Here is a 121,896-nt window from a genome sequence, read left to right on the forward strand (position 1 = left end):
GGTGTTGGCAGCATGAGGAGACCATATAGTGGCTGAATGAAACAGCTTGGATAAGGCTGAAGCATGAGGAGACCATATAGTGGCTGAATGGCACAGCCAGGAGTTGGCAGCAGCATGAGTAGACACTAGGCCTTCCCAATCCTTAAGATTATAAGATGAATTCTGAAATTTAAACCGAAGATTTTGGGTAGCTAGTGCTACCATAACAAAATTTGTATTCCCAGGCCCAGCAGCATGTGTAAACCATATATTGCCTGAATGATACAGCCTGGAGTTGGCTGAAGCCTGAGACCCCCAGGGCTTCACAATCCCTAAGAAAAAAAGACGAAGTATGAAATTCAAACTGAAGATTTTGGGTAGCTAGTGCTACCATAACAAATTCAATTTCAATTTAAGAGTTATAAATAGAAATTTAAGATTTGAAATTTTAATTAAGGATTTTGAAATTGAACATTTAACTCCCAAGTTTTAATGTCCCAGACCCCGGCGTGTCGGTACAAAGGACCAAATCTAACAAGGAGTCATATGTCACATTGCAGCACAATGACAGAGCCTGGAGGTGGCATCATTAGGACGAGACCATATAGTGGCGGAATGGCACAGCCTGGAGTTGGCTGAAGCATGAGGAGGCCATATATTGTCTGAATGGCACTGCCAGGAGTTGACGGCGGATGACAATATGGCCTCACAATCCCTAAGAATAAAAGATGAATTTTGAAAAATCCATTGAAGATTTAAGGTACCTAGTGCTGCCATAAACATATATAGGTAATGCCCTAGGCCCAGCAGCATCACTAAACCATGTAGTTGCTTAATGACACAGACAGGAGCAGGCAGTAGCATGATTACACAAGAGGGGTTCAGAATCCCTAACATTAAAAGGTGAAAGTTGAAATCTCTATTGAAGATGCATGTTAGCTAGTGCTGCCATCCCAAAATGTAAGGCCCAAGCCCAGCAGCATCAGTAAGCCAAGTAGTTCCTGAAAGACACAGTCAGGAGCAGGCAGCAGCAGCACTCAAGCGGGTTTCATAACCCCTAAGATTGAAAGATCAATGTTGAAATCTCTATTGAAGAGGTATGTTACCTTGTGCTATCATCAAAGAATTTAAGGCCCAAGCCCAGCAGCATCACTAAGCACAGTAGTTCCTGAAACACACAGCCTGGAGCAGGAATCAGCATGAGTTTACAGGAGGGCTTCACAGCCCCTAACATTATGTTAATGTTAATGTTATAACTGTATAGAAGCTAGTGCTAACATAAAAAAAATTGGCACAGGCCCAGCAGCATCACTAAACGATGTTGCTGAAACACACAGCCTGAATCAAGCAGCAGAAGTACACAAGAGGGCTTAATAACACCTAACATTAAAAGGTGAATATTGAAATCAGTTAGCTAGTGCTAGTGCTAACATCAAAAAAATATAGGCACAAACTTAGCAGCATCAGTAAGCCAAGTAGTTCCTGAAATACACAGCCTGGATCAGGCAGCATGATGCATACATAAGAGAGCTTCACAACCCCTAACATGAAAAGATCAATGTTGAAATCTCTATTGAGCATGTATGCTTGCTAGTGCTACCATAAAAAAATTGTAGGTAATATCCAAGACAGTCCGAGCAGCATCAGAAAACAATATATTGGCTGAATGACACAGCCTGGAGTTGGCCGAAGTATGAGGAGACAAAATAGTGGCTAAATGAAACAGCCTTGAGGTGGCATCAGCAGCATCAGGAGTCCTGAAAGGGACCCAGTGACAGAGTGGTGCGGTGGGTGGCAATACCAGTACCCAGTGATGAAGGTGGCTGGAATGTTTATAAATGGGGAGTAGTACCTTAAATCTGTTTGGCACTATCCATATTTGTGAAGTGTCGGTGTAGCACCATGGTTAATCTACTGTGATGCATCTGGCATTGGTGGTTGGAAATCCTCACTGATCCATGCCTGATTCATCTTCACATTCTCTTCACATTTTTCGTGGACGGACGAGTTCTCCTTGGGGTGACTATGGCCGCCGCCGCCGCACTAAACATCTGCTCTGACTACTGGCCGGGCAGGACAGCTTTTTCAGGGCAAACTCTGCTAGTTTCGGCCATAAATCAAGATTGGCTTCCCCGAAGTCCAGCGGATCTTCAAGGTTTGTTGGCATGGCCATGTCAAAGCATGCCACCACCTGCTGGTTCAGGTCCTGCTCCATGTCTACCTGCTGCTGATGAGTTGCTTCACTATGCGGGTGAAGAAAGGTACTCATCAGCGACTGTAGACTCAGGCTGCTGCTGATGGAGCTGGTACTGCTCCTGCCACCCCACCCCTCCCCAGCAGCCACTGCACTGGATGGTGAGCGCAGAGGGCCCCGCGAGTAAGACCTGCGAGTGAATGGACAATGGTGCCGATAGGCATCAGCCAACTGACTATGTAGGATCTCTCTGAAGTAGGTCAGTTTGTCCTCCTTCTCAGTGGGTGTAAAAAAGGCCACCATTTTGTGCCGGTAGCGAGGGTCCAATAAGGTGGAGATCCAGAAGTCATCCCGCTGCCGAATGTTGACAATTCGGTGGTCCCTACGCAACCAACTGAGCATGCATCGTGCCATTTGTGCAAGTGACTCGGAGGGACTCCCAGCCTCCATCTCCACTGCATACTGCCACGGTGTGTCTGGGTCCTTCCTCATAACCCTCTAGCTCCTCTAGTTGATCATGCTCCTCCTCTCTTGTCAGATGACTAGAAGCACCGCCTATCTCATGAAACCTAAACTGTGCTCCCCTGTGGCCCTCATCCTACTCCTCCTCCAGTTAAGCCTTCACAGGGATCATGTGTCCGTGAGATGTAGGCGCAACCTCTCCATTGCCCTGACCAGCCATCGTTTCCAACACTTGTTGTAGGAAATGAAGCAGTGGAATTACGTTGTTCATCCCGTAATCCTGGTGACTTACATATAATGTGGCTTCCTCAAAGGGCCTGAGCAAACAGCAGGTGTCACGTATGAGCTGCCACTGGTTCACATGGAAGTTACACATGAGATTACCCCCATCCGCTTGGATCATCAAGAAATCAGTGATGGCTTTTCTCTGTTTGTACAATCGGTCCAACATATGCAGGGTGGAATTCCAACATGTGGCAGCATCACAAATCAAGTTGGGGGATACCATTCTGATGCTGCAGCTCAAGGAGGGTTTGCTTTGTGGTGTACGAGTGGCTGAAGTGCAAAGTTTCCTTCCCATTCTTAGGATGTCTTGCAAATGGGGAGAACACTTTAGGAACTGTTTGACAACCAGATTTAACATGCGTGCCATGCAGGGCGCATGAGTCACCCTTCTTGTCACAGCTAGGTCACGATGTTCTTCCCGTTGTTGATCACCATGGTTCCCATTTCCAGTTTTCATGGAGTAAGCCATGCTCCGATTTCTTTCCGAATGACTTTTAGCAGTTCATCCCCTGTGTGACTCTTTTCGCCAAGGCAAACCATGTGAAGAACAGCCTGACACCGCCGTGCCCTGCACACATGTTATGGTGAAGGGCCACTGAGACTTGTCCGGGCAGTGGAGGCTGAGGACATGTTGGAGGATGAGGAGGCAGAGTCGCACACTGTCACAGGACCAACGGGCTGACAGCATGGAGGAGGAAGCGCCGTGACCTGTTCAAGCTGGGGTTGTGGCTGTGCAGGAACCACATTCACCCAGTGAGCCGTAAAGGACATGTATTGTCCCTGACCGTAGGGACCAATCTACTGTCTGTATGCTCCAGACGTCGGCGCTGCTGTGCACTTTGGTACACACCGACAGGCTCAAGGACTAGCCTACCTTCTCTTCCACAAAATTGTGCAGGGCTGGTACTGCATTCTTCGCAAAGAAATTACTGCTTGGGACTCTCCACCTCGGCTCGGCACAAGCCATCAGTTCTTGAAAAGGGAGGGACTGCAGCACCAGCAACTTAGACAGGAGCACATTCAGCTTTTGCACCATTGGATGAGTGGACGCATACTGTTGTCTCTTGGACATGGCTTAGCGGATGGATTTTTAGCGGAATGGCTGACTAAAAGTGGGAGAAGCAGGAGCATCTGGAGAGACAGATGGAGGGTATGACAAAAAGCTCCCTTCGGCTGAGGTGGTGGAGCCTTGGCTAGCTGAAGGAGGGAGCGGCTGGCCACTGGGTGATGCAGCAGGCTGGACCACTACATCGGAGACACGGTTCTCCCTGGCTGCTTTATGGTGGTGAAGCATGTGTTGACGCAGGGCCGTGGTGCCAACATTGGGACCCTGGCCACGCTTTACCTTCTGCCGACATATCTTGCATGTGGCTATGTGAACCTCCCCCAGATGCTTGATGAAAAACTGCCACACCACCGAGTAGCTGATTTTCCCACCAACAGTTTGCACTAATTGGCTGCTACTGCCACCATCTCCAGGAACCCCTGTTCCACTACCTGCCACGAATCAGGTTGTTTCCCCTGGGAACATTTGGTTCCAGAATTTCCACTTCTGCCTGACATAGTTAGTGCGTTTATGAGGGGAGTACAATATGCTTCACTACTCTTAAAACAGTAGTTGTCTTTCAGCAGCAGGTGATTACTTTTGCTTGGACTTTCACAGTATGTTGGCCCTTGACAGATTAACAGGTACAAAATGGTACACTACTTAGATGTAGGTATGTTGTATGCACGTATGAGGGCAAAAAAATGCGCTACTGTACACTTGGAAAACGTATTTTCGTACAACACCAGCCGATGATTACTTTTGCTTGGACTTTCACAGTATGTCGGCCCTTGACAGATTAACATGTACTAAATGGTAAACTACTTAGATGTAGCTATGTTTTATGCACATATGAGGGCAAAAAAATGCACTACAGTACACTTGGAAAACTTATTTTTGTAAAACACCAGCCGGTGATTACTTTTGCTTGGACTTTCACAGTGTGTCGGCCCTTGACAGATTAGCAGGTACAAAATGGTACACTACTTAGATGTACGTATGTGGTATGCACTGATGAGGGCAGAAAAATGCGCCACAATATGCCGAAAAACTCAGTATTTTTTTAAAACACCAGCCGGTGAGTACTGTTGCTTGGACTTTCACAGTATGTAGGCCCATGACAGATTAGCAGGTACAATATGGTACACTACGTAGATATGTTATATGCACGTATGAGGGCCAAAAAAATGCGCTACAGAACACTTGGAAAATGTATTTTCGTAAAACACCAGCCGGTGATTACTTTTGCTTGGACTTTCACAGTATGTCGGCCCTTGACAGATTAACAGTTACTAAATGGTACACTACTTAGATGTACGTACGCGGTATGCCCTGATGAGGGCAGAAAAATTAGCTACAATATGCCTAAAAACTCAGTATTTTTGTAAAAAAAAAAGGCGGTAAGTACTGTTGCTTGGACTTTCACAGTATATAGGCCCTTGACAGATTAACAGGTACAAAATAGTAGACTGCTTTGATGTAGGTATGTGGTATGCACGTATGAGGGCAGAAAAATGCACTACAGTCCGCTGAAAAAAAACTATTTTTGCACAGCAGCAGGACACAACAGTGCAGCACCACAAACAAAAGAAAAATGTGTATTAAACCCAAAATTGCACTCTGTCACAGAGTATTAAGAATGGTGTTAACTGCTGGTTATTATACCGTCTACAGACTAATATAAGCAGCAGATGATTTCTTGTGGAAAAAATACACAGAATTGCTAAAAATTCACTCCTTCATCCTGTGATAAGGTTCATGAAGTTAAGGCAGCTTGTTGATATGTATGAGGCAACGAAAATCTATCTGCCCCTCTCTGATAAAATGCTGAATAATTCGACTGGGAGGTTAATGGCTGGCATAAAAATCCTTCTCAGTGAGAACAAGCACTGATCTCTGTCCACAACGCTGATGTGACTAACAGCTAGCAGTGGAACGCTGCGGTATGATCAATTCAACGTGTCTGTGTGACACACAGAGACACGCAGCCGTCCTCAGGGTATGGCATGAAATGAGCAGCCGCAAAATGGCTGCCGATTATATAGGGCTTTGACATCACAGGGGTCAATGAATGCTGATAGACTGCATCCCATATGTGATTCAGGGTCATCATACGCATAGTATGCACACTAACTTAAATGGTTCATGAAATAGTATATATTCTGAATTTGTGCTACTTGTTTGGATAATCAAGTTGGTGACTATATACCGCAATAAATGTGAACTGTGTACTGGATGTCCATAAAGCAGTGGAAGTGATAATACTATTTGGAGTGCACTACTTGCTTGGGCAATTGCAGCGGGTGATTACATACCGCACTGAATGTGAACTATGCACTAGATGTCTATAAACAGTGGAAGTGAATATATAAACATTTTTGGATATATTTGCACAATAGACCAATGTTGCTGGGTGCCGTATGCTACAACAGACATATAATAGGCTCTACAAGAATAATATAATGAAGCCTTTAATAACAAGGATGATTCTGGATATTGTTGCATATAATTATGAGGAAGCTGCAATATAGTATATGGACTTTTATATTTTTTTTGTAATTTTGTATCTTGAACTCAAACACAAGCAGAAATAATGTAAGCTACGGACAAATGTGCAATAACATGTAGTAATGCTGTATGCTGATGTGCAATTTGTGCAATAACAGTCAAGTTAATAGTGTGTGGATTATCTATTTCAGTATTTTTAAAAAGGACTCATTAAAAGTGAAGTTTTTTTGAAGGTTCCCAGGACATTTTTGTTTGTGTGTGTATATATATAACAAATACATGTGTATATATATATATATATATATATATATATATATATATATGAATATGCAAAGCAGCTAATTTTCAGGTAGTGTTCCCTGATATCAGCTTGGCTCCTGTTAAGGAATATAAAAAGCTGATCGGGATTTATGCCAAGCCAGACTACTCCCCAAAAGGGAAGTTTCTACCCATCTGCAGACAGCTGTTTCATGGTGTTTGCCACTCGTCAGTACAGAGCAGGGTGATCTGGCTTGGCTGAGGTGAGAGGCCTAAGACCAGCTAAAGGGGATGAGTATTTACCTCAGGGAGAGGCCACCACTTCTGGTGTGACGGAGCTTTAAAAGGCCAATTAGCACTCTGCAGGCATTCTGGGTAGATATATATATATATATATATATATATATATATATATACATATATATATATATATATATATATATATATATATAAATATATAATCTAATGTGAAAGTTTACATCTACATACATCTACAGTATATATTATTACATATTATCCATATAGTACATATACCGGATATGCTGGGTCCTGCAACAGTATTGAGATATGCTGCTGGACCCACCGACAGTCAGTTTGCAAACAGTGCAAAATATATGTTAGCAAACTGTCCGTGGGTACTCAAATAGGATGCGGGTTTCATTACTTCAACCCAGGTCAGATATGCTGCAGGATCTGCGGTACCCACGGACAGTTTGCAAACATTTATTGTGCACTCGAGTAAGAAGACAAAGACTGCCACTGACGTCTCTGATCTTAAGCAGTCTCTAGCAGGCTCTGACTGTCCGACAACGAAACAGCGCTACAAAGAAGCAAGTTACTGGCTGTATCCCAACGGGGTGCTCAATCCTCCAGAGCGAAGCATGCACAGTCCACAATACAAAAAGAAGAATCGAGGAGGCACTCATGGTTTCAGAGTGCAGCGGGTTTCTTTATTTCGGTGCAAGACTGGAGAAGCACAGCATCCGCAGGATATCATTGCAGGTACACAGGTGCAGTGACAAATCTGTGTATCTGCAATGGCGTCCTGCGGATGCTGTGCTGCTCCAGTCTTGCACCGTATATATTGTGCACTGTTTGCAAACTGACTGTCGCGTATCTCAATACTGTTGCAGTACCCAGCATATCGAGTATATGTACCATATGGACAATATGTAATAATATATACTGCAGATGTATGTAGACGTAAAATTTCACATTAGATCATAAATATATATACATATATATAAATATCCAATAAGAAAAGCACCTCCAAAAATAAAAATAAAAAAAGAATTCGGGGTGCCCGCATCATCTGAACCTCGGTCCACTGGTTCCTAAATGTATAGAAAAATATAGGCAGCACACCACAAGTAGGCTTCAAACAAAAATAGGATTTATTCCATGATGTGGGAGACTACGTTTCTCCAGCCTCACGCTGGCTTTCTCACTTGAGAAAGCCATCGCGAGGCTGGAGAAACGTAGTCTCCCACATCATGGAATAAATCCTATTCTTGTTTGAAGCCTACTTGTGGTGTGCTGACTATATTTTTCTATACATATATATATATATATGTATTTGTCATATATATATATATATATATATATATATATATATAGCAAACGAATAGGCAACAGCACTCCCATAAGGTGCAAAAAAACGGTCCTTTATTCACATAAACGTGGAGGTGGCGACGTTTCGGCTGACTCACTTAGCCATCAATTGGTGACATCATCGTGCATCATTAAAACAAACAGTTTTGTACACATGAAAAAGTGATTAGTGCTTATGTAAACAACAATAAGGCTGTCTCAGACTGGGACGCAAGGTGCAATATCCTATAAGTACAGTACAGTACATTATACATTAAATATTTGCTTAATAGGGTCCATGTGTACGTAACGTCTGGCTAATTACCTGGGCGGAGGCATGGGCGCTCAGCGGGTTGGCATGGGAGACAGCAAGCTAAACAAAACCATGTGCAGTAGGGTCCAGAACGCCGTTATCCTCCGCGCACGGTCAGGATGCCGGAAGCGGTGTCATTGCCGATCACGGGTTCACTGTTGCTAGGCTGCGGCGAAGCTTCTGCCTGCACAGGCGCTCTGAAGCTTCTTGTTCCGTCGTGGCCATCTTGGTGTAGGGCAGTAGGTTCACAGCAATCCCCACTGGACTTCTAGCACTTGGGCTAACCGAGCTTCTACGGGACCGCAGTCTGCCTGATTAACCCTTCCTTGTCCGCCAGGGACCTCACCGGACGGTGGTTACCCCGGGTATACATATAGCTATCCATATATCTATATGTCTATATACATATATCATATATGTATATATTATTTATTTATTTTCGCTCACACAGCAGACAGATGAATGAAGAACAGGAAATAGGAGGGAAATATCTTAATTGAATAATAAAACCACAGCCAATTAAGGTTAAACCACTTGACCTACATTCCTTTGATGTTCTATTACTTATTTGACCTTAATTGGATGTGGTCTTGTGATGTCCCAGTACGGGATGATGTGGCCCCGTACTGTCCTCCTGCCCTGTCAGGCAGAGTCCCTGCATGTCCCCAGGGCTCCCCTGCAGCATACCCCCATTATGTATATAGGTTTGCCATATTTAATGTACTGTTGCTTTCATGTTTGTACCACATGATTGTTACCCAGAGAGCTCCAGTGACCAGGTGACCCCCCCTGTCCCCCCCCCCCAAGTAACCAGGGGGTCACTTAGGGGGGTCACCTATATAACCAGGGGAGGGGCTGCAATCTCTCTCTTGTTCCTGAGGTCCAGTGCAGTCAAGTTGCTCCAGTGTCTGTGTCCAGAGCATTGGAAGCCTCAAGCCTAAAGTCCTGCAGCCACAACTCGGTCATCAGTAACTCAAGTCAGCTTATTGTCAGTCACCATCTCTGTCAAGTCCATCTGTATTCACCGTGGCCTGCACTAAAGTCAGTCTAACTACTGCAAGTCCTAGCAAGCTTGCGAGGTTTTTCTGTGTCACTGGTCACCTCCCTGGGATATTTGGCTGCACTGCAAAGACTATATCACCTGTCTTGCTACAGTTATCCTTAATCTGGCATTGGTGTTTTCATTGCTCCAGCCTAACCCAGGATCAGCGGTATTACCTTTGGGTGGTTAAGGCTAAACCACGCCCTGGTGTCATGACAAGAAGAGGTTAATACCATCTGCCCCTTTAGCCATAACATCTGCCCTGTGTGGTAGCCCTTGGGGGGTGTTGATAGTGGGGTATTGTTTCGGTAAATGAGGGTTTAATGTTAACCCTATAGTTCGTGACGCCAGGCTGAGGGCTAGTATGCTGAGGTAATTCTCCGGCCTTTTACCGCCCTTCCCAGTAACGATAGGTGCATGTAATAAAATGACTGAAGATCCACAAAGTAGTTGAACTTTAACTTGAACAAACTTTACTGAAAGGCTTGCGGTACATCCAATGCACAATAACAGTCTCAGGAATACAGTCTCTATATAGTGCAATGACTGACAGTTGTTGCGGACCTTGACTTTTAGATACAGTCTCTGAATTTAGGGTAATATTTGCAGATCCGTCTGGATTTAGGGGATAGATAAGGTCCGGTGATCATGCAGAGTGCTTAGGGATTGATACACTCTCAATTTAGAATCGATCAGCCGTTGCCGCAAGGCTTGGGCCTAACTTACTGTGGGAGATAGCCGTATAGATCCTTCCTCATCAGGAGCACAGGAGCAAAGAGAGAGAGCAATGGCCGCCGTTCCCTTATATGGGCAGGGCCGTTCTGGATTGGTCACAGTAACTGTCACTCACCGTTACAAGGAGTGATGGGTAGAATACGTCACAGGGACCTCCAAAGGTCCTAAAGCAGAAACCATAGAGTTTTCCCGATCACATGACCCGCAGGTCCTGCTACGCTGTATACAGGTAATTAACTATTTATAGACATTGATATCATATTTACATGCATCCTTAATAAACTATTAGCTCAATAACTATCTAGATGAGAGGTGACCAGGGGTGAACTAGACAATGGGGACCCTGATGTCCTAGGGACTCTGGCTAAGGGGACCTATATACACAGGTACCGAATACGAGACGGATAGGATACGGTACCGGGACACCACACCTGCATCTACCTTGCATTGCACCCCGACACCACAGTCTTATTATTCAAGTAACCTTAATTTGCTCTAATTAGAGCAGCTACTATATATTTCAAAACTTTATTTCTTCCATTCATATGGCGCAAGGACAGCCACAGACTCCCTGCCGGCCCCGCTGCAGCCACTGTACTGGAATTCAGGAATTACAACTCCCATCATCCCCTACATAAAAAATAAAAGATTTTTCACATACAGAGTAGAGACATCGGAATTGCAAAAAGAGTTTTTCAGTAATTTGTTAATTAAAATCAGCTCATACTGTATAATTACAATGACATTGTCTTTCCCAATTACATTAAAGGGGTACTCCGGTGGAAAACCTTTTTTTAAATCAACTGTTGCCATAAAGTTAAACAGATTTGTAAATTACTTCTATTAAAAAATCTTAATCCTTTGAGTACTTATAAGATGCTTAATACTACAGAGGAGATTCTTCTCTTTAGAACACAGAGCTGTCTGCTGACATCATGAGCACAGTGCTCTCTGCTGACATCTCTGTCCAATTTAGGAACTGTCCAGCATATGTTTGCTATGGGGATTTTCACCTACTCTGGACAGTTCCTTAAAGGGACAGAGATGTCAGCAGAGAGCACTGTGCTCGTGATTCAGCAGAGAGCTCTATGTTCCAAAAAGAAAATCATTTCTTCTGTAGTATTCAGCAGCTAATAAGTACTGGAAGGATTAAGATTTTTTAATAGAAGTAATTTACAAATCTGCTTAACTTTCTGGCACCTGACGATTTAAAAAATAAAGGTTTTCCACTGGAGTACCTTTTTAAATACATACATACATTATTGTCGCGGCCATCTGCCTCTGCAAATAACAATTTGAAGTATCTTTAATTTCTGATAGAAGACCTCTGTAAATATATGGAATTTTGGTAAGTTAAGGAAACTGTCAGCCTTTTTTTGCCTACTGTATTATACATATTACCGATGTCCCTGTCCTCGGCTCATCTCTGACCCCCACAATTATTCATGCCGGCACATCTAAATGGCTGAAAAATAAAATAAATGGGGCTAAAAAAGTAAAGTGAAAATATATATAATATCACTCCCCATAATTAGTCCCTGTAGTACCTGCATTAATAGACAGATCAGAACAGGTGTAACAAGGAACACCTGTTGTGATCTGTCTATTAATGCAGGTACTACAGCTCCCAGCATGAGCCGTATATATACCTATTATTCATATTTCCCACAGAGAGTTGTGACTGGCTGGAACCATCTGGCCAATCACAGGTCTCTGTGGGAAATATGAATCTGTGATGTGAAGAACTTCACATAGCAGAAACAAGTGCAGGATTTCGCAGAAGAGCGGCCAGCCGCTCCCTTCTAGACATTATACAGGAGGATCACAATGGATGACATCAGTGACACCTGGAGAGATCTGTCTTTAAGTACAATTTAGAAAACAAAGAAAAAAAGTGAAAAAAGTTAAAAACACACACACACTTTTATATATATATATATATATCGATTTGCCGCAAATGTATTTGGATCGAATCAAATTTTCCAAAATTCGGTCATCTCTACCTGCCACTATCGGTCTTAAAGGAGGAGGGAATACATTTTTATGCAGCTTTGGTAATGCATGGAAGATAGGACATTTCAGGTATGATAGCAATAAATTCTCAGACTGTTTCTCTGTAATGATTCTAAGGCTGACTCCATCGTTTAGCAATTTTTGTAGATTAGTTTTGATATTAGTGGTAGGATTACGTCTTAGTTTGCGATAAGTGTTTCTATCTTCTAACATTTTAAGTACAAGTTTTCTGTACAGAGCTCTATCTAGAACAGCCACTGAGTCTCCTTTGTCCGATTGCTGGATTATAATTGATTTATTTTCATTCAGCTCCGGTATAGCTTCCCTCTGGCTCTTAGTTAGATTAGGCTCTCCTTTAAGGATGTCGGAGCTCAATTCCTTCAAGTCCCTCTCAACCCATTGCTGGAATAAGTCCATACTGTCACATCTGGAGTTAATAGGATAGAACGAGGGATTATGTCTAAGAAAACTTTTATATGTATTATCAAAAAAATATTGTTGCTCTGGCCTTTCCTGTAAATCTATCTGCACAGCCATCTGTTCATTAAAATCACTATACTAACTTTCCTATGCCCTTGTCCCTGCCTTAAAGCAACTGTGTAAGTGTTGTGAAGTGAAACATCACAAAGAGGCTACAATATGGCAGCTCCCAGTACACACTTTATTAATAAATAACATTAAAACTACATTGTCCTAAGACTAAATTCAGAAATGAAATATTTTATCTTGATAGAACAATTATGATTATTTAAAAAATGAAATGGTGACCCATTCCCTTTAAAGCCTATAAACCACCTTTCTCTTCATTTACATCTTCTCACATATCTTGGTTGATCTTGATGGATAAACACCTTTTTAAAACATACTACCAAGGTAACCATTTGAAATTACTTAAATGCCAGTTTTGTAGAGTTAATAATTTGTTTGGGTCAACAATTTATTATGCAATTTATAGGCTAATTCAAGTGTATCTATAGCAAGAAAAAAGCATCAAGGTCACTACTTATTACCGACTGTAAGGTTAATGGTGTGCAACTTGATAGGACAGCAAAAACTTACTTAATCAATAATCTATTTCAGCATTGACACTGACCGTACTGAACAGAAAAGAATATCACTTTCCCCAGAGGTAGTGGACATATTGTAGTAGTGTTTAGTTTTTTAAAGAAACTGCAAACAATATAATAATAACTAAGGATTTCTGCATTTAAAATATTTATCTTAGAGCAGGGGTCTCAAATTATCTGGGGGCCACTGGAGGTAGCGGCTGGGTGAGGCTGGTCTGCATGTGCCCCTCACATATAATGCCCCCATCATGCGCCCCTTGTTACGCCGAGCGCTCCGGGTCCCCGCTCCTCCCCGGAGCGCTCGCTTCACTCTCCCCGCGGCAGCGCTCCGGTCACGTCCTCTGACCCGGGGCGCTGCGATTCCGCTGCCAGCCGGGATGCGATTCGCGATGCGGGTAGCGCCCGCTCGCGATGCGCACCCCGGCTCCCCTACCTGACTCGCTCTCCGTCTGTTCTGTCCCGGCGCGCGCGGCCCCGCTCCCTAGGGCGCGCGCGCGCCGGGTCTCTGCGATTTAAAGGGCCACTGCGCCGCTGATTGGCGCAGTGGTTCCAATTAGTGTGTTCACCTGTGCACTTCCCTATATCACCTCACTTCCCCTGCACTCCCTTGCCGGATCTTGTTGCCTTAGTGCCAGTGAAAGCGTTCCTTGTGTGTTCCTTGCCTGTGTTTCCAGACCTTCTGCCGTTGCCCCTGACTACGATCCTTGCTGCCTGCCCCGACCTTCTGCTACGTCCGACCTTGCTTTTGCCTACTCCCTTGTACCGCGCCTATCTTCAGCAGCCAGAGAGGTGAGCCGTTGCTAGTGGATACGACCTGGTCACTACCGCCGCAGCAAGACCATCCCGCTTTGCGGCGGGCTCTGGTGAAAACCAGTAGTGGCTTAGAACCGGTCCACTAGCACGGTCCACGCCAATCCCTCTCTGGCACAGAGGATCCACTACCTGCCAGCCGGCATCGTGACAGTAGATCCGGCCATGGATCCCGCTGAAGTTCCTCTGCCAGTTGTCGCTGACCTCACCACGGTGGTCGCCCAGCAGTCACAACAGATAGCGCAACAAGGCCAACAGCTGTCTCAACTGACCGTTATGCTACAACAGTTACTACCACAGCTTCAGCAGTCATCTCCTCCGCCAGCTCCTGCACCTCCTCCGCAGCGAGTGGCCGCTCCTGGGATACGCTTATCCTTGCCGGATAAATTTGATGGGGACTCTAAGTTTTGCCGTGGCTTTCTTTCCCAATGTTCCCTGCATCTGGAGATGATGTCGGACCTGTTTCCCACTGAAAGGTCTAAGGTGGCTTTCGTAGTCAGCCTTCTGTCCGGAAAAGCCCTGTCATGGGCCACACCGCTCTGGGACCGCAATGACCCCGTCACTGCCTCTGTACACTCCTTCTTCTCGGAAATCCGAAGTGTCTTTGAGGAACCTGCCCGAGCCTCTTCTGCTGAGACTGCCCTGTTGAACCTGGTCCAGGGTAATTCTTCCGTTGGCGAGTATGCCGTACAATTCCGTACTCTTGCTTCAGAATTGTCCTGGAATAATGAGGCCCTCTGCGCGACCTTCAAAAAAGGCCTATCCAGCAACATTAAAGATGTTCTGGCCGCACGAGAAATTCCTGCTAATCTACATGAACTTATTCACCTAGCCACTCGCATTGACATGCGTTTTTCCGAAAGGCGTCAGGAACTCCGCCAAGATATGGACTCTGTTCGCACGAGGCGTTTCTTCTCCTCGGCTCCTCTCTCCTCTGGTCCCCTGCAATCTGTTCCTGTGCCTCCCGCCGTGGAGGCTATGCAGGTCGACCGGTCTCGCCTGACACCTCAAGAGAGGACACGACGCCGTATGGAGAACCTCTGCCTGTACTGTGCTAGTACCGAACACTTCCTGAGAGATTGTCCTATCCGTCCTCCCCGCCTGGAAAGACGTACGCTGACTCCGCACAAAGGTGAGACAGTCCTTGATGTCTACTCTGCTTCTCCACGTCTTACTGTGCCTGTGCGGATGTCTGCCTCTGCCTTCTCCTTCTCTACAGTGGCCTTCTTGGACTCTGGATCTGCAGGAAATTTTATTTTGGCCTCTCTCGTCAACAGGTTCAACATCCCGGTGACCAGTCTCGCCAGACCCCTCTACATCAATTGTGTAAATAATGAAAGATTGGACTGTACCATACGTTTCCGCACGGAGCCCCTTCTTATGAGCATCGGATCTCATCATGAGAGGATTGAACTTTTGGTCCTCCCCAATTGCACCTCGGAAATTCTCCTTGGACTTCCCTGGCTTCAACTTCATTCCCCTACCCTGGATTGGTCCACTGGGGAGATCAAGAGTTGGGGGTCCTCTTGTTCCAAGAACTGTCTAAAACCGGTTCCCAGTAACCCTTGCCGTAACTCTGTGGTTCCTCCAGTAACCGGTCTCCCTAAGGCCTATATGGACTTCGCGGATGTTTTCTGCAAAAAACAAGCTGAGACTCTACCTCCTCACAGGCCTTATGATTGCCCTATCGACCTCCTCCCGGGCACTACTCCACCCCGGGGCAGAATTTATCCTCTCTCTGCCCCAGAGACTCTTGCCATGTCCGAATACGTCCAGGAGAATCTAAAAAAGGGCTTTATCCGTAAATCCTCCTCTCCTGCCGGAGCCAGATTTTTCTTTGTGTCCAAAAAAGATGGCTCCCTACGTCCTTGCATTGACTACCGCGGTCTTAATAAAATCACGGTTAAGAACCGCTACCCCTTACCCCTCATCTCTGAACTCTTTGATCGCCTCCAAGGTGCCCACATCTTCACTAAATTGGACTTAAGAGGCGCCTATAACCTCATCCGCATCAGAGAGGGGGACGAGTGGAAAACGGCATTTAACACCAGAGATGGACACTTTGAGTATCTGGTCATGCCCTTTGGACTGTGCAACGCCCCTGCCGTCTTCCAAGACTTTGTCAATGAAATTTTTCGTGATCTGTTATACTCCTGTGTTGTTGTATATCTGGACGATATCCTAATTTTTTCTGCCAATCTAGAAGAACACCGCCAGCATGTCCGTATGGTTCTTCAGAGACTTCGTGACAACCAACTCTATGCCAAAATTGAGAAATGTCTGTTTGAATGCCAATCTCTTCCTTTTCTAGGATATTTGGTCTCTGGCCAGGGACTACAGATGGATCCAGACAAACTCTCTGCCGTCTTAGATTGGCCACGCCCCTCCGGACTCCGTGCTATCCAACGCTTTTTGGGGTTCGCCAATTATTACAGGCAATTTATTCCACATTTTTCTACCATTGTGGCTCCTATCGTGGCTTTAACCAAAAAAAATGCTGATCCCAAGTCCTGGCCTCCTCAAGCAGAAGACGCCTTTAAACGACTCAAGTCTGCCTTTTCTTCGGCTCCCGTCCTCTCCAGACCTGACCCTTCCAAACCCTTCCTATTGGAGGTTGATGCCTCCTCAGTGGGAGCTGGAGCTGTTCTTCTACAAAAAAATTCTTCCGGGCATGCTGTCTCTTGTGGTTTTTTCTCTAGGACCTTCTCTCCAGCGGAGAGGAACTACTCCATCGGGGATCGAGAGCTTCTAGCCATTAAATTAGCACTTGAGGAATGGAGGCATCTGCTGGAGGGATCAAGTTCTCCTGTTATTATCTACACCGACCACAAGAACCTCTCCTACCTCCAGTCTGCCCAACGGCTGAATCCTCGCCAGGCCCGGTGGTCTCTGTTCTTTGCCCGATTTAATTTTGAGATTCACTTTCGTCCTGCCGATAAGAACATTAGGGCCGATGCTCTCTCTCGTTCCTCGGATGCCTCAGAAGTTGAACTCTCTCCGCAACACATCATTCCACCTGACTGCCTGATCTCCACTTCTCCTGCCTCCATCAGGCAGACTCCTCCAGGAAAGACCTTTGTTTCTCCTCGCCAACGCCTCGGAATCCTCAAATGGGGTCACTCCTCCCATCTCGCAGGTCATGCGGGTATCAAGAAATCTGTGCAACTCATCTCCCGCTTCTATTGGTGGCCGACTCTGGAGACGGATGTTGTGGACTTTGTGCGAGCCTGCACTATCTGTGCCCGGGATAAGACTCCTCGCCAGAAGCCCGCTGGTTTTCTTCATCCTCTGCCTGTCCCCGAACAGCCTTGGTCTCTGATTGGTATGGATTTTATTACTGATTTACCCCCTTCCCGTGGCAACACTGTTATTTGGGTGGTCGTTGATCGATTCTCCAAAATGGCACATTTCATCCCTCTTCCTGGTCTTCCTTCTGCGCCTCAGTTGGCTAAACAATTTTTTGTACACATTTTTCGTCTTCACGGGTTGCCTACGCAGATTGTCTCGGATAGAGGCGTCCAATTCGTGTCTAAATTCTGGAGGGCTCTCTGTAAACAACTCAAGATTAAATTAAATTTTTCTTCTGCATATCATCCCCAGTCCAATGGACAAGTAGAAAGGATTAACCAGATCTTGGGTGATTATTTGCGACATTTTGTTTCCTCCCGCCAGGATGACTGGGCAGATCTCCTCCCATGGGCCGAATTCTCGTATAACTTCAGGGTCTCTGAGTCTTCCTCCAAATCCCCATTTTTCGTGGTGTACGGCCGTCACCCTCTTCCCCCCCTCCCTACTCCCTTGCCCTCTGGTCTGCCCGCTGTGGATGAAATTTCTCGTGACCTTTCCATCATATGGAGAGAGACCCAAAATTCTCTCTTACAGGCTTCATCACGCATGAAGAAGTTCGCGGATAAGAAAAGAAGAGCTCCCCCCGTTTTTTCCCCTGGAGACAAGGTATGGCTCTCCGCTAAATATGTCCGCTTCCGTGTCCCTAGCTACAAGTTGGGACCACGCTATCTTGGTCCTTTCAAAATTTTGTGTCAAATTAATCCTGTCTCTTATAAACTTCTTCTTCCTCCCTCTCTTCGTATCCCTAATGCCTTTCACGTCTCTCTTCTCAAACCACTCATCCTCAACCGTTTTTCTCCCAAATCTGTTCCTCCCACTCCTGTTTCCGGCTCCTCGGACATCTTCTCGGTCAAAGAAATTTTAGCTGCCAAAAAGGTCAGAGGGAAAAATTTTTTTTTAGTGGACTGGGAGGGTTGTGGTCCTGAAGAGAGATCCTGGGAACCTGAGGACAACATCCTAGACAAAAGTCTGCTCCTCAGGTTCTCAGGCTCTAAGAAGAGGGGGAGACCCAAGGGGGGGGGTACTGTTACGCCGAGCGCTCCGGGTCCCCGCTCCTCCCCGGAGCGCTCGCTTCACTCTCCCCGCGGCAGCGCTCCGGTCACGTCCTCTGACCCGGGGCGCTGCGATTCCGCTGCCAGCCGGGATGCGATTCGCGATGCGGGTAGCGCCCGCTCGCGATGCGCACCCCGGCTCCCCTACCTGACTCGCTCTCCGTCTGTTCTGTCCCGGCGCGCGCGGTCCCGCTCCCTAGGGCGCGCGCGCGCCGGGTCTCTGCGATTTAAAGGGCCACTGCGCCGCTGATTGGCGCAGTGGTTCCAATTAGTGTGTTCACCTGTGCACTTCCCTATATCACCTCACTTCCCCTGCACTCCCTTGCCGGATCTTGTTGCCTTAGTGCCAGTGAAAGCGTTCCTTGTGTGTTCCTTGCCTGTGTTTCCAGACCTTCTGCCGTTGCCCCTGACTACGATCCTTGCTGCCTGCCCCGACCTTCTGCTACGTCCGACCTTGCTTTTGCCTACTCCCTTGTACCGCGCCTATCTTCAGCAGCCAGAGAGGTGAGCCGTTGCTAGTGGATACGACCTGGTCACTACCGCCGCAGCAAGACCATCCCGCTTTGCGGCGGGCTCTGGTGAAAACCAGTAGTGGCTTAGAACCGGTCCACTAGCACGGTCCACGCCAATCCCTCTCTGGCACAGAGGATCCACTACCTGCCAGCCGGCATCGTGACACCCCTCACATATCATGCACCCCTCATCATCCACCAGCAACAACCCGCTGTGGTAATAGCATGAGCTGACGGATGTTGGGGTGCTACTGCTGGGGGGGGGAGCATTAGGTAGGCACATTATGAAGGTAGCAGTTTCCCCACATTATGCAGCATAGATACCCCACATTAGGTAGCATAGATTCCGCACATTAGGTAATATTTTTTATATTTCCTTACCTGGCCGCGCTCTGGCAGGCTCAGGTAATGCGGCGGCTTTTGTGAGCTGTGTGGATAGTATGACGAGTGACGTCTCCTGACGGCTCCTCTGCACGGCATCAGGGACATCACTCCTTATTTCCTGCAGCCACCGCAGGTGACTATTCTAAAGTGGCTGCGGCCGGGCTAGTAAACTTAAACAAGCAGCCAGCGCTGCGGCCACTCTGACCAGCGGCGGCTGCAGAGAATGAGGAGTGACGTTCCTGACACTGTGCAGAGGAGCTGGCAGGATATGTCACTCGTCATACTATCCACACAGCTCACAAGACCCGCCGCATTACCTGAGCCTGCCGGAGCGCGGCCAGGTAAGGAAATATGAAAAATAGAAAAAGCAGGGGGAATGATGAGCAGAGGTTAAATAATGAGTAAGAGGGGGGTAATGATGAGTCAGAGGGAGGGGGAAATGATGAGCAGGGGGGGAATGATGAGTCAGAGGGGGGTAATGATGAGCAGGGGGAATCACAGGGGAAAGAAGGCACACAGGGGATAAGAGGGGGGGTAAATGTGGCACAGGGGCTTATAAAAGGGAAGGAATGTTGTGGCACAGGGAAGAGGGGGCAAACTGAGGAGCAGGGGGAATCAAAGTTGGGGGGATGATGAGGCATATAGTTCAGAGCTTCCAAGTAATTTAGTTTACATTTATTTTTTTTCCTCAAATTTTCCTGTGAAAATGAGGGTGCGTGTTATACGCCAGTGCATGTTATACATCGATAAATACGGTATATACAAATATATATCATGTATATGTATAATATAATGTGTGTGCCACCCTTTACTGAATTTATTTGACGGCTCTTTGATGGCATCATTGACCATAGGTGTCTGAATAATAATAATAAATAGTAAATATACTATAAAAAAAAAAGTATATCAGAGTCATCAGTAACTGTTTATTTTTTTTTATTCAACATTTTTTATCTGTGACCAGCATTAAAGTTAAAGAAAAAAAGTTAAAAGAAAAAAAAATGGTAGCAAAACAGATCTCAGATTTTAGCAAAATAAATATGGAGGGGGCACAGACCACCAGCTAGGCATATAAATGCTATACTATGTTTTAACATGGGAAAGAAATAACAGTGCCCCTATGATATAGGAGAATACATGGTACCATTGCCAGCTGTTTTGCTGCAGTACCATATGGATTTGCATATCTTTGAGACATTACCCACATAATGGCTGACAGTTACGCAATGTTGATCACTCACCACTGGCATAGAAATAACTTATGACATAATGGTGGCAACTTTGTACAATACCCCAAAAACATAAAACTTGTAATATTTAGTGATTTAAATGAATTATGCATAATTTTATCATTTCAATATGAAAAGTTTAACCATGCATTTCAGTCTTAGCCATGAGTCATCCTGCTTGTGTAGGGAGTATATCTTAATGTGTGTGTACACACACATATATATATATATATATATATATATATATATATATATATATATATATATATATATATATATAGTGAGATTATCCCAGGGGGGCTAGCTCAGGGATCCTCACAACTTTGTACAGGATACACTTTTATCAGGAGTCAACACACCACAGCAGCCTCATGCAAGGTCTGGTTCCTCACCACGTTTATTTCACTCAAGGCTGCAGGTACAACAAAATAAATAAAATCAGGAACAAAATAAACACTGGACTCCTGGGCCACTACCTACATGTGCCAACATGCCCTGACTATGCTATTGGTGGACTAGCTTCCTGCCAGTGTAAAACATTCCATCTGCAACCTTTTGTGCCATAGTTCACACTTATCTTGTATCCAGGAGGCCCGAAACGCCTCGGTACTACTGTTCGTGATGTATATGTTGCTGTTTGGCTTGTTTCAATAAAGATACCTGGTTTTAATGCACGAGCTGAGCTGGAACTTCTTTCTTTGGACTCTCTTCATTACATTGAGCTGGAAATGGTACCAGGCACTCCGGGGTCCGGCGTGGTGATCATAGGAAGTGTGAGCGGTCACTTGACGTTTGTTGGTATCTTGTGTCCCTTAGCCAGCTTGTCTGACAGTCCCTCTGGAAAAGAACACTCTTCTTGTTATCCATGAAAATGTCACAGTCCACACTGGTGCCACTTTGTGAGTCCACCAAAGCCACCTGCTGTGTGTTCATCTGGCAAAGGGACTCGGTGTGTCCCCCCCCCCCCTTGCTTCAATCTGCTCAGCCCACACTGTCTGACTGCCCCTACATATAATAATTATGACCCGTCCTGTTCCCCCCACATAATAATGCCCTGTGCCCCTAATATATATTGCCCCCTGTGCTGTGCCCTTCACATATAATTCCCCCGTTCTTTGCTCCTCACATATAATGCCCCCATCATGCGTCCCTCACATATAATGCCCCCTGTGCTGTGCCCCTCACATATAATGTCCCCTGTGCTGTTCCCCTCACTTATAATGCCCCCGTGCTGTTCTCTCACATATAATGCTCCTGTTATATGCCCCACACATATAATGCCCCCTGTGCTGTGCCCTTCACATATATGGCCCCATTCTTTGCCCCTCATATATAATGCCCCTATCATGCACCCCTCACATATAATGCCCCCATCATGCACCCCTCACATATAATGCCCCGTGCTGTGCCCTTCACATATAATGCCCCGTGCTGTGCCCTTCACATATAATGCCCCCGTTCTTTGCCCCTCACATATAATGCCCCCATCATGCGCCCCTCACATATAATGCCCCCTGTCCTGTCCCCTCAGGGGGCATTATATGTGAGGGGCACAGCACAGGGGGAATTATATGTTTGGGGCACATGACAGGAGCATTATATGTGAGGGGAACAGCACAGGGGGCATTATATGTGAGGGGCGCATGATGGCGCATTATATATGAGGGACACAGGATGGGGGCATTATATATGAGGGTCGCATGATGGGGGCATTATATGTGTGGGGCACATCACAAGGGGCATTATATGTGTGGGGCACAGCACAGGGGGAATTATATCATATAATGCCCCCTGTGCTGTGCCCCTTACATATAATGCCCCCTGTGCTGTGCCCCTCACATATAATGCCCCCTGTGCTGTGCCCCACACATATAATACCCCCTGTGCTGTGCCTCACACATATAATACCCCCTGTGCTGTGCCCCTCACATATAATGCCCCCGTGCTGTGCCCCACACATATAATACCCCCTGTGCTGTGCCCCCACACATATAATTTACCGCACAGGGGGCATTATATGTGAGGGGCACAGCACAGGGGGCATTATATGTGAGGGGCACAGCACAGGGCCCCCCCTGTCATGTGCTCTTCACATATAGTGCCCCCAGTGCTTTGCCCTGCAGCCCCTCACATTAAAAATTCCCCTTTCTCTTCCCCCCCTAAGTTTTTAAATCCCCCTCCCCCTCCCCCTGTATGATATAGTGCCCTTAACAGTGGCACATATTCTGTCCCCCAAATCCCCTGGGCCCTGAGCATACTCTTAGTACTTACTGTATGCTGGCCGCGGGGACGGGATTTCCGAGCGCCGGCGCGATGATGTGACGTCATCACGCCGGCCTGCAGTGGATCGCGACCCCGCAGCTCACACGCTGTACTCACAGCGTGTGACTGCCAAGGTTAGTGAATGGTGGAGCGTAAGCTTACAGCTTCGGCTCCACCATTCTAGGGGGCGGGGGGCAGCAATCTCGGGGGGGGGGGGCAATTGCCCCGTTGCCCCCCCCCCCCCCTGGATCCGCCACTGGTCAGACAATGCTGTAAGTTGAAGTTTTAGAGCAGCTGCAGAGTTTGTGAAACATACAGTAGCTGACTATAATCCTTTATTGGAATCTACTAATTAACCCCTTAAGGACCAATGCAAATAAACCTGTACGCCCCTGAAAGACCAGGCCTGTTTTTTCAAATCGGGGATGTCTGTCTTTATTAGAGAATAACTCTGGTAACGTTTTGCCAATCACGATAATTCTGACATTGTTTTTTTGTCACAAGTTGTCCTTCATGTACATAGTAAAAGTAAGCCGATATCATTTGTAGTTTTTTTTTACAATGCAAAAAATCATGACATTTTTACAAAAAATTAAGATTTTTTGCTATTTTAACACTAATTGGTTGCATATATTTATACTTACTGACCAAATAGTTCATGAAACTTATACTTTCAGATGTCTACTTTATTTTGACGTCATTTTTTAGTTTTTAATTAACATTTTAAATTAGTTAGAACCCTAACAATTTAACTTGAAATTTTGAAAATTTTGAAAATGTGAAAAGTAAATTTTTTTTATGTGCTATGCAAGGTTTGCAGAAATTAAAAGGTAGTAGAACATAGGAACACCCCCCAAATGACCCCATTTTAAAAACTAGACCCCTCAAGGTATTCGCTAGGGGGTACAGTGAGTATTTTAACACCATAGTTTTTTGGCAGGAATTATTACAAAGTCAGTGTTAAAAATTCGAAAATTGCAATTTTTCACAAATGCATCATTTGGGGGGCATATTTTTTGTACATCACTTCTGATATTGAAAGAAATGCACCCTATATTTTATTTAGCTGCTTGTCCCATGTTCGGAAATACCCCCGCTTTGGCCATATATGGTTCCTTGGCCGCGTGGTAGGACTCAGAAGGAGAGGAGCGCCATTTGGCTTTCAGGGCAGAACAGTACCCCAGTAAGTGACCCCATTTATATACCGCACCCCTACAAGTTATTGGCTGGTCGGCTGGCAGTATAACGCGTCTGTCTGTGACAGTTAAGGCTCCTGATGGATATATCCGCCATGTTGTGGGAATAAGCACCCGCTCATGGCGAATATATCCATCACTGCTGCGGCTGGGTAGCTCAGTGTGTCCGCTCATGACTGCTGGCGGAAAATCCGCCGCTATGAGTGGACGCACAAAGCTACCCAGCCGCAGCAGCGAGCTCATTACCGTGACTGCTGCATAATGTGTAGGATCACGTGGCGGACATCCGCAGCATATTACATGCTGCGGATGTCCGCCAATGCGATCCTACACATTATGCTTTTTTTTTTAATTAGATTCATTTAATAAATGTATATTTAATATATTTTTTTTAACACTTTTATTACATTTTTATTAATTTTACACTTTTATTTTATTTATTTATTTATTTTTACACTTTTTAATGCTTTGGAATACTTAGTATTCCAAAGCATTGCAGTTATATGCTGCCTGCCAGTTTTCACTAGCAGGCAGCATATTTCACTGGCAGGCAATACCCAGGGCAGACCTGGGGGTCTTTGTAGGACCCCCGGCAGCCCAGGTATGCAGCAGCACCCCGCGATCGCGATGCGGGGTGCTGCAGGAGAGACTGAGGGAGCCCCCTCCCTCTGCCAGAACTCCTTACAGCGCGCGGTCACTTCTGACCGCGGCTGTAGGGGTTAAACTGTCGGGAGTGAAGTGAACTTCACTCCCGGCAGTGCGGCCACACACAGCACCCCGCGATCGCGCTGCGGGGTGCTGCAGAGGAGACAGAGGGAGCCCCCTCCCTCTGTCAGAACTCCTTACAGCCGCGGTCACTTCTGACCGCGGCTGTAAGGGTTAAACTGCCGGGAGTGAAGTGAACTTCACTCCCGGCAGTGCGGGCAGGTCCCGGCCAGCCGCGGACACACACAGCACCCCGCGATTGCGATGCGGGGTGCTGCAGGAGTGACAGAGGGAGCTCCCTCCCACTGTCATAACACTTACAGCCCGCGGTCACTTCCGACCGCGGCTGTAAGGGTTAAAACTGCCGGGACCGAAGTTTACTTCGGTCCTGGCAGTGCAGCAGGGTCCCGGCTGTGTGATACAGCCGAGTCCCTGCCGCGATCTCGTGGGTGCACTGGGCAGCACCCACGAGAAGAATGGACGAGTATAGACGTCCAGGTGCGGGAACGGCCGCCAACCTGGACGTCTATACTCGTCCTTGGTCGTTATCGGGTTAATAGAGTTTTTTTTTCATTTCTAAACCTCAGGTGTAGAATATTTGCATGCAGACTAGTGATTGTAAATATATAAATAGATATAATTTATTGCATATTACTTAACAATACAACAGCATTAGCCGATTTTAATCTATGTTCACATAGAGTCTTTACAAAACATAGCTTTAAATTTTAATTACTGGTAAATGAAAAGGAGGCATTGAAAGGAACAGTAAACCCATTATTAGGCTTTTTATATCTTTAGCTTCCGCTGCCTCTTTTCTAAGAGCATAAGGTAAAACAAAGGAGCAATAATAACTCTGGGCAAGAGCAGAATAAGGAATCTAGTCAAAATGAAATATTCATAACAGTACAAATTGATATAATAGCGGCAAATGAAATTGTAATGTTTTTTCCATTTAAACATATCAGGATAGCAGGCTTTTTCAGCCATTGTGCTTTTTTTCTCTGTTTGCCATGTAAGGACCATGACTTCCCAATCTAGAAATCATGAGAATATTTACACTCCTTATTTTTGTAAACATTTTATTATATATTTTCATGTGACAACACTGAAGAAATAACACTCCGCTCCATATGGCTCAACCGGCTTGTCTTTAGCAAACTGTAGGCTGCAGTGTGTGATGTATGGTCTGCACACTGACAGGCTGACCCCCCCACCCCTTCAACCTCTCCGAGAATGCTGGCAGAACTCATATGTCTATTTCCCCAAGACAGCCTCTAGATATGATGCTGAGCATGTGCATTCAACTTGTTTGGTCAATCATGGTGAGATGAACCTGTCCTGTGAAACCACTGTATGGTCTTAATAACAGAAAAACTCCAAAGAGAGTAAAAATTGCTCATATTTGTATATGGCAAACATATTATTAACTGTACTATGCTATTGTGTCTATATATTTATCATTTTGGTGTTCATACTAGCAGTTGTGTATACTGTATTTTCAATATTTTAATCTGAAAGGGTTAACAGGAACGGGTTTGACAGGTGGGACTATTTATTCGGTGGGACTAGTTAGTTACGAGACCTAGAAAAAGGGTCATTTTGAAACACATCGTTGTCTGTATAATTTTTGTAGTTCACTATGTATTTTTAATGGTTTTGTAACAGAGCTAGTAAATATCTTGGAAGAAGCCTGTGTCCGGGATGCTGGGATTTTAGTCCTTTTGGAGTTTTCCTGTTATTGAGTCTCTACCTGCAATTGTCTGCAACACCACGTACATCTGGCTGGCTAATCGTGGATCTATCATGTGGAGGGGTGAGCAAAAAAAACTTTTTTTCTCTAGTTATACTGTCTTGCCTACATGCTGCAACTAAGTTTCAGGGTTTTGGCAATCTTCTTATAGCCTAAGCTATCTTGATGTAGAGCAGATCCGTATAGAGTTTTTGCCATGAGGTGCCATGTTGAACTTTCAGTGACTAGTATCAGAGAGTGTGAGACTGGGAAACCTGCTCTGAATTTCCACCTGAGACCTTGTTACACTAACATGTCACATGACACTGGGGAGGAAAACTAGCTAAATGGATACAATTTGGACATTTCCACTAAATAGGGTACCCACTTTTGTTGCCAAGGTTTAGACATCAAAGGAGTACTCCTCCCCTAGACAAAGGATAGGGAATAAGATGTCTTATATCAAATGCAAAGTAGAAACAGACAGTCTGGCACTGCAGCTTCACACACCTGCGGACTTCCTAATAATCTGTCACAATGTAGCAGCATCCAGGTATATATAGAAACAGTGGTGGTGCAAACCTTGCGTGAGAGCTATAAGTGCAATGCCAAATCCAAGCAGGAGAAAATAACTCAAGCGCACTCACCACTTATTTTGCTTCTTCAATATTCTTTATTTCATGTCGCTTCGAAAAGGTGCAGGGGGGTGTCGCAGAAGAGGTCAAACAGGACTACGGACCCGTCTCGCGCTACAAGTGCTTCATAATGCCCTTTATTCTTTGAGTGAATGGCCTTATGAAGCGCTTGTAGCGCGAGACGGGTCCGTAGCCCTGTTTGACCTCTTCCGCGACACCCCCCTGCACCTTTTCCAAGCGACATGAAATAAAGAATATTGAAGAAGCAACATAAGTGGTGAGTGCGCTTGAGTTATTTTCTCCTGCTTGGATAAGATGTCTGATCGCAGGGGTCCCACCGCTGGCACCCCCCACGATCTCCCTGCAGCACCCGGCATTTTAAACAGTATGTTTAGAACCCTGAGTTCCAGTGGCGGTAAATGTGACGTCACATCACGCCTCAACATGACACCATGAGGGGGTGTGGCATGACATCACGTCTTCTGCCGTGGGAAATGCACAGAGATTGCTGGGGGGCCCAGCGGTGGGACCCCAGTGATCAGACATCATATCCCCTATCCTTTGGATGGGGGGGGGGGTGGAGTATCCCTTCAATGGCTGTGTGTTGAGTTATTCAGAGTCATTTCTTCAGTATTTTCCACTATTCCAAGTATAAATCTAGATAAATACACTATAACAAGATTAAACCAGCCCTTCTTTGTAAACGGCATACAATCTATTATCCTCTCAATACTTCACGTGTGACAGTCCTTAAAGAGTACCTGTCATCAAACCATATTTTCTAAACCAACTTAGATTATATTCCCTAACTACTCCTAACACCCCTCACTCCCTGCAGGAAAAAGTGGGCGTTCCCAAGCAGGCACGACGTCACTGAAGTCTACGAGAGCTGTGCCTTGCCATGCCCTGCCTGCAATTCCTGAGTTTGGTCTCCTGCAGGGTTGGTCTCCTGAGTTTGGTCTCCTGTTTGACATGCGCAGGAACAGAAAACAAAAGTTGCAAATGATATATCGATGACCACTGGAAAAAACTTTAATGATACACACAAAGGCAGTACAGCTTGCTACAACTTCACTCAAAAAAGGGTAAACACCATGATAATTGTCCCCCATGGTGACACCATAAAAACATTATGTTACATGACTAGTTAGTGAGCATGCATCTAAAGTTATTCACAGAGAAGTATATAGATGAGGAGAATGAACAAAAAGCAGAAGCTTGTTCCAGTATTCAAATACTGCAGGTAAGTATTTGAAACAAGAACATTTATTCTCTGCACACAACACGTTTCTAAGGTACAGAATAAATGTTCTTGTTTAAAAGTCTTACCTGCAATATTTCAATACTGGCAGCACAAAACAAACTTCTGCTCTTTGTGTGTCCTCTATTAACTACTGCGCACTTGGTGATCCAGAGTGGGAAGCCGCAGCAGAAAGTGTCTGGCTTTTAATAATAAGCGCACAGAGCATTGTGCCTCAACGTTCACAGGTAAACACGTTTCTGCAGACACCATTTTGGTTTTCAAACATGGAGCATTCCTCATCCTATGCTTTATTTCGACTTTAGATCAGAGGATGTTTCAGACAAATTTTAATGTAAAAAAAAAAAAAAAAAAACTGACAAATCTGATAATAAAAAAAAACTATGTTTAATCAGAAACATTGCAGATGTTATTTTTTTTCTAGTTGACAGTTTACAAATTAGTGGAGTTAATATTCTTATAAACAATATTGGATCTGCCCCAAATATGCTTAGTACACCCCTGCTAAAATATTCTGTCAAAACAGCACACAAATTATTATATTAAGCCAATGATTTTCTCATTCAGAAGATGCAACACCCAACCCTCTTTTGTGTATCATATATTAATTCTGACAGAAATGCTTTTCCAGGTGTGACTACATCTTGGTTCCCATCTCCTGGCTTTATTGATTCATGTTTAATTGCTGTCCTGTTTGAAGAGGCTTTCCTATGACCGCACATCAATAGGACAGGCAATAACTTACTGGCTGCCTGTACCCATCTAAATGAATAATAATTAACACTGATACAGAAATGCAGAAAGGACCTCCATTCTCAGAAGGGACCCCCAACAAACATGTCATAGCATATCCTCTTTACAATATATGCCATAACACAGTGATCCCACCTAGTGGCTTAGGTGGCAATCCACATGTGACTCACATGTCAAAAAGATATTAAAGGTAGGTAACAAAGTGATAATAGCCAAATCAGCATATCTTAACTTTAATATACGTGTTCCTTTTTATTATTGTGTGGCTAAACCCCACCTGTTATATTTGAAATGAGCTTACTATCTGCATAAGTTTGGGGAGCTAGCCATAATATAAAATGATGTAAAAAATACCTTTTATACAGTGTGTGTAATTATTTCGTGCCATTTTTCTCCCTTACAGACTGCTTTTATGGTCTCCTAAAGACTGCTCCCATGATCCAAAATCTTACTCATACACTGGGGACATTGACCCCCTTCTGTTCGCACTATGGAATCTCCACTTGCAAAATCCTGTGAGCGGAGATTCCATCTGGCGGGCGCCACCAAAATACTTCAGCGGTAGGACCGCGCAGCACTGCGCCATTAATGGCTATGCAGTGCTCGCGGACTTCCGCGCAACATGTTCTTTCTTTGCTGGGAACAATTTCAGCGGTGAACCATTTACACTGATGACCCATTTACACTGATGGAATTCCACGGGAATTATGCAGTGTGAACGTACCCTACAAAGACTGCTCCCATGAACCACCATCTCTCTCATTCTCTGATATTGACCCCCTACTTCTCTTACACAGACTGCCCCCATGGTTCCCTATCCCTTTCATAGATTATTCCTGTGGTCACCCATTTCTCTTATACGCACTACTCATCATATGCCCTACACGCACACAGCTACAGCACAACTTCACACAGACAGCTTTCCCTACACAAAAACTGCTCTCCTCTGCCCCTTCTTTAAACAGCCCTCTTGTACACAAATAACTCTTCACTGCCCATAGACAGCTCCCCTTTCATATAGACAGTTACACCTCCACAAACAGCCCCTTTCTGCACACAGATGTCCCCTGTACACAAATAGGTCACACACTACAAAGATAGATCCTTTTCACTATACAGACAGCTCCCTCTTTACACAAACCGACTCTACTGAGACAGCTTTTATCTCCACAAAGACAGTGCCCCCTATACATGGACAAATCCCCCTCAACAGAGACAGATCTCGCCTAATCAGACAGCTTCCTCTCCACAAAGACTCCTTTGCACACAGTCCCCTCTCCTCAGAGACAGCTCCCTTCTACACAGACAACTATCTCCTCTACAGAGACAGTTCCCTCCCTCCTACACAGGGCCCCCATCAGGGGGGTTACAACCAGTACCCTAGTAAGGGGCCCAGATCCCCAGGGAGGCCCACTGGCGCAGGACTCTACACTCACCACTGGCTGTCACTATGCAAACATGACTATTCTCTGTACAGTCAGTCACTGTCACAAACAATACACCTCCTTAGGTTTACCCTCATTTGGGGCCATCGGGCGCTGCCACTTTAAAACAGCAACAGCTGCCAGGAGGTAATGTAAGAAATGTGCCATGTGCACAGGCAAGTCCACTGCACTATGCCCCTGACATCACTCACCTCATAGCAGAGAAGAGGAGAGCGGCGCGGGCTGGATGAACTTTCCTAGCCTGAGACTGGGAATATGCGGTAGGCTGCCAGTGCCTGGCCCCAGGTAGTTAATACTTAAAAATCTATGACTGGGGTCAGGGTAGAAGCACTAAAATTAATAATTATACCTCCCTGTGTATCCTGCGGGACTGTGCCGCATTTTATGGTCTGCCCTCTGACCCAGGAGTTCTGCCTTGGGCCTCTCTTTGCTTCTCAGCAGCACACTGTCCCTTCTTGATGAGCTCTGGCTACTAGTTTACATAGCTCTGCAGCCTTAGATGATGGGTGAGGGAGCAACAGATTGCACAGGAGTCGCTGTGTATCTCAGCATAGTTAGTGCCCCGAGGAGGTCACGGGTGAGCAAACACAGGAGAAGGGGAAACATCAACCTGCTTGTAACACAAGCCCTGAATATGGGAGAAGCAGCAGACAGTGGAACTCCTGGATTCTCCTCAGATCTGTGACTCCTGGATCTGTTAATAGTTTACAGTGTGTTGCAGGAAAGCATCAATAAAGCAATAATTCATCCTAGTTTTCTGTGTTTTTGGGCCTACTGGCATCACAACTTCCCCCCTATAATACATGTATATGTCAGCAGAAAGTCACAGTGGGGGAGATTTATCAAAACCCGTGCAGAGAAAGAATGGTGCAGTTGCCCATAGCAATTAATAAGATCCCATTTTTTGTTTTAAAGGTCCTGATTGGTTAATATGGGCCACTGAACCACTCTTCCTCTGCACAGCTTTTGATAAATCTCCCCCAATGTGATCATGGGGTATGCATACTCATTCATGCATATTGTCTAATCTGTAATTTGATGCCTTTTGGAGATTTTTCCATCTTTTCTTGGCTTCATTATGCACACTAATACAAATTTTTACATGGGGTGCCCAAACTTTTGATCCCCACTGTATATGGCCTGTCATGGTAATAATAGTGGTTATGATGTGGTTCCATTATTTAGGCATATACAGTGGGGATCAAAAGTTTGGGCACCCAAGGTAAACATTTGTATTAATGTGCATAAAGGAGCCAAGGAAAGATGGAAAAATCTCCAAAAGGCATCAAATTACAGATTAGACATTCTTATAATTTGTCAACAAAAGTTAGATTTTATTTCCCTCATTTACACTTTCAAAATAACAGAAAAAAAAAAATGGTGTCTGCAAAAGTTTGGGAACCCTGCAGAATTTATAGCATGCTTGCCCCCTTTGCAAAGATGAGACCTGCCAGTGTCATGGATTGTTCTCAATCATCATCTGGGAACACCAGGTGATGTCAATCTTAAAGGTTTTAAATGCCCAGACTCATCTGACCTTGCCCCAACAATCAGCACCATGGGTTCTTCTAAGCAGTTGTCTAGAAATCTGAAACTGAAAATTGTTGACGCTCACAAAGCTGGAGAAGGCTGTAAGAAGATAGCAAAACATTTTCAGATGTCAATATCCTCTGTTTGGAATGTAATTAAGAAATGGCAGTCATCAGGAACAGTGGAGGTTAAAGCAAGATCTGGAAGACCAAGAAAAATATCAGACAGAACAGCTCGCAGGATTGTGAGAAAAACAATTCAAAACCAACGTTTGACTGCACAATCCCTTTAGAAAGATCTGGCAGACACTGGAGTTGTGGTACACTATTCCACTATAAAGAGATACTTGTACAAATATGTTCTTTATGGAAGAGTCATCAGAAGTAAACCTCTTCTACGTCCTCACCACAAAAATCAAGACAAGTTATGTGGACAGATGAGGTTAAAATTGAACTTTTTGGCCGGAATGACCAAAGGTACGTTTGGAGAAGAAGGGGAACAGACTTTAATTAAAAGAACCTATGTCCAACTGTTAAGCATGGGGGTGGTTCAATCATGCTTTGGAGTTGTATTGCAGCCAGCGGCACAGGGAACATCTCATGAGTAGAAGGAAAAATGGATTCAATAAAATGTCAGCAAATTTTGGATGCTAACTTGATGCCATCTGTGAAAAAGGACAAGAAATTAACTCTGCAGGGTGCCCAAACTTTTGCAGACACCATTTTTTTGTTTTCTGTTATTTTGAAAGTGTACATGATGGAAATAAAATCTAACTTTTGTTGACATAAGAATGTCTAATCTGTAATTTGATGCCTTTTGGAGATTTTGGAGATCTTTCCTTGGCTTTTTTAAGCACATTAATACACATTTTTACCTGGGGAGCCAAAACTTTTGATCCCCACTGTAGGGGAATCACTGGATATAAGTGCACTGAAATCATTTATATGGTCTGTGGTGGTATTGATAGTTGTTGCTGTCAGTTTGTCAGTGTAGAAGTGTAGAAGCATTTTCCTAATCTCAGATGACAAGCTGACAACATAATTTCTGTTAAGGCTACGTTCACACATACAGGATGCCCGCACTTGAGCAATGTTTTATAAACAGCAGTGGGAGTATCTGAAAAAGGAGGCTTGGTGCACTTGGGTATGGCTGAGTGTGGTTGTGGTTAGGGGCATGGCTGGGGGTCGTGGTGCACCACCTTATCTGTCTCTATGCTTTCAGCAAAAGTTGTGAGGTATGATGATATAATAATGGCAGTGGCAGGCAGCTGGGACCTGCTGCCTGGGGCAATATCTGTTTGGGGGCTGCGGCTGTACATAGGTGTCCCTACCATGTTTCTGTGTCCTGGAATGTTTGAGAAATCAAGCTTTATAATCATCCTGCACTGTATGTAAATTCTCATCAAGTAGTCCCCATAGTGGTGTAGCGTTTACAAGTAGTGACTGTACCCAGGGCTATGATCACACCTCTTTGTTTCTAATCACACCTACTGTACATTTCTCTCCTGATCTCCACTGATGCTTCTGCGGCATTCAGGAAAGTGCTGTGCACATGCCCCTATGCTTTTGGTCCTGAGCAACACATGGAAGAGAGCAGAAGATAATTCCACCATGCTTGGGCTGTCAATTACACCCACGTAGACGTGATTAGGAACGAAGAGACATAATTGCAGCCCTGGGTGCAGTAAAAAGTTATGACAGTTTCCCTTTAATAGAGGGGCCTACACCAACTATATGGGGACAACTACTGACAAAGGGGCCTACACCAACTATATGGGGGGGGTAGAACTTGAGCTGTGTAAGGGGCCCCAAAATTTCTGATGGCAGCCCTGTTCCTACACATAAACAGCTCCCCTATACATTGACACTTAATCATACACACACAGTTCCATCCTGCACATAGTCAGCTCCACCTCTATAAATATAAGAAATAGAAGAAGTCAGGTGGCACTCACGGTCAGTGAACAGAATCTTCTTTATTCGGTACGGTGCATAAAACATACAGTGGGGCGCTTGTCCAGGCGCCCCGCTGTATGTTTTACGCACAGTACCGAATAAAGAAGATTCTGTTCACTAACCGTGCCACCTGACTTCTTCTATTTCCTATTTAATTGTATTGCTCGTACTCTGAGGATATGTAGCTCCATTGCACTGATGAGGACTGTGCAGGTGTGCTGTCAAGGCTTAGGTGGATTCAGTGCCAACTTATCTGTGTCTTTCTGAACTTACCTCTACAAATATAGTTCCCCTCTTCACAAAGACAACTGCTCTACAAAGACAGCTCCCCTTGTACAGAGGCAAGTTTTCCATTAGGAGAATGTAATCTTTATAATGATAATGTTATTTCTTCTCTACTTACACAGCATACAGTGTTATTATAGTGAACAATATCCTCCCCCGCCCCTCCTGCCAAGTGAATTTAGTGTTATAGACTGTAATATAGACAGATGTAGCAGTGCATAATATTATATGAGGTATATTTTCCTTATCCTGGTCAGTGAATATTCAGCTAGACTCCTTCATACATATTTATTGCAATGTATTTCGTACTTCTAAAAACTTCTGAGAGGCCAGTGTAGCAGCAGTATATGCTGCAATCTATGTGACTGTATATTCACTGTATGTAAGGAGAACTGAGCAACTGAGCATGTCTGACCAGAAGAGAGAACTGCCTACCGTGGGGAAAAAAAGTATTTAGTCAGCCACCAATTGGGTAAGTTTTCCAATAAAAAAAAGATAAGAGAGGCCTGTAGTTTTCATCATAGGTATACCTCAACTATGAGAGACAAAGGCGGAGAGTTATAATTGCTTTTAGAGCATTTTTTTGGTCTATGTCCAGGCACAAACAGCATATTTAGCGACTTTTATGCGTCTTTTGATATAGACAGTTTCACTCTTTTTGCCTACCCATAGAACTTTTTCTTTTTGTCCATGCAGGGGTCCCCTATTTATCATTTGTGACTTTTGTCAAAAGTCGCTATTTTGTACGCAAAGGTCCTTTTTTTTGGTGCAAAGTTACACCACCTACCAGTAGGCGTGAGAATCACTTCCACCTTCCGCAATTCAACCTTTAACCTCTAGTGGATGGCAGCGTTCCACTCCGCTTAACCCCTTCACGACGAGCGACGTACATGTACGGCGCCACGAAGTGTCACTTGGCGCGCGGCGACGTACATGTACGTCGCGGGGTTCCGAGAGCGCCGCGTCACCGGTAACGGTGATCGGACCGGGATGACTGCTGTTATCTAACAGCAGGCATTCCGGCACATCGCCGAGGGGGGTCCTGAGACCCCCCCATAACCGCGATGCGCGCAAATCGCAGGTCAATTCAGACCTGCGATCTGCGCGATTCCGGGTCATATGGGTCACTGGTGACCCGGTGACCCGGAAAATAAGAGGGATCGGGGGTGTCTGAGAAACCCTCGATCCCCCTAAAGGGATAGGAGTTTGGTGGCAGGGGTGCCACCCCTCCAATTCCTGCTATTGGTCGGCCGAGCGACCGACCGATAGCAGACCGGGGAGGGGGGGTTAAAGTTCGGTTCCCCCGCTTTGCCCACCTATCGGTGTCCGGGCAAAACGGGGGAACCGTCCAGGGATGGTCGGCGCCGAAGGTCCCTACCTGGATCCCGGATCCCGGAGTGCGATCCTCCATGGGGGATCCCCCACGTGCGGCGGCGGCGGCGGTGGCTTCCGGGTCCTGCTAGGTGAGTTGTTGCCTAGCAACATCAGGAGAACCACAGTTTACAGTGGTCTCTAAACCGTGGCCCTCCAGATGTTGCAAAACTACAACTCCCAGCATGCCCAGACAGCTGTTTGCTGTGTGGGCATGCTGGGACTTGTAGTTTTGCAATATTTAGAGGGGTTCAGGTTGTAGATCACTAAGTGGTCTCAAACTGTAGCCCTCCAGATGTTGTAAAACTACAACTCTCAGCATGCCCAGACAGCAGTTTGCTGTCTGGGCATGCTGCGAGTTGTAGTTTTGCAACATCTGGAGGGCCACAGTTTTGAGACCACTGGACAGTGATTTTTCAACTTGAACCCCTCTAAATCTTGCAAAACTACAACTCCCAGCATTCAGGAACAGCATAAGGCTGTCTTGGCATGCTGGGAGTTGTACTTGCGTGCCTCCAGCCATTGCATAACTACATCTCCCAGCATGCCCTTCCGCAATCAGTACATGCTGGGAGTTGTAGTTTTGCAACAGCTGGAGGCACACTGGTTGGAAAATACTGAGTTAGGTCATAGAACCTAACTCAAGGTTTTCCAGCCAGTGTGCCTCCAGCTGTTGCAAAACTACAACTCCCAGCATGCATGGTCTGTCAGTGCATGCTGGGAGTTGTAGTTTTGACCCCCCTCCCGTGTGAATGTACAGGCTACATTCACACTGGCGGCAGATTACAGCGAGTTCCCCTCTACAAATTTGAGCTGTGGGAAATTTTTCGCCGCAGCTCGAAACTCCTAGCGGGAGACTCAGTGTAATCCGCCGCCAGTGTGAATGTAACCTAAAAACACTACACTAACATAAAATAAAGAGTAAAACACTACATATACACACGTACACTGCCCCCCCACCACCCCCCTCCCCAATAAAAATGAAAAACGTATTGTATGGCAGTGTTTCTAAGATGGAGCCTCCAGCTGTTGCAAAACAAAAACTCCCAGCATTTCTGGACAGCAATTGACTGTCCAAGTATGCTGGGAGTTTAGCAACAGCTGGAGGCACCCTGTTTTGGAATCATTGGCATAGAATACCCCTATGTCCACCCCTATGCAAATCCCTAATTCAGGCCTCAAATGCGCATGGCGCTCTCACTTTGGAGCCCTGTCGTATTTCAAGGCAACATAATAGGGTCACATATGGGGTATCGCCGTACTCGGGAGAAATTGCCTAACAAATTTTGGGGGGCTTTTTCTCCTTTTACCCCTTATGAAAAGGAACAGTTGGGGTCTACACCAGCATGTTAGTGTAAAAAAATAATTGTTACACTAACATGCTGGTGTTGCCCTATACTTTTCATTTTCACAAGAGGTAAAAGGGAAAGACGCCCCCCAAAATTTGTAATGCAATTTCTCCCGAGTACGGAGATACCCCATATGTGGGCGTAAAGTCCTCTGGGGGCGCACAACAAGGCCCAGAAGGGAGAGTGCGCCATGTACATTTGAGGTGATTTGCACAGGGGTGGTTGATTGTTACAGCGGTTCTGACAAACGCAAAAATAAAAAACACCCACATGTGACCCCATTTTGGAAACTACACCCCACACAGAATGTAATAAGGGGTGCAGCGAGAATTTACACCCCACAGGTGTCTGACGGATCTTTGGAACAGTGGTCCGTGAAAATGAAAAATTTTGCACAGCCCACTGTTCCAAAGATCTGTCAGACACCAGTGGGGGGGGGGGTAAATGCTCACTGTACCCCTCATTATATTCTGTGAGGGGTCTAGTTTCCAAATGGTATGCCATGTGGGGGTTATTTTGCTGCTCTGGCACCATAGGGGCTTCCTAAATGCGACATGCCCCCCGAGCAAAATTTGCTCTCAAAAAGCCAAATATGACGCCTTCTCTTCTGAGCATTGTAGTTCGCCCGCAGTGCACTTCAGGTCCACTTATGGGGTACCTCCATACTCAGAAGAGATGGGGTTACAAATTTTGGGGGGTCTTTTCTGCTATTAACCCTTTAAAAAATGTGACATTTGGGGGAAAACCAACATTTTAGTGAAAACATTTTTTTTTTTTTACATATGCAAAAGTCGTGAAACACCTGTGGGGTATTAAGGCTCACTTTATTCCTTGTTATGTTCCTCAAGGGGTCTAGTTTCCAAAATGGTATGCCATGTGTATTTTTTTTGCTGTTCTGGCACCATAGGGGCTTCCTAAATGCGACATGCCCCCCAAAAACTATTTCAGAAAAACGTACTCTCTAAAATCCCCTTGTCGCTCCTTCGCTTCTGAGCCCTCTACTGCGCCCGCCGAACACTTTACATAGACATATGAGGTGTGTCCTTACTCGAGAGAAATTGGGCTACAAATATAAGTATACATTTTCTCCTTTTACCCCTTGTAAAAATTAAAAAATTGGGTCTACAAGAACATGCGAGTGTAAAAAATGAAGATTTTGAATTTTCTCCTTCACTTTACTGCTTTTCCTGTGAAACACCTAAAGGGTTAAAACATTTACTGAATGTCATTTTGAATACTTTGGGGGGTGCAGTTTTTATAATGGGGTCATTTATGGGGTATTTCTAATATGAAGACCCTTCAAATCCACTTCAAACCTGAACTGGTCCCTGAAAAATTGCGAGTTTCAAAATTTTGTGAAAAATTGGAAAATTGCTACTGAACTTTGAAGCCCTCTGGTGTCTTCCAAAAGTAAAAACTCGTTAATTTTATGATGCAAACATAAAGTAGACATATTGTATATGTGAATCCAAAAAAAAATTATTTGGAATATCCATTTTCCTTACAAGCAGAGAGCTTCAAAGTTAGAAAAATGCTAAATTTTACATTTTTTCATCAAATTTTGGGATTTTTCACCAAGAAAGGATGCAAGTAACCACAAACATTTACCACTATGTTAAAGTAGAATATGTCACGAAAAAACAATCTCAGAATCAGAATGATAACTAAAAGCATTCCAGAGTTATTAATGTTTAAAGTGACAGTGGTCAGATTTGCCAAAAAGGGCTTCGTCCTAGAGGTGAAAATGGGCTCCGTCCTTAAGGGGTTAATTGACACGCGCTCAGGAGCTGAGTGCGGGTCATAGCTGGGTGGTCCTGGTGGCTACCCGCCACCAGGACCCATCTCTAATGCAGGACATCACCAATCACCAATCAAATTTGATTGTAGCCTCTAAAACGCAAGTAAAAATGTCACGGCAGCTCTGTGAAAGTAAGTAAAAACACCTAACCTGCCAATTTCAGGACCCGGGAAAGTGTCTACTTCCCTCCCTCACAAGCGTCTAGAAAAAGTGTATGTGGTAGAGCTTTTCACACCACAGCAGAGCTGCCCAAAATTCATCATCCTGCTGCACCTTCTTGATAAATAAGATACACGCTAGTCAAACCCACCACCCAAATAAACTCAGGGAAATAGCTCTACTGTAGACATTCTTTGATAAATCCGGGCCATAATGTGAAAAAAAAATCCATAAAATCACATTGTCTGATTGTTAAAAATGTATTTGCAAATTATGGTGGAAAATAAGTATTTGGTCACCGTGTAAAGGAAAGAATATATGAGGCCATGTATCGTGAGATTTTGAGTGAAAACTTTCTTCCATCAGCAAGGGCATTGAAGATGAAAGGTGGCTGGGTCTTTCAGCATGACAATCACACCTTCCAAGCAACAAATTAGTGGCTTCAAAAGAAGCATTTCAAGGTCCTGGAGTGGCCTAGCCAGTCTCCAGATCTCAACCCCATAGAAAACCTTTGGGGGGGGAGTTGAAAGCCCATGTTGCCCAGCAACAGCCCCAAAACATCAGTGCTCTAAAGGAGATCTGCATGGAGGAATGGGCCAAAATACCAGCAACAGAGTATGAAAACCTTGTTTAGACTTACAGAAAATGTTTGACCTCTGTCATTGCCAACAAAGGGTATATAACAAAATATTGAGAATAACTTTTTTTTATTGACCAACTACTTATTTTCCACCATAATTTGCAAATAAATTCTTAAAAAATCAGACAATGGGATTTTTAGTGATGTCGCAAACGTAAAATTTTCGGTCGGCGAACGCAAACTTCCGCAAATGTTCGCGAACCGGCAAACCGGGCGAACCGCCATTGACTTTAATGGGCAGGCAAATTTTAAAACCCACAGGGACTCTTTCTGGCCACAATAATGATTTAAAATTTGTTTCAAGGGGACTAATACCTGGACTGTGGTGTGCTGGAGGGGGATCCATGGCAAAACTCCCATGGAAAATTACATAGTTGATGCAGAGTCTGGTTTTAATCCATAAAGGGCATAAATCCCCTATTATTCCTAAATTCTTTGGAATAACGTGCTTTAGCCCCCTTTCGGCAGCACATAGAGCCCCCCTTTAGGCATCACATAGAGCCCCCCTTTAGGCATCACATAGTTAGATCCCCTATTTAAGCAGCACATAGATTCCCCCATATTAGGCAGCACATAGTTAGAGCCCCCCCTTTAGGCAGCACATAGGTAGAGCCTCCCTTTAGGCAGCACATAGAGCCCCATTTAGGCAGCACATAGTTAGATCCCCCCTTTAGGCATCACATAGTTAGATCCCCCCTTTAGGCAGCACATAGATTCCCCCATGTTAGGCAGTACATAGTTAGAGCCCCCCTTTAGGCAGCACATAGATTCCCCCATATTAGGCAGCACATAGTTAGAGCCTCCCTTTAGGCAGCACATATTTAGATCCCCCCTTTATGCAGCACATAGATTCCCCCATATTAGGCAGCACATAGTTAGAGCCCCCCTTTAGGCAGCACTGGTTTTATTTCACAGCCAAAAAAAGGTATTTTTTTATTTTATTTAAACAACTATCACACCAAATGTGATTTGCACTAGTGTGACAATGAGCAAAAAAGGTTGCCAGCGGAGTTCCCCTTTTAAGCAGAGGTCCCCAACCAGGGTACCTCCAGCAGTTGCAAGACACACGGACTGAACTTATAGCCATATTAATACTGTAGTTAGTTGCTTGAAGGAAATTAAGTTTTACACTGGAGTATCCCTTTTAACCAGCGGTTCCCTCCCAACCAGGGTGCCTCCAGCTGTTGTAAGACACACGGACTGATATTTGAGCCCTAAAAAGGGCTTTTTTGGGTGCTGTCCTTAAAGCAGATGTTAGACTAGGGCTTTAGGAGTAAAGTGGACCCTAAATACACCACCTAGCAACAACCTAGCTATCGCTTTCCCTATTACAGCAGGAGCAGCTTCTCTGACCCTCCACTTTCTAAACCTGCAGCATGCCGAATGAAGGTAAAATGGCGTCCTTGCAGGAGGTAGGAGGGTCTGGAAGGGAGGGACTGCTGCTGATTGGCTGTAATGTGTCTGCTGACTGACTCACAGGGTCAAAGTTTACCGCAATGTTAAAGTATACGGGGCGAATCGAACTTCACATATGTTTGCCCCGCGATGCGAACGCGAACATGCTAAGTTCGCCGGCAAACAATTCGCGACATCTGTAGTGATTTTATGGATTTTGTTTTCTCATTATATCTCTTATAGTTGAGGTATACCTTTGATGAAAATTACAGGCCTCTCTCATCTATTTAAGTGGGAGAACTTGCACAATTGGTGGCTGACTAAATACTTTTTTGCCCCACTGTATATTGGGTAGGGCTGCCTTTAAAAATCATCAATTTTTAATAACTACTTTTGTAAATATGTGTAATATCAAATAATACAACAGTTAAGACCTATTTATCTTCATAGTAAAACCCCTTTAAGATTGCCCCCCAGAGATCTAAAAGAATGTACCCAGTATAGATAACAATAATAGCTCCAGGGTTTTCTTTAGAATCAGGTACAGATACATTATGATTTTTTACTAACATAATAGACTGTTAGTTCACCAAATGACATCCTTGAGATACCATTTTAACTAAAACAATTCCTCATTTCATTTGTATTATTGAAGAGTTTAAAAAAAAATATGTAGACATTTATCCAAACAGAATACCAAAGAGTGAGATAATGTTTTCTTCTACTGTGAATTTTATATAGAAATATATGTATTTATGAAATGTAGGGAAATATCATCTAATAGAACAAGAAAACAAGACAAGTAATAAGGTTCCTGATGATTAGATAGTAAAAGAGATTTTATTAGGAAGTATTATGCTTATTACCAATAATCTCATTAGAGTCATTTCCAATGTGATTATCCTACAATTATGCTTCTATCTGACTTCCAATCAAGTCTTAGTTCTTATCTAGTTGTTCACAGATAAAGATGTTTTACATTTCCTAAATGGATGTCACGTTCCATGAACAGTTTCCAAATATTACTTGCAGAATCAAAAAGACAAATGTGCAGTGAACCTCATCCTTCATTACTGATACTCAGCATCTATAAAACGAATTCTACATTTAAAGACAGTTTTTGTGGTCACTTTAGTTATTTCAAATTTTTTTTTTCTTTAAAGGGGTACTCTGGTGGAAAATATTATTTTTAAATCAACTGGTGCCAGAAAGTTAAACAGATTTGTAACTTACTTCTATTTAAAAATCTTAATAATTTCCAGTACTTATCAGCTGTTGTGTGCTGCATAGGAAGTTCTTTTCTTTTTGAATTTATTTTCTGTCTGACCACAGTGCTCTTTGCTGGCCCCTCTGTTCATGTCAGGAACTGTCCAGAACAGAAGAGATTTGCTATGGTGATTTGTTTCTTCTCTGGACAGTTCCTGACATGTCAACAGAGAGCGCTAGAGTCAAAAAAGTAAAGAAATTCAAAAAGAAAAGAACTTCCTCTGGAGCATACAACAGCTGATAAGTACTGGAAGGATTAAGATTTTTTTTAATAGAAGTAATTTACAAACCGGTTTAACTTTCTGTCACCAATTGATTTAAAAGAAAAATGTTTTCCCTTTAAATTCTCTGTGAAAATGTGAACCCTTAAATGTACACCCTGATGCACTTGTACATTTACGACCTTTACATGAAGCGAGCACAGGAGCTGTGCTTGCTTCATGCACGGCAGGTCCCGGCTACTATTAGCATGCAGGGACCTGCCGGTAATGGAGGACATCAGCAATCCTGCTGATACCCACCATTAACCCTTCAAATACCACAATGAGTAATGAGGCAGTTCTGATGGCTGATCGGATTTCCCACAGAATGACCATGGGGTTTAGATCCACCAGGATGGGGGATGGAGCTCTCCTTACCTATCTCTAGACGCTCTTACAGGGTCTTCTTTTCTTTGCCGATAATCCTGATCAGTGCTATGCCTATGCATAGCACTGAACAGTATTAGCAATCTAATGATAAGGGGACCTATGGGAACATAAACATTGTAATATAAATGGTTAAAAAGTGTTTTAACAAACTTGTAAATAAGCCCCTCCCCCAATAAAAGGACCAAGGGCGCACCTGTATGCCCTGGTCCTGTTACCAGGGTTTGAAGCGCGCTTACATACGTCTTACCCGGTGGGTCCCAGTTGCTATTATGACCTTAAGGACCAGAGCATTTTTTGCACATCTGACCACTGTCACTGTAAGCATTAATAACTCTGGGATGCTTTTCCTAATCATTCTGATTCCGAGATTGTTTTTTCATGACATATTCTACTTTATGTTAGTGGGAAATTGTTGTCGATACTTGCATCCTTTCTTAGTGAAAAATGCAAAATTTCATGAAAAATTTGAAAATGTAGCATTTTTCAAACTTTAAAGCTCTTTGCTTGTAAGGAAAATAAACATATATTGCTTCACATATACAAATGTCTACTTTATGTTTGCATCATAAAGTTGACATGTCTTTGCTTTTGGAAGACATCGGAGGGCTTCGAAGTTCAGCAGCAATTTTCAAATTTTTCACAAAATTTTCAACATTTGAATTTTTCAGGGACCAGTTCAGTTTTGAAGTGGATTTGAACCTCCTTCATATTAGAAATACCCCATAAATTACCCCATTGTAGAAACTGCACCCCTCAAAGTATTCAAAATGACATTCAGAAAGTTTGTTAACCCTTTAGGTGTTTCCCAGGAATAGCAGTAAAATGAAGGGGAAAATTCTAAATCTTCATTTTTTACACTCGCATATTCTTGTATACCCTGTTTTTACATGGGGTAAAAGGAGAAAAAGCCCCCCAAAACTTGTAACCCAATTGATCTTGAGTAAGGAAATACCTCATATGTGAACGTAAAGTGCTCTGAGGGTGCACTAGAGGGCTCAGAAGGGAAGGAGCGACAATGGGATTTTGGAGAGTGAATTTTGCAGAAATATTTTTGGGGGGGCATGTCACATTTAGGAAGCCCCTATGGTACCATAATAGAAAAAAAACACATGGCATACTATTTTGGAAACTACACTCCTCAAGGCACGTAACAAGGGGTCCAGTGAGCCTTAACACCCCATAGGTGTTTGACGACTTGTCGGTAAAGTCGAATGTGTAAATGAAAATATATTTTTTTCACTAAAATGCAGTTTTTCCCCTAAATTTACAATTTTTACAAGAGGTAATAGGAGAAAATGCCCCCAAAATTTGAAAAACCATTTCTTCTGAGTATGTAAATACCCCATATGTGGACGTCATGTGCTTTGCTTGCGCACTACAATGCTGCGAAGAGAAGGAAGAACATTTGGCTTTTGGAGAGAGAATTTAGCTGAAATGGTTTTTGGGGGGCATGTCACATTTAGGAAGCCCCTATGGTGCCATAACAGCAAAACAAAAACACATGGCATACTATTTTGAGAACTACACCCCTCAAGGCATGTAACAAGGAGTCCAGTGAGTCTTAACACCCGACAGGTGTTTGACGACTTTTCAGTAAAGTCGGATGTGTAAATGAATTTTTTTTTTCACTAAAATGCAGTTTTTTCCCCAAATGTACCATTTTTACAAGAGGTAATAGGAGAAAATGCCCCCCAAAATTTGTAACCCTAAATACCCCATATGTGGACGTCATGTGCTATGCTGGTACACTACAATGCTCAGAAGAGAAGGAGCCACATTTGGCTTTTGGAGAGAGAATTTTTTTTTTTGGGGGGGGGGGGCATGTCTCATTTAGGAAGCCCCTATTATGGTGCCATAACAGCATAGAAAAAAACACGTGGCACACTATTTTGGAAACTACACACCTCAAGGGAACGTGACAAGCGGCATAGTGAGAAATGTTAATTAAAGTGGGATGTGAAAAATTAGATTTTTTACACTAAAATGCTGGGGTTACCCCAAATTTTTTATTTTCACAAGTGGTAAAATGTCGCCCACAATTTCTAAATACATTTCTTTGGAGTAAGGACATACCTTATACTTGGATGTAAACTGCTCTGCGGGTGCACACCAGGTCTCAGAGGAGCAGGAGCACCATTCAACTTTTGGAGAATTTAGCTGGAATCAGTTAGGGGCCTTGAGCCTTTACAGAGCAACCATTGTGCCAGAACAGTGGGACACCCCTCAAGTGCCATCATTTTGTAAACTACACCCCTCAAGGAATGTAACAGGGGGTACAGAGAGTATTTACACCTCACTGGTGTTTTGAACAGTGGGCCGTAAAAATGACAAAATATATTTTTTTTGTTCACAAAATGCCGGTGCTACCCCAAATTTTTCATTTGCACAAAGAGTAATAGGAGAAAATGCCCCCCAAATTTTGTAACCTCATTGCTGTGCTGGCGCACTACAGGGCTAAAGAGTCATTGAGATATGTTTGCACTTGAGGCCTCTGGCATATCAGTAGCTGACGGTTACAATCATTCAGTGGAAAATAACAAAAAGAAACACCCATATGTGACCTTATTACAGACAGTATCGCCCCTGGGGAAGGTGTATAGGGTGACTTGATATTTGGAACTGACGGGTGTTCCCGAAATTTAATTTCCAGGAATGGATGAAGTGTACTATGGGGAAACTGAAAATTACAATTTTACTACTGATATGCCAATTATGTTCCCAGAATGATGACCCCGAGCATAGCCAAAAGTAAAAAATATGCCCGCATTACACCTTATGCTCTTAATCATCATTCTGGGAATGTTTTGTGAGTGGCCGTCCCTAATCTGTTGCCTCAAATGCACACACCGCTCAGGTGGAGAGAGAGTGCTATGCATTTGAGGCAACATCCCCCCCCCCCCCTGATAATAGTGACTTGGTGACCCAAAAATACCCCCAGAGGTCTTATCAGGTATTTTTTTTTTTTCAGATTATTTTTTTCAAGTTTTTGGGGCAATTTAGTGGTTTATGGGGTTAAAATTTGGAATGTACTCTGGACTTGGGTACATTGGGGTCAAATTATGGGAAATTCAAATAAATAGGGAAAATTTAATACTCCATGGAAGTGTGGTACTCCCTGAAGCAATCCTTAAAGGACAACTGTAGTGGAACACTTTTATATATGTCCGTGCCCGGGCCTCAAAAATAAACTAAATAAACTCATACATACCTTCCTACGAGCCCCCGTTGGTCTGGCACAGGCCTCATGGTCTGGCAGTGCTGACCTCATTCCACTTCCTGGGGACGGGGATGCCGCAGAGCTGTCGGCGTATCACCAGCCGTAGCGATGTCCCGCCCCGCCCTGTGATAGGCTGAGCCCACTGTCATGTAAGGAGCTCTGGCTGGCTTCTTACATGACAGTGGGCTCAGCCTAAAGTTGTACTTTTCAAATTTTCTAAATTTTAAGTTAAATTGTTAGGCTTCTAATTCATTTAAAATGTTAATTAAAAACAAAAGTAATGCTTTCAAAATAAAGTAGACATCTGAAAGTATACGTTTCATAAACTATTTGGTCAGAAAGTATAAATATGTGCAATCTATTAGTGTTAAAATAGCAAACAAAAATTATTTTTCTTTCATGATTTTTTGCATTGTAAAAAAAGCTACAAATGATATTGGCTTACTTTCACTATGTACATGAAGGACAACTTGTGACAAAAAAAACTATGTCAGAATTATCCTGATTGACAAAACGTTACCTCTATTCTCTATTCTCTAGTAAAGTCAGACATCCCCGATTTGAAAAAACAGGCCTGGTCTTTCAGGGGCGTACAGGTTTACTTGTATTGGTCCTTAAGGGGTTAAAGGGGTTATCCACCATAAGGTGATTTTAGTACGTACCTGGCAGACAGTAATGGATATGCTTAGGAAGGATCTGCACTGGTCTTGGGGCTAAATGGCTATGTCATGAGATTACCATAACACTGTGGCTAGCTTTTTGTGAACTTGTATTTCCTGTTTGACTTATATATTTTTTTTTAACTACAAATCCCACAATGCCATTTTCCTCCCTCTGACACATCAGCCACTCCCTGTCATCAGCTGACTAGTGAGTCAGGTCTCGGCCACATTGCAAGCTGGGAAAAATCTAAGACAACAGTCATTTTGTATGCTGGTAAAAATAAATATTGGGGTGAAAATCACAGAAGAAATGTGAGAAAACCGTCACACACAGGTGCAGACACTATATTATTAACTACACTAACTTTACAGCCCCTGTAGCATAGTCAAATAGAAAAAAAAATCCTGGAATACCCCTTTAAAGGTATTTAATGAATGCAAACAATAAAATCAGGAACAACAAAAAAGAACAGAAATTTTACATTTTTGGAACAGTTTCTTTTTAGACTTACATGTAAAAAGAAGTATTAGTAATGATGGTGGAAATTGGATGAATGTCATGATATCGTTTTTTTTTATTCTTCTCAAATGACATGAGGTCTAAAATATTTTCTTTTTTCAATGTAATGCAAAATTCAGAATTGACTTAATAGAAGTTTATTTTCATCCAGTTATAGCCTAAAGATTTTCTCATTTAATGAGGTTTACCTTACCAATTATAATTAATTTCAGTTTTACATTCCGCTGACCAAGTGTAATTTTGTACATCAATTGAACACGGTGACATCTTATTATCATGTTACTATTGAAAATGCTGTAATAAGTGACATTTACAAGGAATAAAGACAATGTTATACTATATATATAGAAATAACACACAAGTTGATTTAATATTGTAATACAGTATTTCCTGCTCCTGACATTTACAATTTGCTATGTGAACCTCTGTATTTGTTTTCATTGTAATTTATTTATTTCAGTTACCTAATTGAAACAGATCACACAAGTCACATCAGAAACCACAGATTTCATGATAAACATAATGAAACAAAGCTATAAAGTAGTTGAAGATATGGTGCAAATATAATTTTTTTTACAAATCAAAGCTAAAGTTGACCATAATGGGTGATTTCGGGAGGAAAAAAACCAGATATAAGGCGCAATGATAAAATATGATAACTATTAGTTTTATTGTGCCAAGACAACATGACACATTTTGAGGTTGGTACTTGCCTCTTCCTCAGATGTAAACCATTTTTTTACATCTGAGAAATAGGCGAGCACTAGCCTTGAAAGGTGTCATTTTGTCTTGGCACAATAAAGCTGTAAAAGTTTAGTATTTGTCAAGTTATGATATTTCAGCATATTGGTGGATCGCGCCTTGTATCAGGATTTTTCCCTTATACAAACCTTTTAATAATTGGAGAAAGAAACATGTTTCTTCATTAGTATATATTACAATGTTTCTTTTATTTATTTATTCTATTGATTTTAGAAAAAAATAGTTGAAAGATTAAAGTTTAAATCTTTAAATCCAAATTTTACTTTTATTAGTATTATTAAAATAAGGAAAAATTGATCCCCAGTAGTGAAATAAAAACAGTATCCAAAACAGTGCAGAAATACAGATGCTCGAGTGCAAGTCCAGACCTACAGTCTGTGTAATGGAGAATGAATGATGCTGCAGTATGCCAAAAGAGAGCACTGTTGTGGTGTGCAATTAAAACATGAACTGTACGGCCACCCTCGACATGTTTTGCTGTTACTACAGCGTTGTCAAGAAGATCATGTGGCTATGGTGATCCCGCCGCCCGGTGGATGTATTTATAGACCCGCCGGCTATCATCATCACTACTTGACTCTAATACCGCCAATAATAAGTGTCTCTGAATCACTTCTGGGTATGGCTACAGGTGGACCTATCCCCATTCAGGTAACTGGCCACTCAGGTGCTCACCTACCTGTGTGACGTACTCCCCGTCTGAGTCCGATGTGGCGAGTCATCGAGTATGCGTCCGGTTCCTCAGTCTTCCTTTGTTCGCAATGCACGCTTGGGAAATGCGCTTGCGCACTGACAACAAATCTGACTTAGGGCCGGCTGATCTCTATGTAGAGCAATGTGCATGTGCCAGGGATATCAGTGTCTCGTATCTGTAGAAATGAAAGGCTTTATGTCTTAGAATATCAGATAATCGAAATATTGTAAATGGGTACCAACTATCAATTAATACTTAATGTATTCCAAATCACCAATAGGGGGAATAAATAATTATAAGTAACAATATAAACCCATATCAAATAGATAAGTTTATAAAAGCAAAACCATGCCTTATTGTATTATTGTTATCTGATGTGTTATCTGATGTGTGTTATCTGACAACAACCATAATAACGACTCATAATGGGGTTAAAATATTGCCAAATTACCTATTGTGATACTATTATAATGATATTATCCTTTATTATTCTCTCCTCAGGGGTTCCTACTAAAATATAATCTTCACATGCCAGTATATATGAAAGGTCATCTGTGATTTGGTATTATGATGTGAGGTTAGGTAACAGGGCCTAGTTACCCTAAGGGGGGGGGTATAGATGGACCTCCTCCTAATGTCCTACAAGAAGTATCAATGAACCCTAAGAAAATATCAAACAATATAAGGACAAGTGGGGGATAGATGCCATGTATCTGATATTAATTAAATTAAAGTAATGGATATCAGATTCTCCAGCATCTGGAGGCCATGGATGGAGTCTATCGCTTCGCGTGAGTTTGAAACCCTACATTTAGCTGATTAATTAACGCCTGGCTCCTATGTCATACCTTGCCCAGTCCTGCCGTTGTTCCTGCCCTTCGTGTCCGGGGGCCCCAGGATCTGCCTGCCTCATGAGGTAAGTTGTGCTCTTCCTCCCTCCCCATTTCCCTTCCCTCTCTTTCTTCTACCCGTGCCCCACCTTTTCCCTCCTCCTCTCCCACTTTTATTGGATTTCTTAATTTTTTCCTTCCTGGTCTGCATGCCTGCTAGTCTTTGTGCTTTCTGTGCCCCCTGAGACTTGCTCACAATGGCGCGTCTTCTACTGCCTGTAGTATGCTTCCATACTGTCCCCTCCGTACCTACCATAATACGTTTGGACGCCCACCCCTTAGAGGGCAGTGGTCCTGCAACCCATACGGGAGAATGTTTCCTAGCCTAAGTCTTGCTCCCGAAGTATGCGGAACCATGGTCTGAGATTATAACTTGCATACTTCCTTGAGTCTAGACCTTTTGGGAATGACGCAGTTTGGCACACTGTTTGCCCTTGCTGAACAATGTTATTGTACTGTACTGTTATGTTGACTTGGAATCGTTTTCTTTTTTGTCTAACTTTGTAAACCTTAATAAAGATATACTTTGGAAAAAAAAAAGTAATGGATATCTTTAATCCGTATGTATTAAGGTGAAATGGACAATTAGTGTAAATTATTGGCGGGATCTAAATGTAGAGTGTACAATTGTAATCAACATAACAGGGATAACTTTATATGGGTGCATCCGGTTAGGATGCATCCAAGAAAAATAATTATTCTTTTTTAGTGACAGAGTCATAGTAAAAATGTCTAAATTGACAGTTCAGCGATAAAGGTAAGTGAAACTCTATAAGAATGCTGAAAATGAAAACCCTTCATTGATCCCATTAGGGGCTTTGCTTTTGAGTCGAAATATTCATTTTGCCTCTTCCTGTAAAAGGCGAACATCTAAGTCTCCTTTACGGGGACCTAGTTTTAGGTGACAGAGGCCATAGAAACGAAGGTCACCAATTCGGCCATTGTGTACATATTGTAAGTGCTTGGCTAATGGTGTATATGATTCAGTGCAAATATTACTCAAGTGCTGTGACATCCTGAGTTGGAATTCTTGAGTAGTTTTACCGACGTATAATTTTGGACAACTACATTTTGCTATGTACACTATGTTGCTAGTGCCACAGTTGATGAACTGATGAATTTGGTATACCCGTTTGTCTACCGGATTGATGATCTCCTTGGTTTTTAAAACAAAAGGGCAAATTTTGCAATGGCCACAGGGATATGATCCCACTGTATTGTTATGTAACCACATGGGTGGTCTGGTTTCGGTAGTCAGGTGACTATGGACCAATTGGTCCCTCAAATTTGGTCCTCTTCTGTACGTCAAGCTTGGCCTAGTGCCGACAACAGGTAATAGGTCCTGGTCTCTCGCTAGGAGATGCCAGTGCCTGCGTAAAATGGCCATCACTTGGTTGGTATAGCTGTCGTACGTACCAATGCACCGAACCTTTTTCTGGGTGTCTCTTATTGAAGGCTGGGATAGGAGATTAGTCCTCTCACTATTGTAAGCTCTTTGAAAGGCAGTCTTAAGATGTTTGCGTGGATAACCACATTGTCTGAAGCGCTGATATAAATTCCTACTTTCCTGATGAAAGGTACCTTCTTCGGAGCAGTTCCTCCTCACTCTAAGATACTGCCCTACCGGAATTCTCCTCTTTAGAGGGTCTGGATGCCAACTGTCCCAATGCAAAAATGAATTAGTCGAGGTCAGTTTCCTGTAGATGTCTGTCTGGATATGGTTATTATCGTCCACATAAATGTGGAGATCCAGGAAATTAATTGACCGTCCCCCGACCTCTGATGTGAAGGCCATCCCTATCTCATTATTATTGAGGTGTGAAACAAAATCATAAAAAAGTGCCTGTGACCCATCTCATAAAATGAGGACGTCATCAATATAACGTCCCCAAAATAAAATGTGCTCTGCGAAATCAACCAAAACAACTGAAAAAACACACGTGTTCTCCCACCACCCTAAAAAAGATTAGCATAATTTGGTGCACAAGATGCCCCCATAGCGGTGCCCTGTGTCTGGTAATAAAAAGTGCCGTTAAATAAAAAGTAATTGTGAGTCAAAATAAATTGTAGAAGTGATAATACAAAGTCATTATGTTTGTGAAAAATTGTGCTTTTAGTTCAAAGAAATTGAGAGTCAGCTTGAAGTCCCAGTTCATGGCGTATGTTGCTATATAAGCTCTCTACGTCAAGGCTGGTGAGTAGGGTAGTGTCAGTGACCGTGATATCAGAAAGTTTTAAGACAGTGTCTTTCAAATAGAAAGGAAGTGTCGTGACGAAAGGCGCCAAAACTTTATCCATATAAAGGCTACCACCCTGTGTGAGACAATCGTTACCGGAGACAATTGGTCTCCCTCGAATTGGAGTGGTGTGCTTGTGTGTTTTGGGAAGAACATAAAAAGTGGCAATCGTGGGATGGGAATTATAGATTAATTTGAATTCATCTTCCGTAAGGAGACCTTCCATTTTTGTGGACATAAGTAGATGTTTATATTCTTATAGATATATGTTGATAGGGTCTGATTTTAACATTTCTTATTTGGTGTTATCTAATAATAGACTCATCGCCATATCAATGTATCTGTCTTTATCCAAAAGGACAATATTACCCCCCTTGTCACTTGGTTTGATGACAAGTGACCCATCACTTTTCAGGGAGTTTAGTGCTTTTATTTCAGTCCTATCAAGGTTAGATGCAATGGCATTCTTTTTAAGAAAGATAGTGCCCATTTCCTGGGTCACAATATCTACAAAAATTTCAATATTGGGAATTGTGAAAAATTTGGTGTCATTTTGGATTTGGGTTTAAGCTCCATCGGGGGAGCTTCAAATATCATTTCTGCTCCCTCACTCTCTCTCAACAATTGTTCAAGAGCACTGTCTATTGCTCCTTCTTCTCTTTGAATAGATGCTCTAGTGTCACTCTCTCCAATGGTGCCATTTGTGTAAGGCCAATTTCCGTGCAAATAAATTCATGTCCTTAACCCAGGTGAAATAATTTAACTTAGGTACAGGTGTAAAAAAGAGTCCCTTACTGAATAAAGATATCTCAGCTTCACTCAATACGTGAGAAGAAAAGCTAATAATTTGTAGTGAATCCGATGATTGATTAGTTTCCTCCATAGGAAATGAATTACCTTGTGTTACAAAGGCCCTGGAAACTGTGCTGTGGGAAGCCCTAAAAAAGAAGAAGGTGTTGGTATAACCGGCTGTAACAGTTGGTTGGAAGTAGTAATTGCTTGTGACATAGGAGGAGCGATAATGTGTGAATGACTCGCATTGATTGTTGGTTGTGACATTGAGAAAAGGTTAGATTGTACTAGTCTCCTCTGAGGTAATGGTGTTGTGTTCACCTGAGATGAGGTAAGGGTGGATGGAGCAGAAGTAAAAGCCGAAGAGGACATACCAGATGTATGGGACCCCATCCCCATTTGGGGTGGTCTTGGATCTAAATGCTGCCATGATGAATTGTCTGTAGTTGTCTGTCTATATTGTGGGACGTAGCCCTGTTGTGTGCTTTGTTTGGCTTGGGGTGGTTTCCACCTATAGGTTTTATTCTTCCTTTTAGTATGGGGTCTCTGTGACTGATTACTGTCAGACAAGAAGCCCTCTGTGCCTGACGTCTCTGACTCCAAGAAGTCTGTCTGTCTATCACTGTGTTGAGTTTGTTCGAAATGTCTTATGGGTTGACCCTGAATGTTATTTTGGCCACGGTAAGTATGTACTTGGTTTGTGGCAAAATCGGTGTAATCACAGATATATTTCTTGTGTTTTTTTTTCTTTGATTCACCCTTAAAGTGATCAAGATGTTTTTGTAATTTTGTCTCCAGAGTACTAAATTCTGGTTGATTAGAGAAAGCAAGAATATCCTTTAATTGATTTTCAAGGTCTACACTAGTTTTTGCTAGATGTTTCTTCTCATATTCCAACAAATAATTGATCATAGGTAATGAGTTTTCAGTGAGGAGTTGTTCCCACCCTTGGAGGAATGTGCTATCCTCCCGATGTGAGTTAGGCACAATATGTATCCTCAAGCATCTATACACTATGCGTTGTTGTGCATATGTGTCTAGGCTAGTAACTTCCCAAAGAGATCTGATATATTGTTTGTATGTTTTAGATAGGCTTTTAAATGCCTGCTGTATATTAGTTTGATCAGGGGGTAAATGCCCCGTAGAGAAAACTTGTGAAGCTTCAGTCGCCAAACTTTCAATATTTAATTTCTGTGACAAAAAACCCGCCATCACACAGCGGGTGTAGATGTGGGCATAGAACAACGGAGAATTAAATCTCCACTCTAGAACATCAATTGAAAAGGCCCAAAGGAGGGTGAGGGGTCCTCCAATTAAATACTACAAACTCCTGGGCCGAACAGTTTGTTCCTAACTCTGACAGCGGAGTGCCCCTTTAAGGAATGCAGGCATATAGAAAATTAGAGTAGATATAAAAAGAAATATTTTTTTTTTACATTTTCAATGTGTTATGCACATCATGTATATTTCAAGGGTGTACCTCAGACAATATAAAAGCATCATATTGAGCATAAAAATGTTCTTGACAGATAAGTTCTGAGCGAAATAATTAACATCTACTATCTACTACTCTTCAAGCAAATTGGAATAATCAGAAAAAAAAAATAAGAATTCTAGAAAAATGCAAAGTGTAACGTTTGACACATGAAGTTATGATATTCTTGTTTTGATAGTTTCTGTCTGATTGTCTCCTTTGTACTTCTGATCTATATATTTATAGTACTGGGTTAGATAATAGGGAAAGGGTTTGACTGAATATCCAACCTATCATGCTCTAAAGACCTTGTAATACTGGTATCTGATGACTGTGATGACTTTGGGATTGGGATTCATCTACAAAATCCTTGGCAAAGTTATTTAGATTACAGTGATGTTGATTTGTTTTAATGTGTTACATAACTCCAAACCCAAATACTGTATATGAACTTTAATTTGGTCAGACCTTCAAGTAAAGAAGCTGCCCTGTACCTTCATGACTGTCTTCCTTTCACTCTCAAGGAAAAAAGTGAGCAACACAATTGGCAATGTGGTGTATGTTGCATCAAATTCCTTCCCCTGGAACCTTCATTACTACGACTAAATTACGAAAAATAAATAACCCGGACCTTTTTAAGAAAATAAATCTATTTAAAAATTGTCAGCTAAGAGTGAATGAAGGGCCTTTTTTTTTTTTTAAAGAATACATGCATATAAAATGATAATATCAAACACGCATTACAAGCAGGAACAAGGAGAGTAGGGTCAGACAGAGCTCTACCAAAAAAAGGCTGTATAGGGCTATTATTTTCAGGGCCATTGCCCGGTATGAAAAATAGGGTATACTATGGTGACCTCTGAGGAACGGGCATTAGTTTATACACATACACAGATACAGGTAACTACTCAAAGTTCATACTGGAAAACCGTGAAGAAATAATATCTAGTAGATTACCATTAGGAGCTAAATATGTTATTTGATCTTAATATCTACTTGGTGATATATTTTCTTATATTTTAAAGTTATGTTGCTTCAAGATTATTGTTTATTTAGTTTTCCTAAAAAAAAATGGTTTGTTGGGTAGGTGAAAACCATTACCAAACCAACAGTATTTTGTAAATAATTAAATAACAACACTCATAAACAGACAAGATAAGGACAGAATACACATGGGTACATGGGGGAAAGGGTCGTTTAGGGTAAATTTTTAGGTTGATATTAGTGGAAAGGTATTTGAGAGGTGGGGCATCTGTACATCTGCCGTGGTTTATAGGAAGAAGTTCTAATGATATAATAGTTCAGTCCTAAACTATAATTTCAACGCATTAGATTTTTATTCCAGTTATGATATTCCACTGTTAATTAATAACAATACACTAACAAGGCCAATCACATAAAAATTATAATTATATGCAACAGCATTTTTAGGACAGGAAGAAAATATGAATAAATCATTGCTGTTCTTTATAACTGTAATTAAAATACCTTAATAGCAACCTAATAGAACATAACGGACAAAACTGACAGAACTAAGCAAACTGACAAATGCCATTTAACAGAACAATCTGCATAAGGTAGAAAAAACAGGAACTGGATCAATGCTCGAAGCATAATTAGGAGCCAGTGGAGTTCATACATCTATGGAGTAGATATGTTCCAAGAACTTTAAAAACATTTGTTAATTCATGAAATGTCCAGGCGAAACCTTATTATTCCAAAAATATATTTTTATTATTTTGTTGTGGTATTAGCATTAATGTATCAGACAATCAGAATGAGTTTAGCAAAAACAAGGAAAACAACAAACTGAATTTTTAAATTGGATAAGCCATGGTAACCAGTCATTTCAAATTGGAGTAGGAAGGAGACAATTCTAAAGAAAATTGGATTAGAAGTCTCTGTTTTGTAAGGTTTGGCAAAAGTAAAGGCATAAAACTGAGATCACAGTATATGGTGATTTAAAACAACCAGACCACTGCCAAATTAATTATGTAGAATAAGTAAAAGGCTAGTGGAAATAAGCAGAAAACAGAGCCTTCTGTATTTCTCTAACCAATTTAAGAATATACAAATACCCGGTACCACTTCTTTTGCCAAATAAAAAAAAAAAATATGTCCAGCTTTGAATGCTTTTTTTCTCCAAGCACATTTAGGTAAAATAGAAAAACAATATAGATAAAATGTTGAACAACTCTGCACAATGAATTAAAGGTAAACTCTATTATAAACTATAGTTTTCTGTGTGAATTTCCACCAATAAGCATGATTTCTAATGCCTCTGTTGTCTCTTGAAGATTTCTTTACCACCACAGTTCATAACTGCCCCTCCCTGTAAGGCAGTAGTTCCCAACCTTTTTTTGCCCGAGTACCCTGTGGCAGCCCATTTAAAAAAATTGTAACCCCCCCCCCCATATTATCAACATGTATGTTACTAATATAGTTGCTGTTATTGCAAATGTATATGCTTTTCTTTACTCCACATCCTCTCACAGGTGACATCTTCTCTAATCAGAACTGTTAACTTTTTACTTTTCTTCACTATGCTGCCTAGACCACCATTAACATTTCTCCATAGAACCTGTTGGTCGAATATTTTAGGCTCCTTTCCTCAGCACAATACACACCTTTTTGTAAACTCCCTATGTTTATTGCCACCCACATTGATAGTGCCCCACATGGTAGTAGGAGGCCCCCATACTGCTTCCATACAGAAGTAGGCCCCCTCTGTGCCTCCATTTAGTTGTAGTTACAACTCTACATACAGGAACTCTCTTGCAGAGTTAAATGCAAGTGGTCCACAAGTGGTTAGGAATGTTCTAATAATTAATACATTTATAATATTTAATAATTATAATATTTATATTTATAATGCTAATTTGCTGCTCAAGCAAGGACTTTTTTTTAACTAATCACTTCACTTTTTGGATCAATGGGGCTCAAAATCTGATTTCCCTATCACAGACACACACTATGGTCAATTTTATATGAAGTCAAATAACCTACCAGTATGTTTTAAGAATGTTAGAAGAAAGTGTAGTACCTGGGGAAAACCCAAGCAAACATGGGGAAAACATGCAAACACTGCTCCACTATTGGTAGGATTAAAACCTGGGACTACAGACTGTGCTTCAAAGTGACAGTGCTTCAAGCTTTTGTACTGATCCTTCCTTGAAGGGGATGTCCAGGGAGGTGAAAAGGCATTGCCTCTTATGCTCCATTGCCACTTCCACTCTCGGTACATACTAAGAGCTTGCTCTTTCTGAGTGTTGCTGTGTAAGAGGGGGCGTGAAAGAGGAGTTTCAAAAACTGTGATTATCTGTTGTGCGGAATGAATCTGTGGAGTGGGTGCGACTGCCTATAGCCCACATTCATATTTTGGGGGGAGGAGGAGTAGATTGGGCACAGGTGTATAAATCTTAGCTTGGGACTCTTATTGAGAGCTTGCTCTTTCTGAGTGTTGCTGTGTAAGAGGGGGCGTGAAAGAGGAGTTTCAAAAACTGGAGTTTGAAAGCAGGAGGTTGAGATTGCTGTGAGTGTTAATTTCTGAACGCACAAGGTCTACAAAAAATTTTAAGTGTAATTTTGACCGTCTGTTTTTTCCTATACATTTGTGAAATCCCCATAACTAGATGGCCTCCATGTTGGAAAATGCAGTCCAATGTACATCCTGTTCAATGTATGCAATCCTTGAACAACAGTTTGAGGGTGCATATTGTTGTGCGAGATGTGTGCTAGTTGTCCGTTTGGAAGCCCAGATCCTGCATCTAGAGGGGCGACTTGCAACAATGAGAAGCATTAACAACATGGAGAGGAGTCTCCTGCTCACTGAGCAGGCACTCTCGGGAGTAGAGGTGGGGGAGGACAGTGGGACGGAGTTGCAGGACAGTCAGGCAGTTAGCTGGGTTACAGTTAGAAAGAGGGGTAGGGGAAAAAGTGTCAGGGAGGCTAGTCCTGAACTGGCACACCCCAACAAGTTTGCCCGCTTGGCAGATGAGGGGGATGCCATTACAGAGCTAGCAGAACTGCAGCAGGATACTGCCTCTGACCGCCAGGGGGGTGTCTGCTCCAGTAAGGAGGGAGGGAGGAGTACAGGGCAGGCCAGACAGGTACTAGTGGTGGGGGACTCAATTATTAGGGGGACAGACAGGGCAATCTGTCACAAAGACCGGGATCGCCGAACAGTGTGTTGTCTGCCTGGCGCACGAGTTCGGCACATCGCGGATCGGGTTGACAGGTTGTTGGGCGGGGCTGGAGAGGACCCAGCAGTCATGGTACATATTGGCACCAATGACAAAGTAAGAGGTAGGTGGAGTGTCCTTAAAAATGATTTCAGGGACTTAGGCCGCAAGCTTAAGGCAAGGACCTCCAAGGTAGTATTTTCTGAAATACTACCAGTACCACGAGCCGCACCAGAGAGGCAGCGGGAGATCAGGGAGGTAAACAAGTGGCTCAGAAGCTTGTGTAGGAAGGAAGGGTTTGGGTTCATGGAGAACTGGGCTGACTTCGCTGTCGGTTACCGGCTCTACCGTAGGGACGGGCTGCACCTCAATGGGGAGGGTGCAGCTGTGCTTGGGGAGAAGATGGCTAGAAGGGTGGAGGAGTGTTTAAACTAGGGACTTGGAGGGAGGGAACCTACAGCAAAGAGGGGGAAGATAGTGTAGATAGAGAGGTGGGAATTATAAATGTACCTGGGGGTGGAGCGGAGGGAGGGGTTAGAATAGTTAATAGGAATAAGCTTCATTGGAAAATAAAACTTACACCCTTGAATCCCATTAACCCCAATAACATAAAGGATGGAAATGCAAAGTGTATGTTCACAAATGCCAGAAGCCTAGCAAATAAAATGGGGGAGCTTGAGGCCTTGATACTGGAGGAACATATTGATATAGTTGGGGTCACTGAGACATGGCTGGACTCCTCGCATGACTGGGCTGTCAATCTGCAGGGGTTTACATTGTTTCGCAAGGATAGAATGCACAGAAAAGGTGGTGGAGTCTGTCTGTATGTAAGAAGTGGTATGAAAGTCAGTGTGAACGATGTCATAGTGTGTGATGATTCTGAGGATGTGGAATCATTGTGGGTAGAATTATAAAAGGAGGGAAATACTGAAAAAATTGTATTTGGTGTAATCTACAGACCCCCTAATATCACTGAAGAGATAGAAGTTCGGCTTCATAAACAAATAGAGAGGGCCGCCCGGGCAGGTACAGTGGTAATAATGGGAGATTTTAACTATCCAGATATAGATTGGGGTCCGGGGTTGGCTAAAACTACAAAGGGGCGACAATTCCTAAATTTATTGCAGGATAATTTTATGGGCCAGTTTGTGGAGGACCCAACAAGAAGTGATGCCTTGTTGGATCTGATCATTTCCAACAACGCAGAGCTGGTTGGTAATGTAACTGTGCGGGAAAACCTTGGTAATAGCGACCACAATATAGTTACTTTTGACTTAAAATGTAGAAAACAAAGACAGGCGGGGAAGGCAAAAACATATAACTTTAAAAAGGCAAATTTCCCTGGGCTGAGGGCTGCACTACAGGACATAGACTGGGGGGAGGTGTTGTCAAATACTGATACAGAAGGTAAATGTGACATCTTTAAATCAACTCTTAATAACTATACAGCTAAATATATACCAAAGGGGAACAAATATAAACGATTAAAACTAAATCCTACATGGCTGACACATGATGTTAAAAGAGCAATAAACAACAAAAAAATAGCCTTCAAAAAATACAAATCTGATGGGTCAGCTATAACATTTAAACAGTACAAGGAGCTTAATAAAATCTGTAAAAATGTAATAAAAACAGCAAAAATTCAAAATGAGAGACAGGTGGCCAAAGAAAGCAAAACTAATCCTAAATATTTTTTTAGATATATAAATGCAAAAAAACCAAGGGCAGAGCATGTAGGACCCCTTAATAATGATAATGGGGAGGTTGTCACAGGCGATGAAGAGAAGGCGGAGCTACTGAATGGGTTCTTTAGTTCTGTATATACTATGGAAGAAGGAGCTGACATTGGCCAGGTCAGTGCTGGTAACACATCATGTAATGTACTGAACTAGCTTAATGTAGAGATGGTACAAGGTAAGTTAAGTGATATAAATGTAAGCAAATCCCCAGGACCGGATGGACTACACCCAAGAGTTCTTAGAGAGGTAAGTTCAGTAATATCTGTACCCCTGTTCATGATATTTAGAGATTCTCTGGTGTCTGGTATTGTGCCAAGGGACTGGCGCAAGGCGAATGTGGTGCCAATCTTCAAAAAGGGCTCTAGGTCTTCCCCAGGAAACTATAGACCGGTAACTTTAACGTGCATTGTGGGTAAATTGTTTGAAGGACTTATAAGGGATTACATACAGGAATACATAGGGGATAATTGTATTATAAGTGATAGCCAGCATGGGTTTACTAAGGATAGAAGTTGTCAAACCAATCTAATTTGCTTTTATGAAGAGGTGAGTAGAAGCCTTGACAGAGGAATGGCTGTGGATATAGTGTTTCTGGATTTTGCTAAAGCGTTTCATACTGTCCCTCATAGACGTCTGACAGGTAAGTTAAGGTCTTTGGGCTTGGAAATTTTAGTTTGTAACTGGATTGAACCCAGAGAGTGGTGGTCAATGATTCGTACTCTGATTGGTCCCCGGTTATTAGTGGTGTACCCCAAGGTTCTGTACTGGGCCCGCTGTTGTTTAATTTATTTATCAATGATATAGAGGATGGTATTAACAGCTCTGTTTCTATCTTTGCAGATGACACCAAGCTTTGTAGCACAGTACAGTCTATAGAGGATGTGCATAAGTTACAAGATGACTTGGATAGACTAAGTGTCTGGGCATCCACTTGGCAAATGAGGTTCAATGTGGAAAAATGTAAAGTTATGCATCTGGGTACTAATAACTTGCATGCATCGTATGTCTTAGGGGGGATTAAACTGGCAGAGTCACTGGTAGAGAAGGATCTGGCTGTACTTGTAGATCACAGACTACAGAATAGCATGCAATGTCAGGCTGCTGCTTCCAAAGCCGGCAGGATATTGTCATGTATCAAAAGAGGCATGGACTCAAGGGACAGGGACATAATACTCCCCCTTTATAAATCATTGGTACGGCCTTACCTGGAATATGCTGTTCAGTTTTGGGCACCTGTCCATAAAAGGGACACTGCGGAGTTGGAAAGGGTGCAGAGACGCGCGACTAAACTAATATGGGGCATGGAACATCTTAGCTATGAGGAGCGATTAAAGGAGTTACAATTGTTTAGTCTTGAGAAGAGACGTTTAAGGGGGGATATGATAAACGCATATAAGTATATAAATGGCCCATACAAAAAATATGGAGAAAAACTGTTCCAGGTTAAACCCCCCCAAAGGACGAGGGGGCACTCCCTCCGTCTGGAGAAGAAAAAGTTTAGTCTCAAGGGGCGACACGCCTTCTTTACCGTGAGAACTGTGAACTTATGGAACAGTCTACCTCAGGAACTGGTCACAGCAGGAACAATTAACAGCTTTAAAACAGGATTAGATACATTCCTGGAACAAAATAAGATTAATGCTTATGAAGAAATATAAAATCTCATCCCTTCCCCAATATCGCGCCACACCCCTACCCCTTAATTCCCTGGTTGAACTTGATGGACACATGTCTTTTTTCGACCGTACTAACTATGTAACTATGTAACTAAGAGGGTATGTACCAAACGATCATTACATGTGGGTGAAACCACCCCCACATGTGTTGTCCAATTGCTAAACAATGTTGCCGATGTTACAAAAACTTTCAAATAAAATCAAAAGCTTTGTAGTTTTTACATTTCATATTGGGCAATTAAAATACTTTATCGTGATGACTAAGTGACTTAACAGCCTGAAATCTGTATGGCAGCTAAGGTACACATTTGTTTCATTGACATACCATTTACCTTTTTTGACTGTAATTGTAGCAGTTTTATGTTATAAAATCATTACAATGTCATTTATCACTCAGCATGAAATCGCTCTAGATGTTAATTTTTTTTATAACAGATAATTATTCATCGAAACATTTATATCAGTAACAACTAAAATGTGGCCATTTTAAGCACATTGACATTTGTCTTGCATCATGAAGCTCCCCATGGAGTTTTTCATCTGCATTTTCAATAAATATTGTGTAAGGTTTTATCCAAGCTCCTTTTGGATGGCAAATAGCTAAAGAGAAGTTCAAGATTCATGAACCCAACTGCTGGTGGGCTGGTTTAAACCTACCAAATTCAATATATAATACATACCGCAAATTATATGGTGGAATGAATTAGTGCATTGTAGACAATCAGCTAGTAAAATGGTAGTTGGAAGGTATATATCCATGAGGCTTTATGTCTCTGGAATATAAGACTGGAGTTTGGGTCCAGGTTTGGAAGTGACTGAAGGTTCTGGCAATAAAGTCACTTACATACTTCAGTTCTGCGGTGTGTGACAGTACCGAACCTGGTCTTAAAGGTGTGTGAGCATTGCTAGACAACAGCAGGAAGGAATTGGTCTAAAGCAAAATCAGCATGTCTGTGATACATGAGGACAACGCTTATTCCACTAAAAAGACTTTAGAACTGAACTGGTCAAGCTTGAGCAAGCAGGCAGCTCAGAAGTTTATGTCTGTATGGATATCCTGATGTGACAGATGTTTACTTTTCTGTTTTACTGCACAATACGTTGCTGTTTGTGCCTTAGTGGTATAAATGGGTGTATATATATATATATATATATATATATATATATATATATATATATATGTACAACTAGTATAAACATTAGAGAAGTGATCACTAATTGTACTACTTTCAGCATGCTTTTACTTAAAGGGGTACTCCTCTGGAAAACATTTTTTTTTTTTAAATCAACTGGTGCCAGAAAGTTAAACAGATTTGTAAATTATTTCTATTTAAAAATCTTAATCCTTCCAGTACTTATAAGCTGCTTTTTGCTCCACATGAGGTTCTTTTCTTTTTGTTTTTTTCTTTCTGTCTGACCACAGTGCTCTCTGCTGACACCTCTGTCCATGTCAGGAACTGTCCAGATTATGATAGGTTTGCTATTAGGATTTGCTCCTACTCTGGACAATTCCTAAAATGGACAGAGGTGTCAGCAGAGAGCACTGTGGTCAGACAGAAAGGAAATCCCAAAATAAAAGAACTTCCTGTGGAGGAAAAAGCATCTGATAAGTACTGGAGGGATTAAGATTTTTAAATACAAGTTAACTTTCTGGCACCAGTTGATTTAAAAAAAATGTTTTCCAGCGGAGTACCCCTTTAACTCACCCCTGACAGTCATTGCCAGAGGGGTGTTGTCTCTAGCGCTCAGCTCCTTCCTCCCTCCTTATACATTATCCTCTACTGTCTCAGAAGGATTAACCAAATCCACCTCTAACTGGTCCCTACAGCCTACATCAACATCTCCTTGTGATTTAAACACATACATATATACATATATACCTTTATTGCGACATGAAGAATGAGATGTGCATACTGCTGTCCTGTACTGAACAATGACCTAGGCAGAGAGCAGACAGGGAAGGAATACAGCAACTGCAATATTCTGAAGCAGCACAGGGCAGAGAACTGTCAGGTTTTTGTTTTTTTATTGTGGTATTTTGGATAAGATTAGTTTGCACTGAAGAACAAGACTGAACCTTTGCTAGGAGTTTCATAGAAATTGTTCTGGTTGTAGTATTTCATCATATGACAAAAGTTAAACTTTGAGGCTGGTAGCCATTGAGAGCCATTGGCTGGTAGCTATTGTAATATATATATATATATATATATATATATATATTAAAAGAATAATAAAGAAAAGAAAAAAAAACATATCCATAAGATTTGGTAGTACCAACCTATTGAATACATTTATCATGCTATTTTTACTGCATGATAAACAGCAAACAAAAAAAACAAAACTCCAAAAACATTTTTAAATAAAACATGGCAAAAAGTAGGCACAGCAGTCGGTACAATCACTCTCACTCCAGCACACTTACAATGTCCTCCGAGGGGCAGTAGATGAGCATGGTCACAGGTAGGGCATATACCAAAATCCTTGCGGTGCCATGATAGGCAGCATTAGATGAATATCCAAACAGAAGGTATGCAGGAGACACTCACCAGGGAATCGTTTCACCACTTTCTCTTTATTTTCTGTTAGCAAACATCACAAACAACCCAGATGCCATGAACCACTGAGAATTGCTTTATAGCATCTGGGATCTACCCCGCTGTTTCTGATGTTTGCTACACAAAAAAAATAAAGAGATAGTTTTGACACAATTCCTGGTGAGATGCTTCCTTATTACCTGCTATTTGGAAATAAAATTAAAAAAAATTTAAATTCAATTATATAAAATAATAATATAAAAACATGCCCCATATGGCTACTTTGGTAAAAAAAAATAAAAAAATAAAAGTTGTGGATATTTAAACACAGTTATGAAATAAGAAAAAAGATTACTTGATCATTAAATGATATACATAATTCATTGGCCTGGTTGTTAAAGGGGTACTCCGGCGCAAAGGATAGGGGATAATATGTCTGATCGCGGGCGTCCCGCCGCTGGGGACCCCCGTGACCTTTCACACAGCACTCCATTACCATCAGCCCCCGGAGCATGTTCGCTCCGGGTCTGATGACTGCCGATCACGGGGCCGGGGTATTGTGACATCACGGCTCCGCCCCGTGAGACGTCACGCTCCGTCCCCTCAGTGCATGCCTATGGGAGGGGGCGTGACAGCTGATGTTACGGCTCCACCCCCTGGTGACGTCACAATACCCTCGCCCTCAATGCAAGACTATGGGAGGGGGCGTGGTGGCCGAAATCAGACATCTTATCCCCTATCCTTTGGATAGGTGATAAGATCTCTAGGGGCGGAGTACCCCTTTAAAGGGTTAGAGCTGTTATCCAAAGAATATATACACATATAATAAACACATATCTTGTATATAATTTACAAAGACATACATTTATTACAATACTACAATAGGTGCTTCTTTCAGACTCAGAATCAGAATCATTTGTTATACAGTTAAAAGTTACTGTACAGTATGTTCCATGCTTTAAACATTAATTGGCCTACAAAATATTAACCCATAAAACTGCTTTCATCTCAACAAAATAAACATCAAAGAACATGCTAGAAGCAATCTCTTTAAGTAAATATAAAATAATAACTAAAGAGAGAAATAGCAAAAATAACAGCGGCAACAGTGCCTGTGTGATTTTATCGGAAAAAATGAATCAAATCCATACTCTTGCTGTTACACTGTCCTATTATATGAATGATCAATCAAATTTAGATCAATGAAGAACATTATATAAGAACATTGTGTTATTGAAAGGTTACTATAATAAAATAATCTTATAAATTTGCTGGAAACCTGTCAATGTTCATGCTTTTCCAAACAGTATTGCATTATGCATTTCATGTGATATTAGGTTTCATATTCTAAAACAATAGCAAAATGTGCAAACCAGACACAATGGAGGTAATGTACCATTCTAGTCTGCCAAAAGCTGCAGACGTGCGCAAGACTTTTAAACATTTGGTAGCTGACTCCAATGCAATTGAAGTCAGTTTTGTTGTCTCCTAACTGAAATAAGCATACCCCATATTGCTTTTCAAGTTCCCAACATGAAAAGATTTCTGTAAAAAGTAAGTATTTTTTTAAGATAGCTGAGTGGAATTATTTGTTTACGTCAATGGAGGAATTGTACAGAGCCTTGATAATCTTCATTGATTTTTCAGTTGGTTACTATCTATGATACAGATCAACTAGCTTCTAAAACATTATCTCTGAATTTATGCTCAATCTATGCTCGCTTCATAGACCGTGAGTTTCGGCTGTTATCAGCCGTGATCCCAGCATCTAAAGCATTGGACCACCCGCAGCGAGATTTCAGGGGTCCGAGGATTCAAAATGGTGGCATAAGTCCTCCTAAACTGTTCAACAGTTGTTTCAGGGATCTTATTATATGGTCTGCCTTCTGGCAGACTATACAAGTAAATTGCAAATATTACTGCCGATATCATTATGCCAATGCATAGCAGTGAACAGTAATAGATTGCTATAAATAGCCCTTTAAAAATGTTTAAAAAAAAGTGATGATTTTTTTTAAATGTTAAGAAGCTCCTCCCACAATAAAAATGAAATCACCCCTTTTACAAATGAAACATTTATAAACATTAATAAGCATATTTGGTATCGCCGCGTACAGAAATGTCCGAACTTTTAATGTATAATTTCATTAAAGTACAATGAACAGCATAAACACAAAAAAAATTCACTTATGAAAAGATGAAAGACTTACATATGCATGAAACTGGTACCAATACATATATACATATTCACACCTCCTTATGTCACATCACGACTGATTTATTATTCAGTAAGATAAGTGACAGGAGAAATTGTTTACTATACTCCTGCCTCCTTTGCACTTGTCCCTGAAGAGTTGTGCCGCTTTGAAATGCACCGCAACGAAACACGTTGGCTTTATGTTGCTTGATTTGTAACTAGCATTGTATGTAATCACTGTACAGAATATATAAGTGCTTACTAATTCTATACTCACCGAATATCTTGTGGAGGTTTTCTACAAACCAGCTAGTAAACTACTAGTGTCTTGATATACACAATGCACCCGATGCCTCCATTCCCTCCATAACCAGGGAGTTACAGGTTGGCATTCTCTAGGAAGGCCTCCTTGCAGTAAGAGGTAGGGGGTCCTAATTGACTAGAAGGGCCAGTATAGCCTAACCCTAGTAACAGACCCAGAATCTAGGATCAGCTGTGTTTGTTAAAAATACAACCTTTTGTATCATTTTTGACATTCTTTATTTAATGTGTGCCTATATTTTAATTGTATACCAATAAAAGTATGTTATTATGACCCAAGTGTTATTCCTACTACAAGTCTACACGCAGGTCTATATACACCATTCTTTCCTATTCTATAGTATACAGAAAAATTAGAAAGTAATAGAAGATCAGAATAGGGAAATTTTAAACATAAAGAAAAAGAGGGGTTAGCTCCTCAAGGCTGCACAACCAGACTTACAATGTCTTGTTAGATATTTAACTCTAGAAATTAGGAAATAGCTGTAGTGATTGAGAGCACGAAACTTTACCTGCAGTAATATGTCAGTATTGTATATTCATGTGAATAGCTCAAAATATGAATTTTTGTATCTTATCTGTAGCCCATATATGTATTTCACATGTACAAGTATCAAGTCATAATATGTTTTTTATTGCTTCATAAAATGTTTACAAGTTTAAAGAGTACTAGTACAATGAGAGATAGGACATATATATACTGTATATATATATATATATATATATATATATATATATATATATATATATATAGAAATAAAAATAATTAAAATAATGAATACATGCCAAAAGAAAAGAAAACTAAAGTGTCTGTTTAAATCCCTGTTGATCAGATCCAGTTCAGTGGGCAGCTGATAGTAACCCAGCAGTCCCAGAATGTCTGTGGTCAATAAACTGAATGTTCTTCTAATGCTTCATATAAACCATAAAGTGCAAAGTGCGGCAGTTACCTTCTGATGTGTTTGCGCTATCAAGCAAGACCGTACTGGCCGCTTCCTGAGCACAGGGGCGACATCTCACTCCCCCTCTGAGTGGGCTCCGACGTTGAAGTGCGACCATCTCAATCGTTTGCGGTCTGTGCATGCGTACTTCAAAAGGAAATCCTTGGACCTGTTGTGTCCAGCACGGCTGAATCGCAGGTCTCTGTTAGTCTTCACTTCAAAGCGATTCCCTGCAGACACTTGGCATCTGTGCAGCAGGAGATGATGGTGGGTTCAAAGTTACAGAGTACATCTGTATAGAAAGTGGCGATGTACGGTCACAATCCCTTGTTAGGTATGCCTTGTTTAACAAACAGGGAGACTAGAACTAAAGGCTGGACGTGTTTCGGAGTCTTGCTCAACTCCTTTTTCAACAACATACTGATAGTGCCCTATCCTTGGCTTTTTATAGGAGGGAAATTTTCCCACATAAAACCCGGTTGAAGGATTTTGTTGGAGTGGGGGTACAATCTAAAACATGACATGGAACCCAAAAATAAAATAAATGATTGTAACGTGAAAAATAAAGTAGAAGTCAAAGGGGGGAGGAGGAGGAGAGTAGAAGTTAGAGAAAAAGAGAGGAAAATAAATAAATACCACTGTTTTTTTAGACCATGGGCACCAGGTTCACGCCCAGCTACGCCAATTCGTTCATGGCACATTGGGAGGAATTACATGTCCTCTCAAAGCTGGGAGCGGACCTGGTGCTGTGGAAAAGATATATCGATTACATCATAATGGTGTGGAGCAGGGATAAAACTGGTCTACAGAACTTCATCTCAGGATTGAACGACAATTCTCTCAATCTGAATCTAACCCCATGTATAGGTGAAGGATATGTTGAATTCCTCGATTTAAAGATTTATGTATAAGGCGCAAGATTGAAATGCTGTAAGTTCAAAAAACCAACATCTAGGAATTCCTATATCCTTAACTCGAGCAGCCACCTACCGAGATGGCTACTGAATGTCTCATTTGGACAGTTCTGCCATATTAATTTGAGGTAGAAGCCACCAACCTAGTCAGGGACTTCGAAGAAAAGGAATACCCTCCGAAAATATTGGAAGACTCTCTCAGGAGAGCAAGCGAGTTGGATAGAGATAGCCTCTTTAATGAAATTAACCCTGGGAACCAGAATGTGGAAAATGGCACAAAACTAGTACTTCTGTTCAATGCGCGACATGAAGAAATAGAAAGGACAATAACTAAATACTGGCCCATAATACTGGAAGACAAGACCTTATCAGACATTCTCCCAAAGAAACCACCAATTGTGTATACAAGGGCACACAATTTGAGCATACCGGTGGCCCCTACAATCAAGAATACCAACAACTTTGTAGAGAAGCACAGAACGTGGCTTGATATTAAGGGATTCCATAGGTGTGGATCATGTAGAGGTTGCAAATGTATGAAGTTCCAAAGAAACACAGTTGAAATCAATTCCACTTCTAACTCACATTCTTACAAAATCAGAGAATGTCTGACCTGCAGAAGTACATCAGTAGTGCACATTATAACCTGCCCATGCCATCGCCAATATATTGGAAGCACCTCGGGACCACTGTTTAAACGGATTACGGACCATATTGGCAAAATGTCGCGAAATGGACACCCTTCTACCAAAAGGATTGAATGTGGATCTAGAGATTTTGGGGTTTTTATATTATATTTATTATATTTGCTATCAAAATTGAATACACCACTGGATTTCTACATATCTTAAAGGGGTACTCCGGTGAAAACCTTTTTTCTTTTAAATCAACTGGTGGCAGAAAGTTAAACATATTTGTAAATTACTTCTATTAAAAAATCTTAATCCTTCCAGTACTTATTAGCTGCTGAATGCTACAGAGAAAATTCCTTTCTTTTTGGAACACTGATGACATCACGAGCACAGTGCTCTCTGCTGACATCTCTGTCCATTTTAGCAACCATGCATAGCAGATGTAAGCTAAGGGCAGCATGGTGGCTCAGTGGTTAGCACTGCTGCCTTGCAGTGCTGGGGACTAGGGTTCAAATCCCACTAAGGACAACAGAAAATAAAGCATTATTATTATTATAATAACGTCAGCAGAGAGAACTGTGCTCGTGATGTCATCAGAGAGCATTTCAAAAAGAAAATAATTTCCTCTGTAGTATTCAGCAGCTAATAAGTACAGGAAGGATTAAGATTTTTTAATAGAAGTAATTTACAAATATGTTTAACTTTCTGCCACCAGTTGATTCAGAAGAAAAAAGGTTTTCACCGGAGTACCCCTTTAATAAGGATACTCTATATTATATCATACTATATTCCATCAAAACTGATTACACCACTGGATTTCTATATATTTTAGCATATCCCAATGTGCATATACATATTTTTACATACATAATTGTATTTTCCGCCACACATAATATTGTTTTGGTTGTGCTATACATTTTATGGTAAACTGAAAGGTGCCATTACAATGTGCAAATGGTAATGCAAAAAAAAGACCACATATGGATCTGTAGATGGAAACATAAAAAAAAGTTATGACTCTTAAAAGATGAGAAGGAATACACATAAACACAAAAGAAAATGTCTGTGCTATCAAGGGCCAAATGGGTTGTGTCTACATGGGTTAAATTGAGAATAATAAACAAACAACTCCGCATTTATAAACATTTGTGACATTTCAAAATGTTTTTAAAAATTATAATAAATAAGTGACAAATTCCCTTCTTTTGAATGACAGTCATAAGCCTTCCATGTATGGAATTTGTTAGTTTATTGATTTGTTGAATTTTTGTGCAGCAGCATCCACAGCCTCTCAGACTTGACTGTAAACCTCCAGTTTAAGAAAGGCCCAGCAGTTCACAATAGGGTTTAGGTCAGGTGAGGAAGGGGACCATGTCATTATTCTTTTATCTTTAAGGTCCTTACTGGCAAGCAAAGCAGTGGAGTATTTAGATGCATGTGATAGGGCATCTTACATAAGATAATGGTCTTGTACAACTGCTTAACTTGTTGGGGACCAAGGGAGTACAGGTAAGCCCTTGCGTTCCGGTACATAAGGACCAAGGGCATACCTTTAAGCCCTGGTTCCCTTTACCAGGGTTTGAAGTGCGCTCACAAGCTGAGCACGCTTCAAACCCGGTGGGTCCTGACTGCTATCAGCAGCCAGGAGTCAGATTTAATGCCGGGCACCATTGATCGGGCCGTTTCCCGGCATTAACTCTTTAGACACCACAATCAAAGTTTATTTCAGCATCTAAAACTAAAGTAAGAGTGTCCCGGCAGCTCAGCAGAGCTGATCGGGACCATCGCGGTGAAAGCGTGATGTCCCGATCAGCTGAGAGGACAGCAGGAGGGCCTTACCTGCCTCCTCGACGTCCGATCAAAGTATTGCAAAATGCATGTTATAGGGGCATGTTATAGCCCCTATGGGGGCAAAAAAATAAAAAAAATTAAGTGTTAAAAAAAAGTTTATAAAATGAATTAATCCCTTCCTAATAAAAGTTTGAATCCCCCCCTTTCCCAATTTTTTAATAAAATAATAAAATTAAAATAATCATGTGGTACCGCCGCATGTGTAAATGTCCAAACTATTAAAGTATAAAGGTAACTAAACTGTCGATGGCTTACACGTAAAAAGTCAAAAATATTTTCATTTTTGGTCACTTCATATAACATAATTTTTTAAAAATAAAAAGCGATCAAAACATATATGGTACCCTCATGTAGCCCTGTATGCGGAATAATAAAAAAGTTATAGGGGTCAGAAGATGACAATTCTAAAGAGGTTATCCACCATAAGATGATTTTAGTACGTACTTGCCAGACAGTAATGGACATGCTTAAAAAGGACTGTGCTTGTCTTGGGGATAAATGGCTATGTTGTGAGTCCACCATAACATTTTGGCTAGCTTTTTGTGAAATGGTATTTCCTGTTTGAGTTTTCTTTTTTTGACTACAAATCCAAAAATTCAATTTTCCTCCCTCCCACACATCAGCCACCCCACAAATTGAAACAAAAGACCTGTGGTTTTCAATCAGGGTGCCTACAGCTGTTGAATTAGTTGCAGATTGATCTCTCTCCCACCAAGCGATCGCTCCACCCATTGAAACAAACAGGCTCCCTGTCATCAGCTGCCTAGTGAGTCAGGTCTCGGCCGCATTGCAAGCTGGGAAAAATCTGAGAAAACAGTCATTTTGTATGCTGATAAAAATAAATATTGGGGTGAAAAATCACAGAAGAATTGTGAAAAAAACGTCACACACTATATTGTGAACTACACTAACTTTACAGCCCCTGTAGCATAGTCAAATAAAAAAAATCCCCATTTTTGGAGTTTAGTGTGACATTATGTTCAATTAGCTTTTTTCCTCCCTTTTTTGGTTTAGTTCCAAAACACACAAAGGGAATAAATATGTGTATAGCAAAACATGTGTTACCGCAATCCTTTTCTGTGAGAAATACTTAATTTTCTAAAAAAATTTCAGGGGTGTCAACATTTACGGCCATGACTGTATATCAGTTGTTCGGCATAGTTTCCCTCCGGCGTGCCTTGGAGGGAAACTGATGCGAGAGCTGATCCCCTGCATTTGAATAAGACAGTTCACAATCATCCAGCATCCCAATTTTAGCGCTGGATGGTTGGACATGCTGGACAGCATCGGACAGGGGAATGCAGCTTGCTGCATTCTCCTGTCGAGTGCCAGAAACAATGTACACTGGATGCCATACAAATGATGACAACTGATGCACGTTATCATCAGTTGCGGCATCAGTTGCGGCGAGATTCGGGATGCCGGACATATGTGAACCCAGTGATGACCCTCTTAGGGAAAAAAAGAGTACATTTAGATGTGGGTCACTGTGTTGAGTTCCCCAAAGTAAGACAAATCATTTTTACATATTTCTACAAAATCCTATTTTGGTTTGCAATGTGGTTCTTCTACTAGGAAACCTCCAATGTTAGTTATGTCACAGAAAAAAAAATTGCTCTAGAACATGGTTTACACTGCAGGGTTTTTTGTTTTTATATGTAGGGAGGATAGATGTATAGTTTGCAAATAAGCAGTGAAAACATTTCATACAGAAGCTATATGAACATCAATTAATTCATTAACTGCCATTCTACTTTAATTTTATAAGTGATTTTTTGAAAATTATGTGATTTATGTTATGTGGGTTGTACTCAAAATCCACTTAAGGAGGATCCAGGAACATTTTGGGGACTCTGGGTGTGACACTGTGTTAAAGAGAATCTGTAAGCTGCAATTCATGTTCCAAACTGCTGTCACCATTAGATAGCTTTAAGGACGAGGAAACACATGGTACCTTTCATATATCTCGGCTCCCATACTGCTTCCATAACATAGAAAAATGCTTTGATTTTTGTGTCGCAAAGAGGTGTTCCCAAGCCCTGAAGTGATTCACAGTTACTAAGCCCAGTTTCTAATTAGCACAGGTCAGGAACAAGATTTGGAACCAGTGCTTGGCTTCCAGGCTGTCCTTCAACTAGAGACAGGGATGGGAGGGGAAGCGAGAATATGTTCCAGCACTTAGTGCTTTAGGGGCTTGGGAATGCATCTTTCATACTTGGCACAAGAGAATAATAGCATTTTTCTACATTATGGAAGCACAGACAAATATATGAAAGGTACCATATCTCACCTTGCCCTAAGAGCAATCTAACAATGTGTGCAGTTTGGAACATGTTTCCAAACATTTTAACTAGAGATGAGCGAACTTTTGAAAAATTTGATTCAGCCGATTCGCCGAATTTTTTGAAAAAATTTGGTTTGATCGGAATTTATTTGCGGTGAATCTACATTAAAAACAGCTATTTCTGGCCTACAGAGAGCCTCAATAAGGGTGTAGAACACTTTGCTGTGTTCTAACATGCATATGGAGTGTGCTGGGGTAGTGAAATAATACTGTATAATATTCAGAATGGCATGCAGATTACAGGCATCACTTTTAGAATCACTATAGAGAGCCTGAAGGTGGCATCAGTATAAGGAGAACATATAGTAGCTGAATGACACAGCGTGGAGGTGTTGGCAGCATGAGGAGACCATATAGTGGCTGAATGACACAGCTTGGATGAGGCTGAAGCATGAGGAGACCATATAGTGGCTGAATGACACATCGTGTAGGTGATGGCAGCATGAAGAGACCATAGAGTGGCAGAATTACACATCCTGGAACTGGCAGCAGCATGAGTAGACACTAGGGCTTCACAATCCCTAAGATTAAAAGATACATTTTGAAATTTAAATTGAAGATTTATGGTAGCTAGTGCAACCATAACATTTTTTTTAGGCTCAGACCAAGGCTTAGCAGCATCAGTAAACCGTATATATATTGCCTGAATGGCACAGCCTGGAGGTGGCTGATGCATGAGGAGACCATATAGTGTCTGAATGGCACAGCCTGGAGTTGACAGAAGCATGAGGAGACCATTGAAATTTAAGAATTTTAAATTGAAATTGAGGGTTTTGAAATTGAACTCTAAACTCCCAAGTTTTAGTGTCCCGGGCCCCGGCGTGTGGGTACAAAGGACCTAATCTAACAAGTAGTCACATGTCACATGGCAGCACAATGACAGAGCCTGGAGGTGGCATCAGTAGGACGAGATCATATAGTGTCTGAATGGCAAAGCCTGGAGATGGCGGCAGATGAGGAGACAATAGGGCCTCACAATTTTTAAGAATAAAAGATGAATTTTGAAATGTCCATGGTGTATGATACCTAGTGCTACCATAAAGATAAATAGGTAATGTCCCAGGCCCAGCAGCATCACTAAACCTTGTAGTTGCTGAATGACTGGAACCGGCTGTAGCATCCGTAAACCATATATTGGATGAATAACACAGCCTGGAGGTGGCTGAAGCATTAGGAGACCATATAGTGGCTTAATGACACAGCCTGGATGAGGCTGAAGCATGAGGAAACATATTGTGGCTGAATGACACAGCGTGGAGATGTTGGCAGCATGAGGAGACCATATAGTGGCTGAATGACACAGCATGGAGGTGTTGGCTGCATGAGCTGACCATACAGTGGCTGAATGACAAAGTGTGGAGGTGTTGGCAGCATGAGGACACCATACAGTGGCTGAATGACACAGCCTGTCATTGGCTGAAGCATGAGGAGACCCCAGGGCTTCACAATTCCTAAGATTAAAAGAGGAATTTTGAAATTTAAACTGAAGATTTTGGGTAGCTAGTGCTACCATAACAAAAGTTTTTATTCCCAGACCCAGGCCCAGCAACATCAGTTAGCCATATATTGCCTGAATGACAAAGCCTGGAGTTGGCTGAAGCATGAGGAGACCATATAGTGTCTGAATGGCACAGCCTGGAGTTGGCAGCAGCATGAGTAGACACCAGGGCCTCACAATCTCTAAGAATAAAATATGAATTTTAAAACTTCCATTGAAGATGTATGGTACCTAGTGCTACTATAAACATATATAGGTAATGTACTAGGCCCAGCAGCATCACTAAACCATGTAGTTGCTGAATGACACAGACAGGAGCAGGCAGCAGCATGAGTACACAAGAGGGGTTCACAACCCCTAACATTAAAAGGTGAATGTTGAAATCTCTAATGAAGATGCATGTTAGGTTGTGCTACCATCCAAACATTTAAGGCCCAAGCCCAGCAGCATCACTAAACCAGGTAGTTTCTGAATGACACAGACAGGAGCAGTCAGCAGCAGGAGTACACAACAGGGTTTCATAACCCCTAAGATTGAAAGATCGATGTTGAAACCTCAATTAAGCATGTATGTAAGCTAGTGCTAACATCCAAACATTTAAGGCCCAAGACCAGCAGCATCAGTAAGCCAAGTAGTTCCTGAAACACACAGTCAGGAGCAGACATCAGCAGTACACAAGAGGGTTTCATAACCCCTTACATTAAAAGATCAATGTTGAAATCTCAATTAAGCATGTATGCTAGCTAGTGCTAACAAGCCCAGTAGCATCAGTGAGCCAAGTAGTTCCCGAAACACACTGTCAGGAGCAGGCATCAGCAGTACACAATAGGGTTTCATAACCCCTTACATTGAAAGATCAATCTTGAAATCTCAATTAAGCATGTATGTAAGCTAGTGCTAACATCCAAAAATTTAAGACCCAAGCCAAGCAGCATCAGTAAGCCAAGTAGTTCCTGAAACACACAATCCGGAGCAGGCATCAGCAGTACACAAGAAGGTTTCCTAACCCCTTACATTGAAAGATCAATGTTGAAATCTCAATTAAACATGTGTGTAAGCTAGTGCTAACATCCAAAAATGTAAGGAACAAGCCCAGCAGCATCACTAAGCCAAGTAGTTCTTGAAACACACAGTCAGGAGCAGGATGCAGCAGTACTCAAGAGGGTTTCATAACCCCTAAGATTGAAAGATCAATGTTGAAATCTCTATTGAAGAGGTATGTTACCTCGTGCTATCATCAAAGAATTTAAGGCCCAAGCCCAGCAGCCTCACTAAGTATAGTAGTTTCTGAAACACAATCAGCATGAGTTTACAAGAGGGCGTCACAAGCCTAATATTAAAATGTTAATATTGAAATCTGTATAGAAGATGTATGTTAGCTAGTGCTAACATTGAAAAATTTTAGGCACAGGCCCAGCAGCATCACTAAACCATATAGTTGCTGAAACACACAGCCTGGATCAGGCAGCAGCAGAAGTACACAAGAGGGCTTAATAACCCCTAACATTAAAAGGTGAATATTGAAATCTGTTTAGAAGATGTATGTTAGCTAGTGCTAAGATAAAAAAAAAATGTAGGCACAGGCCCAGCAGCATCAGTAAGCCAAGTAGTTCCTGAAACACACAGCCTGGATCAGGCAGCAGGATGCGTACATAAGAAGGCTTCACAACGTCTAACATTAAAATATCAATGTTGAAATCTCTATTGAGCATGTATGTTTGCTAGTGCTACCATGAAAAATTGTAGGTAATATCCAAGACAGTCCCAGCACCATCAGAAAACAATATATTGGCTGAATGACACAGCCTGGAGGTGGGGAAAGCATAAGAAGCCCATATAGTGTCTGAATGGTACAGACTGGAGGTGGCCGAAGCATGAGGAGACCATATAGTGGCTAAATGGCACAGCCTGTAGTTGGCAGAAGCACAAGGAGACAACATAGTGGATAAATGAAATTGCCTGGAGGTGGCAGCATCTTCAGGAGTCTTAAAAGTTACCCGGTAACAGAGTGGTGCGGTGGGTAGCAATACCAGTACCCGGTGACGAAGGTGGATGAAAAAAGGTCTGATGCGGAGGAATGTTTGTAACTGGGAGCAGCACCTTAAATCTGTTTGGCACTATCCATATTTGTGAAGTGTTGGTGTGGCACCATGGTCAATCTACTATGGCTCCCGCCGCACTAAACGGGCTAAATGCAGCCACAAATCAAGTTTGGCTGCCCAGAAGTCCAGCAGATCTTCAAGGTGTGTTGCCATGGGCATGTCAAGGTATGCCACCACCTGCTGGTTCAGGTCCTGCTCCAGGTCTACCTGCTGCTGATGAGTTGCTTCACTATGTGGGTGAAGAAAACTACTCATCAGCGACTGTAGACTCAGGCTGCTGCCGATGGAGCTGGTACTGCTCCTACCACCCCACCACTCCCCGGCAGCCATGGCAGTGGAAGGTGAGCGCAGGGGGCCCCCCGATTCAGACCTACGAGAGTATGGACGATGGCGCCGATAGGCATCGGCCAACTGTAGTAGGATGCCTCTGTAGTAGGTCATTTTGTCCTCCCTCTCAGTGGGTGTAAAAAAAGGCCCCTATTTTGTGGCGATAGCGAGGGTCCAATAAGGTGGAGATCCAGAAGTCATCCCGTTGCCGAATGGTGACAATTCAGCTGTCACTACGCAAGCAGGTGAGCATGCATCGTGCCATTTGTGCAAGTCACTCGGAGGGACTCCCTGCTTCCATCTCCACTGCATACTGCCACGGTGTGTCTGGGTCCTCTGTCTCACCTTCCTCATAAACCTCTAGCTCCTCTGGATGCTCCTGCTCCTCCTCTCCTGTCAGATTACTCGAAAAAACGCCCATTTGGCAAAACCTAAACTGTGCTCCACTGTGCCCCGCCCCCTCCTCTAGTTCAGCCCCCAAAGGGCTCATGTGGCCGTGAGATGTAGGCACCAAGTTTCCATTGCCCTGACCAGCCATTGCTTCCAACACCTGTTGTAAGAAATGTAGCAGGGGAATGACGTAGTTAATCCCGTAATCCTGGCGACTTACTAATAATGTGGCTTCCTGAAAGGACCTGAGCAAACGGCAGGTGTCACGTATGAGCTGCCATTGATTTACATTGAAGTTACACAAGGGAGTACCCCTATCTGCTTGGATCATCAAGAAATCGGTGATGGCTTTTCTCTCTTCCTACAGTTGGCTCAACATATGGAGGGTGGAATTCTAACGTGTGGCAACGTCACAAATCAGACTATGTTGTGGGATACCGTTCTGACACTGCAGCTCAAGTAGGGTGTGCTTTGTGGTGTACGAGTGGCTGAAGTGCATGCAAAGTTTCCTCCCCATTGTTAGGATGTCTTGCAAATGGGGGTAACACTTCAGGAACTGCTTCACAACCAGATTGAACATGTGTGCCACGCAGGGCGCGTGGCTCAGCCTTCCCAGTCACAGCGCATGCAAGATGTTCTTCCCATTGTCGGTCACCATGCTTCCCATTTCCAGTTATTGTGGAGTAAGCCATGCTCCGATTTCTTTACGAATGACTTTTAGCAGTTCTTCCCCTGTGTGACTCTTTTAGCCAAGGCAAACCATGTGAAGAACAGCGTGACACCGCTGTGCCCTGCACACATGGTATGCTGAAGGGCCACTGAGACTTGTCTGGGCAGTGGAGGCTGAGGACACGGTGGAGGATGAGGAGGCGGAGTCGAACACTGTCACAGGACCAACGGGCTGAGAGCATGGAGGAGGAAGCGCCGTGACCTGTCCAAGTTGGGTTTGTGGCTGTGCAGGAACCACATTTACCCAGTGAGCCGTAAAGGACATGTATTGTCCTTGACTGTAGCTACAGCTCCAGACGTCGGCGCTGCCGTGCACTTTGGTACACACCGACAGGCTCAAGGACTGGACCACCTTCTCTTCCACAAAATTGTACAGGGCTAGTACTGCATTCTGCGCAAAGAAATGACGGCTTGGCACTCTCCACCTCGGCTCGGCACAAGCCATCAGTTCTCTGAAAGGTGCAGAGTCCACTACTTGAAAATTGAAAATGGAGGGACTGCAGCACCAGCAACTTAGACAGGAGCACATTCAGCTTATGTGCCATTGGATGAGTGGGCGCATACTGTTGCCTCTTGGACATGGCTTTGCGGATGGATTGTTGGCGGAATGGCTGACTAAAAGTGGGAGGAGCAGGAGCATCTGGAGCAAGAGAAGGAAGGTATGACACACAGCTCCCTTCGGCTGAGGTGGTGGAGCCTTGGCTGGCTGAAAGAGGGAGCGGCGTGCCACTGGGTGATGCAGCAAGCTGGACCACTATATCAGAGCCATGGTTCTCCCAGGCTGTATTATGGTGGCAAAGCATATGTTGAGGCAGGGCTGTGGTGCCAACATTGGGATCCTGGCTTCACCTTCTGCTTACATATCTTGCATGTGGCTATGTGAACCTCCTCCGGATGCCTGATGAAAAACTGCCACACCACCGAGTAGCTGATTTTCCCACCAACAGTCCTTACTAATTGACTGCTACTACCTCCGTCTCCAGGAACCCCTGTACCACTTACTCCCGGGAAGGTAGGCTGCCGCAAAGCAGGTGGTCTCCACCGGGCACGTTTGTCTCCAGAATTTCCACTTCTGCCACCACGCTGACTGCCAACCATGCTACTGCCTTGCTGGCTCAGCTGCTGCCTCACTGGCAACCTGTAACTCTCTTCTCCTGATGATGATGAAGCCCCTTCTGCACCCGGCTCCCAATTGCGATCAGCTTCATTATCATCAACAAGTGTCTGCACGTTACTGATGTCCTCCTCAGGTTCCTCAACAGTGTCTGCTTCAGGACCCTGAGCCCTGGCAACACCACTTCCCACGTCATTTTCCTCATCACTACTTGCCCACCTAGCAGGGGAAGTGGCGGATGTCTCCTCCACTTCTTGGCTGGGCAGTAGCTGCTGACTGTCCTCTATTAGATCATCCTCAGTGAATACTGGAGCTGAACTCAAAGCATAGGAGAGGGAACAGCATAGGACAGAGGCAATGGGAGGACAGGGACTGCTCGGGCCATGCCACCTGAGGGTTGTGTCTGAGGAACCCAACGACTGTTGACTGGGGGTGTCAGATGTCACTTGTGATGAAGTGGATGACCAGGATGTTAAACGCTGCTTGAATGCACTTTTCTCTGCTGTAACACACAAACACAGGCTGTCCGTCCTATCTCTCTGCAGTGTAATGAATGAAGTGGCTGGCAGCAATATGGCTGCCGATTATATAGGGCTGTGACATCACAGGGGTGACTGGCTGCTGATAGAGTGCATCCTGCATGTGATTTAGGGTCATCCTGCCTTCTTCCCTTCCCGCCTTTCCTTCCTGCCTTCCCAGCGTACTTGCCTCATGTACTGACATGTGGATCCGCCATTTTTGATACCTTGGAGCCTGGAATGCTGTAAAATGGAGTTTAATGAAGGGATTTGCACGATAGAATCGCGACGATATTCGCTTTCGTTGCAAATCGAATATTTCCTGAAATTCTTAACGAATTCGGGTTCGTCAGCTTCAATTTGCTCATCTCTAATTTTAACCCCTTAAGTACTCAGAGTTTTTCCGTTTTTGCTTGTCCTCACCTTTAAAAAATTATAATGCTTTCAGTTTTCCACCTACAGAACCATAGGAGGGCTTGTTTTATGCACTACCAATTTTACTTTGTAATGACATCAGTCATTTTACAAAAAAAAATTGATGGCGAAATAAAAAAAATTATTTGTGGGACAAAATAAAAAAAAAAGCCATTTGGTAACATTTGGGGGCTTCCGTTTCTACGCAGTGCACTTTTAAAAATGACACCTTTATTCTGTAGGTCCATACGATTAAAATGCTACCCAACTTACATAGGTTTGATTTTGTTTTGCTATGGTTAAAAAATTATAACTTTTCACAACTTTTTGCTCCTTTTCTGAATCCTATAACTTTTTTTATTTTTCCGCAAATGTGACGGTATGAGGGCCAATTATTTGCACCGTGATCTGAAGTTTTTATCAGTACCATTTATGTTTAGATGGGACTTCTAGATCTCTCTCTCTCTCTATATATATATATATATATATTTTTTTTTTATTTTTTTTTTATTTTTTTTTTAGGGTATACAGTGTGAGTGTGACCAAAAATACACAATTTTGCACTTTGGAATTTTTTGACGTGTACGCCATTGACCGTGCGGTTTAAATAACATTTATGCAGGCGGCGATACCACATATGTTTACATTTATTTTTGTTTACATTTTTTTTTTAAATGGGAAGAGGGGGTGGTACAAACTTTTATTAGGGAAAGGGTTAAATCACATTTATTAACTTTTTTTTTACACATTTATAGCCCCCATAGGGGACTATACAATGCAATCTTCTGATTGCATACACTGTTCAATGCTATGCCATAGCATAGGAGCAATAGAGCGATGATGAAACGGCAAAGAGGAAGGTTGGGACCCTCCTCCCACCCTCTCAGCTGATTGGGACACCACGGTTTTACTCCAGTGAGCTGCAGGGAAGCACTTCGATCACCACATCTAAGGGGTTAATACTGGACATCACAGCAATCAGTAATGTCCGGTATTAGCCACGGGTCCCGGCCGTTGATAACCGCCAGGACCGACCCGCTATGACGCGGGATCAGCTACGCCCTGCGCAGTTAAGAAGTTAAACAGACACTTCTGGATATCTCACCAGAATTAAAGGGGTTCTCCGGTGCTTACACATCTTATCCCCTATCCAAAGGATAGGGGATAAGATGCCTGATCGCAGGAGTCCTGCCGCTGGGGACGCCCGTGATCATGCACGCGGCACCCCGCGTGTTCGCTCCGGGTCTGATTACTGGCGACCACCGGGCCGGCGGCGTGTGACATCACGCCTCCGCCCCCGTGTGATGTCACGCTCCGCCCCTCAATGCAAGCCTATGGGAGGGGGCGTGATAGCTATCATGCCCCCTCCTGTAGGCTTGCATTGAGGGGCGGAGCATTGATGGATTGTGTTTATCCAAATGACTGATTCACATAACTGATTTTATGTTTCTGAAATATGATATGTATTTTATGCATTTTACTGGTGCATGCAATTTTAACGCCTAGACGATGGCCAGCTACGTATTAACGCACCAGGATGTAAATGTACATAGAGGTATTAAGAACTTGAGTAAAGTCCATTAACCCTTTAATGACACAGCTTGTTTTGGCCTTAAAGGGGTACTCCGTCCCTAGACATCTTATCCTCTATGCAAAGGATAGGGGATAAGATGTCTGATCGCAGGGGTCGCACTGCTGGCCACTTTTTATTTTTGCATTTCTGTTGTTTTTTTTTTTTTTTATTCTCACCTTTTAAAAGACATACATTTTTTATTTTTCCATCTACAGAGCCATATGAGGGCTTGTTTTTTTTTTTTTGCATGAACAATTGTACTCTGTAGTGACAGACACACAAGTGGCACACTGGGGGACATATTCAAAAACCTGTGTATTTTAAAGGAGAAGTCCCACTCAGAAGTTTTTTCGTGTTATGTCCAAGCTGCCAGCATCTAAAACCACAAACTGGACTCACCTGCCGTTGCTCCCTTGGTGTCCCAGTATCGTTGCCCCACTGCTCGGTGCCAGCTTCTTCCTGGTTGCCTGTGGTCAACGAGCCCCACTGCTGATCAGTAAATTGTGTCCGCAGCAATGTCCCACCTCGGCCAGCGATAGGTTAAGTGGCAGTGTGATGCATTGACCTAACTTGTTTATTTTGATGATGGTTTATTTGTATGATGGTTCATTTTTTGTGTTGCGATCTGTAGTTTTTATTGTTTTTTGATTATTTTTGATCCCTTTATATATATTTTTTCTGATATATAATGTAACCAAAAATTGGCAATTCTGACCTTTAGTATTTCTTTACAATGTTTACAATGTTAATTTACTAGTACACATTATTTTTAAAATTGTTACCATCTCCACATCGGTTGATACCAAATATGTTTTTGTTTTTATAATGAATGAATGAATTAATTAATTAATTAATTAATTAACTTTTTTGGTAACGGAAAAAAGGGGGTGATTTATATTTTCATTTGGGCAGGTTTCCTCACATTTTTCCTGTGCTTATATGTGCTTTAATTAGCTATTTTTGTATGGAATTTTTATGTAAGAAGAAAATAAAACAGAGAATATTGTGTATGCACATTAAGTGCTTTCTGTGCATTGTTGTCTGGATGTACATAAAATATCAATTCAAAGCTAAATACTTTAAAAATCTATGTGCTACATATATATAGTCAACATCCTAGTTCTCTTAGAGGAGGATTTATAAAAGCTAAATACTGTTCAGTACAACTGAGGATGAGGCTTTGATGTAATCTCATTGGGCTGCAATGGTGCACATCTGCTTGTATGAAAACATGAAAACATCACTAGCATTTGTTTTGCAAGCAACATGTGCAGTACAAAATGGTGTTATTTCTTCTGGACAAGATTGAAAAGAACAGCAAAATCTATCTACCTATCTATCTATCTAATATCTATCCTTCTATCTATCTTTCATCCATTCTTTTCTCAGTGGCTAATTTGGATGGAAAGATATTTTCCTCTTTTATGTCATAACCCAAGATGATCAGATTGCTCATAATCGCCATCATCATTATTCAATGGGGGAGATTTATCAAAACCTGTGCAAATCAAAAGTTGCCCAGTTGCCTATAGCAACCAATCAGATCGCTTCTTTCATTTTGCAGAGGCCTTGTTAAAAATGAAAGAAGCGAGCTGAATGGTTGCTATGGGCAACTGGGCTACTTTTCCTTTGCACAGGTTTTGATAAATCTCCCCCATTGTCTTTATATAGAAGCAAAAAATTCTGCATCACTTTACAAAACAGAGGGCACATGTGCAGATAATAGTCAGACTTTGCATAGTAAGAAATTAATTTTCAATTTCAAATGAGGGGAGTGAAAGCCCTGCTTACATGAAGGGGGAAAAAGCCCATGAGGTAGAAGTCAATTTTCCTGATTTTAGGGAGAAAAATTCCTTCCTGACTCCAAATCTGTCAATGAATCTTGCGGCTGTAACCTGTAATATAATAACACTTAAAGTATCCAGGCTCCTTTTTAACTTTCTTATTTAGTTCACCATAACCATAACCATTTCTCATGCAGAGAGTTCTACAGTCTCACTGCTCTTACAGTAAAGAACCCTCATCTGTGCTGGTGTAGAAACCTTCTTTCCTCTAAACGTAGAGGATGTCCCCTTGTTATAGATACAGTCCTGGGTATAAATAGGTCATTGAAGAGATCTCGGTATTGTCTCCTGATAAATTTATAAATAGTTATTAGGTCGCCACTTAGCCATCTTTTTTCCCAACTAAATAACCATAATTCTGATATTTTTTTCTGGATCATGTAGTCCTCCCATTCCCTGTATTACTCTGGTTGCCCGTCTTTGAACCCTCTCCAGCTCCACTATATATTTCTTGTACACTGGTGCTCAGTATTGCACACAGTATTCCATGTGTAATCTGACTAGTGATTTGAACAGTGGTAGAATTTGTTTCCTTATCGTGGGCATCTATGCCCATGTCGATGTAACCTATTATTTTTTTTCTTTCCGTGGCAGCACACTGGTTCCTTTTATTTTTCCATGTCAGTCTCCTCAATGTTTTCCTATTTAATACATATGCCCAGCCTGGATTTTTCTTCCCCATGTGTATTACCTTACATTTATCAGTGTTGAACCTCATCTGTTACTTCCCAGCACAAACCTCCAACCTATCCAGATCCATGTGTAACAGTGCACTGTCCTCTATTGTTTTAACTATTTTACACTGCTTAGTATCATCTGCAAAGATTGACACTTTATTGTGCAATCTCTTTCCAAGATCATTAATAAATCTATTAGGAAGAATAGGGCGCAGGATCAAATGCTTTAGAAAAATGAAAATATATGAAATACAGCGATTTGTCATGAGTCAAAAGGCTAAAAGTGTTCAATTTATACAATGGTCCAGTCTTCATATATAAATAGGGTAGTACACAAAAAAGGCAATAGAGGGACAGGAAAAAACAGTGTTTCCATAACATTCTATAGCTCAGGCAATCATCTGGAAATTTTAGGTTACTCATTCATAAAGTACAGAAAATATTCAATGAATAACTTCACTGCTGGGAGCATACAACATAAAAGCTGCTTACTGGATATTATTCTGCCATAAAGGAAATGGCAGCAATTATAGCGACACAAAATATACAACCTGTAATCATCATAATCTTTTTAGCTACAACGTGAAAAGTAAAATGCTAGAAACTTTTTCTCAGAAACTATGGTAAAACATATCAATTATACAATGTTCTAAAACATGACATCTAGAGAGTGTAAGTAGATATACAGTGGAAACGGTTAGTGGGTGCAAGTACTACAATATAGCAATGAGGGATTTTGGAAGAAAAATTAGAAAACCACCTTTCAATATTTAATTCAGAAAAATACAACAATACAAACAGACTTCAAAGAAGTAAATAAAATCCATCAGGACTGACCAGTATCCATTTGAATAGCTGTAATGTTAGAAAGCAATGACACTAATGCGAATAGAGCTTTAAGGGTGTAAGTGCAAGCTGCTGTATACACTTTACTTTATTATATAAAGCACAACTGGTAATGTTTTCAGTCAGTAAAAGTGGGTGCACCAAGTGATTCTTGAAAATATGTAATATATTTTTATATTTTAAAATATGGAGATATGGAAATAAAATGTGCTTTAACTGTATGCACCCTAATTCCCAGCAAGTGTGGAATGCCCCATAAAGAACACTACTCTAAAAATTCCAAAGCAGATACAGTATAGCCGTATTTGGGAACAAGAACATTAACGTTTTGGCTACATTTCAATAGAATTAGTTGTCGAGTTCTATGTGTTCCTGTTTCTGTACAGTCTTTTCTTTGCAAGCATTTGACATGATGACAGAGACACTTGAGTTTGAAGGGGTTGTCCAATGAAAAACAACTCCTCCCCTATCCACAAAATAGGGAATAAGTGTTTGATCGCTGGGACTAATTCGCCACCACCCCACCCCCGCATTCTCCAGAATGGGGCCCCAGCTCTCAGAGAAATCGTGTGTCCTCGGCATGCATGTTTTTAGTGTCACAGAGACCCAGGGCCCCATTGTGCAGATCATGGTGGTGGGGGGTCAGAGAGGTCAGACCCCCCACAATCAGACACTTATCTCCTATTGTGCTGGTTTTTTACTGGACTATCCTTTTAACCCCTTAAGGACCCTTGATGTCCACGTACGTCATGACACCCTGGTACTTAAGGACCCATGACGTACGAGTACGCGCCGGGTGGGGACTGGACCGGGGTGACTGCTGATATTGATCAGCAGGCACCCCGTGCAAATGCCCAGGGGGGCCATTAGACCTCCCCATGTCGGCGATCGGCGCAAATCGCAAGTGAATTCACACTTGCGATTTGCGCCGATTCCAGGTCATACGGGTCTATGGTGACCCAGTGACCCGGAATATAATGGGGATCGCGGTTGTCTAAGACAACCACGATCCCCCTGAAGCAATAGGAGTGAGGTGGCAGGGGTGCCACCCCTCCTATCCCTGCTATTGATGGTCTAGACGCGACTACCAATAGCAGATCGAGGGCAGGGGGGCTTTACTTACTTTTTTCCCGTCCTGCCCACCCACAATAGGCGGGCCAGAATGGGAAAACGAAGAGGACCGGTGCCGACGTCCACTTACCCGTCAGGAGGCTGCGGACTTCGGTGATCGACGGGCGGCGACGGAGATCTGCGTGCGGCGTGCGGCAGAAGAGGACGGCTCCCTGGATGCGACGGAAGCCGGTAAGTTGCCTAGCAACATCTAGAGGGCTACAGTCTGAGACTACTATAGTGGTCTCTAGACTGTAGCCCTCCAGATGTTGCAATACTACAACTCCCAGCATGCCCAGACAGCTGTTTGCTGTGTGGGCATGCTGGGATTTGTAGTTTTGCAACAGCTGGAGGTCTACAGTTTACAGACCACTGCACAGAGATCTCTATACTGCCCTCTAGATCTTGCAAAACTACAACTCCTAGCATGCCCACACAGCTGTTTGCTGTCTGGGCATGCTGGGAATGTAGTTTTGCAACATCTGGAGGGTCACAGTTTGGAGATCACTGTTTCGTGGTCTCTAAATTGTAGCACTCCAGATGTTGCAAAACAGCAAATCCCAGCATGCCCAAACAGCAAACACCTGTCTCAGCATGCTGGGAGTTGTAGTTGCATACCTCCAGCTGTTGCATAACTACATCTCCCAGCATGCCCTTCTGTGATCAGTACATGCTGGGAATTATAGTTTCGCAACTGGAGGCACACTGGTTGGAAAATACTGAGTTCGGCAACAGAACCTAACTGAAGGTTTTCCAACCAGTGTGCCTCCAGCTGTTGCAAAACTACAACTCCCAGCATGTACTGACAGACTGTGCATGCTGGGAGTTGTAGTTTTGCAAAAGCTGGAGGCACACTGGTTGGAAAATACTGAGTTAGGTAACAGAACCTAACTGAAGGTTTTCCAACCAGTGTGCCTCCAGCTGTTGCAAAACTACAACTCCCAGCATGCACGGTCTGTCGGTACATGCTGGGAGTTGTAGCTTTGAAATAGCTGGAGGTTTGAACCCCATGTGAACGTACAGGGTACATTCACACAGGCAGGTTTACAGTAAGTTTCCTGCTTCAAGTATGAGCTGCGGCAAATTTTTCGCCGCAGCGTAAATTCCTAGCGGGAAACTCACCGTAACCAGCCAGTGTGAATGTACCCTAAAAACACTACACTACACTAACACATAATAAAGGGTAAAACACTACATATACACCCCCTTACACTGTTCCCCCAATAAAAATGAAAAATGTATTGTACGGCAGTGTTTCCAAAATGGAGCCTCCAGCTGTTGCAAAACAACAACTCCACGCATTTCTGGACAGCCACTGACTGTCCAGGCATGCTGGGAGTTTAGCAACAGCTGGAGGCACCCTGTTTGGGAATCACTGGCGTAGAATACCCCTATGTCCACCCCTATGCAATCCCTAATTTAGTCCTCAAATGCGCATGGCGCTCTCTCACTTCGGGGCCCTGTCGTATTTCAAGGGAACAGTTTAGGGCCACATATGGGGTATTTCCGTACTCTGGAGAAATTGCACTACAAATTTTGGGGGGCTTTTTCTCCTTTTACCCCTTATGAAAAGGAAAAGTTGGGGTCTACACCAGCATGTTAGTGTAAAAAAAAAAAATTTTACACTAACATGCTGGTTTTGCCCTTTACTTTTTATTTTCACAAGAATTTGTAACGCAATTTCTCCTGAGTACCGAAATACCCCATATGTAAGCGTAAAATGCTCTGCGGGTGCACAACAAGGCTCAGTAGTGAGAGCGCACCATGTACATTTGAGGCCTAAATTGGTGATTTGCACAGGGGTGGCTGATTTTACAGCGGTTCTGACATAAACGCAAAAAATTAATACCCACATGTGACCCCATTTTGGAAAATACACCCCTCACATAATGTAATAAGGGGTACAGTGAGCATTTATGCCCCACAGGTGTCTGACAGATTTTTGGAACAGTGGTCAGTGAAAATGAAAAATGTAATTTTTTGTGTTTGCACAGCCCACTGTTCCAAAGATCTGTCAAACGCTAGTGGGATCTAAATGTTCACTGTACCCCTTTTTACATTCTGGAGGTGTGTAGTTTCCAAAATGGGGTCACATGTGGGGGGGTCCACTGTTCTGGCACCACGGGGGGCTTTGTAAAAGAACATGGCCCCCGACTTCCATTCCAAACAAATTATCTCTCTAAAAGCTCAATGGCGCTCCTTCTCTTCTGAGCATTGTAGTGCGCTCGCAGTGCACTTGACGTCTAAACATGGGGTATTTCCATACTCAGAAGAAATGGGGTTACAAATTTTGGGGGGCATTTTCTCCTATTACCCCTTGTAAAAAAGTAAAATTTGGGGAAAAACCAGCATTTTAGTGAAAACATTTTTTTTTTTCATTTACACATCCAACTTTAACAAAAAGTTGTCAAACACCTGTGGGGTGTTAAGGCTCACCGTACCCCTTGTTACGTTCCTTGAGGGGTGTAGTTTCCATAATAGTGTGCGATGTGGGGGAGGGGGGGGTTGCTGTCCTGGCACCATAGGGGCTTCCTAAATGTGACATGCCCCCCAAAAACCATTTCAGAAAAACTCACTCTCCAAAATCCCATTGTTGCTCTTTCCCTTCTGAGCCCTCTACTGCGCCCGCCGAACACTTGACATACAAATATGAGGTATTTCCTTACTCGAGAGAAATTGGGTTACAAATTTTGAGAGGATTTTTCTCCTTTTACCCCTTGTAAAAATTCAAAAACTGGGTCTACAAGAACATGCGAGTGTAAAAAATGAAGATTTTTAATTTTCTCCTTCACTTTGCTACTATTCCTGTGAAACACCTAAAGGGTTAACACACTTACTGAATGGCATTTTGGATACTTTGAGGGGTGCAGTTTTTATAATTGGGTCATTTGTGGGGTATTTCTAATATGAAGACCCTTCAAATCCGCTTCAAAACTGAACTGATGCCTGAAAAATTCTGATTTTGAAAATTTTGCGAGAAATTGGAAAATTACTGTTGAACTTTGAAGCCCTCTGGTGTCTTCCAAAAGTAAGAACATGTTAACTTTATGATGCAGATATAAAGTAGACATATTGTATATGTGAATCAATATATCATTTATTTGGAATGTCCCTTTTCCAAAGTTAGAAAATTGCTAAATTTTCAAATTTTTGAATTTTTCACCAACAAATGATGCAAGTATCGACGAAAATTTACCACTAACATAAAGTAGAATATGTCAAGAAAAAACAATCTCGGAATCAAATTTATAAGTGAAAGCATCCCAGAGTTATTAATGCTTAAAGTGACAGTGGTCAGATTTGCAAAAAATGCTCCCGTCCTTAGAGTCATAATGTGCTCCGTCCCCAAAGGGTTAAAGCTCTTTTAGGTAATTTGAGGAAAACAGTAGAGTATAAGTAGGGCATGGTACAAAGTAGGGCTGCAAGATTTGGGGAAAATGTGCTTTTGCATTCTATAAAATGAGGAATATGGCTATGAGTTGCTATATGAAAGGCTTTATGAGGCAAGAATGGCTATATGAGGGAGGAGCAGCTATATGAGGGGGGAACAGCTATATGAGGGGGGGTGGCTATATGAAGGGGAATGGCTGTTTGGGGGGCGGCTATATACAATTAATTTAGCCATTCTCCTCATTTCATGTAGCCATTCCCCCTCATAGTCATTCCCCACTCCTATAGTCATTCACCCCTTATATAGTCAACCCCCTCACATAGCAATTCCCCTTCACATAGTCATTCCCCCCTCATATAGCCATTCCCCTTATAAGTCATCCTGCCTCATATAGTAATTTCCCCCTCATATACTCATTCCCCCTCATATAGTAATTCCCCCCTCCTATAGTCATTTCCCCACTCAAATAGTAATGTACAGTACTGTGTAAGCAGTAGCACAGATAAAGTCTGCTGCACTGTGTCGTTGTCTCACCCATGACAGTCCTGAGCTGCAGCCTGTCTTCCCCAGGGCTCAAAAGTGGTGGTGACTCCGCCTTCTGACTCAAGGTGGCTCCGCCTACTGATTTCTACACTCCCATTTGCCACACAGCACTTTGATTGCTCTTTTCATCTCCTTCCACCAATGCTGCTGCCACAAAAGAGAAGTGCCATCTGGTAGAAAAGGAGGCATGTAGTTGCCCCATTTATGAGAGGATGTGGTTGGCTCCATGAGAACATATGGTTGATCCTTTTAAAAGCAGGATGTTGCCTAATTTAAAGTGCCTTGTGTTTTAATAAAATATGAACTTTGCTGACACAGTGGAGGGGCAAGTGGCTGTGACTTTCACATGGCCTTTGTTATGACAGAGGAAGAAAAGACAAACATATGGGGGGACATTTATCAAGGTATATAGAGCCTCCTTTTTTTGTTTTTTTCCTTTTGCTTACTCTGGCTGCACAAAAAGTCGCACAAGCACCTAAGCACATTTTTTGTGCGACTTTTGTGGGTAAGCAAAAAGTTACAAACAGCCTTACCTAACCAAATTTTAGTTTTCACTCTGCAGTGGTCACACATTTTTGATGTGCGAATGTCGCAAACCCCTTACAAAAAGTCACAAGTCTGCTTCAGGTCTACAAAACTCCTGCATGTAAGCAAATTTAAAAAACTTTTTTGTTTTGCTTATGTGCTCCAAATGTATCAACCCCCTGTGATAGTATGATAAATATGTAGCACATAAGCAAAACTAAATACAAATAAAAATGAAAAACTACTTCAGAACTTGCTTACCAAAGTAACAATGATAAATGTCCCCCAAAAACATCAGATACATTCATTTTCCTTCTTTAAATGATGTTCTAGAAATAAGTACCAAATATGTTAAAGGGGTATTCCAGGCAAAAACTTTTTTTTATATATCAGCTGGCTCCGGAAAGTTAAACAGATTTGTAAATTACTTCTATTAAAAAATCTTAATCCAACCAATAGTTATTAGCTTCTGAAGTTTTCTGTCTAACTGCTCAATGATGATGTCACGTCCCGGGAGCTGTGCATGATGGGAGAATATCCCTTGCATGATGGGAAAATATCCCCATAGGAGCTGGACAGCTCCCGGGAGGTGAGTCATCAGAAAGCAGTTAGACAAAAAACAGCAACTCAACTTCAGAAGCTAATAACTATTGGAAGGATTTGCTGTTAATTTGCAAATTACTTCTATTAAAAAATATTAATCCTTCCAACAGTTATTAGCTTCTGAAGTTGAGTTGCTGTTTTCTGTCTAACTGCTTTCTGATGACTCCCTTCCCGCAGCTGTCCAGCTCCTATGGGAATATTTTCCCATCATGCAAGGGATATTCTCCCATCATGCACAGCTCCCAGGACGTGACATCATCATTGAGCATGGAACCAAAAAGAAAAGAAACCACTTGAAAACGGACCATGTATAAACTAAAATAAATTTTATTTAGAATAATATAAAGACATATAATAATTACACACACAGCGTGGACAAACAGAAGTGGGAACCAGGGAGCAGGGGGAGATAAAAAGAAAGTAAAAATAATATATATAGTGTCCAAGTGTGCCAAACAATTTAAAGTGCCAGCAGCGTGCCAAATAAATAGATAGGACCAATATGTTTAAAAACGCACACAAAACGGATCACAGAGAAAACCACATGTAGTAGTGGCATAGAAAAGTAACACTCCCTCCGCTCCCCAGTTACCCACCAGACCTCCAACGCGTTTCACCCAACAGGGCTTTATCCAGGAGTGGTGGGCAACTGGGGTGGGGTACCTTATATATGCACAGCCGACCAATCACAATGGTTACACAAGAAGAGATGATTACCTGAACGCCAGTATGCACTCCGGCACCATTACTGTCCTCCACCGCCGCTACACTGCACCACTTCCGGGTATAGTGTTTAGAATGTAAAAAAGAGCTACGGCAAAATGGCCGTCCCTAGACCCTAGAGGCAAAAATGCTTGGGACTACAAGAAAATGGCCGCCGCGCATGGGCAATTTATGAAGTGCCATGTTTGCACAATAAACATCAGAAATATGGCCGCATACATGCAAACAGGTAGGCTACGTAAAAATGGAGGTCCTACATAAGTAAAGTGATGTACTAGATCTCTAAGTTTTATATAGATAATTGTAGCAGCGGTAATTGTAAGGAGGACATAAGGTGCAGAAGTGCATATAATAGGCATAGAATACATACAAAGAAATGACTAATATACATATAAAACCACATAGGAAAAATATAGGAATTTCATGATAACAAATATGTAAGGTAAAATACGGGAATATATTGACAAATAAAAAATGTAATGAATAATAAGATATAAAATATAAAATATGCAACAAAGAGCAAACACATCACCTACATATATATAGAAAATCAGTGAAGGTGTTAAAGTGTAAGAACTGTGTGAGCACGAATGCGTGAAAGAATGATAAATTGCGTAGTGCAATTAATAAATAATATAGAAAAAATATAGGTAGATACGTGCTACAAAATTACATATAATAAAAATGTGATGGGATGACAACAATACTTGCGAAAGTGAAGGAAAAGTAAAGACCACACGATGGTACAATTGGTGACATGAAATAAAGTGAAATGAAATTGTGAAAAATGTGACAAGTGTATGAGTATGCATAACAACCAGTGTATCACTAAAAAATATATAGAAACTGTATCAATTCATAACGCTATAAAAGCCACAATTTAGCAAAAGGAGCACAAAAAATACAAATAAATATAGATAAATAAATAACATGAAAAGAACAAATAAATAAATAAAGTGCAAGTGCGAGAAAAATGGGGGGCCCCACAGTGCAAAAATAAGTAAAAAAAAAGTAGAATAAAGATTAAACATATACTATGTCCACAAATGGACATAACCAGGTCCAGTTAACATATTGTCCCGTATTATAATTTCTATATAAGTACAATTGAGCATATATATGTTGAAATTGTTGTGAAGAAATCCTATATTATATCATCATTGAGCAGTTAGACTGAAAACTTCAGAAGCTAATAACTATTGGAAGGATTAAGATTTTTTAATAGAAGTAATTTACAAATCTGTTTAACTTTCCGGAGCCAGTTGATATATAAAAAAAAAGTTTTTGCCTGGAATACCCCTTTAAAGTAGCATGGACATATAATAGGAAATGCATAGCTATAACTCCCTAAATGTTCCTTCAGGGCAGGCACAGCTGTTTTATTTGTTTTGTTTGGACAGAACTATGTAGAGTACTTTAGAGCAAAAGCCTCTTCATATGAGTGCTTGAGCAGCAATGCTTATACAACAGTGCATTAGGACTCGTAGGAGAAAGAACACTCAGCCTGGGATGCTCTTTTTTGTAAGGCACTAAAATATTTGGCTTCAAATTAAAGAAACTTCAACACTTGGCTTATGGTTTAGTTTATACAGGCTAAAAAGGGAACTCAATTGTAAGATATTATTATCTTTACAAGCTGTTGTTGGTATAGTGTTTACAGCCCGGCAAAAACATCAAATAATTGAAAACACTGCTGCCAAGTCTTCCTTTATATCTGTGCTAATAGTCCACAGGGTAGCTGAAAGCTTAAGGCTAAGTTTCCACTTGTTTTTTTTCTGACCAAAGAAAAGCACCAGAAAAAATGCCACAGCATTTTCTTGCATTTGGCCTTTTATCTTGTGTTTTTTCTGGCGTATTTGTCAATTATGCAGTAGGGATGGAAGAAATTGTATTTAACAAAATGTATATTTTTAAGAACAAAATTTTTAAACATTTTTAAACAGGGACCAATTTATGTAAGCGGGCAGGGACCTAAAAATGTAGCCGACAATATTAAAGCTGTCTAAAAGGGCCATTTAATTGTAAAAATAATCTATGTTTTATCATTAATTTTGCACAACTTTTTGCTAGCAATGTATTTTAATTATGTGTTTAATAAAATGTGTGTGTTTTTTTTTTTGTTTTTTTTTTTATTAGGTTCTACTACTACTCCCAGCATGGAACAGACCTGTACTAACAGACAGATATTGCTGATATGCGGAGTGGCTCTCCACAGCGCTCACATCGCTGCTCTGAACTCCTGGCCGGCCAATGATGTGAATAGAAATTCACATCACTGATTCATATTTGCTGCCTAGTGTGGTGATTGGCTGGTGCGAGCCAATCACTGCTCTCAGTGGGAAATATGAATCAGTGATGAGAATTTCTATTCACATCACTGGCCAGCCGTATAGTGCAGAGATGTGCAGCGTAGAAGAGAGCAATACAAAAATACAAGGGACACCTGCTGTGATCTGTCCTTAACTACAGTTACTACTGCTCCCAATATGGAGCACACTCTTTTCCATGCTGGGAGCTGTAGTACCTGCATTAATAAAGAGATGGCAGTGGGTGTCACTTCTATCACCCGTTGCGATCCTCCTGTATAAGCAATAGAAGCGGGCAGGTGGCCGCACTTCTCTGGTTTCCTGCCCATACAGTATCCTTCTGTTCTTTTCATATCACAGATTCATATATGCCGCTGAGAGTTGTGATTGGCTGGAAGCATCCAGCCAATCACAGCTCTGAGTGGCAAATATAAATCTGTGATGTGAAGAGAGAACTTCCCATCACAGAGTACAGTGCAGGGGAGAGGAGAAGTGCAGCCATGCCGCAGGCTTCTATAGCTTATATAGGAGGATCGCAACGGGTGCCACAAGTGACAAGCGGGGTGATCTGTCTATTAGTACAGGTACTACTACTCCCATCATGGAACAGTCTGTTCCATGCTGGGAGTAGTAGTAGTACCTAAAAAATGAAAAAAACGAAGTAAAAAAAAAGTTGAAAAAAAAACACACACACACTTTATGAAACACATAATTAAAATACATTACTAATAAAAAGTTTCACAAAATTAATTATAAAAAATATATTATTTTTACAATTAAATGGCCCCTTTATACATTTTTAATATTGCCGGCAACATTTTTAGGTCCCTACCCGCCCACATGAATTGGTTCCTGTTGAAAAATGAATAAAAATTTTGTTCTAAAAAATATACATTTTGTAAAATAAAAATGTTTTCATTCCTCCTGTACCATATGAAATGTAATTAAAAAGAAAGGAATCTTCATCCCTTTTTTGGATACTTAAGTCCAAAAAAGAATAAAAACTGCCTGCAAAAACACCAAAGTTAAAACCCACATGGCATTTTTCTTGGCATTTTTTCACTCACATAGACTTCTATAGGAGAAAAACGCCACAATTTCAGTGAAAAAAAACGCCGTGGGCTAAGTTTTCACTTTGTTTTTTTGGGGGAGTTTTGCCCCCAAAAAACGCCAAAAGGGCCCCATGGTATTTTTCTGTGAAAAAACGCTGCGGCCAGATGTTAGCAAGAAACAACAAGAAAGAAAAGAAAAACTTTGGAGTTTTTGCAGGCGTTTTTTATTCTTTTTTGGACTTTATCGATCAAAAAAAAAGGATGGAGATACCTTTTTTAATAAAATTTCGTAGGGTACCATTAGAAAAAAAGATATCGTAGGGATGGAAAAAATTGCAATTTTTTTATTCATTTTTAAACAGGGATCAATTTATGTGGGCGGGCTGGGCACTAAAAATGTAGCCGACAATAATAAAAATGTAGAAAGGGGCCATTTAAATGTCAAAATTATATATTTTTTATAATTAATTTTGTTAATCTTTTTATTAGTAATGTATTTTAATAATGTTTTTATTAAGATGTATGTGTGTTTTCAACTTTTTTTCTTTATTTTTTTTTATTTTTTTACATTTAAATAGTACTACTACTACTACTACAGACTTTTCCATGATGGGAGGAGTAGTACCTGTACTAGTAAACAGATCGCAGTGGGTGTCACTTCTGACACCCGCTGCGATCCTCCTATATAATGTATAGAAGTGGGCAGCACGGCCGCTTGTCCACTCCCCTGCACTGTATATTCTCTGTGATGTGAAGTTCTCTTCACATCACAGATTCATATTTCCTGCAGAGAGCTGTGATTGGCCAGATGGTTCCAGCCAATCACAACTCTCAGCAGGAAATATGAATAGGTGTATATATACGGCATATACTACAGTGAGGAGGACCAGAGAAGAGCGGCCGTGCCGCCCACATCTATACATTATACAGGATGATCACAGCGGGTGTCAGGAGTGACACCTGCTGTGATCTGTCCTTAACTGCAGGTACTACTGCTCCCAACATGGAGCATACTCTGCTGCATGCTGGGAGCTGTAGTACTTGGATTAATAGACAGATTGCAACAGGTGTCAGAAGTGACACCTGCTGCGATCTGTCTGTTAATGCAGGTATTGCAGCTCCCGGCATGGAGCAGAGTGTGCTCCATTTTAGGAGCAGTAGTACCTGCAATTAAGGACAGATCACAGCAGGTGTCACTCCTGACACCCACTGCGATCGTCCTTCATTAGAGATGAGCGAACTGAAGCTGATGAACCCGAATTCCTTACGAATTTCATGAAAAATTCGATTTGCAACGAATATGAATATTCTATCGCGCAAATCGCTTCATTAAACTCCATTTTACAGCGTTCCAGGCTATTGGAGACCTAAAATGTAGGATCCACATGAGAGTACATGGGGCAGGGGATTATGGGAGGGCGGGAAACAGCGGCGGAAATTAAGGTAGGCGGGCTGACCCTGAATCACATGTGTTCACTGACCCCTGTGATGTCACAGCCCCTATATAATCGGCGGCCATCTTGCCTCTCTTCATTTCATCTATGCACTGAGATAGAGAGGACGGGACTGCATGTGTGTGAATAGCTCATACCACAGCGTTACACTGCAACTGCTAATTATATCAGCATTAGGGAAAGAAAGGAGTGCAGAGTGCTTTGCTGTTACACTGAGAAGAATCATTGATTGCTAAACCTCCTATTCCCGTTATTGAGCATTGCAGCAGAGAGGGGCAGATAGCTGTCAGCTGCCTCATACAGATCTCCAAGCTGCCTGAACCTTCTAAAGCATCTTATCTCCTCATTTTTCAGCCCAATTGAGTTTTTTTTTTGCTCCACAAATCTTCTGCTGCTAAGAATTGTGTGACAGAGTGCAATTTAGGGTTTAATCCCTGTATTTTTTGTTTTTTTGTGGTGCTGCACAGAAATACGTGATTGTTCAGTGGACTGTAGTGCATTTGTACCATTTTGTACCTGTTAATCTGTCAAGGGGCTACATACTGTGCAAGTCCAAACAATAGTATTCACTGGCTGGTGTTCTTAAAAAATACAGAGTTTTTTCTGCCTATAGTTGCGCATATTACTGTCCTCATCAGTGCATACCGCATAGGTATATCCAATTATTGTACTATTTACTACCTGTTCATCTGTCAAGGTGCTACAAACCGTCAAAGTCCAAATAGTAGTATTCCCCGGCTGGTGTTTTACAAACATACAGAGTTTTTTCTGCGTATAGTTACGCATATTACTGCCCTCATCAGTGCATACCGCATAGGTACATCCAAGTATTGTACCATTTAGTACCTGTTAATCTGTCAAGGTGCTCCAAACCGTCAAAGTCCAAACAAAAGTATTCACCGACTGGTGTTTTAAAAAAATACAGAGTTTTTTCTGCTAATAGTTAGGCATATTACTGACCTCATCAGTGCATACCGCATACGTACATCCAAGTATTGTACCATTTAGTACCTGTTAAGCTGTCAAGGTGCTCCATACCGTCAAAGTCCAAACAATAGTATTCACTGGCTGGTGTTTCACAAAATTACAGAGTTTTTTCTGCTAATAGTTAGGCATATTACTGCCCTCATCAGTGCATACCGCATAGGTACATCCAAGTATTGTACCATTTAGTACCTGTTAAGCTGTCAAGGTGCTCCATACCGTCAAAGTCCAAACAATAGTATTCACCGGCTGGTGTATTACAAAATTACAGAGTTTTTTCTGCTAATAGTTAGGCATATTACTGCCCTCATCAGTACATACCGCATAGGTACCTCCAAGTATTGTACCATTTAGTACCTGTTCAGCTGTCAAGGTGCTCCATACCGTCAAAGTCCAAACAATAGTATTCACCGGCTGGTGTTTTACAAAAATACAGAGTTTTTTCTGCGTATAGTTACGCATATTACTGCCCTCATCAGTGCATACCGCATAGGTACATCCAAATATTGTACCATCTAGTACCTGTTAATCTGTCAAGGGCCTACATACTGTGAAAGGACAGCTGTAAGTAATCACCTGCTGCTGTTCTAGACAAATACTGTTTAAAGAGTAGAGTAGCGTATTGTAATACCCTCATAAACGCACTAAGTATGTCAGGCAGAGAAGTGCCAGGACGTGCACAGAGGAGTGGCAGAGGCCTAAATACTTCAGCCAGAGTTGGCAGCAGACTTGGGGCGAGTGGCAGCAGGAATCGCAGCAAGAGGCCTGAGCCCCGTTATCGGCCAGCGGTCATGTCTCCACCAGCAACCCATCTGCCGTCGTCGATTGGTTAACACGCTCATCCACATAATCACAAGTGACATCTGATACCCCCAGTCAACAGTCGGTGGGTTTCTCAGACACAACCCAATTCTACTTTGTAATGAAGTCAGTCATTTTACCCAAAAATCTACGGCAAAACGGAAAAAAAATCAATGTGAGACAAAATTGAAAAACAAAACGCCATTTTGTAACTTTTGGGGGCTTCCGTTTCTGCACAGTACATTTTTCGGTAAAAATTACACCTTCTTTTTATTCTGTAGGTCAATACGATTAAAATGATACCCTAATTATGTAGGTTTGATTTTGTCGTACTTCTGGAAAAAATCAAAACTACATGCAGGAAAATATATACGTTTAAAATTGTCATTTTCTGACCCCTATAACTTTTTTATTTTTCCGCATATGGGGCGGTATGAGGGCTAATTTTTTGCGCAGTGATCTGAAGTTTTTAGCGGTACCATTTTTGCATTTATAGGACTTATTTTTATTCATTTTTTCATGATGTAAAAAGTGATCAAAAATTCACTATTTTGGACTTTTGAATTTTTTTGCGCGCATGCCATTGACCGTGCCGTTTAATTAATGATATATTTTTATAATTCGGACATTTCCGCACACAGCGATACCACATATGTTTATTTTTATTTTTATTTACACTGTGTTTTATTTTTTTTAATGGGAAAAGGGGGGTGATTCAAACTTTTATTAGGGGAGGGGTTAAATAATCTTTATTCACTTTTTTTCTCACTTTTTTTTTGCAGTGTTATAGCTCCCATAGGGACCTATAACACTGCACACACTGATCTTTCACATTGATCACTGGTTTCTCATAAGAAACCAGTGATCGATGATTCTGCCGCTTGACTGCTCATGCCTGGATCTCAGGCACTGAGCAGTCATTCGGCGATCGGACAGCGAGGAGACAGGTAGGGACCCAACCGCGGCTATCCCGAACAGCTCCCTGAGCTAACCGGCATGGTTTCACTTTCATTTTAGACGCGGCGTTCAACTTTGAACGCCGCGTCTAAATGGTTAATAGCGCACGGCAGCGCGATCAATGCCACGTGCTATTAGCCACGGGTCCCGGCCGTTGTTAGATGCCGTGGCCCCGCGTTATAGATAGGGAGCGGACTCAGGGCGTACAGGTACGCCCTGGGTCCTTAACAGGTTAAGGACTTAGCCCTTTTTTCACCTTCAGGACGCGGCCATTTTTTGCAATTCTGACCACTGTCACTTTAAACATTAATAACTCTGGGATGCTTTTAGTTATCATTCTGATTCCGAGATAGTTTTTTCGTGACATATTCTACTGTAACATAGTGGTAAATTTTTTGGTAACTTGCATCCTTTCTTGGTGAAAGATCCCAAAAGTTTATGAAAAAATTAAAAATTTTGCATTTTTCTAACTTTGAAGCTATCTGCTTGTAAGGAAAATGGATATTCAAAAGAATTTTTTGGGGGTTCACATATACAATATGTCTACTTTATGTTTGCATCATAAAATTTATGAGTTTTTACTTTTGGAAGACACCAGAGGGCTTCAAAGTTCAGCAGCAATTTTCACATTTTTCACAACATTTTCAAACTCACTATTTTTCAGTTTTGAAGAGGATTTGAAGGGTCTTCATATTAGAAATACCCCACAAATGACCCCATTATAAAAACTGCACCCCCCAAAGTATTCAAAATGACATTGTCAGTATTTTAACCCTTTAGGTGTTTCACAGGAATAGCAGCAAAGTGAAGGAGAAAATTCACAATCTTAATTTTTTACACTTGCATGTTCTTGTAGACCCAATTTTTGAATTTTTGCAAGGGGTAGGAGAAATATTTTACTTGTATTTGAAACCCAATTTTCTCGAGTAAGGACATACCTCATATGTCTATGTAAAGTGTTTAGTGGGCGCAGTAGAGGGCTCAGAAGGTAAGGAGCGACAAATGGATTTTGGGGGGCATGTCACCTTTAGGAAGCCCCTATGGTGCCAGAACAGCAAAACAAAAACACATGGCATACCATTTTGGTAACTAGACCCCTCGGGGAACATAACAAGGGATAAAGTGAGCCTTAATACCCCACAGGTAAAAAAAAAAAAAATTCCTAAAATGGGTAATAGCAGAAAATACCCCCCAAAATTTGAAGCCCAATTTCTCCCGATTCAGAAAACACCCCATATGGGGGTGAAAAGTGCTCTTCTGGCGCACTACAGGTCTCAGAAGAGAAGGAGTCACATTTGGCTTTTTGAAAGCAAATTTTGCTCTGGGGGCATGCCGCATTTAGGAAGCCCCTATGGTGCCAGAACAGCAAAAAAAAAAAACACAAGGCATACTATTCTGGAAACTAGACCCCTCGGGGAACGTAACAAGGGGTAAAGTGAACCTTAATACCCCACAGGTGTTTCACGACTTTTGCATATGTAAAAAAATTAATTTTTTTCCTAAAATGCTTGTTTTCCCAAAAATTTTACATTTTTAAAAAGGGTAATAGCAGAAAATACCCCCCAAAATTTGAAGCCCAATTTCTCCCGATTCAGAAAACACCCCATATGGGGGTGAAAAGTGCTCTGCTGGTGCACTACAGGTCTCAGAAGAGAAGGAGTCACATTTGGCTTTTTGAAAGCAAATTTTGCTCTGGGGGCATGCCGCATTTAGGAAGCCCCTATGGTGCCAGAACAGCAAAAAAAACACATGGCATACTATTTTGGAAACTAGACCCCACGGGGAATGTAACAAGGGGTTAAGTGAACCTTTATACCCCACAGGTGTTTTACGACTTTTGCATATGTAAAAAAAAAAAAATGTTTTACCTAAAATGCTTGTTTTCCCAAAAATTTTACATTTTTAAAAAGGGTAATAGCAGAAAATACCCCCCAAAATTTGTAACACAATTTCTCCCGAGTACGGCAATACCCCATATGTGGCCCTTAACTGTTGCCTTGAAATACGACAGGGCTCCAAAGTGAGAGCGCCATGCGCATTTGAGGCCTGAGTTAGGGACTTGCATAGGGGTGGACATAGGGGTATTCTATGCCAGTGATTCCCAAACAGGGTGCCTCCAGCTGTTGTAAAACTCCCAGCATGCCTGGACAGTCAGTGGCTGTCTGGTAATACTGGGAGTAGTTGTTTTGCAACAGCTGGAGGCTCCATTTTGGAAACAGTGGTGTACCAGACGTTTTTCATTTTTATTGGGGAGGGGAGGGGGGCTGTGTATGGGGTATGTGTATATGTAGTGTTTTTTACTTTTTATTTTGTGTTAGTGTAGTGTAGTATATTGTTTTTAGGGTACAGTCGCACGGGCAGGGGTTCAAGTAGTTTCTCGCTGGCAGTTTGAGCTGCAGCAGAAAATTTGCCGCAGCTCAAACTTGCAGCCGGATACTTACTGTAAACCTCCGCCCATGTGAGTGTACCCTGTACATTCACATTGGGGGGGAAACATCCAGCTGTTGCAAAACTACAACTCCCAGCATGCGCTGACAGACTGTACATGCTGAGAGTTTTGTTTTGCAACAGATGTAGGCACATTGGTTATGTATCACTGAGTTTGTAACCTAACTCAGTGTTTCACAACCAGTGTGCCTCCAGCTGTTGCAAAACTACAACTCCCAACATGTACGGTGCATGCTGGGAGTTGTAGTTTGCAACAGCTGGAGGCACACCGGTCGTGAAACACTGAGTTAGGTTAAAAAAAACTCTGAGTTTCACAACCAGTGTGCCTTCAGCTGTTGCAAAACTACAACTCTCAGCAGTCACCGACAGCCAACGGGCATGCTGGGAGTTGTAGTTATGCAACCAGCAGATGCACCACTACAACTCCCAGCATGCACTTTAGCTGTTTGTGCAAGCTGGGAGTTGTAGTTATACAACAGCTGAAGGTACACTTTTCCATAGAAAAAATGTGCCTCCAGCTGTTGCAAAACTATAAGTCCCAGCATGCCCATAAGGGAATGCTGGGAGTTGTGGTGGTCTGCCTCCTGCTGTTGCATAACTACAGCTCCCAGCATGCCCTTTTTGCATGCTGGGAGCTGTTGCTAAACAACAGCAGGAGGCTGTCACTCATCTCCAACTGCTGATCAGCTGCAGGTTAGTCCCTCGCCGCCGCTCCTGGGGCCCCGATCCCAACAGTGACACCGGGGATCGGGGTCCCCAGCTGCCTTGGTCCACTTCCCGCACCCGATCACGTCCTCCGGAAGAGGGGTAGAGCTGGTTGCGGGAGTGACACCTGCAGCAGGTGGCCTGATTGGTCGGCCGGTAAACCGGCCGACGAATCAGGGCGATTGTGAGGTGGCACCAGTTCCACCTCACCCCTGCTGGCTATGGCTGTTCGGGGCCATCAAAGAAAGCCCCGAACCGCCTGTAATTCCGGGTCACCGGGTCACTGGGTCACTGGAGACCCAATTGACCCGGAATCCGCCGCAGATCGCTGGGCGATATGCCGCAATGCCTGCTGAACGATTTCAGCAGGCATCCGGCTCCGGTCCCCAACCAGCTAGCGGTGGGGACCTGAATGCCCACGGGCGTATGGATACGCCCTGTGTCCTTAAGTACTCGGAATGCAGGGCGTATCCATGCGCCCTGAGTCCTGAAGAGGTTAAAAATTAATTACATTTTCGTTATTAAAAATAAATAAATTTCATTAAATACATTTTTTTCCATCCCTACTGCATACTTTTTTTGGTATCCAATATATTTTGTAAAAAAAGACAGGGGCCAAAAAAGCAAAAAGGCAAAAATGCCAGAAAAAAACACAAGAAAAAAAAACAAGTGGAAACTTAGCCATAGTCTCAACATGCTGCCATTTTGAAAAACTACCAAGGAGCAGGAAAACGCCAAAGAGGAGTGAAAAAACACCAAAAGGATAAAAAAAAAAGCCAAACTGAAAAACGCCAAGTGGGAAAGGCATTTTGCGTTTTCCGGTTGACTTGCAGCTAACATCTGGCCACAGCTTTTTTTTTATAGACTGACATGGACTTAGTATAAAGGTATACTGACTATTAGGTAACAGTCCTATCTTAACCTCTTCAGGACGCAGGGCGTATGCATACGCCCTGCATCCTGAGTCCTTAAGGACGTAGGGCATATGTATACGCCCTTGGGAATTCCGGTCCCCGCCGCTAGCCGGTCGGGGACTGGACCGGGATGACTGCTGATATCTATCATATGCCCAGGAGAGTCCTGAGACCGGCGATTTTCGACGGATCCAGGTCATACCGGTGTCCGGTGACCCGGAAGATCATGGGGATCGGGGGTGTCCAAGTCGTAGGATAGGAGGGATAGGAAGTTAGGTGGCAGGGGTGCCACCCCTCCTATCCCTGCTATTAGTCGTCAAGAAGCGACGACCAATAGCAGATCTGGGGCGGGGGGTTAAAGTTTGGATCCCCCTTTCTGCCCACTGATGGTAAACCGGGCAGAATGGGGGAATTGTAGCGTGACCGGCAGCGGCGGTGGAGGTCCCTTACCTGACCGGTGGCGGCGGGCGGTGATGACGTGCGGCTCCCTCGTGGCTCCCTGGTGAAGACTACGGAAGCCGGTGAGTAGTTGCCCTACAACATCTGGGGGGGGGGGGTTAAAGTTTGGAGACCACTATACAGTGGTCTCTAAACTGTAGCCCTCCAGATGTTGCTAAACTACAACTCCCAGCATGCCCAGACAACCGTTTGGGCATGCTGGGAGTTGTAGTTTTGCAAGATTTAGAGAGCTACAGTTTGGAGATCACTATGCAGTTGTCCAGAAGTTGCAAAACTGCAAATCCAAGCATGCCCAAACAGCAAACAGCTGTCTCGCCATGCTGGGAGTTGTAGTTGCATAGCACCAGTTGTTGCATAACTACATCTCCCAGCCTGCCCTTCGGCGATCAGTACATGCTGGGAGTTGTAGTTTTGCAACAGCTGGAGGCACCCTGGTTGGAAAATACTGAGTTAGGTAACAGAACCTAACTGATGGTTTTCCAAGTAGTTTTGCAACAGCTGGAGGTTTGCCCCCCGCCCCATGTGAATGTACAGGGTTCATTCACATGGGCAGGTTTACAGTAAGTTTCCTGCTTCAAATTTGAGCTGCCGCAAATTTTCCGCCGCAGCGCAAACTCCTAGCGGGAAACTCACTGCAAACCCATCAGTTAGTGTAGTGTAGTGTTTTTAGGGTACATTCTAACACATAATAAAGGGTAAAAACACTACATATACAGTGGGGATCAAAAGTTTGGGCATCCCAGGTAAAAATTTGTATTAATGTGCATAAAGAAGCCAAGGAAAGATGCAAAAAGCTCCAAAAGGCAACAAATTACAGATTATACATTCTTATAATATGTCAACAAAAGTTAGATTTTATTTCCATCATTTATACTTTCAAAATAACAAAAAAATGGTGTCTGCAAAAGTTTGGGCACCCTGCAGAATTTATAGCATGCACAGCCCCCTTTGCAAAGCTGAGACCTGCCAGTGTCATGGATTGTTCTCAATCATCATCTGGGAAGACCAGGTGATGTCAATCTCAAAGGTTTTAAATGCCCAGACTCATCTGACTTTTGCCCCAACAATCAGCACCATGGGTTCTTCTAAGCAGTTGTCTAGAAATCTGAAACTGAAAATAGTTGAAGAAGGCTGGAGAAGGCTATAAGAAGACAGCAAAACGTTTTCAGATGTCAATATCCTCTGCTCGGAATGTAATTAAGAAATGGCAGTCATCAGGAACAGTGGAAGTTAAAGCAAGATCTTGAAGACCAAGAAAAATATCAGACAGAACAGCTTGCAGGATTGTGAGAAAAACTATTTAAAACCCACATTTGACTGCACAATCCCACCAGAAAGATCTGGCAGTCACTGGAGTTGTGGTACACTATTCCACTATAAAGAGATACTTGTACAAATATGGTCTTCATGGAAGAGTCATCAGAAGAAAACCTCTTCTACATCCTCACCACAAAAATCAGTGTTTGAACTTTGCAAATGAACATATAGACAAGCCTGATGCATTTTTGGAAACAAGTTCTGTGGACGATGAGGTAAAAACTAAACTTTTTGGCCGGAATGAGCAAAGGTACGTTTGGAGAAGAAGGTACGTTTAGAGCAGAATTTAATGAAAAGAACCTTTGTCCAACTGTTAAACATGGGAGTGGATCAATTATGCTTTGGGGTTGTATTGCAGGGAACATCTCAAGAGTAGAAGGAAAAATGGATTAAATAAAATGTCAGCAAATTTTGGATGCTAACTTGATGCCATCTCTGAAAAAGCTGAAGTTATAGAGAGGATGGCTTCTACAAATGGATAATGATCCTAAACACACCACGAAATCTACAGGGGGTTACATCAAGAGGTGTAAATTGAAGGTTTTGCCATGGCCTTCACAATGTCCTGACCTCAACATAATTGAAAAATCTATGGATAGACCTTAAAAGAGCAGTGCGTGACAGACAGCCCAGAAATCTCAAAGAACTGGAAGACTTTTGTAAGGAACAATGGGCAAAGATACCTCAAACAAGAATTGAAAGACTCTTGGCTGGCTACAAAAAGTGTTTACAAGCTGTAATACATGCCAAAGGGGGCAGTACAAGATATTAACTCTGCAGGGTACCCAAACTTTTGCAGACACAATTTTTTTTGTTTTCTGTTATTTTGAAAGTGTAAATGATGGAAATAAAATCTAACTTTTGTTGACATATTATAAGAATGTCTAATCTGTAATTTCATGCCTTTTGGAGATTTTTTCTTTATGCACATTAATACAAATTTTTACCTGGGGTGCCCAAACTTTTGATCCCCACTGTATATATTACTCACTAGTATGCATTTGTTCTGATATTAACTCTCTATCTGTACACAAAACTATACAGTAAATATTGACAGACTAGACAATACTGAGGTAATAGTATGCATTTTATTTTATTACTGACAATTATGTACATATATATATATATATATATATATATATTTCTTTTTGTACAGAATACCTCCTGAATGACTGCCATAGCTGAAAGAAAACATTAGACACTATAGACATCTGCATAAATATTTTATGTACACTTTATTAAAATGTTACCTCAGCGAATCAACTTCTTATCAATACATGCATACATTCATGCAATAGACAACAAAACAACATATTACTCTGTTATATGAGTTACTAGCTTTTGCCCGCGGCTTTGCTCGTGTTAAATTTGGGGTAACACTACTTTTTAAGATCCTATAGTAACGAGGCCGCTCTGGTTAAAGTCTACAGGCATCCAAACAACCCGAATTCATTCAACTTTGATTGCGGCATCTAAAGAGTTAATGCCGGACATCTGCCGGAACGGCATTGTCCGGCATTAGCCACGGGTCCTGGCTGCTGATAGCAGCCGGGACCAAGCGGGTATGATGCGAGTTCAGCTCCTGAGCTTGCTTCATAACCCTCCTGTGCCGCAGTGCCGGGTATACCCGACCTTCTGCGGCAAGGGGTTAATTCATACAAACTCTGAACCCCAGGTTTCACCCCTTTAGGGGTGGAATTTTAGAAAACGTTAAAACACATGTTTCTTTATCTCTAATTGTTAGCCTAAAAACAAAGCATCATGCTTATAGCTTCAAAAATGACGGACTTCCATAAAAACTTTCAACCCCTTTTTTACCCCCTTAAGGGTTGAATTTCGAAAAACCTTTCTTATTCCTTGTCTAGGTCTTAAAAACAACATCTGTGAAAAAATTCAGCTTTCTAGGTCCAAGGGTTTAGGCTGGGCGTTGATGAGTCACTGAGTCAGGCTTTCTCTTTTTATATATATATATATATATATATATATATATATATATATATATAGTACCGCTCTACAGTTCCTGGTACTTAAGAGATTGTAGTCCATGAATCTTGGACTAAGCCGGGCACATAAGCTTATGAATTCTGGTTGCAGGTATAGTTCTTGGAAAATCTGCCAAGTGCATTTCTTAAACGTTGCGATAAACCTGAAAAACAGTAGTGGTGCTCTACAAAACATTTTTAGTCTCACGACTGTATGGCAAACAAAACAACAAATGGATATGGGACTTTTTATCCAGGATACTTTCCATCCCAGCCTCACCTATCAGATTGCTTCCTGGGCTGAGACATATAGCGGGGACCACATGAATGTGCCCCCTCCATGGGACTAACTCTGGTGTTCCATGACACCTGTGATAACTTTGAATCAGTGGTGGTGGTGCTTACTGTTACCACCATCTGGACCGCAGCAGCTTGTGCCACTGGGGGACAAATTGTCGGTGCCTGTGGGACTGGCCAAACCTCTTCCTCAGCATGAGTAGGCAGAGGCACTTTGGTCAGTGCCCGTTATGTAGGCCAAACCTCCTTAGCACTGGGAGTAGGCCTGGGCATCAGACATCTTTCTGGTTCCTGGCAGGTATTGAGGTGCCAGCGCAGGAACCTCTGGCAGGAACTCTTCTCCTTGCTTGTCCTTGCCCTTCATCTTGGAGGACAGCAGACCAAACAGATCAGCATTCCAATTCTCAGAGGGAAAGTACACAAAGGGGAGCTGTTTAGGATTCTCGGGCCTGGTTAAAGCTGCCGCCCATTCCCCTCGTGCACTCTGGACCGGTGTATACTCTACAATCTCCCCGCCCTCTAAGGAGTGTAGATGGGTAGGAAGATAATCCCTTTTTACTGCCCTTCAGTTTACCAGGATAGTGTCACTGGGATGGCAGTCCATCAGTGTGCCGAACCCCTTGACTTTCGCCTCTCCAGGGGTGGCTTTCCGGGCACATGCTTAGTGTCCCTCTGTTGCACCAAGTGCACTTCATAAGGTAGTTCTTTTGGACCAAAATCACTCCTCCTCTGCACCCTCATCTCCTCCACGATCGCAGCCATTTGGGCCTCCTGCCTGGCTCTCTCAGACACTACTGCTATGATTGGGGGATGTTCTTTTCAGGGCAGAGGTAGTAGGTACTGGTGCATGTACCGGATTAGTTGCGGCTCATTGCCGAATACCCTCTCTGGGAGTGGGGGTGACCTGGGGCGCACTGTGGGCTTCTGGACCTGTGGGTTGGACTCTGGGCTAGACTGACTAGAAGTAGTAGAAAAGTCGGCTTCCGCCAGAGTACTCACAGACTCTTCGGTATGCAGCTCTGCCCAGGATCCCCAGGTCCGATGATGTGGAGATAGCCTCACCGGCGACGCTGCCCTGTATGCTGCGGGCGTTCTACCCTCAGGAGTCGCTGGCCACTGCTCATCGTCTTCCGGCAGCGGGACCTTCAGACATGCCTCCCCTCCTTCCAGCGACAGCTTCTGCAGCCAGTCTGCAAGCTCCTGAAGGACTTGAGCTGTGGCCACTACTACTTTCCGGGCACTGGGCACCATCCTGGGACTAACAGGCCTTGAGGTCTCTCGTGCCTCTGCCATCTTGCACTGATCACCAACTTCCTGCAGACTGCAGAGGCCCTGCTACGCTGTTCCTCTTATACTGGTCTTCGGCAAGATGGCTGCCAACAGGAAGTTCGTCAGCGGTGCATCCTGTTGCTGGGGGGGGCGGACCTTTCTGGTTCCACTTCGGTTTTGAGACTGCAACTTGACTTCCACGCCCAGGGACGGGACTTCTTTGCGCGCTTTTCTTCCACTCCTTTAACCCCTTCAGGTACGGCAAACAGTTTAGAACACAGCATAGATTCTGTATGGATTTTACACATGGTGGACACAACTTCAATACTTTTCACAGTGGCAGACAATACACTTTTCTACACCTCCCCCTCTATTTCACAAGCGCCTTCTAGAATAAGAGCTTTTACTGACAGTCGTGTACAAAACTGGCGCAATTTCTGTTGCACGGACATGCTTTTCACAGATGAAAGCAAGTTCACACTGAGCACATGTGACTGGAGACACCGTGGAGAACATTCTGCTGTCTGCAACATCCTCCAGCATGACGGTGGGTCAGTAATGGTGTGGGGTGGTATTTCTATAGGGGACTGCACAGCCCTCCATGTGCTTGCCAGATGTAGCCTGACTGCCATTAGGTACCGAGATGAGATCCTCAGATCCCTTGTGAGACCATATGCTGGTGCAGTTGGCCCTGGGTTCCTCCTAATGCAACACAATGCTAGACCTCATGTGGCTGGAGTGTGTTAGCAGTTTCTGCAAGAGAAAGGCATTGATGCTATGGACTGGCCCGCCCGTTACCCAGACCTGAATCTGGTTCAGCACATCTGGGACATCATATCTCGCTTCATCCACCAACGCCACATTGCACCACAGACTGTCCAGGAGTTGTCATCAGGAGCATGCCCAGACGTTGTAGGGAGGTCACACGGGCACGTGGTGGCCACACACACTACTGAGCCTCATTTTGACTTGTTTTATGGACATTACATCAAAGTTGGATCAGCCTGTAATGTGGTTTTCCACTTTGATTTTGAGTGTGACTCCATATCCAGACCTCCGTGGGTTGATAAATTTGATTTCCATTGATAATTTTTGTGTGATTTTGTTGTCAGCACATTCAACTATGTAAAGATGAAAGTATTTCATACGATTAGTTCATTCATTCAGATCTAGGATGTGTTATCTTAGTGTTCCCTTTATTTTTTTTGAGCAGTGTATGTGTTCAGATGTAATAACATACAATATTGTTTAGAAATGTTTCTGGTTTCACTATACAAAAAGTAACTGTTTCTAAATTCAAAAAAATATGCTTCATGGCAATTATGTTGACAAAACACATACCTGCCATCCAGCATTTCTTGTGTTGTCAGCTTGTTGGAAGGTTCAGTATAAGAAGATTATGTCCTTCGTGCCAGTAATAAAATGCTTTTCCATTCCTTCCCACAGCATCAAGTGCAAATGATCTCCAGGTTGATGGTTTTGGGATGTTTAACTGTCAACACAATACATGTCATTTTCCTCACATTTACACAGTCCTATTTTTTTGTGATTACTGGAATTGACAAAGAATAAATTGACCGCTGAAAAGGTTGAAAAGAAAACATTTCTATGCTTGGCACTGTGAGTAGATGAGAATGGGCAGGTGCACAGGAAGAGCGAAACAGTTATTCATCTTCCCTCTTTGTGTCACAATAGTGACTGTTAATCTCTTTACCATGTACAGAATTTCTTTATATTTCATTGTTGTTCCATGTTGTCTTTGATTAGCTGGGGTTTGGATTTAAGTTCTGTAATAAATAGCAATAAATGCATGCATACTATAGTCAGGGGCAAAAGAGCTGCTCTGTCCACCACCAGGGGGCACCTCAAACAGCTTGAAGCATCTCTTAGGGAAGCCGACAGCAATGTTACCTACATGACCACTAGGTTTACTCTGCAGAGCGCAATCATGTGGGTAATGTTTTGCACATCATGCAAACAAGCTGAAGAAGGAAGTATTAAAAAAGAGGGCAGTATTATCGACCAGAGTGGGCACAATAATCATTGCTTGTGAACGCCCCATTGGAGAACGCCCCATTGCTCAGAAAAGTGAATTAGCATATCTGGATTGTTACAGATTACAAAGGAAAGGCACAATGGATTTTTATCAGGTAAAACTTTGTTTTAAACAGCATTACCTGCATTATTTGTATATTTAGATTAGTTTGGGTAATGCTGCTGTAAGTTTCCCTTTAAGGTATTGCCACAGCTGGTGCTACAGTGGGTCCTGCTGGGTCTGTTGGACTCAGGGGTAATGTGCCACCCAGTAGCAAAGCTAGGGGGATACTGATCACATCACATGACATGACACCCCTAAGAAGGGTTACACCACCAGGGGCATTGACAGCACTGGACATATAGGGCAAGCGCTTAATTTTAAGCCCAGTATATTAAAACTCCATGGCAACTGCCTCCCTTCACTAAAACTGCATACTTTGGATGCAGCTACACTGAAGTAGAATAGCGTAGTGGGGGCTGTCAGATGCCTGCTCCACCATTCACTCAATAAGCAGCGTGATCCCTGCATTGGCCAGCGCAATAATATCCCAGAGGATTACAGACTGTTGGCTAAAAATAAAGAGCCGCTATATTCATCATGAAAACCAGGAATAGGTGAGTATTAGTATTTTTCTCATGTTTGTCCACAATAGGGCACAAGAAACATTATTATTGTATGTGGGCTCAGGGGACTTTTCTACTATATAGGGGTACAGGGGGCCATTATGACAGTAGAGGGGGGCACCGGGGACATTACTACTATATAGGGCATAGGGGAGAATACTACTACACGGGGCACAGGGAGCATTATTACTACATGGGGACACATGGGGGTGTGGTTTCCAGTACCGTATTTCATACTGTACCTTTGTAGAGGTCCCCATAGTCAGAGTCCCTAGGAACGTCGGGGTCCCTCTTCTTTAATTATCCCCTCGTCACCCCTTAGTTGGTTCATATTTGTATAGAAATTCATATAAATATTCAGCATAGCAGGACCTGCGGGTCATGTGATTAGGTTCAGAGCTCTATGGTTTTGCTAAAGGACATTTGGTGGTTTTGGTCACGTGTTCACCCACAATGCAATGTAACGGTGAGTGACAGTTGTTATGGACCAATCCAAAACGGCCACCCCCTGACCATATAAGGGAGCTGCGCCATCTTGATCTCTCTCTTGTTCCTGCGCTGCCAAGCAAGCAGCATCATTACTCTTGGGTTGCTGATTCTGGATGAGGTAGGACCTCCGCAGCTTACAAGACAATTTACTGGGCCAAAGCCTTGCGGCCTCGGCCTATATCAAAGCGGTTATATTAAGCAATTCCCCGCTACTTTCCGCAAGATCACTGGACCTAAACGCACCCTTAAATCCAGCGGATCTATGCTACAAAATCTCTGAGAAGCTAAATTGAGCTTATCTGATCCCAACCAACTGTCAATCGCTGCTCCGCAATATCTATAGAGACTCTGTTATCTGGACTGTTACTATTGCTGCATGTAAAGAAATTCTTCAGTAAAAGTTCCTGCAAGTTTTCAGTTAACAGTGGTTGTGGACAATCCTTTATTCTACATTCACCTATTGCTCTTGGGAAGGGTGGCAATAGGCCTATCAAGATTACAGTATTTAAGACTCACCCTGGCGTCACGAGTGACAAGGGTTAACAGCGCCCTTTATTATTCTGAACAGCAACACCCTAACTACCCTACACCCCACAAGGCTTTATCCCCCAAGGTCACCACAAAGCCTTTTTGGCATCTGACGAACAGGATTCGGGTGTGTGCCTGCTGGTGTTGCCACTAGTGAAATTGTACTCCCACCAATATAACGGACTTTATTCATGTGCTGTAAATCGCATTATTGTGTACAAGAGCGGTGCGTGTGGTGCAAGTTGCAAGGGGGCCACGCGAAAAGTAAGGGGGGAGGAAAAAATGTATGCACAGCAAGAATGTGTAAACTGCGAAATGAATACATGCTACGATCCTCTGGTCTGGTCAGCACAGGAAGAGTTAACCTGCTACCAGACTTAACCTGCTACCAGAGAAAAAGGCCCGCGCTGCGTCTCGTCCCGCCCATGGGCGTGGCTTTCAAGTTGCTGTGTCGCACCCGAAAGGGAACTTGGAAAAAGAGTAGTTTCTGGGAGGACAGGAAGTCGGGGCTGCACCGATGACGTCCTTCCTGCCGGCCGCCATTTTGGGGAAGTCCAATATAAAAGACACCATGCACAACGACCTCTTCAGTCTGCACAAGGAGCCGGAGAGTACAGACATGGAGGAGAGCAGCGTTCCACGTGGTGAGAATGGCAAAATGGTGCCAGAACAGCGGAGAGTTGTGTCAGTCGCAGCCCGACTTTTCCAAGAACTTGCTGACCGTCTGCAGCGGTTGTCGTTAGATGAAGAGGGGGCCTGCAATCTTCCCCCACTGCCTGATGATGACGACGATTGGCCAGGCACACCTCCAGCAGAGAGCGCAGGGACACCTGGAGGTGCATCACCAGTGAGATTGTCCCCTCACCACAGAACTTGGTGCTCGTGGGCCAAAATCCCATCGAAGGAGTCTGCAGTGAGTACCCTGCCAGAGGCGCCCTTTTCTTCCTCCTCCAGCCCTGGAGCTGAAATACCCCTATCCAGATTGCCAAGTGCACAACCGTGCTCACCAGAGTTGCCCCAGTGGATTTTTGGGGACGAGCCGGGACTCATCGAGTATATGCATGCGGTTCTACAACCTAAAACCTGAAATATAAACTCCTAGTGTAGGTGGACTGCAGATCCTTACTAGTGTTGCTCACGAATATTCGCAATTCGAATATTATTCGCGAATATCGCATATTCGCGAATTCGTGAATTTCGCAAATATAGCGCTATATATTCGTAATTACGAATATTCGTTTTGTTTTTTTTTTGTTTTTTTCACAGTACACATCACAGTGATCATCCCTCTCTGCTTCCAGCTTGTGTGGTGTAAAGAAGGCTCTAATACTACTGTGTGAGACTGGCGTGCGAAAATTCGCACATGCGAAAATTAGCATATGCGAAAATTAGCACATGCGAAAATTAGCACATGCGAATTTTCGCATATACGAATTTTCGCGTATGTTAATTTTGTATATGCTAATATGCACATATGATAGTTTTCGCATACGCGAATTTTCGCATATGCGAAAATAAAACGGGAATATAACGAATATGCGAATATTCGCGAATATATGACGAATATTCGTCCATATATTCGCGAATATTCGCGAATTCGAATATGGCCTATGCCGCTCAACACTAATCCTTACACGCCAGTTTGTGTATATACCTCTATATTTATGAGACTCCCATGCTAAAAATTGCACTTATCAGGTGTATGCGCCTGAACCTTGTTGGAGTGTTAATAATTGTATAAGCCTATGTAATAAAAATGTATATGGTTCCTGTACACAGAAAAATAGCTTTGTGTCTGTTTACATAAAACATAAGTAAATGTTGTACACGAAAAATGTCTGCTAGATGCACGTGTACACAAAAGAAACAATTGCCAGTAGTCCTTGTACACAAGTACATACACTAGGAATATTTACAAGGTGTTTTAGCAGTTGCTAAATGGGTGGCTCTCCCGGCTCCTCCGAGAGTAGCATTGTTACAGTCACCAATCGCTAGCACCGGTCTCAAAGGACTACACAAGGAAAACTACCCTTAAGGTACCAAGATTCACATTCAGTACCTGCACACATAGTACCTTCAATGACTCACTTCAATGTACTACCTATATCTTTTCAGTACACCAAATAGCTCACTTAAATGTACTACCTCAGTCTTCTCAGTACACAAAACTAAAATATATCTCACATTCAAGTAACACTTTAGGAATTGTAGCCTATTGATATCCAGTTCCTGCCACTGTTAGGTACACTACTTTCTTTTCTCCTTATTACATGTGTGAGATGCTCTACCTGGCCAGTAGGTGCTCTTGCGAGCTAAAAATTAAACACATATTTCTAAAGGTAACCTAGGTAGGTTATACTGTTGTGTTCTAGGGGTAAGTAGCGTGTAGCCGATAGACCCTAGTAGCTAACCTTATTGGTAGAGAGCCTCAGACAAGCCAATATACCCTTTTTGTGTACTAACAGGTGACTCATCGTGGCAAAAGAAAAATGTGGTGAGATTTCAAAAATGTCTAGACAGCTTGAAACTAAATGTATAGAAAGCTGTATATAAATGTAACGCCGAGCGCTCCGGGTCCCTGTCCCTCCCCGGAGCGCTCGCGTTGTTCTTCTGCCTGCAGCGCCCCGGACAATCCCGCTGTCCGGGATCGCTGCTCTGGTGTCCCCGGCGGGGATGCGATCCGCGTGGCGGGACATGCCCGCCCGCGGGTCGCATCCCAATCCTCTCACCTGCCCCGTCCTCCTTCGGCTCCGTCCCGGCACGCGCGGCCCCGCTCTCTAGGGCGCGCGCGCGCCAGCTCTAGGAAATTTAAAGGGCCATTGCACCACTAATTGGTGCCTGGCCCAATCAATGAAATTACCTCCAAACACTACATAAACCCACTTCCCCTTCCTGTCCTCGCCGGATCTTGTTGCCCTAGTGCCCTGTAAAAGCGTTTTTTGTGTATCCCTAGCCTGTGTATCCAGACCCTTGCTGTTGCCCCTGACTACGAACCTTGCCGCCTGCCTTGACCTTCTGCTACGTCTGACCTCGCCTTGCCTTGTCCTTGTGTACCGAGCCTGTCTCAGCTGTCAGTGAGGTTGAGTCGCTATCGGGTAGAACGACCTGGGGGTTACCTGCCGCAGCAAGTCCATCCCGCTTTGCGGCGGGCTCTGGTGAAAACCAGTAACCTCTTAGATTCCGTTCCCCTGGTACGGCCCACACCATCGCCTCACTGACACAGAGGATCCACTCATGTGTCCACCCCGCATACCAGTCTGGACCCTCACAATAAATGTCTAGTGAGCTTTATAAATATCTAAAGAACTACATAAATGTCTAATTAGCCTCATAAATGTTATAGAGAGATATAAAAAATGTCTAAGGAGCTAGAAACTAAAGGTTAGGTAGCTTCATAAATGTATAGTAAGCTTCAAAATGTCTAGAAAGCATCAAAATGTCCAGATAGCTTCAAAATTGTCTAGTCAAGATGCTAGTCAGAGTAACAAGAAAGTACAAAGGTGTTTAATGTTTACTCAGATTTTGTCAGGATGTATAGAATGTATTAATAATCCTGTCCTAGTCCTAGTTCCTCTGCCTTAGGGGACAGGCGTCGGGGTCGACTTGTTTTAAGTAAGGGGGTTTGTGGTGTCCTGGTACCGTATTTCATACTGTACCTTTGTAGAGGTCCCCATAGTCAGAGTCCCTAGGAACGTCGGGGTCCCTCTTCTTTAGTTATCTCCTCATCATATTTGTATAGAAATTCATATAATTATAAGTGTAAATATGTATTTATTCAATTGCCTACCTGTTCAGCATAGCAGGACCTGCGGGTCATGTGATTAGGTTCAGAACTGTATGGTTTTGCTAAACGACCTTTGGTGGTTTTGGTCACGTGTTCACCCACAATGCAATGTAACGGTGAGTGACAGTTGTTATGGACCAATCCAAAACGACCAGCCCCTGCCCATATAAGGGAGCTGCGCCATCTTGATCTCTCTCTTGTTCCTGCGCTGCCAAGCAAGCAGCATCATTGCTCTTGGGTTGCTGATTCTGGATGAGGTAGGACCTCTGCAGCTTACAAGACAATTTACTGGGCCAAAGCCTTGCGGCCTCGGCCTATATCAAAGCGGTTATATTAAGCAATTCCCCGCTACTTTCCGCAAGATCACTGGACCTAAACGCACCCTTAAATCCAGCGGATCTATGCTACAAAATCTCTGAGAAGCTAAATTGAGCTTATCTGATCCCAACCAACTGTGAATCGCTGCTCCGCTATATCTATAGATACTCTGTTATTTGGACTGTTGCTATTGCTGCATGTACAGAAATTCTTCAGTAAAAGTTCCTGCAAGTTTTCAGTTAACAGTGGTTGTGGACAATCCTTTATTCTACATTCACCTATTGCTCTTGGGAAGGGTGGCAATAGGCCTATCAATATTACAGTATTTAAGACTCACCCTGGCATCACGAGTGACCAGGGTTAACAGCGCCCTTTATTATTCTGAACAGCAACACCCTAACTACCATACATCCCACAAGACTTTATTCCCCAAGGTTACCACAGGGGCATTATTGCAGTATGGAGGCACAGAGAAAAAATATCATGTGGGGGTAGAGGGTGTATTATTAATATTTGGCAGAACAGCTGACTCTATGGGATATGGAACGCTAATGGAGGCACCATGTTCTGGACGAGTCAAAGTTGGAAAAAAGAATCATGGCCACCTGAGTCAGATGGAGAAAAAAAAGGGAAAAATAATTACTCCGATTAGAGATGGCGGCGTCACCTGTAAGTAAGTCACTAGATGCAGCTGTAATCACTTATACAGGCTGCAGAGCCTCTATATAATACTAGTATCTACCTCTATATGGGCAATGTTTGAGATTAATATTGGATATATTGGTCTTTTTAGAAGATACAGTATATGTTGTTATGGTGTGGAAGAATTATTAGTGCTGCTTGTAAGTACAGGACTGTATTATGCAGAGATATATTGTTGTATCTGCTGTACAAATTATTTGGGGAAGCATTTTATTGGACCCAGGTGGCAGAATGTCTTGGGCCAACCCTACATGTGACCCTGCTAAAATCTTGACACTGCACATGCTTGAGGAGAATAAGCAAAAGACATAGACATCACTATTAGCCTGTCAATACTGTGAGTTTGTTATTTGATGTGCCGTGATACCTTGTGTTATCTGTGAGACTTGTTATCTGAAAAATATATATATTTATTTAGTCGGTTATCAGCGTCCTAAAGAAAGACTTTGATGACAAATGCGGCTCTGCATTGATGTTTTTTCTTCCAATTTTTCCATCAACACCACAGTGTATGTCACCAGTGGGCAAATCTAAATTTAGTAAATATATTCATTCTCTATGCAAATGATTGTAAAGTCTTTAGCCACAGAGGGAACCAGTGTGTGACCAGCTGTTTGTAGCTAGGGGTGTCCAGCTTTTGTACAATAACAAAGTTACTTGTTTCAATTCTTCATCATGACATCAGTTTGTGTTAAGAAAATGATAATATATGGTTGCAACAAGTATACCTTGTTAAAAGGGACCCTCAATTAAATGGAAATGAACAAAAAACAAGTCCAAAATTGAATGGAAATGAACAAAAAGCAAGTCCATAATATCAATTCCCCAAAAAACTTAAGATGACATTAAATAAAAAATAATAATAACACCATAAAATACAAACATACTTCCAAAAAACTGTGCTCAAATATTACCACTACCCAGTGTATCAGAAAAGAATACTACCACACAGTATAAAAGTAATACAACCATACACTGCACACATTCTACCAGTGAATGGGGTCCAAATTATACTTATACCTAGTGCACCCATAATTACAGGCCACAAATAATATCATCATAAGGGTATGTTTACAAGTGTGTATTTTGCTGCAGATTTTCTACTGTGGATTGTGGACTGACCTAGGGTTTGTTCACAGTACGGAATTATAGGCCTGTTAGTTTAACCTCTGTTTTATGTAAATTGTTTGAGGGTTTTCTAAGGGATGCAGTTCTGGAGTATCTTAATAAAAATAAATGTATGACCCCATATCAGCATGGCTTTATGAGGGATCGGTCCTGTCAAACTAACCTTATCAGCTTTTATGAGGAGGTGAGCTCCAGACTAGACAAGGGGCAATCGCTAGATGGCTGGGGGAGAATGTGTGTAAGTGGGTAAGTAACTGTCTCAGTGATAGGAAACAGAGGGTAGTTATTAATGGTACTTATTTTGATTGGGTGACTGTTACTAGTGGGGTACAACAGGGGTCAGTCTTGGGTCCTTGTAGAGGAGATGTATAGAAAAGTTGCAATCATTGCAGATGATACTAAACTCTGTAAAGCGGTAAACACAATAGAGGACAGTGCACTGTTACAAATGGATCTGGATAGGTTGAAGGTTTGGGCTGGGAAGTGGCAGATGAGGTTCAACACTGATAAATGTAAGATTATGTACATGGGGAAGAAAAATCCGGGCTGGGATTATGTATTAAATGGGTGAACACTTGGGACGACTGACATGGAAAAGTACTTGGGAGTCTTAGTTAATAGTAAATTTAGCTGTAGTGACCAGTGTCGGGCAGCTGCTGCCAAGGCAAATAAAATCATGGGGTGCATCAATAGGGGCATAGATGCCTACGACAAGGAAATAATTCTACCACTGTACAAATCACTAGTCAGACCACACATAGAATACTGTGTACAGTACTGGGCACCAGTATACAAGAAAGATATAGTGGAGCTGGAGAGGGTTCAAAGAAGGGTAACCAGAGTAATAAGTGGAATGGGAGGACTACAGTACCCAGAAAGATTATCAGAATTAGGGTTATTTAGTTTAGAAAAAAGAAGGCTTAGGGGCGACCTAATATATATGTATAAATTTATCAGGGGGCCTTACAGAGATCTCTCCCATGATCTATTTATAACCAGGACTGTATCTATAACAAAGGGGCATCCACTATTTTTAGAGGAAAGAAGGTTTTGACACCAGCACAGATGGGGGTTCTTTACTTTAAGAGCAGTGATACTATGGAATTCTCTGCCTGAGGAGGTGGTCATGGTTAACTCTGTCAAAAGGGGCTGGAGACATTTTTGGAGAATAATAACATTGCTGGTTATGTATACTAGATTTATAGGGACAGAACGTTGATCTATGGATTTATTCTGATGCCATATTTGGAGTAGGGAAGGAATTTTTACCTCTAGTATGAGGGGATTTTTCCTTCCTCAGGATCAACTCAGCAGGGAGTCATTAGGGTTATAGGTTGAACTTGATGGACTCTGGTCTTTTTTCAACCTTATGAACTATGTTACTATGTCCAGCCAGAAAAATTCCAAGCAGACATTTCATGCACAGCAGATGATGACTGAATCAAATATTGACAGCAAAGCAGATCTGAGCATATTTTGCCAAAAGAATGAACATGATCATTCATTTGGTGGAGCCCAGAATATGAATTTCCATGGCAGAATTTTCCACCGCAGTGTGTACCGTGCAGCAGAATTCCATTGAGGCTGATGCACTGGAATTTCTGAGAGAATTCCTCTGTTCAGAAATGCCGTATTGTGAATGTACCCGAACCATTAAAAGATCTGCAGCATTAAGTTTGCAGTATGTAATTTGCTTCAAAAAATCTGCAGCAGAAAATATGCGGAAAAATACATGTGAACATACCCTAAAGAGGACAAATACCCTAAAGAGGACAAATAATATAACAGCATTTAAAAAAATATCTCAAGAAACAGGTGGTATGTTATGAAATCAACAAGCACACGCAATTAAATTATGGGAGTATGAATAATAATGATGTAGTGTAAAAAGAGAACATGAGACAGCAACGGGAACTTTCAAGAAGGAGGAAAAACTACTTTAGTTTGCCTTACCTGAGATAAGCTCAACTGTTTGTGAAATATGAAAGACAGGCATAACTGACCATTACCAGTAGTAAGTCTGGTCAGTGTGTGGTTGCGATTTCTGTAAAAAATATATATATATATATAAATACAAAATCTGATGATTTTATTTTCCACAGCTATTTGCTGTAAATTAGATATGTTCTCTTTCGTATGTTTATTATTTGAATATAAATGTATTGTACATTTTTGTTCTAACACTGCCATCTGCTGGTAACTTACCATATGAAAACGTTTATGAAAATGGGCTCTTAAATATCTACAGCATCTCTCCAACTTCTCCTGCAACATGAGTGAGGTGTGGGGACCCTTTGGGACCTTAAATTAGCTAAAGGGGCATCTTGATTATAGTTATTAGTTATAATTATTCATTGTTACTGTATGTATCATGATATATATATATATATATATATATATATATATATCTTCCTGGACCTCCTAAACCTATGCTGTATGTTATTAGGCGATTGTTCCATGTACAATATATGCTTATGGGTATGTGCTGTCATTTCAGAATCTATTTTAATGAATACTTCACTGAAGTTTTTTGTGGTGAATTTTGAATCATTGTTAAATAAAATATATATTTTATTAGTACAAGGTTTTGTGATTAACCCCTTAAGGACGCAGCTCATTT

At 42.4% G+C, this 121,896-nt stretch overlaps 1 long non-coding RNA gene across 1 annotated transcript; it reads right to left on the reverse strand.

Annotated features, from left to right (window-relative positions):
• Positions 1–21,175: 21,175 nt before the first annotated feature.
• LOC130302627 (uncharacterized) lies at positions 21,176–121,323 on the reverse strand. The gene is made up of 3 exons (XR_008852815.1): positions 121,230–121,323; positions 49,054–49,243; positions 21,176–21,663 (listed from the first exon to the last, which is right to left on the reverse strand). It is a non-coding gene; the product is annotated as an uncharacterized LOC130302627 (long non-coding RNA).
• Between the last annotated feature and the right edge of the window lie 573 nt (positions 121,324–121,896).

This window comes from Hyla sarda, chromosome 1 (genome assembly GCF_029499605.1).
Source record: "Hyla sarda isolate aHylSar1 chromosome 1, aHylSar1.hap1, whole genome shotgun sequence".
Lineage (NCBI taxonomy): Eukaryota > Metazoa > Chordata > Amphibia > Anura > Hylidae > Hyla > Hyla sarda.